Genomic DNA, 144,179 nt, shown 5'->3' on the forward strand with positions numbered 1-144,179 from the left:
GGTGTTGTTTGAGGTGTGGTAAACATATGCTCATAACCTTGGTATTTATAGCCAATGTCAAGGATGTATGATCATTACAACACCTACAACAGGTCAGGGGTGATGGGTAGATGTCCCCTAAGTGTTATGGGTCAATTGTAGGGTGCCCATGCCTCATTTATTGGCTCATGATCGTTCAAAAGCTCCAAAAGCCAAGTAGTTACAACCATTCTGCATCTGGGCACTTTACGCGGCCCGCATGGGAGTTCCCATGCATTATAATGCGGGTCGCCTAAAGATCAAATAACAGACGCGAAACAAAGGAGGCTCGCGGCCCGCCTCAACTAATCCTTAACCTTCACGCGGGCCGCCTAAGGTTAAGATTTCAGGATTTTTAAATCTTTTTGTAATGATTACAGAATCTGGCCATTAATAACGAAATCTTTCGTAATGATTCGCCTGACCTTTCGGTTTTGAAGGGGTAACCTTGCGGTTTGGCCCTCGGTTATTTACCGATAGGGGCCTCGTATTATTTACCCGCATTATAAAGTCCCCGGTTTATTTATTAATTATATTGGAAAGCCTTAACTTTCACTGTTGACGCTTTTAACCCTTCTTCTACGAATTCGATCGTAACTTTCTCGTTTCATATCGAAACTTCGCGAAATTCATATATATTATTTTAGTGAGGGTATAATACCGTTACAAAGTCTTGGGAACGTTAAAGGGTCACTCAGAGGTATTATTAAACATGTTGACACAGTTAACCCCTGTAGTTTGTAATCTCTCACTTTCTTCCGCGTTTTGTTTTTGTACGATCTATAATTTATTCGCTTGAAGGTTTAAGCATTATTTAGGGATACTATACAGTATATTTACCCTTGTTGACATTTATAACCCTCGAATTTATATACTTTCAAGGTTTGTCAAAATTAGTCCTTTATTTATTATAGATGCCACGTGTAAACAAATGACACGTGTTAACACATCATTGGACACAAAAATTCGAGGTGTTACAATTACCAACCTTCAACTTTTGGCAAACCAACTTGCTTCCACAAGTCAACCGTCGGCCTCACCATCGGCTCCTCAGGCGAATTATACAAATCGGTCTGCTTCTTCAAGACCAACCCGTGGATACGGTCGCGGCCGTGGCTTTTCTCGTGGGGGGTGGCCGTGGTGATTCACAAGGCTCTCGCCAATTTGCTTGGGCGTCCACTCAAAATATGGTTTACGGTCATTGCAATAGGTGCGGTATTGGTCATATTCCCTCACAGTGCCCAAATCACACCGGCTCTTCTCGTGGATCACCTCAAGCCAATTATGGTAACTCGGAGGCGGGCTCATATACTACTTGGATATCGGATACAGGTGCTAATTCCCATGGTACTCCTGATCTTGCTAGTATGGACAACTCGGACGTCTATTACGGTAATGACTCCCTCTATGTTGGTAACGGTAACTCTCTTCCAATTCTTCATGTCGGTTCAAAATCCTTTTTTACCTCAAACAAAAAGTTACAACTTAACCACATACTTCATGTCCCGGGCCTACAACGTAACCTACTTTCCGTTCACAAATTTTGCAAAGATAATAACGTTTTCTTTGAATTTCACACTTCTTTGTTTTTTGTTGTGAAGGACGAGGCTACCAAGGCTATCCTCCTCACTGGCCCTAGTGACCAGGGTCTCTACACCATTCGCCTACCCTCATTTCAACTGGTTTCCAAGATGGCGTTCACTGCTTTCCGAGCTCCATCTACTATGTGGCATCAACGACTTGGGCATCCCCACTTTCGAGTTTTTCAGCATATTGTTAAAACTTTTTCTTTACCTGTTTCTACCAAACTTTCTTCATCTTTGTGTACTTCTTGTCAATTGGGAAAAATGTCCAAACTTACTTTGCCTATTTCATCTTTTTGTAGTAAAAACATACTTGATTTGGTTTATTGTAATGTTTGGGGCCATACTACCACGTCCTTTGACGGTTATCGTTATTTTTGTTATGTGTTGACCATCATATCCGCTATATGTGGTATTTCCCGCTGATGCAAAAATCCGACGTTTTTACCACCTTTACAAATTTCGTTCGCCTAGTTGAACGCCAATTTAACACCAAACTAAAAAGTGTTCAAACCCATTGGGGTGGCGAGTTTCGGAACCTTACTCAGTTTTTTTACATCCCATGGTATTTTACATCGTCGCTCGTGCCCTCATACGAGTGAACAGAATGGCATTGTCGAGCGTCGCCACCGCTACGTTGTGGAAACCGGTCTCACCTTACTAGCCTAATCCAAACTACCTCAAACTTTTTGGTCATTCGCCTTTCAAACTGTCGTCTACCTCATTAATTGTCTACCTTCTCGTCTTTCCTCGAACAAATCCCCATATCAAGTTATTTTCCAACGTCCTCCCGATTACTCATTTCCTCAAGTCTTCGGATGTCTCTGTTTTCCTTATTTACGTCCCTATAACCAACATAAAATTGACTTTCGTTCTACTCCTTACATATTCCTCGGTTATAGCCCGTCTCATCATGGATATCAATGCCTTGATCAAACTACTCAGCGCATCTACATTGCTCGCCATGTTCGATTTAACGAGCATGTTTTTCCCTCCCTTACTGAACCCTCCATCGACCCTCCTTCATCCTCCACAACCGCCACTTCCTTTTCTACAATTCTTGATCCACCGTTAACTATTTTCGACAACTCTTCATCACCAGCCGAACCATCGCTTCCCACCTCTCCTATCTCCGAAGCAGTCCAAACCGCCCCTATTCCACAGACCACCACCACTCAACCTACTTCTCCTCCTTCGCAAACCTCCACGACTCGTTACCGACCTCCTCACCTTCGGCCACATCCTAAACCCCGAAAATTTTTTGACCCTTCAGCCAATCTCGCCACCACTGCTACCGTTCCTTCTGAACCGACTTCCTTTACTGTTGCCAACGAATCCGCGGAGTGGCGTCAAGCCATGGCTTCCGAGTTGCACGCACTACACAGAAACGGAACATGGTCATTAGTTCCTCCGGTTCCAAATTCTAGTGTTATTGATTGCCAGTGGGTTTACAGGTTGAAAACTGATCAGCATGGGAACCTGACTGGACACAAGGCTCGATTGGTAGCAAAGGGTTTTTTTACAGCAGTCTGGCATTGATTATCATGAGACGTTCAGCCCCGTGGTCAAACCAGCCACCATCCGCACGGTTCTTTCTCTTGCCGTCTCTAACAAGTGGTCTCTCAAACAACTTGATGTGCAAAATGCGTTTTTACACGGTGTACACGAAACGGTTTACATGCGTCAACCACCAGGCTTCGAGGATCCTAAACATCCTCATCATGTTTGCAAGTTGCACAAATCCCTTTATGGCTTAAAACAGTTGCCCAGGGCATGGTTTACCAAACTCTCAAACGTCTTACAACATCTTGGTTTTCATGGTTCCAAAACGGATCCATCATTATTTATACTTAACCACTCGGTACACAGGTTTATCTCCTCGTTTACGTGGACGACATCATCATTACGGGCAATGATCCCAACACTGTTAATCGCATTATTGCTTCACTTGGTCAGCAGGTGTCTCTCACTGACATGGGTCGTCTTACTTACTTTCTTGGTATTGAAGTGCTTCACACCTCTTCGGGTCTTATCCTATCTCAACGGAAGTATATTCAGGAACTCATTGCCCAAGCTGGGTTAAAAGATTCGAAACCGCTTGCTACACCTACAAATGCCAAAGCAGATACGATAAACAAGGACGACCCACTTATGGCCGATCCTACTAGATATCGTCATTGTGTTGGAGCACTTCAGTATGCTACTTTATCTCGGCCCGACATTGCCTACGCTGTCAACAGGGTATGTCAGTTCATGCATGAACCTCACGAATCCCATTGGACGGCTGTCAAACGTATAATTCGCTACCTCAAGGGAACGTCTCAACTGGGCCTTCGTTTTACATCGAACTCAACGTCTACATTACATGCCTTTGCTGATTCACATTCGGGTGAGCGGTTGGTTCCTATTACAGCATATTCGGATTCCGATTGGGCTGGTTGCCCGATCGACCATCGATCCACGAGGGGCTATGCTATCTTCTTGGGTTCAAACTTAGTATCATGGTCAGCTCGTAAGCAGAAAACCGTCTCTTGGTCGTCCACTGAATCCGAATACAAGGCTATTGCTAATACGGTTGCTGAACTAATTTGGCTAAAGTCTCTTCTACAAGAACTGAGAGTTAAGTTGAATAAACCCACTCTTTGGTGTGATAATCTTGGAGCTACGTATCTTTCAGCAAACCCAGTGTTTCATGCTAGAACTAAATATGTGGAGGTAGATTTTCATTTTGTTCATGAACAAGTCAGTCAAGGAAATCTGAAGGTTCAATTTATTAAAACAGATGATCAAATTGCCGATATCTTCACAAAGCTGTTATCAACTCAAAGATTTGAATTTTTAAGATCCATGTTGCAGGTCGTTACCCGCCCTCAACTTGCGGGGGAATGTTAAGCTAAATATTCAATTATCATAAGTTAGAGGGTTATTATTGTAACTAGTAGAATATATATAAATCTCTTTGTATTCAATATTGAATTAATGAATAGAATTATGAGTTGATTGCCTATATCAAAATCCGAACGAGTATTTTTTTTTCTAAGAATTTAAAAGGTGTATACTTGATACTCACGGGTATGATGATAGGTATGAGACATGGTTTTACAACTATGGGACTGGGATTAGCCCGAACTCGTTCCATTGCCATCCCTATTTGTTGCATAGCTGAATCGGTCGCAAGTTCGTGTTTTCTGGTTTAATTCAACAGGCCTTCAATCGTGCTGGCTGTAACACCAGTTGTTGGAACAATAAGATGAAAATCATAACGAACACTCAATTTTGTGAGAAATGTACTCACAACTATTTTGATTTTATTAAAACCACATAAAATAACAGAGTATTAAACCCTATTTATACTAGATATAACTTGGTCATCACTTTATCAAAACATAACCCAACTAGACCATGACCCTTTACTAAGGTGGTGTTTGTTTTTTTCAAAAAGAGCTTCCTGGCCTCTTCTGTCTGCACCGTGCAGACGCGGGAAGAGGTTTAGCCTCAGAAGAGTGTTTGTTTTTTTTTGAGAAGTGCTTTTTACCTCTCCCCAGCCTCTTCCTGAGGAAGATATAAACCAAAGCTTTTTACCTCTTCTTGGCACCACCTCCACCTCCATCCCTGCTCCGCCACCACCACCCCTGCTCCGCCACCACCATCATCATCATCATCATCATCACCACCCCTGCTCCGCCACCATCATCATCATCATCATCATCATCATCATCACCACCCCTGCTCCGCCACCATCATCATCATCATCGATGGGAAACAAAACCCCCAAATCGATCGGAAACAAACCCCACCTCCGCCGACACCCATCGACCTCCACCTCCGAAACCTAAATCGATGGCAAACAAAACACCCCAAATCGATCTGTTACATCATCATCACCGATCTGTTAGAGAGAGAGTAGAGAGAGATCAGTGTGTGGCGGTGATGATGATGGCGGTGGTGAAGTGGTGGTGATGATGGCGGTGGTGATGATGACGGTGGTGAAGTGGTGGCGGTGGTGAAGTGGTGACGGTGATGATGATGGCGGTGGTGCAGATTGTAGAGAGAGAGTAGAGAGAGATCAGTGTGTTGTGTGTGTGTTTTAAAATGGTGAAGAGGTTTTATATAAAAAAAAACAAACCCTCTTCTCCTTGCAACTGCAGACATTTAGTCCATCTCTTCTCCTGCAGATGTCTGCAGATGTGGCCTGCAGCAGAAGAGGTTTTCCTGCAGAAAAAACAAACAGCACCTAAATAATAAACATAACACCGATAATTATGTAGCTCTAAATAAAAACAAATACTTAAACCAAGATTTATCCAACAGAAACTAGTGATGGAGATTGTCTAATTAGTTGAGGGATGAAAAGTGTGGTACTGGTGATAGTCGAGGGAAGGTTATTGCAATTCACCTAAGCGTGTTGAACAGTTGAAGGCTTGAAGTCAAAAAAGTAAAAAGGCACTGAGATAGAAGTGCAGAACTCCAACTGGATGCGTGTTCCTCCTTCGATCGATCTCTTTGGACATTTTGGATAACCATCGTTCTATTCACTGTAAGTTATATATCCATTAACTTTGTAATATCAGTCCCGATCTTCTCTGTCGATGCATTAAACAAATTAAGTGAAGTTTCGTTATGATTTTGTGATGTAATGTAGATTGTAGAATTGTGGGTCTTCGATTTATGCTCCGTTTTTTATAAACATGTTTACACAACTAGATGATAACCTTACTGCAGTTTTCATTTTATCTTGGTAATATTATCTTCATCTTATCTGCGGTTGGGGGGGGGGGGGGGGTTATATATTTATTTACCACTGTTTGTACAGTTTGATTGATCATGAGACGATGGTAAGTTAGGCACCCTGTTTACAGGTATAATATGGTGTTTACTATGACATATATATATATATATTATATAGGGGGCCGTTAGAATGAGAACCACCCCGAGTTGTAAGAACCAAGAGAACCACACCATCCGGGTCGCCGTTTACCATAATTTTTTTTTACAACTAGATGTGTGTATTATAAACACATCCGTAAAAAAAAAAATTTAAACGCCGCGCCCGAGGGGGTAGTTTTTTACACCACAAGTTTGGTGAAAAAAAAAAGAAAAAAAAAAACACCAAACTTGTGGTGTAAAAAACTACCCCCACGGGCGCGGCGTTTAAATTTTTTTTTTTACGGATGTGTTTATAATACACACATCTAGTTGTAAAAAAAATCATGGTAAACGGCGACCCGGATGGTGTGGTTCTCGCGGTTCTTACAACTCGGGGTGGTTCTCATTCTAGCAGCCCCCTATATATATATATATATATATATATATATATATATATATATATATATATATATATATATATATATATAGGGTAGGGATATGGTAAAAAGTGTCTAAAATGTAAGAGCATTCACATCGTAACCATCAAATTATGTGAGGAGTGGTTTTTATATTATAAAGGGTATAAAAAGTGGTTGTGAGTAGAGGAGAGAGAAAATGTTACTGTTCATCCGTATATTTGGGGGAACACTGTTCACCCGTTATAATTTTTTAATATATTTTGAAAGTGGTTGTGAGTGGAAGTTAGAAAAAAATATAATGATAATATTATTTAATTGAAAGGAGAGAGAAAAAGTATTTGTTTTTAGTAGAAATATATTGATATAGGAGTTGTTTTTTAGTGGAATGTATGTATAATTTGATGGATTGGATGTGAATGCTCTTAAAGAAGGGTAAGAAGTGTTTTAAACCATTGGATATTTGATCTAATGGTTGAGATCAATAGGGTATAAAAATGTAAATTGTGTTTTAATTAGAGGGACCTTATGTAAAATTGAAGGGCAATAGTGTCTTTTTCAATATTTGAAATATGGTAACCATATCATACACAACCAAAAAACTCCTACATTTACTCCTTTTTCCTTAAATATCATAATTAATGATTCACCTTAATTGTAGGAGGTCTTTGGTTGCATATTCGTCATACATTATCATAACGAGAACTGTAATAAGATTCATGGCATGGTTTTTTAAAACAACTGGATAAATTGACTATGATTCAAGTCATGGTGTTTTATCTGGAGACATTGTTCATGGCGTGGTGTTTCAAACATCTATGATTCAAGTCATGGTGTTTTATCTGGAGACATTGTATAAAAATCGTAAACACCATGACTATGATTCAAGTCATGGTGTTTTATCTGGAGACATTGTTCATGGCGTGGTGTTTTAAACACCTATGATTCAAGTCATGGTGTTTTATCTGGAAACATTGTTCATGGCGTGGTGTTTTAAACATCTATGATTCAAGGCATGGTGTTTTATCAATACAAAACATTCCCAGATTTTAAAACACCATGACTATGATTCAAGTCATGGTGTTTTATTTGGAGACATTGTTCATTGCGTGGTGTTTTAAACATCTATGATTCAAGTCATGGTGTTTTATCAACACAAAACATTCCCAGATTTTAAAACACCATGACTATGATTCAAGTCATGGTGTTTTATCTGGAATCCAAAAAACATTGTATTGTGATTATATCCATGGTGTATTAACATCTAGAGAATCAATACAAAACACTCCCAGAATTTAAAACACCATGAGTATGATTCAAGTCATGGTGTTTTCTTTGTAGACATTGTTCATGGCGTGGTGTTTTAAAACATCTGGATACATTCTGGAGACATTGACTATGATTCAAGTCATGGTGTTTTATCTGGAATCCAAAAAACATTGTATTGCAATTTAAAGATGATGAAAAGAAGACATGAACAATATACGATTAAAAGATGTTGCGATTAAGATGATGAAGAAATGATACGTAGGTGAAAATCGAATTGGATCTTGCAAAAAAATAGGACGACATTTTTTTTTCAATTATCTTGAAACTCAATTAATTTATAAGAAAAGTAAATTACTAATATACCCTTTTGAATTAATTAAGATAGAGGACACTTGTCATCACCAAATTATTTCTCACACTTTTACAAAAGTATTACTTTATACAGGATCCTTTACCTATATATATATATATTAAAAAAAATTATGCAACTAAATTTGATAAAGATGGTGTTTAGTAGAAACTTTTTCATAAGATACTATGCAATTGTGGTTTAGTAAGTGAAATTGCTATAACGTATTGTGAATGATGAGTAAAGTTCAAGTTATTTTTGTTATATATTTTAGGGAAAAGCTAAAGTGAACAGGCTTGATTATTTTAGGACAAAGGGATTATATTGATCTTTGCGAGTATCTATTCAAAATGACGTTAACTGTAACCACCAAAAAGAAGAAGACTCCATCTTTATTACCTGCCCTGGAGCAACCATGCCGCTGCTTTTCAATGTCCGAGCTCAGGTCAGCAACGAACAACTTTGACAAAAGATGGTGCATTGGCCATGGGGGGTTTGGTAAGGTGTACAAAGGAAAGATCTCTGATGGGACAACTAATACCTACTATGCCATTAAGAGGTTGCATTTCAAGTCTCATCAAGGAGAAACTGAGTTTTGGGTTGAAGTCGAGATGCTTTCTAGGCTGCGCCATTGTAACATTGTGCCTTTGATTGGTTATTGCAACGAGGGGAAAAAGATGGCCCTTGTTTATGAGTACATGCAGAATGGGACCCTTTATGATCATCTTCACAAGAAAGGTACAGTTTTGACCTGGTCTCAACGGCTTAAGATATGCTTAGGAGCTGCACGTGGTTTGGACTACCTGCATACTGGTACTGGAACACAACATGGGGTTATACACCGAGACGTCAAAAGCTCCAACATTTTGTTGGATCAAAATTATGCTGCCAAGATTGCAGACTTTGGATTGGCTAAAATAGGACCGACAAATCAGAAATGTACATACGTTAGCACCACAGTCAAAGGCACCTTTGGGTATATGGATCCCAATTATTTCAACACAGGCAGATTGACAAGAAAATCTGATGTTTATGCCTTCGGAGTTGTATTGCTTGAGGTTTTGTCCGGAAGGCCAGCTTTGGATGCGAGTCTAGATGAGGGTTTAGCAGTATGGGCTCAAGAGCTGATCAGACGGGGAAGAGTCACTCAGATTATTAGTTCTAGTTTGAGGGACCACATTTCAAAGAGTTCTTTGAAGGAATTCTCACGTATTGCAGTTCGATGTTTAATTAGTCATCCAAATCAGCGTCCAACAATGACTGAGGTTGTAGGCAGTCTTGATCGGGCTTTGTCATTTCAAGAAAGAAAGGCTTCTTTGACCAAAGGAAGGATCATCATCAATAATGTATGGTCATTGCTTACACTTAAAGGCCCTTTTGAACTTAGAAGCACCATAGCAACTGAAAGTAAAAATGGCAGTGCAGTTATCAGTGAGAATATTAGCATACCAGTGCCCGCTATTGTAACTGAAGTTGAAGTAGACCAAAGAGAGCCTCTAGAAGGACAAGATGAGAATCACTCGAAACCAAACCTAGTCAACACTTCTTACCTAAACCATCCAATTGACACGTCGGCATCTGCTTCTACATTGGACCCCGCTGAAGCGTTCACTGGATTCACTAAAATCAAGGAATCAACACGGATATCTAAAATGGATGATTGGTATTTAGAATCTGTTTCTCCTTATGGAAATGAAGGTTATGCACCCGGTAGCGGAATCAAGATTTTATTCTAATGGGTCAAATGTTTCAGGGTAAAACGGGCTTTTTTTTGTTGGATTAACCTTGAAGTATCTACTTTAATTGGGGCAGTAGATTTTTAATGGGTCAAGTTTTCTTAATTAGTCGTGTTTTTTATGTTTAAGGTTAAGTTAGTGGGTTAATGGGTTAGTGGCCCTAAGTTATTAGTTAGTGGGTCTTTATTTTGTTCTATATAATGTAAGGGTTGTTTGTTTAACTCTTAATGAAGCTCTTAATGGTTTAGACTTCTTACTGGTTCAGCACTTAATAGTTCAGACTGTTTGTTTCGCGAGCAGATGTCTGAATGGTTCACACATTCGCCTTTGAATGGTTAAGCATTATACTAAGTCTGGATGGTTAAGATTTCTAATTTGAATTGGTGTATAAAAATATTATTTTGGACATATTGTGATTTGATGTGCAGCCGTTGGAGATTTGATGAAAATCAGTATGAGACATGGTGGTCAGAAAACCGCAAAAAAGTTTATGAAAGATGTAATGTTATCATATGACTAGGCCGATGCGTTAGGGGCAGGGGATGCCCTTGGAAGATTTGCATTAAAGATAAAGGTTCCCTATTTACCAAATAATCAGTAGAGATCAAGAGGAGTTAAGCGAAACTAATCGAGTATGCTTCACCAAAGAAATAACAAAAAACCCTCAAGGATCTGGGCAACATGAACTACTTTTTTCAGGGATCAGACTACATGAGAAACAACTGTCAGCATATTATAAGGGGACAATCACCCTAGGTCTCACCGTTCCACCTCCAAATATCGTGATATTTCTTAATTAGACACAATAAATCTAATCAGTTGGATCTTCAAGAAACGACACATAGTCACCCGATCCAGCACTGAGGCAAAGTGGAGGGCCCTTGCCCGCACTACAACAGAGATTCGTTGGATTACATCTTTACTATATGAGATTAGAATTACACTATCCAATCCACGCCCGTTGTGGTATGACAATCTTGGTGCCACATATTTACAAGTTTCATTCTTCTCGATCCAAGTTTTACGTTAAATACCTCGTTCAGTTTGTATGATCATGTTAGCCGATTTATCTGTTTGGCTGTACTAACATAACTGTCAATATCTAGTAATTATATTTATCTAGTACTTGAATATTATTTAGATAGACATGGTAGTAGTTTATTATTATCTCTTAATGTTTGTAATAACCCTGCAAATACAATCGCAAACAGTTAAATCAAATCTCTAACGAAAATACAATACCCAAATATGATAAGATCTACCTAGCATGTAGAGCGTTCATTATTTTAGTTTTTAACAATTATGGTTGTTCAACGTACCATATCGATGCTACTGTTGGTCAATGTAGCGCTTGATGAACTGGTTTCAGAGCCATCTGGTACTGGGGAATAGATGGGCACAGGCATCCTCGTAGGAAGATCTGGGAGTGCACCTTCAAACTTGAGAACCTGAATAGCTTGGGGGATAGATGGCCTCAGACTCCAGTCAGGGTGTGAACACCATAACCCCACCATCATCAACCGTTAGGCTTCTTTTGCATTGAATTCCATGCTCAAAAGCTGATCCACACCAGAAAGTAGCTCAGTTTTCCCTAGCTAGTAACCCCCACACCCACTCAAACAACCCAAAATCAGAGTTCGGGTCAACTTTATCAGTTGCCTTTTTCCCGCAAGCTATCTCTAATCCAACCACCCTAAAGCTATACACATCAGACTCTTTGCTGGCTTTACCCGTTATTGCATACTCAGGAGCCATGTAGCCTAGAGTTCCGGCAAGGCCAGTTTTTTTAGATCCAGTCCATGGTCCATGAGTCGAGCCAATCCAAAATCTCCAAACTTTGCATTAAATTCTGAATCCAGCATGATGTTGCTCACTTTGATGTCTCACATTGGTCACACTCTTCATGGAGATAGAAAAATGCAGAGGCTAAACCTGTAGCGATGTTGTATCTCACATCCCATTTAAGAATACGTTTTTTGTTGAATAGATGATAATCAAGGCTTGCATTTGGCATAAACTCGTAAACTAGCAAGAATTGAGTTTCATCATGGCACCAACCAATGAGTTGCACCAAGTTTCGGTGCCTTAAACTGCTGATGATCTTCACCTCTGTCCTGTACTCTTTCTTTCCTTGTTTTGAACCCTGTGAAATTTTCTTGACAGCTACTATGGTACCTTCACGCGATAAGTAGCCCTTATAGACACACCCAAATCTTCCCTCGCCTAACTTCTGGTCATCAGAGAAGTTGTTGGTAGCCAAAGTGAGATCTCTTAGTGGAAACCTTTTTGGTCCTATATCGTTTATTGATGTCAAGGAAACTATATCTTCTGATTCCTCTGTAGTTTTTCTCCGTCTCCTCCAAAATATAGAATATGCTACTACACCTCCAGCAACTATAATACCAAGAGGAACAGTTAATCCTGCTGTTAGTTCCCATTTGTTTGAGTTATTTTCCCTTTCTTGTGCTGTCTTCAGGCTTGAACTGCTTCCAGTATGTTTTTCTGTTACAAGGCCGGTGGTACCCGAAAATCCAATTGTCAACCACTCGGGAAGAACATCCCTAAGGTCAACTTTATATGAAAGGTTACTATCATCTGTAGACTTATTTCCAGCCCCATAGCACAAAGACAGGCTTAGCATATGGGTGGTAGCATTGTAAGACACCCTATCATCCGCAGAATCTCCGCTGTGCTAACTAGCATTCCAAGCAGTGAAATCAGCTGAACTAAGTGAGTTGATGTTGATACCCACATGACCATATGGAGGATCGATCCATGTATTTGCGACAGTATCAAACTCAACAACTATCATATGGTTTTGAGGCGAGTTATAGTTAGTGGTGTTGAACAATCCTATATATTGACCAGCTGAGTTGGGTGGGATTTCAAAGCCAAGTGGGGCAATAAAGAAAGAAAACGCATCGCCATAGCTAGATCAATTTAGTGTATCTATGATGAAAGTGAAGTGAGTGGTGAAATCAGAGAGCTTCCCAGATTTTTTGTCCCATATTTGGACTGCATCTGCATATTTCGCATGGCCAACGCGCACGATGTCTACACGGGTGAGCTCTATGGCACCTGAAGTAGGTTCCGCATCACCTGAATAGATTATGTTTTTCGCATTAGAAACAAAACTAGTGATCTCGAAATCTATAGATTCAGACAAGGGCAAAAGGAATATGGAAGAGGAAACATAGAGAATGATAAACGCAATTTCACGCCCGGGAGATGAGAAGCACGAGAAAGAGAGCCATGATCTACCTCTATTAAACAAGTCCATAAATAGCCATCATTCCTTGATTAGTCAATTCCTTCATTATTATTTATGATCTTTTTTTCTGAACCGTGACTTGTTGTGATAGAGATCTCACACCCTCCAAAACAGATGGCTCTAACACTATTCTGGCCAGACTATTTTGTCTCAACCGGGACCTCGCTGGCGTCAGAGTTTGGCTAACGGCGTTCCCTGGGAAACCATACTACCCACTGCAAGTGGCAAGGGTTTGCGCCGTCAGAAGAGAGAATCTCCTTGGTGTAACGCATGGTGGACTAAAACCCGGGATGGCTCGGGCTCGAACTCTTAAACCTAGGGTCTGGGAGAACTAGACTTCATTGCCTTTATCCACCAAATGAGGATTGAATTTGAATCTCCAAAAAGAACTCAAATCTTTCCTACCACTAGAAGACAAGTGGATAGATTTGTTATTTATGATCTATCTCTACTAAACAAGTGTAAAAATAGCCATGATTACTTGATTAGTCAATGTGTTGATTATTATTTCTTAGGGACAAACTTAAGTGGGCCGTGCACAGATGTGAACCTTTCAAACATTTGAATTAAATAATGAAAAAAATCATTAACATTTATGTTACAAGGATTTCCACCCTATGTTTTTAAGTATGCATGTATGTGTGCGTGGATGTGATTGATGGTGATGTCTCTGTGTAGTTTTATTATTGGTAGGTGTGGAAATCTCAAAGGTCTGTTTCATTGAATAAAACCTATTACAAGACTCAATATATAAACACATTTACACTTCGACAATTAAAGAATCTCATATGTACAATATAAATTAATCTCATACAAAGGTTAATATGTTTTTATCTAACATTTCTTACAAGTTAAACGGTGGCACTCTGATGCGAAGCATGTGATGAAAAGTATTGAATTGAGAATTCAGAAGGCTTTTTGTAAGTATGTCAGCCACCTGAAGCGTGGTCGAAACAAATTTAGTAGCCAATTTACAAGCAGTGACTAATTCTCGCAAAAAGTGATAATCAAGATCTATGTGTTTGGCCCACTTATGAGCAACAAGATTCTGAGTGAGGAAGATAGCACTTTGATTGTCACAAAGAATACTTGGTCCTTCTGGAGGAAGTGCATGAAGTTCTTGTAAAAGATGAGTGATTTCGACAGCAGTGTTGGCCATAGCTCGATATTCAGATTCACAGCTGGACCTGGCAACCGTTGGTGCTTTTTAGCACTCCAAGACATTAGATTCCCCCATAAAAACAAAACATAAGTGGAACGACGAGTGTCTAAGTATCGTGCCCAAGCAGCATCAGAGTAGCCAAGCAGCGACATGGAAATGGGACGACTATAATGGAAAGCAAAGGCAAGAGTACCCTCGAGATAACATAAAATCTGTTTTTGAGAATGATCAGTAGTTGGTGCATGTAAAAACGGACTGACTTGATTGACAACATATGCAATATAAGGTCTTATGATCATTAAATATTGGAGAGCACCTACAATGGATCTATAAAAGGTAACATTTGGAATTATTGTACCTGTGGAGAGAAAAGAAACATTGGCGCTCAAAGGTGTTGGAGCAGGTTTAGCATCCAACATCTTTGCACGCGTCAAAATAGCTAAAGATTCAAGAAAATACCACTTTGAGTGTAGGTAACTTCCAATCCCAGAAAGTAGTTGAGTGTGTAGGAAATAAGTGAGAAGGTGATCAGGGTATTCAAAATTGGGTGGAGTAGTAGAAGTTATTGTTTCTTCGGTTTGGGCTAGTATATAGGGGGTCACTATGGGGCCAGAGTGAATAGTTGGGCTAGTGAGGACGGTGGCAGAGCTGAGCTGGAAGGAGATGTAGTGGTATCGACAGCAGTAGATGGGCTTGTGAGAATTGTTTTTGGCCGGTCGATGAAGTTGTTGAAGGGCCGCATGGTATAGCAGTTGGGCAAGATGTCGGACCGGGTGGTGGGGCTGTAGTGGGGCCAAGTGTCGTAGCGGCTGTGGAGCCTGGTGATGAATTTTGGTTGAATGTGGGCCGGTTGGGGTATGTAAGGCTGTAGAGAAGGGGATCGATATTGGAGAATTAAGTGATTGTGAGCTAAAGTTGATCTTTGAGTTATTTTGAACACTAGGTATTTTACGTGAAGGAATTATAACAGGAGACACATCCAAAAAGGATGTGACTTGAAGCAGGTTAATGGAGGTTGTAGCGATAGTGGAGTTATCAAAAGGAAAATGTTTTTCATCAAAACGAGCGTGTCTAGTAACATAAATAAACACGAGATGTGCATGGATCAAGGTACTTGTATCCTTTATACTTCGAGCAATAGCCAAGAAAAATACATGGAATGCTTCGAGGAGATGATTTATGAGGAGCATAATCCCAAATGGTCGAAACAATGCATATTGAGGTATGACAATACAAGAGCTCTAACGGAGACTTGGCTTGTCGAAGACTCGGTTTAGGTAAAACGGAAGTAAAAGACAAGTAGCCGTTAATTTTCAACATAAAAATAATATCAAAATTGGCATGCCCAAGTCGAGAGTGCCATAACTCAAAAGAAGGTTTTGGACAAGGTGAAGTGGCGATTAAAGCTTCATGAGTTTGGCGAAGAACATATAGGCCATCTTCACGGCACCCTGGGCTAGGGTTTGCTTGGTTCGGTGATCCTAAATGTAAGTGATTGAACCCATGATGTGGCAGAAGAATTTACTTATGGTGGAGGATTATTTAAAGGTATATGAGATTGAACCTATGATGTGGCAGAGGAATTGGTTTGTGGTGGAGGGTTAATTTGGTTTACGTTCTTTACCCAATCCCACGGATTCATACCCATTTTATCATAAATTTTGACTAAGTCTAAAAGACAACCAACTTTCAAAAGACAAGGATGAAAGTCAAACAACACCCTGGTCAAACAACAACCTTGGTTTCGAACAACAACCCTAAGGTCAAACGATAACCTTAGAGTCAAACGACAATGGAACAGGTTAAATGATATGTGGTATCCTTTGAGACCAACCAAACGACAAGGAGGTATATCGTTTGATTTATAATCCAAACGACAAGGTGTGTCATTTATCATTATGTGATGTCGTATGATGTATTGATCAAACGACAATGGGTTGTCGTTTGGAAGAGACCCAGATGACATTGATCTGCAGCGTGGTCTCGTTTCCAGCCAACAAGGACAATTCTTTTTAGAATTTCAAACGTGCAAACGCAACAGTAACCTTCCAGGTCGGACTTGTACCATTCCGGTGAGTTTTCCGACGACCCATGTCACTAGAAACAATGGGGGAATACTTTTTAGGCTTAAAACTTAACAAAATCCATGTTTTAAGTTGTCTCCACAAGTTTTAAGAAGTTTTCAATCAAGTTTAACATTAAACAACATCATATTAGTCTCCTTTAATCCATATTTCAGCTAAGAACAAGGCTTAAGGGTTTTTATCCAAGAAAAGTCCAATAGTCACTCAAAAACCAATCAATATCTCACAATTGTCCTTAACAAGAAATCCAGCCTAATGCTCTGATACCACTTGTAGGCCCATATATGATATTGAACCACAATGATTCCTTGTTATGAATGAAATAACACATGGACATCCTCAATAAACTTCCATATATTGAGTTGACAGAGCTTTGTTACAGTATACACACTAAAAGTTCTCCAACACTCTGTCTAAGTCTTACTGTCCAAATGACAAATGTTGTGTATTTATATGCAAAGACGACAGGCCAAACGACATGGTGCTATGTCCAAATGACATGTTGTGTTGTTCGGACACAGTGACAAACGACACTCAATGTTGTTTGGGTTGTCCTCAAATAATAACCCATGTATTTTGGGAAGTACTCAAACGACAACCATATGCAAGCAACATTTAATGTCTTTTGGAAACATCAATGCCGTGTGTAATTACCATGACCAAGTCAAACGACATTTGGTGAACAAACACAAAGTCAAATCAAAACAAAATACAACCTTTATCGGTTAAACGAAGACCGGAACATATATATATATATATATATATATACATATAACAATAAATTACAAGCTATTGACAAAAGTGCAACACATAAGAAATCCAATAACTGAAAACACACAGATCATTTTGTATTTAAGAAGAACCAGAAAAAAAACCCAACGACAATAAACAAAGAAGAAACCCTATATGTCACGACCCCCGACCCCACCATGGACGGAATCGGGAGCCGCGAGCAGCCAAGTGGTACCGGTGATTATTTTTGAAAACATTGCAGCGGAAATTTCATCAGGACCGTGAGTTAGGAAAATATCAGAGTTTGAAATACCGGATTTTATTTATTAAATAAATGGGAATAAACCTAGGTTTTTCAAAGGTAGCTTTTATATTGGATAATCCGAATACATAAACAACTTTTCTTAATTCAGTTTAATGATAAATAAGCCACTTCTTTAAGCCTTTTGGTTCCATATCCAACTCTTATTCCGATATACTGTAATTACCTGAACGCGTTTTAAAAAGGTTTTGTCAGCAGGAGATACTGGCGAGTTCATTCATTTTTGTTACAAAAACATATTTGTTATAATTCCCAGTATTAAGAGCGATTACAATGTTTATATATCAACCAATTACCCAACGGTATTTGTCACTCGACTCATTTCTGTGACTATGGTCATATCACCCATTGGCTAACCCGTTGTCCAATGGTGACGGTTATTAAGTAATGTATACAAAACCCCACATACCAGTTGTAATTGAAGACTTACAAAGACTTAATCCCTGTAATTATAACTTTAAAACCAAACATGATTTTGAAAGCAAATTTGGTAAAAAGAGAATGACTCACAAACGGTGAGAAAAGAGAATGGACTCACAAACGATGAGAAAAGAGAATGGACTCATAAACGGTGAGAAAAGAGAATGGACTCACCTTGTTAGCATATAGTCTTGATTCTAAGTCTTCTGATGATTACACATCTACTTATAGTTCTGAATCTTCTGATGATTGAGCATCCATTTGGATTGTAAGTGTACGGGTAGAGTTTCGAGTAGTTAAACATTTAGTTTAACAGAATGGAATACGTATTAGTGTTAAACCTAATCAAACCTAACGATGGTCAAGAGATCCGAACCATAACGAAATTCACAAAGTATAGTCTTATTAGACAGCACTTTGGCATCCGTTTAACGAACTCACAAAGTATAGCACTTTGGCATCCGTTAGTTGGTTCCTGAATCGATCGGACAGAATATCGCATCGGTGATTATTGGTTAGAACACCAACTTATAGAGAAAAGGAGAAAGAAATGAGCAAAGGAAATGATTTCCTAGGCTTCCTATTTATAGGTAAGAAGTATGAAATTTCTAGGAAGTTTCCTATAGCTTTTCTAGGAAGTTACCTATACATTATCTAGAAAGCTTCTACCCACATATATATCCTCTTACATCTTCCTTGCACCTTCCTTTGATATTATCTATCTCATATATATTTATTTTCATGTATATCTATTTAGGTGTTTAATTTACTTACTTAATTAATTTTACTTAGCTTAATTAATCTTGCTTAGCTTAATTAATCTCGATTAGCTTAATTAATCTTGCTTAACTGATTAATTAATCTTAATTAATCTTTATTAACCTTTCTTAACTTAATTAATTAATTAACTACTTAACTAATTAATTTATCTTAACTCTTATAATTTGCTTAGTTGATTACTTAACTTAATTAGCAGATTAATTAATCTACTCAACTAGCTTTCCTTAACAACTAAGTGTACGTAATTAGTAAGTTTACTAAGTTTATTTAATTACTAGGTTTACTTAGTTGCTAAGTGTTCTAGAAGCTCCCTGATTACGAGTTCTAATTTCTAGACACAATGGAACTCGTATTAGTGTAGTAACTCAATTCAATTTTAACGATAATCACGAGATCGAAACCCTCATAATGAATGACAAAATGCAATACTTAAACATCCATCGAATTCACGACGAATGACGAAGTATAGCCCTAATTTGGGCAGCACTTAAACATCCATCGGATAGTTTCAATCGATCGGATAGGGCATCGTACAAGTGATTAGAGTTATTACCCTAATAACGGGCAGATTTTCGGGATTTAGAAGGTATAATCCCGAGCTACTATTTACTATAATAAAAGCTGAAGGAAAGAAAAGAATTGAGCAGTTTGAAACGTAGCAGTGATCGAGTTAATACCCTGTATCCGCGACAGCGTTTCCCTACTTAGAATTATGATTTTGAGCAGTGTATTTCGTCTTTTGAAAAGTTTTTCGAGCACAGATGAACTGCTCATGCCCAACTCATTTAGAACTGATTTTTGGGTTTTACGCGGCCCGCGTAACCCACCCTTAAACTTTACGCGGCCCGCGAGGGGCCCTAGTCTATGTGTAGGCTTGGTTTGTCACGAGTAGGTTTTCCAGGTGAACGACACGTGGTTTAAACACTTATCCGGAACAATTTTAAGTTGACGCGGCCCGCGTGAGGTTATGCTTAACCTTTACGCGGCCCGCCTGAAACTCTATTTTCTTGTTTTCTTGGTTTTTCATGCACGTTAGGGTTTCAGGGGTCCGGGTTTTCACTTACGGGTTGATTTGGGACATTTTTGCAGGTCCTTACACTATACTATGAAATTAAAAGAATGAGCAAAGGCAAACTTACTTGAGCAGCAAATTAAACCTCCTTGATAGCTGCAACTTTAAACCCTCTACACAATTTGAGATTCTAGAGGCAAAATGGTGAAGCCTATTTGTGGAATTCCTCCTAGGGTTAGTAAAATTGGATGATTTCTTGACTTCTTATGCAGTTTGATTTCGTGAATATTGTGTTCTAGAAATCCGATTATTGTAATTTGACAAAAAAAAACCCGGAAGAATACCACTTAAGATCAGAAAGCAAGACACGTTAGCATGACGCAAAGAACCTGTAGAAAACACATGGTGGCTGAGAGTGAAAAAAGAAGAGGGACCAAATGAGTAAAAACGAAGGAAAAAATAAGAGGGGCTAAATGATTAAAAGCCACAAACATTTGGCTTTAAGATTGAAAGATAATTACCCGATCAAAGTCGCCGTCAAAGACTATATGTGGTTTTCTCGACCGGAACAGTTTAAGAGGGATGTGGTGGCAGCGGTTTTAAGTGTTGAAACCATCGGTGATATCCTTGTTTTCCAGTTCTATTTAGATCTGGAGTGAATCTAACGACTGTTCTTTGTCATCTTAGTACAAAACATCTACACAATACTTTACAATTCCTTTGTTGTCCCCGTAGCGCGCCCACACGGGACTGTAGAATGGCAATGTGCGAAATGTAGTAACACGACCGTTGTAGATGATGTGGATTCAGATGATAGTAACAACTACCATCTTTAGTAGCAACCACCGCATTCTATGTGTGTTGCCAAAACAATCATTTTCATACACAAGGTGAGAATCTCATCTTTATCCGAGTGGGAAAACAAATCGGGTCTGCGCGTGCCCGCACGGACTGAGGCATTTTCTTTGCCGAATGGGAAAAGAAACCAGGTGATGGTCCTTGCGCCTAAGCCTGATGCAAGATCTGGGACCATACCCCTTCAAGTCCCCTAGTCTAGTGCTGCTTCCATGCGCAAGTTGCAAGTGGGTGGAATGCTGGACTATGTTTGTAAATAGATAATAAGTGCTTGGTGTTGTCTAAAACAGTTTGGAGAAAATACTCGGGCGATTGCGGTGTTGTATGCTTTGGTAACACAAACGCTTGATCGCCTTTTGCTCTTGCTTTATGTTTATAACTGGTCCTTTGTATGGAAATGGGATTTGTTTCAAAGTAAAAGACGTCAGTTGTCCTTGATTATAAAAATAATCGTGCGCCAGCAAGCGCAAGTGATGTTTGGGAGTTATCGTGTTGCATGATTTGTTACCTAAATGCATAACTGTTGTTGTTGCATTATGTTCGTCAATTGGTCATTTGTTTGAAAAATGAGATTTATTTCAAAGTAAAAATACCAGTTGTCTTTAGTATCGAAGGGGTATGGTCCCAGATCTTGCACCAGGCTTAGGCGCAAGTGACCATCAACATATGGCATTGTAGCCATGAGTCTTGAGTCCATATGTATTTAACAAAATATGGGCCTAAGACTCACGGCTACAATGTCACAGGTTAATGAACATTGTTGCCCTCATTTCTAACCTATGTATAAATGTGACAACCGGTTATTTACGCCTCCTAATTAGGCGATTAACAAACGTTTAGACAGTAACAATAGTGTTCAAGACACGAATTAACTTAATTAGGCTTTCGGAATGCCTAGGAATGCTTATCTGACGTCACAGTGCACAAATGATTATTATCGGAAAATCTACTGAGCGTTAAATTGAACTGACACCGTACAAAATACTGACAACGCCGACAAATACTAAGTTTATACGTATAATTTAAACTTATGGATTTCGTTTTGCGAAACTATCATGCTTCCAAACGTCACAACACGCAAACGTGAATGAAAAACGCGACTGCGGGAACGCACCGACAACGAAACAGAAACACCAAACGCGTGAATTTCCTTCAAAACTTAAATTTTACGATATATTTCTGTAATTAAATTTTAATGACCGGATCGAAAAACGGTTTAAAACGACAAATGACACAACCTTAATGCGATTTTTACCGTAATCGACGATCGAGCGCTCAAACAACGACTACTGATCGTGTTTTACGTGTTTTAATACTAAAATTATAATTTGTGACGTTACGAATAGTTCGGATTTTAATAATGGGTTTCGTAGAAATTACGAGCCACTTAAACTCAGGGATTAGGCTTGTGGGCCTTAGGCCCAAACCCAAAGCTAACTAACTAAACCTACCTGAGAGGTCAAACCCCAACATTTTCATCAGCCGTTATGTTTGTTTTTCCCTCCCATCTTCGTCTCTGCACTTCATCCTTGTTGGAGAAACCCTAAAAAATACACAAACAAATGGATAAAAAGCAGCTTCTCCTCTAAAAACCTCCTACATAACACAAACAAACCCACCTGCCTTCCCTCTCCGGTGAAACCGCCGGCCGGTGCCGGTTATTCGACGACAACACCCAACCCCCCTCTCGGTTCCCCTTTAACCCGACAACCACACAACCCCCCTCTCGGCTATAACCTATTGTGAATGGTGTGTATTAAGTTCAAGTTATTTTTGCTATGTATTTTAGGGAAAAGGTAAAGTGAACAGGCTTGATTATTTTAGGACAAAGGGATTAGTATCTATTCAAAATAATGTCAAGTCTAACCATCAAAGAGGAGAAGACTCCATCTTTACTACCTGCCCTGGAGCAACCATGCCGCTGCTTTTCAATGTCCGAGCTCAGTTCAGCAACGGACAACTTTGATGAAAAATGGTGCATTGGCCATGGGGGGTTTGGTAAGGTGTACAAAGGGAAGTTCTCTGATGGGCCAACTAATACCTACTATGCCATTAAGAGGTTGCATTTCCAGTCCCAACAAGGAGCAACGGAGTTTTGGGTTGAAGTTGAGTTGCTTTCAAGGCTACGCCATTGTAACATTGTGCCTTTGATTGGTTATTGCAACGAGGGGAAAGAGATGGCGCTTGTTTATGAGTACATGCAGAATGGGACTCTCTATGATCATCTTCACAAGAACGGTACAGTTTTGACCTGGTCTCAACGGCTCAAGATATGCTTAGGAGCTGCACGTGGTTTGGACTACCTGCACACTGGTACTGGAACACAACAAGGAGTCATACACCGTGACGTGAAAAGCTCCAACATATTATTGGATCGGAATTTTGCTGCCAAGATTGCAGACTTCGGATTGGCTAAAATTGGACCGATAAATCAGACATGTACGTATGTTAGCACCACTGTCAAAGGCTCCTTTGGGTATATGGATCCAAATTATTTCTACACTGGCAGACTGACAAGAAAATCTGATGTTTATGCCTTCGGAGTTGTATTGCTTGAGGTTTTGTCCGGAAGGCCAGCTTTGGATGCGAGTCTAGATGAGGGTTTAGCAATATGGGCTCAGGAGCTGATCAGACGGGGAAGAGTTACTCAGATTATTAGTTCTAGTTTGAGGGACCACATTTCAAAGAGTTCTTTGAAGGAATTCTCTGGTATTGCAGTTCGATGTTTAATTAGTCATCCAAATCAGCGTCCAACGATGACTGAGGTTGTTGGCAGTCTTGACCGGGCTTTGTCATTTCAAGAAAGAAAGGCTTCTTTGACCAAAGGATGGATCACCATCAATAACGTATGGTCATTGCTTACACTTAGAAGCTCGGGGGCAGCTGAAAGTAAAGAAATAAGTGACAATACAGTTATCAATGAGAATATTAGAGTAAAAGTTCCCGCTATTGTAACCGAAGTTGTGGACCAAAGAGAGGCTCTAAAAGGACAAGATCAGAACCAGTCAAGATCATCTAATTCTCGTAGTGGAGGTGGAGGTTCAAGGGTAGAATTGCCACATGTGTTTATGCTTGCTGCTGTACCTACACAAGAAGGGGAGAATGAAGTTTCCGATACTAGCAATCCAGAATATGATGGTGATGATAATGTTGCTGATAAAGGTGACGCTGAATGGGTTGAACAATATGCGCCTGGTGTGTATGTAACCCTTAAGGTTTTACGAGATGGTACCAAATACATCCAAAGAGTTCGCTTCAGGTATTATTTCAATAATAATAATAATCCATCATAGAGCTGCAATTGTATTTTGTGTGAAGTGTGATACATTGTTAATAGATGTCTCACTTCATGGAAAAAAAATAGACAATATTACCTAAATTTGTAATACAAAAGTTGAAATATTGTGTTTGTTTTGCAGCCGTAAGATGTTTTCTGAGCGCCAAGCTGAACAATGGTGGTTAGAAAACAGAGAAAAAATTTGTGAAGAATATATGTTATCGAGGCTTGCTGAATCTCTACGACCACCTACCTAGTACTAAATAAAGATGTTTAAATTTTTATATGGTGAAAAATTGAAAATTGAATTCATGTATCTTATCTATCTTAAGTGGTGCTTTTGCCTCTATTATGTACTTAAAATTGGGTCCATTTGGGCTTAAAATACAAGAGTACGAGTTCCTTTTGGCTGTGTACTATTTTCCAAGGGTCTAATTGGCCCGTGTGAGAAAACTACAAAAGAAAAGCATGGGTCAACAACAATAAAACTGTTACTGCCCATACAGAGGAGAACTCATCTCAAGACTCAAAAGACTACTATGAGGGTGAGAGAGCCAATTTGGTACATAAACCTATGAACAAACAAGATCAATATAGTAATTTCATCTATTATTGATGTGATTTGGAAAGATTCAAGTATTTTTCATGTTGTGTATGACACAATAATTGTTCATCATAATATATTTTTTTTTTTCTACTGTTTTGCTACTTATCTAAACCGTGCTCCTAATTCAGTAATTCTTTCTGGTGATTTGTCCTGGGTTTGAATGATCTAGAGCTTAGATCGGAAAGATCTAAGCAATTGCCCAGAGTTTCAAGAGTTTTTCATGTTGTGCTCGAAGGAATTTTGTGTTGTGCTCAAAGGAATTTTGTGTTTTCGAATATGACTTTGATTACAATTAACTCGACCGAATCCATTTTTGTTACATGGAGCCGTTCTGATCTCAACCAAAATGACCCTTTTTAAAATGACCTGTTCTGATCCGTCATCCGCCCGACATGACCCATATCCATGTTTTGGCTTCTTTCCTAGAAGCCCTAGAGCACTCACATTAGGCTCCCATATCTAACCTTATAATTTAACTAATAACTAGATTTAATACCCGTGCACGTTGCGGCATGGTACATCATCGCAAGCAAACATCGAATGAATTAGTACAAGGGTTATGTGATGCGTTAACCATATGAAAACATGCGTTTCAACATATTTAATTGAACTCAGTGTAACTTATATAAGCATTGCGATTAGATCAAAACTTAAAGTAAATCAAATATATACCGTACAATCATAACCCATTATATGTGACCTGAGTCATACATAGAAAATGTAACGGGTATAACGCAAAGCTTACACGTATAATCAAAAAAGATTACTTAGGGCTTTTAAAAAAAAGGGGAAAAAGAAACCACAATTTGACTCCACTCGGTGCGAAACAAAATTTACAAAACATCACCTAACTTGTTTCCCAAAAAAATGTACATCTAAACATACACCAACTCAAATTTATACAGAAACGTACATAAAAATATGAACGTAAAAATGCTTTTTTTAAATGAAAATTATTATAATTGACCTCACTCGTTTCCAGCAAATCGAATTTATACCGACACGTTCATAAAAATATGCACGTGAAGAAAATAGTTTTTCTTAAGTAAAAGTGGTATAAGAGTAAACTTAAAACAAATTATTAGTAAAAAACTTAATAGGTTAAATATGTTCGTAAAATTGTGCCAAGTAGCACAAATGCCAAACCACCGCCAGCGACCACCAACGTCAGAAGAGCTTGTAAAAATAAAATAAATAAAAAAGAAAAAATAACACCGAACAAAAAACATATGAAAAATCATTGAACCACGCACGCCCGTTGTGGCGTGTTAATGCGAGAAATTTGACAGAAACTTAAAACGTAGAAAAAAATAATTAAGTCGATCTAGGACCTGCTCGTTGCGACGAACTTGTCAAACGTAGAAACATAGACGCGTTGCGACTGTCCTGTCAAACGGGAAAAAACAGACGAAAAAACATGAACCCCACACGCACATTGTGGCGTGTTGACTCGCAAAATTAGAACGAAAGTAGAACAAAAAACTTACGAAAGATGAAAAGTATGAGGGGACCAAAGTTGAAAATAAAAAAAGTGTTGGGGTTGAATTGCCAAATTTGAAAAGCTTTGGTTTAAACTAAAAAAATGTCAAAGGGGTTAAAATGTGAAAGATAAAAACCTTTGGGTTAAAAGTAAAAAATGAACTTTTTTTTTAAAAACTCCCAATGCATATATTACAAGGCCCATTCTATACACACCCCCCCTCCTTCCTGATTACACCCCCCCCCTCTTGTGAGAGGAAAACTGTCGGTCCCACACAGGCCCCACCTGTAAGTATGTGAGAGGAGGGGGGTGAAAAAAGTAAATAGGGGGGGTGTAGAAAGTAGCACTCATATTACAACTACCTAAAGCAACAAATTACCCATTACCCATTACCCAATACTATAATTTGTAACATTTTTAGGCATAGTGATGTGGTACCTTAGGCTTTGAGAGTTTTTCAAAAAAAAAATGATTTATTTACTTTTAGCTCAAAACTATTTGATTTTCTTACTTTTAACCCCAAAACTTTTCATCTTTACTTCTAACCCAAAGCTGTTTGACTTTTTTTTTTTTTAATTTTAACCCCAAAACTTTGGTTCTCTATACTTTTCATTTTTCACAAAATTTTCGTTTTATGTTCAGTGATCTAAATTTTGCGAGTTAACACGGCGCAACGCGTGTGTGTGGTTAAGCGTTTTTACGTTATCTATTTTTTTCGTTTGACAGGTTCATCGTAACGCATGAGTCCTAGATCGACTTAGTTATTCTTGTATATGTTTTTAGTTTCGGTTTAATTTCTTCGCATTAACACGCCGCAACTTCAGTGTTGATAGTCGTTGACGATAGTGTGGCATCGGTGTTCGCCCCCGCGTGCTTAATCCTAGTTGTTTCTAATTCATATATTGGAAATTACTTTTTTTTTTCTATATTTAACTCACTTTTAAAAAAACCTCTCTATATTTATTATTATTATTATTATTATTATTATTATTATTATTATTATTATTATTATTATTATTATTATTATTATTATTATTATTTCTTTCTCTTTCTTCCAATTACAATCTTAAACTCTTTTTTATATATAAATATTATCAAAATTTGAGTTAAATTTTATAAATTTCAACACATCATTATATCGTGTATATTATTATTTACGTCTTGATATAAAATTTATAAAAAGTTGAGTCACCATCTATAAATATTTTTATAAACTGAATATGTCTTGGTTTTTATAAGTATATAAAAAGTTGAGTCACCTTCTATAAATTTTTTTATAAACTGAATATGTCTTAGTTTTTATAAGTATATATTCGAATTTATAAAATAACTAGGATTTAACCCCGCGCGCATTGCGGCGCGCTAAGCCTAGTAGTTCTATAAACTTATAATTGGTAGAGTAAAAAGGGGGCAAATTACACACTTTCTACACACAAACGGCGTTTTGATTGGGTACCAACATGAATGCAATAACATCTTACAAAATAATAATGCTAGAAAAAGCAGATTGCAATATCATCTATTAACCTTCAGTGTTGGAAGTTGGTTATTCTCAACTTGCAGTTTTGCAAGGTCTTTCATGAGAGTCTAAACCTGCCCATATAAATCACGCTTAATAGAATTACATCTTTTTACTTTGAATGAAACCAATAATATTCATCTTAAAATTGAAAAAAATAGATACAAATACCTAACATCTTGACGCCATGATGAACTTACAACCTCTATCTCACCAGTCAGAACCTGTATCATGTTGAGTACAATCATGTTTTAACGAAAGAAGATTTTTTTAAATTATTATAAAAATATTGGAAATAGATTTATGGGGTTTTTATTACATTAAAGGAGACTTTCAACCCATAACATCAGCTGCAGCTTGCTAGCAATTACAGGTCTACAACCTCAAAAGGGGAGTAAAAGAGACTTGTAGACATTACACATAATGCCCAATTTACCGGTACCACAATTGTAAAATGGTTTTCTTTTTCTTTTTTCACCTTTAATGTTTACGCTATCAAAAGTGGAACATAATATTGAACCCGCCCAAAAAAATCCCAAACCAAGTAACCAAAGATCACATCGCAAGCATGTAATATTGAGCCCATTTCCAAAACCAGATAAGAATGTAAGATTGGCAACTTACCACTCTTCTATGAACATAAAAAGACCCGTGTGATTGCTTGAGCGGAAGAAAGTTAATTGGGATGTTTGACTATGTATGGAACACTTGAGCTACAACCAAATAAGATAGAAAAAACACCTGGTTAGTAACCCTATCATCATTTTCAAAGTTTAAAAATGATAAACTAATAAAAGTCACTTGATATAGCAAATAGTAGTTCGCCTTTCAGGAATTAAATTACAGGAGTAACACACGCACCCATAGTCTTATCACAAAAGTCGAATATCTATCAATAACATATACAAACGTGAAAAAAAATCAAATCAGAGAACTTAGAACATGTTTCTTAAGAAGCTGAACACTCTTGCGAACGAACAATATGAATTATTATTGTTTGGCTGTGAGATTTCGAACGAAGTTTAAATTGGACCAAACAAACTAAATGAGTTTTGACTTTTGAGTGTGATATACCAATTACCAAGCTTACTGAAACATTATCATTACCAAATAGATATAGATACAAAGAGCCAAAACCACAATTCCAATCCTTTAGCTGTCAGATGAACAACATCCCAGCAAAGTAGCAAAGTCTTCGATGTTTGCTCGCACCAGATCTGAAGATGTTGGGAAGGCTACGACGAGTTAAAACATGACTTGGTTTCTAGTGTTGGTCGACGCCATGTTCACCGTTCTCGCAATACACCGCTGCTCTCTCATTTTCTCTCTCCATCACCTCTTTTTGTAATTCTTTCTTTCTTCTTTGAATTAAACTATAAAAGCTAATAGTTGATTGAAGAAGACAGGTGGTAAACATATACATGACCATACATCTAGACAAACAGAGAAGAAACTAAATTGAAAATAAACAGGAGGTGGAAGAAGAGAGAAAAGCAGTAGGGGAAGAATCAAGCCTCAGATTGACCTAACGCCAGACACCGCTTTGGCACTATTCATTAAGCCTTGAAAAAACAGGTGGTCTGGTCAGGTAACTGGTCAAAAGGGTTATGACCAAAACAGGCCCGGGTTGAAAGAAGTCGTTTGTGACAACTCGTAATTCGAACCTACTTTGTGTAACGTTACGTGCAAATGTGAACTATATTAATTGATTTAATGCATGATTGTTATGATTATTTGCTTTGTGTTATGTAATGTATGTATGTATGTATATAATGGCCCAAACGCACAACATGATCCGATCGCACAACACACACCCGATCGCACAAGCCCACTTGGGGCCGTATCCATTGTAATCGGACCAAAGGGGCAGCCCGTGATGGGCCGGCCCACTCCTTTTCTACGCAAACAAACACCCACCTTAGGGGTTGTTCTCTCATTTAGTTACAAAACATCCTCACACACTCAAACCCTAGTATCTTTCTCTCTCGTTTTGCTTTGGAACCCGACGACCATCACTTCCCTTTCTCACTCGAAGATCATTCCCGAATCGGATTACCCACTATCAATTGGTTAGTGTTTTATTATTTGTTGATTTATGTTATGTGATTACACATGTCCTAGATGATACATGATTGTTGATGATGTTTAATGATTGTAATCGGCCGTATGTTTAACATGATTGATTATGTTGTTGAAGGATAGTGTTCTTGATAATCGGATCACATGTATAATTGATAATGTTCATACGATTTGGATTGCATGATCTAGAGTTAGAACCGAACACATGGTAATCGGCTGTGATATGATATCTATCGGATGAATGTTGTGATTATTACGATTAGGATGCATGTTAGTAACCAAGGTCATGAGCCTGTTAATGTGATTAACTTTATGGATGTTGTTCTTGTTCACGATTATGATTATGTTAGGATTCATACGAAATTCATGATAGAAACTCTTGATTGATCGAATACTGATTAAATTGGAAACTGTTAGCGATGATTTAATTGATTGAATGTAAATAAGGAAACCAATGAATGCTTGTAACCGATTGCATGAAATCCGGAACTTTTAAATCACTCGCACAAGACCTCTTGGTAGCACAAGAGGTCCATTCGCACAAGAGGACCCGAACGTACAAGCGGTCCCCAGTCGCACAAGGATCTTTGAGTCGCACAAGATTGTTGTCTGTTTATTAAATTGGGTCGTATGTTTATATAATGGGCTGATTTAATTGGATCGCACAAGCGATGTTTCTTGATAACTGTTGGGCCTTAGAGCCCAAAGGCCAATCGCACAAAGGACACTGATCGCATAAGGTTAATTGGACCACACAAGTTGTTATGTTGGGCCGGGTGTACCATTTGGGCTGGGCTAGTCCGATCGCACAATTCCAACGGATCGCACAAGATATAGTTACTCTTTGGGCCGTATATGTTTGGACATCTTATATATGTTGGGCTTACTTATATGTTGGGCCGGGTTATTCTTGTATCGCACAACTTGTTGTGGATCGCACAAGGTTGTGCTGAACGCACAACAGGTTGGGCCTACTATCTTTTGGGCTTGGTTATTTAAATCGCTCAAGTACGAATACGATATGCTCTTGACTGTTAACGTACCAAACGTGTTGCCATGAACTATACGTGCTCGTGATTTGTTAGACTATGTGTAAACATACGTGCATTACTTTAGTCAAAACCTGACTTGTATGGTAACCCTGTTAGGACGTGGTTGACCACTCTTAGTTCAAGAAACCTTTTGTGTATCTGCCGAGCAAACCAAGGTGAGTTCACACAGCCAAGGCATGGGGTTCCCAGGGTGGGAATGGGATTGAATGATTTATTCGTACATACTTAGTTAATCGAACCTAATGATATGATCCTCGGGTGAGGAAGAGTAATGATAAGATACGGCTAGACTAGTATACCAATTGAACTAATCGTCGCACTCACGCCAGGGGTTGGCCACGATATTATGACTAATCATTCGCACACATGCCTAGGAAGGCCGCGAACTATACATTCTAAAACTTCGCACACATGCCAGGGTGGCCGCGATACAAATATACATAGTCTAGGATATTCGGGAATATTTCCCCTAATCTTCGCATACATGCCGAGAGGGCCGCGATGGAAACTAATACGAGATATGACTTAACAAACGAACATAATGCTATTCATACTATTACAATTACTGAACTGTACACTGTGAACTCGCTCAACTAGTTGTTGACTCTCTGCTGCATGCCTTGCAGGACCTTAGGTACTTATGGAGCTTGCACAAGGAGGAGCAGGTCGTTGTGGGCAATGGATCGTGAATGCTTGTTAAACGTTTATGACATTACACACTTAATACTTATGTTTGGGTTTTTACATTTATGCTTCCGCTACACTTGATTATGTTGGTTTGAAAACACCTTTCGTATTGTTGAATAACGATTACTACTTATTTACATGTTCAATATGATTGGTGGCTTGATCCTGGTCATGTCACGCCTCCAAGTGGTGGTACTCCGCATGTGGATTTTTGGGGGTGTGACAGATTGGTATCAGAGCCATTGGTTATAGAGAAATTGGTTTTAATATGGGAAAAACATTTTTATTAAAACCAGACTATAAGCAGAACAGTGCTCTCAACAATCCACAACGACGCTTCGCTCCACGTGCAAGACTCGACATTCTAGGTAATATGGTTTATGTTTATTACCTGCATGCTAGAACTATATAGAACTTTGCTCGTATACGCTTAGATACACATGACACTTTTGCTAGAGAATACCTATGTGCTTACACTCTTCTGTCATCGCACTACTCGCGAACCATTCTCACTTATGCTACTTTTACTATGAAGATCATGTCTGGATGAATTAACATGACTCAAGCCCAGTTGACGGCTCTCATTAACGAACAAGTTGATGCGGCACTTGCAGCCGCTCAAGCAGGAGGTATATCCTGTAGTCATAGCACACACTAGGATTTTTAGATCCTACACTCCTAAACCAACTCTCGTGTTTAAACTTTGTCCTATTCGTACACAATAGGTCAACCCGCACAGCAACCTGTCTGCACATTCAAAAACTTCATGGACTGTCGTCCAAGCACATTCAGTGGCACGGAAGGAGCAGTGGGACTACTCCATTGGTTTGAGAAGCTCGAATCGGTATTCGAGATGTGTGAATGCCCTGAGGCTCGCAGGGTCAAGTACGCCACTGGCACGTTGGAAGGAATCGCGCTAACCTGGTGGAACACGCAAGTACAGATACTAGGGTTGGCAGCTGCTAACGCCACCCCTTGGAATGAATTCAAGGAACTTATCAAAAGGGAATACTGCACGCGTGATGACATCCACAAGTTGGAAGATGAGTTTTACCATCTGAAAATGACGGGCTCAGAGATTGAAGCTTATACGAAACGGTCGAACGAACTGGCCATCTTGTGTCCAACTATGGTGGACCCTCCAGTGAAGCGCATTAAGTTGTACCTCAAGGGACTTGCGTCGGAGATCCAGAGCCATGTGACATCGGCTAACCTCAACAACATCCAAGACATTCAGCGTCTTGCTCATCGCCTCACCGACCAAGCAGTGGAACAGAACAAGCTGCCAAAGCGCATCAGTGCTACCACTACTGCTGTTACTACTTCTGCTACTGCCAGTGACAACAAGAGAAAATGGGAGGGAGATTCCAGCAAGGGATCAGTTTCTGTTCAGTCTCAAGCACAGCAGCGCAAGACAAATGACTACCAAAATCCCAGTCAGCACTCTTCAGGCAATCAGGGGCAGGGTGGATATCGGGGATTTCACCCACTATGTAATAAGTGTAACAGACACCACAGTGGACGGTGTCGCAAAGAACGTTGTCAGAGATGCCTCAAGTTAGGGCATGAAGCTAAAGACTGTAGGAGTGCGAGACCCGCAAATCAGAACCAGCAACTGCAACTGCCAGCTCCTCAGAACTCGCAGCAGCAGCCACAGCGTGGAAACCGGGGGTGTTTCCAGTGTGGGGCAGAAGGTCATTTCAAACGTGATTGCCCTCAATTGAACCAGAACCAGAACCGCAACAACAACAATCACCAGGGCAACGGGAACAACAACAACAGGGGAAACAACAACAATGGCAACGAAGCAAGGGGACGTGCTTTCGTACTAGGTCGAGGTGACGCAATGAACGATCCCAATGTGGTTATGGGTAAGTTTCTTCTCGACGATATTTACATTACCGTTTTGTTTGATTCGGGCGCTGATACAAGAGATATATCATTGAAAGTCAGTAAATTCTTAAAACGTGCACCAACACTCTTAACCACCAAACATGTAGTAGAATTAGCTAATGGTAAGAGTCTAGAAGCCACGCAGGTAGTCAGGGGTTGTAGTATTGTTTTAGCCGGTCAAGCTTTCTCCATTGATCTTATTCCCATAGTCTTGGGAAGTTTCGATATCGTCAACGGGATGGATTGGTTATCCCAACATCAGGCAGAAATCTTATGCAGCGAGAAGATCATTCGTATTCCCCATTCTGGTCAGGAACCTCTCGAAGTTCAAGGCGACAAGAGTGGTGCTGTGGTTGGTATCATCTCTTTCTTGAAGGCTCAGAAATGTTTGCGGAAAGGTCACACCGCCATTCTAGCACTTGTCACTGATGCCTCAGCAAAAGAAAAGAAATTGGAAGACATTCCAGTTGTACGCGACTTCCCTCAGGTGTTTCCTGAAGATTTACCTGCTCTATCGCCTCATCGTCAGGTCGAATTTCAAATCGAGCTCGCTCCAGGAGCAGCACACATAGCTCGAGCACCGTATCGTTTGGCTCCAACAGAGCTGGAAGAACTGTCAAAGTAGCTACAAGAGCTCTTAGAAAAGGGCTTCATTCGTCCAAGCTCTTCGCCTTGGGGAGCTCCAGTGTTATTTGTGAAAAAGAAGGACGGTACCTTCAGGATGTGCATAGACTACCGGGAACTCAACAAGGTGACGGTGAATAACCGTTATCCTCTTCCACGAATTGACGACTTATTCGACCAGTTGAAAGGGTCGTGTTACTACTCTAAGATAGACTTGAGGTCAGGATACCATCAGCTGAGAGTCCGGGATGAAGACGTTTCTAAGACAGCATTCAGAACTCGCTACGGTCACTACGAGTTTCTTGTCATGTCGTTCGGGTTAACGAACGCACCTGCCGTATTTATGGACCTTATGAACAGGGTGTGCAAACCCTACTTAGACAAATTTGTGATAGTATTTATTGACGACATTCTAATCTACTCCAAGAGTCAGGAGGAACACGAGCAGCACTTACGACTTATTTTGGAAGTCCTACGAAAGGAACAGCTGTACGCTAAATTTTCTAAATGTGACTTCTGGCTTCGAGAAGTCCACTTTCTAGGCCATGTGGTAAACAAGGATGGGATCCATGTTGATCCATCCAAGGTAGATTCGATCAGGAACTGGCCTGCACCACGTACACCAACGGAAATACGCCAATTCTTGGGTTTGGCGGGATACTACAGACGGTTTATCAAGGACTTTTCAAAGATTGCTCAGCCGCTTACACTACTGACACAGAAGGGTGTCACCTACCGTTGGGGCAACACTCAGGAAACCGCTTTTCAGCACTTAAAGGATAGACTTTGCAGTGCACCTATCCTCTCATTGCCAGAGGGCACGTACGATTTCGTGGTATACTGTGATGCATCCATCCAGGGTCTTGGATGTGTGTTAATGCAGCGCGACAGGGTCATTGCTTACGCTTCGCTCCAACTTAAGGTTCACGAACGGAACTACACGACGCACGATTTAGAGCTGGGAGCTGTTGTTTTTGCACTCAAGATATGGCGACACTACCTGTACGGTACCAAGTGCACTATTTACACTGATCACAGGAGTCTCGAGCATATCTTCAGACAGAAGGAATTGAATATGCGTCAACGTCGATGGGTTAAACTACTTAACGATTACGAATGCGCCATCAAGTACCATCCAGGCAAAGCCAATGTTGTGGCTGACACTCTCAGCCGAAAGGACACTCTACCTAGACGCGTACGAGCATTGCAGCTCACCATTCAGTCTAGCCTTCCTGCACAGATACGAGATGCTCAGGTAGAAGCATTGAAACCAGAGAACGTCAGGGCTGAAGCCCTACGCGGCTCAAGGCAGCGATTAGAACAGAAGGAAGACGATGCCTATTATGTAACGGGGCGTATTTGGGTCCCACTTTATGGCGGACTACGCGAACTTGTAATGGACGAAGCTCACAAGTCCCGCTACTCAGTACATCCAGGGTCGGATAAAATGTACCACGACATTAGAACTACTTATTGGTGGCCTAGCATGAAGGCCCACATCGCTACCTACGTCAGAAAGTGCTTGACTTGTGCAAAAGGCAAGGCAGAATATCAGAAACCAGTAGGGTTACTTCAGCAACCAAAGATACCACAGTGGAAATGGGAGGAAATTTCCATGGATTTCGTTACTGGTCTGCCTAGATCCCAGCGTGGGAACGATACAATTTGGGTGATCGTGGACCGACTCACCAAGTCTGCTCATTTCCTAGCAATCAAAGAAACAGACAAGTTTTCCACACTAGCAGACATATACTTGAAAGAAGTAGTCTCAAGGCACGGGGTGCCCACCTCTATCATTTCAGATCGTGATGCACGATTCACGTCAGAACTATGGAAAACTATGCACAAAGCTTTTGGCTCTCGGTTAGATATGAGCACGGCATATCACCCTCAGACGGATGGACAGTCTGAGCGCACGATTCAAACTTTGGAAGACATGCTTCGGGCATGTGTAATCGATTTCGGCAACAGCTGGGAAAAGCATCTCCCTTTGGTGGAGTTCTCGTACAATAACAGTTATCACACCAGCATTCAAGCCGCTCCATTCGAGGCATTGTACGAGCGTAAATGTCGGTCACCTCTCTGTTGGGCAGAGGTGGGGGATAGTCAGATCACGGGTCCAGAACTTATAGTGGACACCACAGAAAAGATTGCACAAATACGACAACGCATGGCGGCAGCACGCGACCGTCAGAAAGACTACGCGGATAAGCGTAGGAAGCCATTGGAATTTCAGGTCGGGGACCGGGTTTTACTCAAAGTCTCACCCTAGAAGGGTGTAGTTCGTTTTGGCAAACGGGGCAAACTCAATCCGCGGTATGTCGGACCATTCGAGATCAAAGAAAGAATAGGCAAAGTAGCCTACAGACTGAACCTACCAGCTGAACTCGGGGCAGTTCACAATGTTTTTCACGTGTCGAATCTGAAGAAATGCCTGTTAGATGAGACCCTTATAATTCCTTTGAAAGAGATCACTATCGACGAGCAGTTGCACTTCGTCGAGGAACCAGTTGAAATCACGGACCGGGATGTTAAGGTCCTCAAAAACAAGAGAATCCCTCTTGTTCGAGTTCGTTGGAACTCCCGTCGTGGCCCAGAGTACAACTGGGAACGCGAAGACCAGATGACAGAAAAGTATCCCCAGTTATTCGAAACTAATGCAACTACTACTGAGGCTGAAGCTACTACTGCGGAATTTCGGGACGAAATTCCAAATCAACGGGGGGAGGATGTGACACCCCAAGAAAACCAGTGAACGATATAACCTACCTAGCTTCCTCAGTGAGTGCGTACCAAATTTCGGGACGAAATTTCTTTTTAGTTGGGGATAATGTGACAACTCGTAATTCGAACCTACTTTGTGTAACGTTACGTGCAAATGTGAACTATATTAATTGATTTAATGCATGATTGTTATGATTATTTGCTTTGTGTTATGTAATGTATGTATGTATATAATGGCCCAAACGCACAACATGATCCGATCACACAACACGCACCCGATCGCACAAGCCCACTTGGGGCCGTATCCATTGTAATCGGACCAAAGGGGCAGCCCGTGATGGGCCGGCCCACTCCTTTTCTACGCAAACAAACACCCACCTTAGGGGTTGTTCTCTCATTTAGTTACAAAACATCCTCACACACTCAAACCCTAGTATCTTTCTCTCTCGTTTTGCTTTGGAACCCGACGGCCATCACTTCCCTTTCTCACTCGAAGATCATTCCCAAATCGGATTACCCACTATCAATTGGTTAGTGTTTTATTATTTGTTGATTTATGTTATGTGATTACACATGTCCTAGATGATACATGATTGTTGATGATGTTTAATGATTGTAATCGGCCGTATGTTTAACATGATTGATTATGTTGTTGAAGGATAGTGTTCTTGATAATCGGATCACATGTATAATTGATAATGTTCATACGATTTGGATTGCATGATCTAGAGTTAGAACCGAACACATGGTAATCGGCTGTGATATGATATCTATCGGATGAATGTTGTGATTATTACGATTAGGATGCATGTTAGTAACCAAGGTCATGAGCCTGTTAATGTGATTAACTTTATGGATGTTGTTCTTGTTCACGATTATGATTATGTTAGGATTCATACGAATTTCATGATAGAAACTCTTGATTGATCGAATACTGATTAAATTGGAAACTGTTAGCGATGATTTAATTGATTGAATGTAAATAAGGAAACCAATGAATGCTTGTAACCGATTGCATGAAATCCGGAACTTTTAAATCACTCGCACAAGACCTCTTGGTAGCACAAGAGGTCCATTCGCACAAGAGGACCCGAACGTACAAGCGGTCCCCAGTCGCACAAGGATCTTTGAGTCGCACAAGATTGTTGTCTGTTTATTAAATTGGGTCGTATGTTTATATAATGGGCTGATTTAATTGGATCGCACAAGCGATGTTTCTTGATAACTGTTGGGCCTTAGAGCCCAAAGGCCAATCGCACAAAGGACACTGATCGCATAAGGTTAATTGGACCACACAAGTTGTTATGTTGGGCCGGGTGTACCATTTGGGCTGGGCTAGTCCGATCGCACAATTCCAACGGATCGCACAAGATATAGTTACTCTTTGGGCCGTATATGTTTGGACATCTTATATATGTTGGGCTTACTTATATGTTGGGCCGGGTTATTCTTGTATCGCACAACTTGTTGTGGATCGCACAAGGTTGTGCTGAACGCACAACAGGTTGGGCCTACTATCTTTTGGGCTTGGTTATTTAAATCGCTCAAGTACGAATACGATATGCTCTTGACTGTTAACGTACCAAACGTGTTGCCATGAACTATACGTGCTCGTGATTTGTTAGACTATGTGTAAACATACGTGCATTACTTTAGTCAAAACCTGACTTGTATGGTAACCCTGTTAGGACGTGGTTGACCACTCTTAGTTCAAGAAACCTTTTGTGTATCTGCCGAGCAAACCAAGGTGAGTTCACACAGCCAAGGCATGGGGTTCCCAGGGTGGGAATGGGATTGAATGATTTATTCGTACATACTTAGTTAATCGAACCTAATGATATGATCCTCGGGTGAGGAAGAGTAATGATAAGATACGGCTAGACTAGTATACCAATTGAACTAATCGTCGCACTCACGCCAGGGGTTGGCCACGATATTATGACTAATCATTCGCACACATGCCTAGGAAGGCCGCGAACTATACATTCTAAAACTTCGCACACATGCCAGGGTGGCCGCGATACAAATATACATAGTCTAGGATATTCGGGAATATTTCCCCTAATCTTCGCATACATGCCGAGAGGGCCGCGATGGAAACTAATACGAGACATGACTTAACAAACGAACATAATGCTATTCATACTATTACAATTACTGAACTGTATACTGTGAACTCGCTCAACTAGTTGTTGACTCTCTGCTGCATGCCTTGCAGGACCTTAGGTACTTATGGAGCTTGCACAAGGAGGAGCAGGTCGTTGTGGGCAATGGATCGTGAATGCTTGTTAAACGTTTATGACATTACACACTTAATACTTATGTTTGGGTTTTTACATTTATGCTTCCGCTACACTTGATTATGTTGGTTTGAAAACACCTTTCGTATTGTTGAATAACGATTACTACTTATTTACATATTTAATATGATTGGTGGCTTGATCCTGGTCATGTCACGCCTCCAAGCGGTGGTACTCCGCGTGTGGATTTTTGGGGGTGTGACATCGTTCTAGGAAAAAAAACTTCCCAAAGTGGGTTCACCCGCTATATATACGTGTAAAAAATGGCTATCTATACCAAGCAAAATAAGAATAAGTGTATAATTTGTATCCTTTGCGACTAAAATGTTACATATTCAACTTATCGTATAAACATCAAAATGAAGAGGTCAAATTTCGTGTAAAACCTATGAACTGTATCTTTGAGTTGAAGATGTTGTCTTTTTTTCATCAACGTACTTGACAAAGCTCCTAAAACACTAATATGTCCGATCTTAATGCATATATAATACCATGAACATATATTCTTATCTTGGTTTTAAAAAGTGAGAGGCGCACAAAAGCGACGAAGTCTAAAATCGAGGCGCGGAGCACAAAAGCGACAGGATTTCGTACCTGAGGCGCAAGCTAATTATATATATATATATTATCAGAACTTGCAGAACTGTTTATAGCCACTCATTTTATCCTATATAGTATTTTTTTTAAATATTAAATCTAAGGGTATTAACGTCAATTTGTATATTTTTAAATCTTCACATGATTTCAAATCTCCTAAATTATCTCATGTTGCAAGGAATCTTTTTCTTTTTTTTACGTTTATTGCATGAATTACTGAACTTCCTAATTAAGTTTTTATTTTTTTATTTTTGTTCCTCATACTAATTTTTATCGAATACATAGATTTACACATTCCTATTAATTTGAACCAAGTATAATATGTTTTGCTCAGTCTTCATTCCTTTTTTTTAATCTAGTAAGATATATTACATTGATTTAAATGTTACATATATTTCATAAGTTTTTTTAATTCCGTTAGTCATTTGTTGTTTGTTTCTTGTTAGTTATAGATTCACAAATGTCACTTTGAGTAAGCCTACCATTTTATGTGCTTAACATATTTCTCTTTTACAAAGTAGTATGTTTTTTCTTCATTTCACAAATTACATATGTGTATTCTGTGTATTTACATATATGTAAAATTCTTTACGTCTGTGTAAAGTACTTTATGTGTCTCTAAACCACTTATTAATATGTGTAAAATCTTTTAAATACATATATGTAATGTATTTACATGTATGTACATTTTTGAAGTGATAAACTATTTTTATATGTGTTAATTATTAATATATGTGTAAGTATAATATTTACATATGTAAATATCTGTATTGATCATCAATTTCTTTAAAATTGATATCTATTTACATATATGTAAATATTTAATATACATTTAAACATAACATCTACATGTTATGTAAATATTCATATTGATAATCACTTTCTTCAAAGTGAATGTCTATTTACATATTTGTAATATTTACGTATGTGTAAGTGAATCTATATATATTAATAAATGAGATGATGTGGGCTATGTATCCTTGAATGGTGAAGCCATTTTGATGATGTGGCAACCATTGGTTTAGTGGAGTTTGATTTTGGGAGGGAATTGATGTAATTCTCTATAAACAAACCAAGTTTCACAAAACACAAACAAAAAAAAACCAAAGATACACCGGATCCGGATTTGAATGGGCCGGTTTTCAGGTTATCCAAATAACCCATATTGAATCCGGATCCTTTAAATTGATTTCACTCAATGATTTTGCATAACATTCTTCTTGAGTCTTCTTCTTTCTCTCTCTGTTCTCTCTCTTCTACCTACCATATTCGATTACAAACCCTAAATCAACATACCATCTCCGATCATCAAAATACTATAGCCGATCATCATCTAAGGTGACGAATCTTTCAAGAATTACAGGTAAATGTATTTCATCAAACCTATCAGTTCCACAAAATCTCACATACCGACAATCATCTTCTATCACTTTAACCTAATGGTGTTCTTGATTCTTTGAAACATTCGACAGAGATCCAAGGTTGCAACTGTTTTTATCTGTTATTTAGATGTTTCTGAATCTTTTTCTTTATTCGCTACCAATTATTTTGTTATTAACTTCATCTACGATTGTTTTCTTTCAGATCCGAACATAAAAATTGCAGGTATGTTGTTTATTCAGATGAGAGTACAAGATGTTGATTATTTTCTTATTCAAAACGAGATTTGTTCTATTACTCTTCATTCATTTTATTTCCTTTTTTCAAACAGAACCCTAATCTACCGCCACCATAGCCATCATCAACATGGTATTCTCCATTGTTCATCGATCTAGAATTCATCATCAATGGGTACGAATTAACTCTTTTAGTTTTGGTTTTTTGATTGTTAAAGTTTTGTAGGTGATAACGGAATCTTTTTTTATTTCGATTCAATCTCATTTGGGAGGATTTTTTTGTTTCCTCGATAATATAAGGTATTGCAGTTTTGACTGTTCTTTGTTTTAGATTTTAACTCAGTTTCTGTAATTAGACATTTTGTTTCTATAAACAGATTACGGTTTTTTTTTGTTAGTAATAAATTTTGTATTGTATTAATTACCAATCCATTAAAGATTTTGTTTATTTTATTTATGGTCTGATATGTTTTTCCGGAATATTGATTTTGTTTCTATAAATAAATTGTTTCTATATTAGATTATTATGTATTGTAAGTGTTTAATCCCAATTTTTGAAGATTTCTCTGTATTTTTTGTGTTGTTCTTTATGATATACATTATCCGATTTAATCACTGTTTTTTGCAAACAATATCAAGATCGGAGGTTTGTTATCATCATCTACATTCTCTGATTTATGTAATATCTATGAACGTTAGTCATTTCTTGGGCATTTATCAAACTTACTGATTTTGGTTTATTTTGATTTTCATGTGAATCCCTAAATCTTGGATAACAATCGGACAAACGATCATTAAACAAACAACAGAGGTTAGTTGAATGTTATAGTTGTTTTCTTTTTTTTTAAGTTTGTAATATTTGATTTTATCCTTTCTGTTCGTTTTTTTTTCAAAAATTAATAATATATGTTCTGAATGATTTATGGTTTGTTTTTCTCATGGTGAACCCTCCATCTTTTGTGACAATCGAACTCGGAGTGTTCGTCAACCAAAACAGGTTAGTTCAATTTTCTTGGTGTTTGTTTATTGATATCTATAGTCTTTGGTTTTAAGTTTTGCCTTTATGCTTTATTTTGAAAGTTTATGTGATTATCTTTTGAAGTTCATATGGTTTCTTTATCAATTATATTTTTTTCTATTTAGTTAGTTGTTAATTCTTTAAGGATACATTTAATTTCTTTTTAAAGTTTTTTTTTTTGTTTCTATAAAAAAATTACTGTTTTAAGTTTAATTTTTTGTATTCGGAATTATTATTCGGTTTCTGTAAATAGACAGTCTTTCTATAAATAGATCACCTTTATATTTTTTAAAAACATTGATTACTTCCTTTGTAGTTATGGGTCCTAAAAACAACGCTCCTTCGTTGTTAAAGTTGATTGATACGATCTTATTAGTTGAACTTTATTTAACATTGTTACTAATGTGGACTTGTTATCTGTAGTCGAAACACAAGGAGAAGCCACAGACTACCGAAAGTCATGTTGAAGAAGGAGTTGCTGGGGATAGTGTTGGTCACTTTCAACTTCCAAATTTTGAGTCTTTTTTTAATGTATGTAACTATGTTTTAATATATATTAACAAACTTTAACAACCAGTACATTGTTGTATTCTTATATTTTTATATTTATGATGTCATTTTTTAGGATACTGACGACTACAAGTTTGATCGACATATAGCTGCTCTAATTGAGATGGAAGATGCTAAGAAGCTAGTAAGTGTATACGTTCAAATTATTAATAGATCTTAGTTATATGATTAGTTAATTTTGTAAAGTCAACCCTTTTTATTTGATGAATATGATTAGTTATATGATTATACAGTTTCTCTTTTTATAAATTTGTATTTATGTTAATTTGTTTTATCTAATTAAAAACTATACGGTTTCCTTAATTATGGTATTTTTAAAAATGATTTTTTATGATTTGAATTTTTCATCATATATTACTAAAAATATTATCTTTTCTAATTTTATATAAAAAGATCATTTGTTCTTCAATCATTATTCCATTTAAAAAAACATCTCTTTGGTTAATGTACATTGGATAGGTAAACTATGTTTGTTTTTAAAGTCATATTATTTTGTTTTTCCACAGTCTATTAATTTTTTTTGTTGTCTTCATAGCTACAATGGAAAACCAAGGTGACATCACCTTGCTGAACGATATCGATGCTCTTAGTACAAACTACACTATCAAGGTGAAGATTGTTAGTTTGTGGAGAAAGAAGATGAGAGGTAATAAAAGAGAGACGTATCGTATTGATATGATACTGATGGATGAAATGGTAATCTTTTGATTTATTTCGTTTTGTTATTTGTATTATGTTTGTTACATATTTACAATACCATAAATCTTTTTTCGTTTAATTATACTGATTGTGAGTTCATTTTAACATTTCCTTTGCGTGTTATTATTTATTTACCCTCAGGGTGCCAAGATTCAAGCTTTTTGCTTACATAAGCTATTTCCAAAGTTTGAGAGACATCTAAATTTCGATGAATGCCTTATCATAAAACGGCCATCTCTTGCTGCGAACACTGCATCGTTCAAGATTGTTCCTAACAATCAAAAGCTATCTTTTACTATCACACGTTTATGGAAAAGTGTAGTAAATGGGAAGGTCCGCAGTACATTTTCAATTTTGTTGATTTCGATGATGTTGTTTCACAGAGAATCAAGGAGGGTACGACAGTAGGTGTGTTCATTTATAAGTTTATATACCACAATATTTTTTGACGTTTTATTTAGTTGTTTTTATGTTATTATATATGCTGACATCTTTTTTCTTTTATTCTTAGATTTCATTGGTTACGTTGTTGTTTGTTATAAGACTGGGGACACTAACAAAAAGGATGGTAGTAAAGGGAAACGTCTCAATCTTAAGCTTCAAGATCTTGAGTAATATAGTTTTAAAATTTTAGTTTATTTGTTTTTTTTCCATATTATGCTATAATTTTTATAAAATTTTGTTAAACTTATGTTTTTTTCTTATATGCTATTGTAGAGATGCTCAGATCCGTTTAACTCTTTGGGATGATTACGCTAAGGACATGTATTCTTACATGGTTAGTAAAAATCGTGAAGCACATGTTGTCGTTGCTGTCCATTTTGGTGTTGTTAAGACATACAAAGGTATTTTATCAATTACACAATTTATACCATACAAAATAGATAGATGCTCTTCCTTTATATATATATATATATATATATATATATATATATATATATATATTTGATTGTTTAATTTATTTTTACCTAAAAATAGGTAAATGGGGGATTTCTAATAATTTTGATGGTTCACGGCTTTTCACTAACGACAATTTTGATGAGATGCTATCGTTCAAGGAAAAGTGAGTCTGATTATTTATTTATATTTTTATAATTGTATCAACTTTACGTTTTATTTGTATTTTTTGTTAATTACACATTTTGGTTTCTTCAAAAATTTTTATAGGTTTCTTTCAAAACTTGCTGCTTCAACCGAGTCAAGTAGCCATGCTGGGTAGGGCTGGCAATTTTACACGAATACACGACACGAACCTACACGAAGTTAACAGGTATTGTGTATGGCCTTAACAGGTATCGTGTACCAAACAGGTAGACACGAGATTACCTGTTAATTTTCGTGTATAAACATGTTAAATACCTGTTTACCTGTTAATACATGTTAGTACACGATAAGAAATTAAATTAAATAAAACTCATCAGCCATGTGCGTGTGGGTTCCTTAATTCCTTTGTATTTTCATTCCTCATTCAATTCAAAAAAAAAAAAATAAAACCCTAAACTCCCTTTGTAACTCTCAGATAGCATGTCGTGTTCGTGTTTTTGTTCGTGTTAACAGGTATTAACAAGTAATTTTCGTGTACAACAGTCGAACAGACGTGTTAACAGGTATTAACAGGTAATTTTCGTGTATATCGTGTCGTGTTCGTGTTTGAAAAAAAGGACACGATAAGTTATCGTGTCGTGTTCGTGTATGGGATTTCGTGTATCGTGTCTTATCGTGTCTTATCGTGTCGTGTCTTATCATGTACGGGTATACATGATATGCCAGCCCTAATGCTGGGTCATATATGATGTGTTCTGTGGAAGATGAATTTTTAAACAATGATGTTTTTTCACCAATTGCTTATCTTGGCTCAATCATAGAGGTTTTCCTTAACATTTGATGTTTTATATTTCAACTATTTTCAAAATTTTAATGAACTTTTATTTCTTTAATTCTTTAAACAGCCAAAGAAAGTGGTTATTGTTGGAACTATCGTAGCAATCGTTTCTGATAAGATGTGGTATTATGATGGGTGTAACCATTGCAAGTCCAAACTTGAGCAAAAGTTTGAAACTTATGATAAGGAAGATGGAACAAGTGATGTTAGAGATGAGAAGGTGTATCAATGTTTCAACAAGGATTGTCAAGGAAAAGAATTTTTCCCGCTGTCCAGGTAAAGTGTTTGTTATTCATAATTCTATTATTGTTGATTCAACAATGTACGTCGTTTATATTATCTATTCGTCTATGTTTTTTTAATTATTTAAATACGCTTTTAAGGTTTAAAATACTAATTCGGGTTCAAGATTCAACCGGTACGGTGACACTTACATTGTTTGACCATGAGGCTTTGAAGTTTGTTGGGAAAACTGCAAAGGAACTTATAGAAATTCAGGACGAGGTTCTATTTAGTACTACTTTATATTTAATTCAATTAGATTTTTATATATACATTCTAACCACACATGAGATTTTTTTAATATAGTTACTCACGACAAATGAGCTTCCAAGAGAATACCCTGTTGAATTTGAAACGTTGGTTAACCTAAAGTGTGCTTTCGTGATCAAAGTAACAGACTTTAATATTGTCAATGGTGTGGAGAATTATGGAATATCAGTTGTTACCACTGATGTTGACATCTTGGATGAGCTCAATAAAAAATGGAAAATTGACCAGGTAAGCGATTGTTTTATTAATATATTTGCACTTACAAAACCGTTTAAAAGATGTTTAAACAATTTGTCTGTTGCTTTCGATTTTTTTACAGCTTGATGTCTCTGATTCGTTTGGTATGAGTCAGTCCGAGTTCCAATATGCTGGTGGTGAATGCTCTAAGGTTTAACTTTAAAAATATACTGATATATACTTTTAATAGTTGTGTTATTATAAATTATTTATTTTTTTAGGATGGTGATTCTTACACTAGGGATAACTCCACACCTGTTTCAAAGGATTACGTGGGTGACTTGAAGCAATCATCTTCTGATTTGAAGCGTAACCTTGGTGATGTTTATGTGATTGAAGATGGATTGGGGTCGACAGCAAGTAAGCCTCGCATGTGTGTTGAGAATAATGATCTTGACGAAGATTTAGGCAAGAATTGATAAACGAGATTTTGCAAATGGTGGTTACAATAAAAACAATTTATTTGTTATTGGACTATTGGAATTTTGTTTTGTGGTTTTTAACTTTTGATGTTTGAATACATTTTTATGGTTTCCCTATATATTATGACATTTTGACTTATTCTTTACTATTTTTGGTTGGAAATCATGTTTGGTTATATTCCTTATTTTATAAGACTACATTTATTATTTATTGTATCATAATTTAATCATCCGATAATATAAAAATAAGAAAATGAAAAATTACATTTTACTTTTGACCTTAATGAATTATTTTTCATGAAATGAACATTAATCATTTGTTTAAATATTTATACAATTGAGTTACATTTCTATAGTTATTTTAAGAAATATCGTAATTATAGCAACTCGATTTTAGTGTTGACACATTCTCATTAATTTCCCAAACTTATAAATATAAGAATGTTTCCATATTTCAGACCATTAATTTGATTGCAACTGATTTTAGTAATCTTTATTATTAATTACATAAATAAGTTATAGCTTATGTCTATAAATACAAATACTTCACACACTTTCAAACATCTTCAAGGTTCATTGAATAGATATTGAACACTCACGGACAAGTATATGTGACGCTTTCAAGATTCAAAAGTATGGATGGCTTAAAGATGTTAATATTAAGAGAGTGATGAGAACATTACTAATAAAATTACCAATGTAGTCTACAAAGAGATATTCTTAAATTTATATTTTAAGTATTTTAATAGTAATTTCCAACTTTTATTTTTCTTCATTGTTTTTTCATGGAATTCATCTTTATTCTTTACTTCAACATTTAAGGTTACATTAAATTGTTAGTAAATATGAGTTAGAACTTATATAATAAATGCAAATCACATATAAACAACCAAATCTTAATTTGTAAATATATATTTGAACATCGATAATCAACAAGCATTTATAGTCGATACCATTGTTAGTTATATTCAAAAATATGGTATCTGTCATGATAATATACCACTAATTGTTTTCAAGCTTAAACTACCAACGACGAAAATTGAACATGATAAGAAGAGAACGTGCATGTCAAAAAAAGATACATAAAAAACAGTAGCACAAAAGACTCATGATTTCGTCTTCACAAACACCTTCAACATTAGCTTATAAGATTACCTGTTAACCTACATTAACTGCATCCACGTGTGATAAGATCAGGAGATTTCCTGAACTTACAAATGTGAAATGCATTGTGTCACCCGCACAAAGGCCATTCTCCTTCATGAACATCGACCAACCTTCGATTGCATACCTTAAACCATCTCCATTATTCTGATGCCTGAGATTCATATCGATGGTTTTTCCATTCATGTTCTTCACTTTCAACTCATGCACTTTATTTTTTAATCCGGTAATTCTTACAACATCAACAGGCATTCTCTGCATGTATACGAGAATTAACAGCTAAATCATGCTTATGATTGTTATACTTTTACTCTTAATGAATGATTAGTGTAAAAAAGCATACCATGCGGTATTTTCCCTTCTTTGTGAATTCATAATTATCAGTTTTTTCAACATTATTTGTCCTTGCAACACGTTTTGGTTCAACATCCAATATCTTCAATGCATTAGCATATCTCTTTCCATTTTCGTAAACCTTATTATTACAGATACACATTATATTTAGAGTAGTATATTTTATCCATTAATGTATAACAAATATTTATAAGTAAATGTTGTTAACTTTTTCTATACGTACCAACCGACTGCGAGTTCTCCGTCTAAATGTTGAGACGTTTGGCATTTCCACTTCTGTTCCACATATCAACCGCTTACTATCGTCTGGATTACAATATGCCGCAATCTGTTTCCCTTTCTTTTTAAACTGTTAATACAATGATTAAAGTTAAATAACATTAACCAACAATCATTAACTAAATATGTCTACATATATGAATGAAATTACTGATCTATTATCATGTTTGAAATAATTACATTTTCTTTTCTTGGGTTGTTTCTCTCTTCCATCATCAAACTCTTTCTTCCTACCTTCGACTTTTGTTTTCCACCAATGTTCTTATTCACCTCTTCTTTGTTAGCAGCTGCATGCATCTGTGTATGATAATTAATAAAATCCACAAAATCTTATTGTAATGTATTCCAATCTATATACATGTAAACTTATTACCTCAGAAATCAACTGATCTATTGATAGTTCGTCTTCAGACAAGGTCTGTTATACAATAATATGCGTAACTAAGTCATATTTTGTAGTAAACCATGCTACTTTAATTCAAAATACTTACAAAGTTAACGTTTTCATAGTATGTTTCATTAGGTATTTCCAGCAGAGAGTCATCTTCAGTTTCTTCCTTCTTGCTTAAAACTACCTCAACTCCTCTACGATAAATTTTTAACTCAAATGTAACGGTGTCCATCTTCATCAACAACAGCATATCCTCCTCTTCTATTTCAAGATCATCAAATAATTTCGGACAACCTTTTGTAAAAACATAATTATCATTGATTTTGTCGGTCTCAACTTTCCAAGTCTGACCTTCTACATATATGTTATAACAATCGTTGACTGGGGAGTAAGAGTAACAGTTTGTGATATAAGCTTCTGGAATCACCTGAAAAGTTATGTAACATTTTATTGTTAGATATATATGTATACCATTTAGTTGACAAGTATAAGAAAATAAATATTGAATCAAACATGTTAGTATACTTACTATTATCTTTAGAACTCCGTAACGGTTTACTGTCACAAATGATTCACCACATATGTTTTCTACGAAACAATCGATTTCAATATTTTTATCTTCGATTATCCTTAACAGCAAGAACGTCCTCTTTGTCAACTCAAGATCCCTTACGACATTACCCCATCCGTCAGTGATAACAGATTCCCCGCTTACACTTCTCAACGAACTTGCCAACTTCTTTGACTTTAATGATGTATCATTATTTTTGTCCTTTGCCAATAATCTCCATATACATTCTTCACAAAGTCAAGTGGCAGCACCTGCAGTTATTTTTATTTGTTACATGTTCTCTAATAGAAGATATATATAATTTTTTAAGCATTATAGCATACCAGTTTTAACGATGATGGCTCTTCTAACACACAGAGACATGATGGACTCATTTTTGTATACCTGTAATATACCAACATTTGTTATTAACATGTACTATTGAACTTGAATGAATACATATATGTTCATAATGATAAAAAAATATGTGTTAAGGACCATTAGACGAACACCTTTTGTGAATATGCCTTTATCATTCTTATATTTTGAAAACTTATACTGATATAATGTCGATATTTTTTCCATTATTCCTAATCCTAATTCATAATCTACATCAAATATGTTGTATACATACTTTCAATAACACAACAGGCAACATCCATATATACAAAATTAAATGAACTGTTTTCATATCATCTTATTTGAGTACAACTAAAAAAAATTCGTTTTAATCAATGAATTTATAATAACATATATGTTTTCCTTCCTTTATGATTCATTACAAAATCCGAATATACCGTTCTCATTAAATATATAATCCACAATGTAAATCACACAAAATATCTACATTAGATGACAAACATACCAAATTTATCAAAGCTTCAAGATGATTAAACTCTAAAATTCAATTTCATGTCTAACACCAATTTAGTCTCATATAAAACACCGTATCTTCTGCATATACTAACTAAAACATGTTTAATTGCTGAATTTCACAAAAAAAAAAAAAAAAATCGACCTTTAACTAATTGGATTTTGGAAGGAAGTTTACAGGAATCCAAACGACGGTGAAGGGAGACTTTTTTTCTTGCAATAGAGATGATGAAGATTGGTGAGTTGATGGATGCGTTGATAAATGTAGATTGTAATGATGAAATATCTATTACCTATAAAGTTAACATTCATTTATTTATTTTATAATCTTCTAATACAAACGGTTGCATTTTTTTGTTGATTTTTAATTATAGTAATTATTTACATTTACTTATTAATGATAATTGCATCATAGATTTGTATCTCTATATTTAAAGAAATTTGTTAAATATGTGTAATAAAAGTTTAACAATTTTCATTATATACGGAAAATAGAATAACCATGTTTTTACATATTATTTGTCTTTAAATAACTTTTTCTTATAAATATAAATAATACCTAAAGCATCTTCATCCAATTCAATGTTTTATTATCAGTGAAGATGCTTAACTGCTTTTTACGTTTTCTATCAAACAACAAGATGAATTCTTGGGTATGTTGATGTTATAATTATTTTTATTTCTTTATTATATGTTTGTATTAATTCTTACTTTGCATATAGATTTTACCGAGGAGTTACCACAACTGGGTAGCTGATTTCAAGTTAGCTACTGATGGTATGGTTCAAATCATTACACTTGATGAAAGAATTTTTAATGTCAAAATTAGAAAAAGCAGGTTCTTCATACTTTTTTTACGACGGATGGTTCAATATGATTCAGTCACTACTATTACCAAAGAATTCATTGCTTATGTTTCAGTACGAAGGTAGTCTAACTTTTAGATTGATATACTTCTATCAAGATTTTGCACTTGCTCAAGGTGATTTCTTACATTGCCAAACATCACAATTCTCTGAACATAAAGATCATTTGGTAATTATTTTATTTTTTTATGTTTGTACTATAGTGGTATTTGACAAATTTTATAAAACTTTCTTTAATATAAAATATTTTTTTTTACTTGCAGCTTATCGATAGATTTTTTGTTCATCATAATTTGAAGAACATACTACCTACGAAACATGTTACTATAACCTCTTTTCCTAACTGTACATGGTTGGTTGTTATGGAAAAACATGGTGACAATTTTTATATGACTACCGGATGGGATCGCATTAAAGAAGACATGAAAATTGAAGATGAACACTTTATTATCTTCGATATGATTTCTGAGTCAAAATTTGATATGATGGTTTTTAGAGGGACAGAAGCTTTGGTCCGTATTCCTGAACGACATCTTGGACGTGTTAAAGTAGAAGTTAAAAAAGAAGTTAATGAAGAAGGTGCTGCTTAAATTGTTTAGTGTTCTTTATGCTATGATTATGAATGAATAAAAGAGAACTTTGTTGTTCTCAGTATTACATTTTATTAATTTTTACTCATATAGACGTTCTTATCATTTATTCATCCACCTTATTCATCATGCAATTTTTCATTTATTAATATATATGTATGTATTATTTTTTTACAAAGATAGTAACAACCCGTGGGTATTTACGGGTTATAACCTAGTATTTACATATATGTAAATATTTACAACTGGTTATTGGTTTATTTAAACTAAATGTTTAATGACATTTATGAAAATCATTAAGAAACTTACACAATAATCTTCAACTAGGATTACGACCCGCCGCAATGCGGCGGGGATTCTTTATTTATAACTAAGTCGATCTACGACTCACACGTTATGTTAAACCTGTCAAACGGGGTAAAAATAGACGATGTAAAAACGTTCACCCACACACGCACGTTGCGTCGTGTTAACTCGCAAAATTTATAACGAAACGTAAAAACGTTAAGCCAAAGACGCATGCTGTGATGTGTTAAGTCACAAAATTTAGAACCAAGCATAGAGTGCAAAATTTGCGGAAAATGAAAACTATAAAGGACCAAAGTTGAAAGTAAAAAAAGTTATGAGGATAGATTGTAAAAGATAAAAAGTGTTGGGTTAAAAGTAAAAAAACAAATAGTTTTGGGTTAAAAGTAATTTATGAAATACTTTTGGGTGAAAAGTAAAAAAAAACAATTTTTTTTTGGAAAACCCCCAAAGCCAACGTTACGACAACCATATGCGTAACAATTTTTTCTTTGAAAAATCCCCAAAGCACACCCCGCGGTGCGGCGGGGCGTAAAACGGTGTCAAATAGTACTAATGTCACACAACCGTCATCGACAACCAACACTGACTCGACCTATAATATGCGTATTGCGACGAACCTGTCAGACATGGAAAAATAGAGGTAAAAACGTTGAACCACACATGCACGTTGCGTCGTATTAACTTGATAATTTTAGAACTATACGTAAAACGAAAATTTGCGAAAGATGAAAAGTATAACTGATAAAAGTTGTGAAGTTAAATTGCAAATAATAAAAAGTTTTGGGTTAAAGTTAAAAAAACAAATTATGTAGGATTAAAATTGAAAAATGTACAAACCTTTGGGTTAAAACAAAAAAATCAAGTTTTTTTTTGGAAAACACCCAAAGCACAACTTACAAGTCCTTATGCACAAAAAGTTTGCTAATTTATGTAGGTTTTAATTTAATTTAGAATTGATTGATGAATAAAAAATTGATAGACTAGAGAAAACGAAAAATCATGAGCAAGAAAAGGTTCGATGAACTGTCATTTATGTCAACATCTTTATAAATTCAAATAATAATAAAAAGTTAATAAGTTATACATGCATACTTTATTTATTGAATAAAAATGACAAAAAGCTTGAAACTTACATTATTTGAAACTGCTTATCGATTGAAAGAAAGAATTCATAGAGATTTGGAATTACTGTGGAATTAGGGCTAGAGAAATATCAAGAGAACGTGATTTAAGGGAGGATGAGTAATTATAGAAGATGTTAGTTGAGAATTTAGGCTAAAATCCCTATAATACCCTTATTTTCTTTATTCAATCTCCCTACTTTTAGATTTAATTACAAAATTGACATTATACTTCTGAGCCATTGATTATATTATTGAATGGTCTAGATCAGTTCTGCAAGTTCTGAAAATATATAGAGTTCTGAAATAATCCTGATCCTATATATATATATATATATATATAGGGAAGAGTTCATTGGGGAACACCAAAAAAGTGGGGAACTGGGGAACAGGGGCATTTTTGTCCAAACCATATTTCATTAAGTGCAGGTGTTAAAAACATAATTCCATCCTCAGTTGCAAACCCTAGCTCCATTGAACTACCACCACAACCGCTACCGCCACCCAAATCGGAACCCGAGCTCATCCACCGTCGATAGAAATCAACACCGTCACACTCTTCATCTGCCACTGTCGACCTAGCGGAACATTTTCAGAGTGGAATCAAGATAACTTAGGGTTTGAAAGTGAACTCATGTTGTGCTGCTTTACGGATCTGGATCTCCGAAGTAGGTTCCGAGTCAACAAAATTGAAATGCTTCTAAATGATTTGTGCAATCCGAACCACCGCCTGGTTATACATGGTTCTAATACACACACACATACTGAAGATCAACCTCTTTCGGTTTTTCGTTTTGTTCGTTCCGTTCCTCCGGCCGACCAACCACCGGTAAAATGCCTCAGTCTTTCTCTCTCTCTGTTATTTCTCTCACTACGTATGTATAATTGTTTGTATTTGTATCTGTAGTGTGTGATTGACGTATGTATTGATTAATTTGTGTGTTGGTTTAGTCTGTAGTGTGTGATTGTCGTATGTATTTATCAATTTGTTTGTTGGTTTAGTCTGAAGTGTGTGATTGCCGTCGAAACAAGATTCGTTTGATCTAGCTTGTAAAAATAATGAGGTATTGTTATGTTTTAACTTTGAAGCCCTAAAATGTTTACAAATTTGTTGTTTATGGATTATCTATATTGTAGTTGTCGATGCTTAGGTTTATATATAATTGTCATTGATATAATTTTAGTGGTTATTGATCCAAATAGAACACTAGCAGTTTTTATTGTTAGTAGTTTTGCTTGTTTCCACATTCATGTTTCAAAAAATTATTAGGTTTTGATTTTGTTCTACTGTAAACTTAAAATTTAACATGTTAAATTTCATTTAAGATGTTAAATACGATATTTATCTACTTAGGTTATATACATCAATAGAAAGCTTTGATTGTTTATCTGGTGTACACCATCGGGTAAAGGCAACTCAGTGTTTGGAACAAGCTTTGGATTAAGGGTGTTTGTCTAAAAATCGTTTTCCTAGCCTTTTCAGTATTAGTTGGTATAAAAAGGTTATGTTGATGGAGTGTTACAAAAGGGTGGGGTAGGCTTAATCTAGGATTTGGGCTAGAAAAGGGCGTCTACAAATACTGAAAAATCGGAATTTAATCAGTTGTTGGAGGTTCTTGCTCTGTAGGATATTCAAAGAAGAACGATGTCTGGTGGTGGAAGTCGGGTGGAATGGTTATCGATTTCTCTGTTAAAAAAGTGAGGAAGGATCTGAACGATAGCATGTATCCAGTGGTGAAGGGTCATCAGTTCAAATGGAGCTCGATGGCAGAGCTAAAAGTCATTTTTTGTCTGGAGGGCTGCTGCAGACTGGACTGCTACGGCAGATTCTTTGGTGGCTCGGGGGTTACGATCGAGGAAGGGAGGTGTCCGAGATGTGGGGCTTTTCTTTGGATAATTGAAGGGAATTTAGGGGACTGGAGTTCGGCTACATGGTTACTGTCCTTTATGTTTCTTGGAGCTGGTCATGTGTTATTATTTTCTGTTATACTTTTGCTTAGCAGCTAGCTAAGCTTTTGGTGTAATAAAATTGTTCTCGTTTGCTGTAAAAAAAGAGATAGATCGATTTCAAACTTTTCATGTTTTCAACAAATAAACAAGTTATTAGCTAATTATTGTTGATTTTATTTTGTGATGGTGTGATTTAGAATGTTTTGTGATATGTTTTGTTTGTAGTGTTTCTTGTATACAAATGACATGCATACATGTCTATGAATCGTTCTTGAGCCCATTGCCTTGGTTTTGTTGCATTCTTACCACGAGCAACACTGCCATTTATATATTCGTTTATTAGTCCATACTTAGGAATCTTGTTCTATTAGCCTCTGTTTCAGGTTTTCAACATAAAATAGCTTTTAATTTGCTTATAAGACTATAAAAGAAAGGCCTATATGGGTTTATTGGTCTAAAATTGCTTAATTTTTTTGTGACAAAAGCTTTAATGGATTCTGTTCGATGATGTGTTGACTTGTTCAGAAATCAAGACTCTTATTGAAGATGGCAGTGCTCCAGTTCATTTGTTAGAATCAGGTGGAATCTTGAATTCATAGATGAGATATTAATGAAATTGTTAGCCAAAATAGACATTTAGTCGGGTCAAATGGAATCTTGAATTCCAGTTATGTCTGGTCTAGACGAGGATTAGATTTTGTTTATATATTAATAGTCAAAAACTCGCGAAGGTGTAGACTCCACAACTCTAGAAAAACAGGTTTCCCTGCAAGTATGTTTTGACAATCATTTCCAATCTGTGCATTGCATGTGTTAACTATTCTGTAGGTTTCTTTGCTCATCATTTTTTACTTTTGAAGAATGTTTTTGAATGTGTATCCCAAAAAGGGGTGGCTCAAGTGGGGCTATTCCGAATGATTTTATCTACTTAGTGCAGAGAATTACTGCATGAATTAGATTTTGGTTACGTCATTAATAATTTAAAAAGCCAAAGATTTGTTTATAAATAAAAAAAATTCTTAACATGTTAAATATTTTTTTAATATAATAAAATATTTTCTTAACATGTTAAATATATTTTATTGGTTTATTTAAAAAAATTGTTTCAGATCAATATGAAATATAATTTGATTTTTCAACTTTATATGTTGTATCTCATACAAGCACAACGAATTACATTGATTAATTACTATTAATCGCAACGTACGTCTTGTGTCACCATGGTTCCTAGATCACGAGTAATCCGGGTGAGATCGGAGATACATCACCCCGTAGAAGGTTAGAAGCTTTCCTGACAATATACCATTGAGAATATTTATGACACGTTAAATAATATAAAAAGACTAAATATTTGTTTATAAATTAATAATAAATTCTTAACATGTTAAATGTGTTTTTAACATAACAAAATATTTTCTTAACATGTTAAATATATTTTATTGGTTTATTTAAAAAATAATTGTTTTAGATTAATATGAAATATAATTTGATTTTTCAACTTTACGTATTGTATCTCATATAAGCACAACGGATTATATTGATTGATTATTTTAATTTTTATTAATCACAAGGTATGCCATGTGTCACCGTGGTTTCCTAGATCACAAATTATCCAGATGAGATCAGAGATAAATCACCTCGTAGAAGGTTAGGAGCTTTACCGACAATATACGATTGCGAATATTTATGACATGTTAAATAATATAAAAAGACTAAACATTTGGTTATAAATAAAAAAATAAATTTTTTAACATGTTAAATATATGTTATTGGTTTATTTAAAAATAATAATTGTTTCAGATTAATATGAAATATAATTTCATTTTTTCAACTTTATGTGTTGTATCTGATATAAGCACAACGAATTATAGATTGATTATTTTAATTTTTATTAATCGCAAGGTACGTCTCGTGTCACCATAGTTTTTTTTTCTAGATCACAAATGATCCGGGTTTGATCGGAGATAAATCACCCCGTAGAATGTTAGGAGCTTTCCTGACAATATACCATTGCGAATATTTATGACACATTAAATAATTTAAAAAGATTAAACATTTATTTATAAATAAAAAAACAAATTCTTAACATATTAAATATTTTTTTAATATCATAAAATATTTTCTTAACATGTTAAATATATTTTATTGTTTATTTAAAAAAAAAAGTTTCAGATTAATATGAAATATAATTTGATTTTTCAACTTTATGTGTTGTATCCCATATAAGCTCAACGAATTATATTGATTAATTATTATTAATCGCAAGGTACGTCTTGTGTCACCATGGTTCCTAGATCACGAGTGATCCAGGTGAGATCGGAGATACATCACCTCGTTGAAGGTTAGAAGCTTTCCCGACAATATACCATTGAGAATATTTATGACACTTTAAATAATTTAAAAAGACTAAATATTTGTTTATAAATAAAAAAATAAAATCTTAACATGTTAAATATTTTTTAACATAATAATATATTTTCTTAACATGTTAAATATATTTTATTGGTTTATTTAAAAAAATAATTGTTTATATGAAATATAATTTGATTTTTCAACTTTACCTGTTGTCTCTCATATAAACACAACGAATTATATTGATTGATTATTTCAAATTTTATTAATCACAAGGTATGCCATGTGTCACCACGGTTTCCTAGATCACAAATTATCCGGGTAAGATCGGAGATACATCACATCGTAGAAGGTTAGGAGCTTTCCCGGCAATATACCATTGCGAATATTTATGACACGTTAAATAATATAAAAAGACTAAACATTTGGTTATAAATAAAAAAATAAATTCTTAACTTGTTAAATATTTTTTAGCATAATAAAATATTTTCTTAACATGTTAAATATATGTTATTGGTTTATTTAGAAACCATAATTGTTTCAGATTAATATGAAATATAATTTGATTTTTCAACTTTATGTGTTATATCTGATATGAGCACAACAAATTATAGATTGATTATTTTAATTTTTATTAATCGCAAGGTACGTCTTGTGTCACCATGGTTTTTTTTAGATCACAAATGATCCGGGTGAGATCAGAGATAAATCACCTAGTAGAAGCTTTCCTGACAATATACCATTGCGAATATTTATGACACGTTAAATAATTTAAAAAGCCAAAAATTTATTTATAAATAAAAAAATTCTTAACATGTTAAATATTTTTTTAATATCATAAAATATTTTCTTAACATGTTAAATATATTTTATTGGTTTATTTAAAAAAAAAATTGTTTTAGATTACTATGAAATATAATTTGATTTTTCAACTTTATGTATTGTATCTCATATAAGCACAACGAATTATATTGATTAATTATTATTAATCGCAAAGTAAGTCTTGTATCACCATGGTTCCTAGATCACGAGTGATCCGTGTTAGATCTAAGATACATCACATCGTAGAAGGTTAGAAGCTTTCCCGACAATATACCATTGAGAATATTTATGACACGTTAAATAATATAAAAAGACTAAATATTTGTTTATTAATAAAAAATAAATTATTAACTTGTTAAATATTTTTTAACATAATAAAATATTTTCTTAACATGTTAAATATATTTTATTGGTTTATTTAAAAATAATAAATGTTTCGGATTAATATGAAATATAATTTGATATGTGTTGTATCTAATATGAGCACACCAAATTATAGATTGATAATTTTAATTTTTTATATTGATTTATTTAAAAATAATAATTGTTTCAGATTAATATGTGTTGTAAATAAAAAAATAATAATTTTCACATATATAATTTCGTCAAATAAAGTTGAATAGAAACTTATTGATCAATGCAAACTCTCATTATACAAAACTTATTTTCACATGTTTGGTAAAGTAAAGTCGAATCGAGTTTAGTTTATCAATGTAAACAATCATTTAACATGTTAATTTTTTTAACATTTTGAGCTCGCATAGACTTCAAACATAACTTTAATTTAATATTTCAAACTCTAATTCGAAATTCATTATATAATTTGGTCAAATAAAGTTGACTCGAACCTAGTTGATTAATGCAAACTCTAATTTAACATGTTAAAATTTATTATACAAAATTTATTTTAATATGTTTGGTCAAATAAAGTCAAATCGAGCTTAATTGATCAATGCAAACAATTATTTAACATGTTAAATTTATTTATTTTAACATTTTGACCCCGCATAGACTGCAAACAAAACTTTAGTTTAATATTTCAAACTCTAATATGAAATTCAATATATAATTTCGTCAAATAAAGTTGAATCGCATCTAGTTGATCAATTCAAACTCTCATTGAACATGTTAAAGTTTATCAAACAAAACTTGTCTTAACATGTTTGGTAAAATAAAATCGAATTTACTTGATAAATGAAACACTCGTTTAACATGTTAAATTAATTTTTTTAAACATTTTGAGCCCACGTAGACTTCAAACAAAACTTTAATTTAATATTTCGAACTACAATCCGAAATTCAATATAGAACTTGGTCAAAAAAAGTTGACTCGTACCTAGTTGATTAATGCAAACTCTCATTTAAGATGTTAAAGTTTATGGTCCAAAACTTATTTTAACATGTTTGGTCAAATAAAGTTAAAACGAACCTTGTTGATCAATGTTAACTCTCATTTAACATGTTGAAGTTTATCATACAAAACTTATTTAAACATGTTTGGTCACACAAAGTCGAATCAAGTTTAGTTGATTAATATAAACGCCCATTTAACATGTTAAATTTATTTATTTTAATATCTTGAGCCCATATAGACTCTACACAAAACTTTATTTTAATATTTTAAACTCTAATCCGAAATTAAATAGGTCATTTCATCAAATAAAGTTGAAACGAACCTAGTTGATCAATGTTAACTCTCATTTAACATGTTAAATTTTATCGTAAAAAACTTTTTTTCACATGTTTGGTGAAATAAAGTCGAATAGAGTTTAACTGGTCTTTGTAAACGCTCATTTAATATGTTAAATTTATTTATTTTAATATTTTGAGCCTATATTGACTCCACATAAAACTTTATTTTCATATTTTGAACTCTAATCCGAAATTCGATATATAATTTGGTAAGCAAAATTGAATCGAATCTAGTTGATCAATGCAAACTATCATTTAACATGTTAAATTTATCTATATTTATCTAACATCGCAATTCTTGCTTTATTAACCCTAGAAACTTATCACAACTAATCTGAATCGAATATTATATATATGCAAACTTCACATGATTCAGATCAGATTGTAATAACATAAAGTTTATACACAAATAAAAACATAATACACATAATTACAAGAAGAAAACAATATTATAAATAGTTTTATTGCCTTTAAAGCTGCATCTAACCAGCTGTGTCAATAAGAACAACGTCTGACCCGTTCGGGTAGCCTCCTGAATTGCTTCCTTAGCAACGATTGCATGATCTTTCTCATAACCCTTTTCCAAAATAGGGATCTGCAAGCAAAACGTAATTTTAATTTAGTATCATAGTTACAAGGCATGACAATATCATGATCAAGAGGCCAATATCATACCTGGAGCCTACGTGCATGAGTACGCAGCTGCTCAACTGCTTCTGAACAGAATGTGTCACATGCAGCCATCATGACATTGACATCATGCTCCTGCAGCCACTACACCACGTGTACATGTTTGCATTCCTAATTAATTTATCTTTTATAAACACATGAAGTATTGAAAGTGACTGGTGATCATGCCTTGGCAAGATTAGTAGACTTTCCTACTCCATTAACTCCCACAAAAACCACAACATATGGTTTATGTTGTTCTTTGGTAACATGAGCATCCCTCGTAATGTCAATATAGAGCGCCTCAATGATGGCTAAGAAACCAATCAAGAAAGATACCTCTTCTTGAAAATGGGAATTTTGAAAGTAACGGTCATGTTGAGTTTGAGAAGAAAGTCAACCTCTACAAGTTTCTGCAAGATTTCGTGTGTGCTTTCTCGGCTAACTCTACCTCTGTACCCTTGGTCACTACTCACTAGAAAGGAAACTGGATTACATTGCTAAGATAGTCCTGGGTGTAATCCACATTTTGACCCGATTCCTGAACCACCATTTCATATATTAACTCTAATGCAGCTTTAGATGGACTTGATTCATGCACTAAGCATGGATGATGGAACCATGTGACAAAACCCCTTATTCTCAACCACGAGATTCTACTAATGATAAAAAAAGATATTAGTCCATAAATAAATTAAAAACTGAAATAAGAAAGAACATTATGTGACCATGTTTCTTGAATGTCCCTCAACGACACTAGCAAAATAATTCTCATATTCAAGAAGATGTGGTGTGATCTCGTCCTATCATCTTGGTTTAATCCGAGACATTTGGTCCCAAAAGTCAAAGCACGAGACAGACGTCTATGTACAAAACTACATGAGGTGCATATATATATACATATATATATATATACATATATATATATATATATATATATATATATATATATATCTGTTTCACATATAAACCTTTCCTACATCCCATGTATTGCTTTGCATATAAACCTCCTAAGACCCTAATTTTGATACAAAACTACATCAGTAACACCATTCCCTATCATATGATATATAACCTACTCTACATCAGTTCATAATAATTTCATGTGTAAAAGCAGCACACAAAAGCAACAAGTAAAGCCATACTTAAATCACAGAAATTAAACAGATAACATATGTTCAGGATCTTACGGCGGTGGTGGTGGTCGACCAGCAGCAGTGACGGCTGTTGTTGTTGTCGTCTGGGTGAAACGAGCGGAGCAGCAGGGCCGACGATGACGACGACGGGAATTCGAAGGTGACGATGGTGTAAGGAACAGAGCAGCAGCAGTGATGATATGTTGTTGTGTGTGGCTTTTGAGGCTCAGTTCTTTCTAGTGAGTAAGTTTTCTAGTAAGCAGTCGGTTCTTTCTTCTTGCTTCTTCTTCTCCCTGAAAGCAAGGAAGTATAATATAAAGCTCAATAAATATATGAATCATTCTCATTGATCAATGAAGTGTTCAGAATCACAAAAGCAAATGAAGTACCTCTCAACATATCCTCAAGTTCATCTGTTTTCGATTAAAAATCAACCAATGAATTAGCGTTTTGCTCACCCGCACATGAATCCGGTTTCTGTGCATCAAAAGAACAATTGCAAAAATAATGAAAGATAATAAAATTCGTCACAAATCTATAAACAAGGTTCTTATATCTAAAAATCATGCGAATTTAAACATTTAACATGTATAATGATTGAAACACTTAACCGGTCGGTTTTAACATGTAAAACCATCAACAATTTACTTAGTCCTTTTAAACAAACATTGATCAATATGTATGCAGATATGTATAATCTCCATCAAAACTTCAAATTAAACAAACACTGATCAATATGTATGCAGACATGTACGTATCTATCCACAGAAATGTTTCCGAAATGATATTCCTATAATCAATCATGCATCTATTTGAAAACTCAAACTACTGTCTCAATTTCTAATAGATATATATATATTCAATTAAGAGAAAAATAGAATGTAGATACCGAAATGATATTTCTATAATCAATCATGCATCTATTTGAAAACTCAAACTACTGTCTCAATCTCCTTTAAAAATATAATTATTTAACATGTTAAATAAAAGTAAAACTAAAATAGATGCACAAGAGCAAATAATATACCTTAATCGAATATATATATTCGATTAAAAAATAGAATGTTAAACAAAAGTAAAAGTAAAACTAAAATATAATTATTCGTATGTATGTTTAAAATATTTTTTCATATGACAAATACTATAGCAAAAACAAATTAATAAACAAGTTAAACAAAACTAAAACTAAAAGGTTGAAATCTAAATTCACATAAGAGCAAATAATATACCTGTATGTACTAGACTTTGTAAGTAGCTTGAATTGAACTTTCAAGGATCTGTTAGATTCTTGAGTAACATTTAAAGCCACTGTAGTCTATGTTGAGAATAAAAATATCAATTAACATGTTAAAAATTCACTTCAGATCTAACAAGAATATTTCAGATCAATGAGCCACAACACGAATTTCACTTGAAAAAACTAACTAAAATCTAGATCATCGTCGGTGAATACCTGTATATCAACGTACGAATGAATCTAATCACTTAATCACGCACTAAGCATAGAATTAACAGACCTGATCATCTTAAGCACCAACAATGGAAGAACTAACAGATCTGTTCATCTTTGAAACCGCTGGAACAAAATCGGAATCAAAATTAACAGATCTGATCATCTCTTAAACCGCCGGAACAATGTCGGAATCAGAATTAACAAATCTAAGCATCTTTCAAACAGCCGGAAGGAGATCGAGATCGAAATCAGAATTAACATATCCGATTATCTCTGAACCGCCGGAAAGAGACGGAATTGGAAGCCGGAAGCAAAGAATCAGTGGGTGTCGTGTGGCAGAGGGTTGAGTTCTCCGGCGAACTACGTAATACTCTCCAGCGACCTAATTAAAACTTTTCATAAATTCCAAATATGCCCCTCCGTGTTTTTTAAACCTTACAAATCTAATCTAATCTTAACCATTGATTAACTTAATCCAAGGGTGTTCCCCGGTTCTCCACTTTTTTGGTGTTCCCCAATGAACCCCACACTATATATATATATATATATATATATATAGGGGAAGGATCATTTGAGAAGACTATTCTTTCAAGAACAAATTAGAATTGATCTTAGTCATCCATTTATTTGATCTATGGTTGTGAATGATGATGGCATTTATGTGAATAGTGTAATCTTTTTGGTCAAGTATCTTAATTAAAAGGGTATATTAGACAATTTGTGTAGTATCAATTATTTAAGACTTCACAGTTACAAAATTCAACACAACCAAGCACCGTGATTTACTCCCTTCAAAGAACTCGCCGGCATAAACATAATCATGATTTCTCCCGAAAATGTCAGAGACGATGCTACACTGGTTCTGTCGAAACTCTATACTGCCATGATCGGCGACGATACATCCAATCTCTTCAAACTCCACAGTATGTGCAGGTATTCAAGATTCATTGCTGAAGAGGTTCGTAACATGCATCGAGTGTGTAGGGACCTGAATTTTCTGCAGTAAATTGATGTACCCAAGAGAGGGCTTTTTTGATGATTAAAAGGTGTAGTGTGTTTCCTGTATATAAGTATGCTCCTCAATATATCCCACGCGGGATTTTGCAGTGAAATTAAAAGGATTGATTTGGGGGAATCATGCATAAAATACTTTTATATTTGGGCAATATGAATTTCCCCTATTTTTTGCTACCATGATTTCCTCCCCACACAATCACGGTGGAATCAAAACCCCTAATGGTAGAGGATTTTGTTTTGTGGTTGAAGAGCTGTATATAAACCCACGCGACTACCAAGATGACACACACCACTACCAATCATTATTTATCAAACCTGTGTGTGTAGCTGTTGACGGATTCGTTGTGTAGGTTGGTACATATATATGAACATTCATTGTGTATTAATTGCATCCTGTTCATTTTTATTTTGTATGTACATGTATTCTCCTGTAATGTTGATTAGTTTCCAGAATACGCGTTTAGGTTTAGGTTCAATTTTGTGTTGGTTCGACATATTGAGGGTGAAAAATGTTTTCCTAAAATTTGGTTTATTTTTTGCTCTAATGTTAGGTTCCACTTCTGGAGTGTGAAATATGTATCAAAGTAAGTTTTTTATTTTTATATGTACATATATTTCATAGTTACTCATGTTGCAATGTTTGTTATATAACGTGTGGTTAATATTTACAGTTCGGAAAAGCCCAAGGATTGGAAACATCAAATCTGCCAGTGTGAACGTGGGCAAGGCATAAAAAAAAATTGGTATTGCATCTGTGTCAGAAACTGGCATGCACATATGTTTACGGATTCATATTTGTTGATTGTGTGATCATATATTAGTAGTTGATGTGATTATTGTGTAGGGGGGGTGGGGGGGGGGTATAAGGTTTATCATTTTCTGGAATTCACTCGGATTGTATGTTTTGTAACTGTATATATTAGGTGTGTACGTAATCTCTTCTAAAAAAATCAGACTATATGGAGTAACTGTATATGATGTAGGAAAACTTTTTGGTTTTTAAGAGATGCTTGATCATGTGTTTGTTTGTTTTCAATACTGTGTAGGTGTTTATTTTTTGTGTGCACGAGGTTACTATATTTTATTCTCAGCTTGGTAAGGGGAAGGTGGAAAAAGAGGGGCATTTATTGTTTGATTCTGAGTAATAGAAAGTTTTAGTATATGTTTATAATGTAGGACAGTGGGTGTAGGCAAAAAATATGTTTTGTGTATGGTTTGTTTAATGTGTTATGTTTGAATCAACCAACAATATGCCAGGGTGTAATAAAAATATGTTTTATCTGTATGGGTTTTGTGTGTCAAATGGTGTAATGTTAATGGTGGTATACATGGTCTGTTTGCGGGGCATTTTATACTTTGCGCACGTTGTTACAATATGACAGTGGATGTTCATGAAGCCGGTATGTTAGGAAAGAGGCACCACTCGGGAAATCTGATTAATGGTAATAGGCCTTCAAAAGGTATGACTTCCTGATCATGCATTTAGTCTGTTTCGAGTATACGTGTTAAACATTTGTTTATATTTTATGCGGACCGTTTTTTAAATTAATGTAGGTGTCCTTCAGAAGGCTGCACCTGCGTCAGACGGTATGGTGGAAGATGATGATTTTGTTGAAACCGTCCCCAAGATGTTAGTACCAAAACATGAAAAGCCAAAGTTAATAGACAGGAAGAAAAAGGGTGAAATAAATATTGGTGGAGAGTACCCTCATAAGATACGGACGAGATCATCACCTAAGTCGCTTTATGAAGCTCTTCAAAAGTTGTCTACGGAGCAAAAAGATTGTGTAAGACATATAGGGTTTGGGAAGATGTTGTCGTTTACCGTTGACGGTATACCCGGACAGCTGGGACACTACGTCGTGGACAATTTGGATACAAATAGGATGTGTATTAAATTGGAGAGGGGGTCGATTGATATTACCAAAGAGGCGATACATCAGTTAGTTGGTGTTCCCAATGGTGGGGTGTGGATGAATAATATTGATGATAAGAGAGCTGATAAAGCAATGAGCAAACTATGGAGAGCTCACTATCCGAGGGATGAGGTGAGCCCCGGTGATATTGCTAAGCGACTAGAAACACACAAAGTTGCTGATTGGATGTTTAGGGTTGATTTTCTGCAGCTGTTCTCAAGCATAATGATTAACTGCCGGAAAAACGGGAAATGCAAGATGTGCCTCCTCCCCTACTTCACGGAGGAAAGAGATATTAGTGAACTAGATTGGTGTTCTCTTATATACAAGACAATAGCTGAGTGTAAGGACGATTGGGTACGGGACGATCGAAAAAGTTATTTCGCTGGTCCTCTTACAATTCTGACGGTAACTGTTTTTTTTTCATATCTGTTTTTTTTTTTTATTTTTTGTCTTGCTTAAAAGTTAAATGGAACCTAAACAAGATTTTTTTCATTTTTTTTTTGTCATGAATCTCATCCCAGCTGTTATATGTTGATTGCACAAATTGTTCTGGGTTGCCGCTTGAAAGACGAAAGATTGCATTGGCTGATTGGGATATGAATAAACTTAAACAAAGACAACATGCTGAAATACAGTGTGGAGGATTTGGGAGAGGAGAAACCAGGAAGATATTTGTTGAATGTGGAGCAGGCACTGCTCAAGTATCTGAAGCGAAATCAGAGGGACAGGTTACTGAAGAACATTATATTCGTATGAATCAGTTGGACCGTAGATCAGCCCAAGTGTTGGTAAGATAATTAAGACCACATTGTTTTCTTTTGTTTTCTTTTTTTTTTTTTTTTTGTATTCAAAATATGTAATGTCAGGCTAGTAAATTATATTGTGCATGGCGCAGGGGTTTGTGTCAAAGTTGAATGATCTCATGTCGGCTATGTCTCGGTACAAGATGGAATTTGAGATGGTCATAAAGGAAGCCTTAGGATCTAATCCACAAAATTCAGACATCATAAATATATCATCTAAATACGATGATTTGTTTTCTGTGAGACCCGATGGAAATAAATCCAATGAAGTTAGAAATGAGTCTATATCCAAAGGGAAGGAGCTGATGGGGGTTGATGAAGAACCATTATCACAGTTCTGGACCGACCCAACATCTTTTGACAACATTTGCAAAACTGTTGACAGTCTGGTGCAGAAACACCTCAATAGTGGAAATGGATTTTTTGATGGGACATGTGAACCTTCCTTCAGCCTTGGACTTACGCAGGGGGATGTAATGTGTGATGCTAATTTCATCACACCAACGCGTGGGCAACACCAAAGTGTGGAAAGTGAAGATGATGACCATATACCTTTGAGTGTTGTTATGGCACGGCTCAGTAAGGATGCAGCTAAACGTGAGAAATCAAAACGGATCACACGTGTAAGCAACTTACTGAGGTCGCCATATAAGAATAGGGTTGTTGATATCAACAACCCTGAGCATAAAGAAGAAGAAAAAGTGTGGGAGTATCTGTGGCGTATATCAGGAGAGCAAGGGTTTGATTCCAACCTGCTTTTACTACTTTCGTTTAATGTTTCGTTTTGAGAAATCTAGTCCTTTGAATTATTTTATGGTTTTGGTGCAGGGAGGTGATTTTCTCCACAAGGGATGGACGTGTTGGAGTCCGTGGTTTGTTTGAGAGCTTGCAGCCAAATGCGGTGGTTGAAAACAATGTCATTGATTGTTGGTCGATTGTTTTGAACCACGAGGAGGGTGCGCGAAGCCCGGATTCAGAATACAGACTCTTTATAGGATGCTCTGTTCTTGTAAGTATTAGTGATTAGTACATACGTAACCTGTTTGTCGAACATAGTGTCATCATATGGAATGGTTGTTTTAATCCTGGGCCTCATGTGGGTTAGGGTTCAAACATAGCATGTTAAAAACACAGTTGGTTAGTTTCCTATATATAGAGTGTGGATTTCATATTACGCACACGTACCCTATACAGAGTACGGTTTACACATTGCAAAAATGGGCCATACTTATTAACATCTTGTGTGTTACCCCTGGTCGGTGGAGGGATATATCCAGGGACAGTTCACAGAAGTCGAACATTCCAACTGGGTCCAGAGGCTGCTGGTACATTCCCTGAAGTTAGCCCATGCGGGTGGTGTAGGTTTGCTACCTGGTGACGTAGGCTCGTTACCTAGATGTGTAGGGACACATTCACTGCGCATACCCCAGACAAATATGTATAAATTGTGTAATATGAAGTCAAATCACTGCTGATAGTTTTGAGGTTGTGCACAACTAGTCTAGTGACGTCTTGTGTAAGTTTTGAGCCAACACACGATCCAATGTAGTAGTGTGTTTTGTTAAGATCCAGCAAAGTATTGATTTTGCGAACACCCTGCGTTGTTACCCGTTGTGTGTAGGGACCTAACCAGGTACGGATCGCCGAAATCGCACGTTCCAACTGTACAAACATAGAACATTAAAAAGCGTTATCCTCATAAATATAAATAGTAAATGCATCGAACGCGCAAAAATTAATTTGTATATAAACATGTATAATTTATTGATTGACCAATCACTCCTATTATTTTTGTTTTGGTTTTTTTTTTCTTGCCGCTAAGTGAACTTGGGGTGGGATTCAGTAGAATTGAAGATAATAGAGCTGTTGCTAAGATAAAACGAAGTATCTTCCTAACTGTGAATGGAGACAAATCACTAATGAACCTAGCTACCTATGACTTAGTTTTCTTCCCGATCCAGCTGGCGATGCATTATTTCCTGGTTTGTTTTGATCTGAAGAATCCTACAATTTTCGTTGTCGACAGCATTGATATGAAAACAAAAAAAAGATTAAAAAAGGCTGAGAGGGAACTAGATGAGAAGCATGTGCAGGACATGAATGAGAAAGTTTTGAAAGTGGTTAGTCAAAAAAGATTAGCATGAATGATATACATGTGTTTTGTGTTATGATGTTGCGAAAATATGATAAGATGACGTTGTTTTTGGGTTTTTGTTTTAATTATTTTTTTTTGTGTTGGCAGAGACATCATTTTGCGAATTATCTACAATCGGTGGGACATGTGAAGACAAGTGTCATTAGAGCCCAGACACCCAAATGGGTGAAATTAAGGTGGGCAACATACGGCAACTATGTAGAGTCCGGTATCTACATGATGCGGCATATGGAGACCTACATGGTCAAGAGAGAAAGAAATTTCGAATGTGGCTTCGCTTTGGGGGGTGCTAAACAAAAGCAACAACTGCTAAGTTTGAAAAAGAAGTATGCGGCGAAGATCCTTTTGTCAGATGCTAACATTCTACGCGGTGACATTGCGAAGGTTATTGAAGAACAAGGAACCGTGAAGTAGTAGTATAATAACGGTTATAGTGTTTTTGCGTGGCATAATGACTGTTTTGGGAAACCTGATGGTTTAAACTTTTTTTCTTTTTCTTTTTTTTTTTTGCAATGTGTTTTCGAGTTTTATTTTAGGACCTGTTGATAACTCAAGTTTGGGTTTTATGTTTGAAGTATGAAATGTTTTAATTGAATATGTTGGATGGTACCTTTAATTTTGAGTACTGTATGTATTAAATAATGCTTCATATCATGTCTATTGATTGTGTTTGAGGTGCGTTCGCGTATGTATGCCTGTGTTTGTGTACAATTTGTGATGTGTTTATTTTATGTTATCTGCACCCCAAAATATGTTTGGGGTGTCTTTCGTTGTTAATGCATGTCCGAAAGTGTGGAAAGTTAACCCGAAAGTGTGCACCCCAAAATATGTTGGGGGTACCTACACACACCCGTTTAGTGGTCCCCCCAGTGGGATGCCTACACAACCCCATCCAATGTCCCTACACACACCAAGGATTGCAAATCGAGACATCCCTGCTCAACAGTCGGGTCCTCTACTCATTGAGAACCCCATATGGTTACCCGAAAATGACCGCACACGATTCGGAACTGCACACTGTATATATAAATCAATCAAGACGTATGTATGTACAACCCATTTAAACCCATTTTGTAGCCAACTAGTGATAGGACCCTACACATCCCCTTGAGTTATCCCGACACACAAGGTGACAATATGTATGTACATCAAAAAGAAACCACAGATGAGTTTAGAGATTACAAACGCATTAGGTGCCCAAATTAAAACAAACGCACGACTTAAGCGTGCAGACACACCAGGACCCAAGGAATACAAACGCACGACTTAAGCGTGCAGACGCATTAGGGGCCCATGCAGCATTCGCACGCCCGATGCATGTGAGTTTAGAGTTTAAAATTGAGACTTGTAAAATTGAGGTTATAGTCATCAAAATGGTAATCGTGTACGGGGTTCGTGTACAAGGCATTTTTTAAGGTTTAAAAATAGGTGATAGCATACATGAACCCATGAGTTAGCAATGGTTTACAAGTGATGAAATTGAGTAGACAGAGTTCTTATATGTGAAATTAATGATGAAAAGTCTGACTATTTAGGTGGACAAACATCTTTTGTCCACCAATGGCGATTTCCTTTTTTTTAACTATGTAAACATATTCAATGTATTGGGAATATACAAAGTATCACTAAGTGTAGGACCCTCCCAACCTCGCCTGATATACCTGCACACTAAGTGTCGAGTGTAGGTCCATAACAGAGTTGGAAAAAAAAATGTTCAGTCATGTCGGCAAGACAAGTATCCATATGTCCGTAATCGTAAACAACCAATTTGCTCCTCGTGACTTGTCCACACTGTAGGCACATTCTATCAGACCCACATGAAAATTAAACAGTCAATCCGCCCTTGTGCTTCATAAGTGAAATATAAATGTGGGTCAAAATAAGTGAAGAAAACCATGTATCAAAATGTTCCAGATTTCTTTATTTCAAAATAAAAAGTACGATACTGAAGGGACATGCAAAAAAAAAATAAAAATAAAAATAAAAGCTGACATGACAACACAACGAAAATAAAGAAACTAGAGGGTGGGTCAAGCATCGTCCTGCGCCCCCTTGCCTTTTGAATTGGAAGACTTTTTCGCTTTCTTTTTACCCTTTGGATCCTTGGCTTTGCAGTTGCGAGAGTCGTGTGTTGTATAGGTAAAGCACGTGCGACATAACCTTTTTGGCTTTTGGCTTCGTTCCACCGCTTTTTCCCCCGGTCCAATCAAACGGCGACTAGTACCACAACCTTTGTTCCGTATTCCCTTAGGGGCTGTGGCTGTAACGGACTCTGGTTCAGAGTAACCGGTCAAGTCTGATATGACTACAGCCTTACTATTGTACGCAGGCTTCTCTGGAATTGCTTGGTATTTTTTTTTCCTTTAGCATCCTCATGTCCTCCACAAAATCAATCAGATTCTCGAGGTCGCCACGGACCCGGTCAGCACATTCATTGAATAAAGTTGTTGCCTCCTGTCTTTTGATTGTTTTTTCGTCTCTACCACCTGAGTACCTAGCATCAATACTGAAGATTTTAGGTGGTAGTACATCATGCCTCCAGCGCGATGCAACATACTGGTCTGGGATGACATCAATATTCATGTTCCTAAAGACACAAAAAATGTGCCTACACAGGTACCCAATGCGTGTGAACCCCCTACATGAACATTCGATGGTACCATCGTTCAGAGTGAAAGTAACCTGCACATTAAATCACGTGTGAACATGCATAGTTGAAGGAATGTTTAGTATAATGAATAAGAATTGGGGGAATATGAACATAACCTTAAACTCCCCAACTAACCCCTTGCTTTTGTCATGATGATTAACAAAGCTAATCCTACAACCATCAACTGTTTCTACGCGATCAAGACAACACGAATATAACCCTTTATGGATTTCCTTTTGAACTTCTTTGAAAAGGTTGTGCGTGTATATATATGAAGCATGACGTTCAATTGGTAGGCTTGTCAACATTTTTGGTGACGTTATCGTAGTTTCGTATTGGAGACGACGGTGTTCGAAGCGTTGAGCATTCAGTGTGTTTTCATAACATAGCATAAACTGGACAAGTGTGTTGCCTGATGAGGAATATACTTTGAATAATGAATTTGAGCTCTCGCATCTCGATGTTGTTTTCATCAGACAACACATTGGTAAATCTCTGAAATAAGCCGGCACCCATTGATCTCTTATTTCGAACATGTCATTCAGCCAATTGTTGTCACCTAAATCGAACTCGTCCATTAGGTCTTTCCATCTCGACTCGAACGTGGAAGGTTTTATGAACACGTTCCATACAAGTTTGTGAATACGCGATCGAAGGTCGGTGTTCTCCAACTTGTCACCACAAACCTAGCGACAATAGGGTGTAAAAATATGAAAGTAAGAAATATATTTTGAAGGTCTAAAAAGACACAACGACCTGATGTAGGAAAAAAAAATTAAAATTACTAAGTTATATTGTTTGGAGAATATGTGGTCAAGTAGTGTGGCACATGGGATAGGGAGATGCGGTGTGTGGAGGTGATGGTGTAGAATTATGTTATTGAAAACTATTTATGACCCCCCCAACCCCATTCCCTGTGTAGGCGGAAAAAAAACTCCTGGGATGGAATCGAATCATCAGTACATACATACCTTTGCTGGGAGTTTCTTTGTGACATGCCACATGCAAAGACGGTGTGTTGATTCTGTAAAAACAGAGGAAACCGCTTGTTTCATGGCCGCATCTTGATCCGTTAACACTAACCGTGGATGCTTGACGTGGGCCTTAAGGAATGAATCCAGTAACCACGTGAACGACTCAATTGTTTCGTTGTAAAGCAACCCAGCCCCAAACGTAACACATTTTTGGTGGTTGTCGACACTAGTGAACGGAACAAATATCATGTTATATTTGAACAACACATTGTGTTAGTATACCAAGAATTTTGTGTGTAAATCGTATGCAACCTACTGTAGCCAATCATATTTTGGCGTGTAAAACCAAATACATGTTATTTAAAAAATAATAAAGTGGTAAACTTACTTGTTTGTATCGTACGTAGCATCAAAAGCAACCACATCACCAAACGCATTGTAGTTACACTTGCATATATCATCCACCCAAAAAAGTGATCTTAGCTCACCATTCACTACGGTGTGATTGAAATAAAAGTTCTCCAAGTGAAGCATGTTACCATTCAGCTTATCGATGACCATTTGCGCATCTCTTTCACCGATAAACTCCCTAATATCTCGAGCAAAGTTCTTGTGGTAAGTTTTTGTACCTCTTACCAAGTGTTCGCCACCCTTTAAAGAGGCTTGCATCCGGTGCGATACAGTTGCACCAAACCCAGATGTTTGAGCTTTGTGAATAAACTCCTGCTCCGTAAACGTTAATTGTCTTCTCCCTCTTGTTAAATCCATGTTGTCCACATCAACAAGACCATGTTATGGGGCTCAATGAACTTATAAATACTATACCCCTCAGTACCTTTAACTGGTTTAAGTTTTATGCATGCCTGGCAATCAGTGACCTTAAAACTGCTATTACGTTGCTTGGATGATGCTGGTGTTACATCCATGGAGTCACCAGTATTAGAGTTCGGATTACCGAATCTGCTGCATACAATGTACCTGTGTGTTATGACACCCTTATAACGTGCAACAGTTGATAACCTGATGTCAAAGCCAGCCCTTTGTGCATAATCTTGGTACAAGGTAACAGCGTCTTCCCATCTCCCAAACACCATTCCGGTAGCAGGTTTCAAAGGTGTAGGAACATTAGGAATCCAATACTTGGTCCCACGTGGTGAGTGATAGAAGTTGGGGGTCACAGCCTCATCTAAAAAAAGGTAAAAAAACATAGGGATTACATAATTTGTAAGAACACATAAAATGTTAACAAAAACATATTATTGAACAACTTTACCATTTTGGTCCGTAATAGGTTGAACACTTGACTCTCCGTTCACTGTCACCAACCAATATCATGAATGAATGCTAATAGTATAAGACATTATGGTAAATATAAACTAAAAACACGCACAACCTCATACCAAAATAAATGATTAGACTACATGCTTGGTTTAAAAAAAATAGACAAAAATGACCACCTAAACCGTTTTTTGTTACTACATGTTTGGTTTGTTCATGAATATAACACTAAAAAAAATGATAGCCAAACCTTCGGTAATGTTAGCAGCTTGAACACTAGGCCCCTCATTGGCAGACATCTTGTAAATCACGTTTTTAGTACTAAAACACTCTGTGCTTCTTCCCAAAGTGTGTTATATCAAAAAGGCAGACAAACCACGTATATATATATACAAATCATAGATATCCCTACACTTAAACATATCTTCAGTTTCGTATAAAATAAAATCTGAGATAATTTACATAATCAAAACACATAAAATCAAATATCTCCTAAAAAAACTGGGATTATTAATATATTGAATGATTAAAACGATATTATACTGTGCGAACAAACCAAGTAGAAAAAATTAGTTACCTTTCACCAAAATCGTTGCTGAATCATTTACGAAAACAACTTATATCACAACATTCGCAAAAAACAATCCGTCATTGATGACTAATCGATATTTGGGATCCATTTTTTGTTTGAATCTGCAATGTTTATATCACTGGAATTGAAACGGATGATCCCCAAATCCATAGTTGAATGATAAATCTCCATATGCATAATCAAAGGATTGTAAAGATATTACGGGATTTGTAATTTCAAATGCCATCTTTTTCTTTACTTTTTCATTTTACCAGTTAATAATAAAAATTTTCTTTTCACGATTAAAAATAAAATGAATGAGCAAGTTTAATAAATTTGTATAGCAAAATCATAGGATGTGATAACATTGAATGTTTAGTTAAAATTACCTGGATACCCTTCTCAAATAAAGAAATCCTATTGGTTGGAATTATTCTCATTCTTCTCAACTTATTTTTTCTTCTCAAAAGAACCTCCCACTATATATATATATACCCATATATACCCATATATACCCATAGGTTTTTAGCTTCCCCTACCCAAAATATAGTTATAAGTAAGGTTTTTGTATGATTTTAGCTGCATGTACAAGCTTAAAAACCCAAAGTACAACAGTTAGATGCATAAAAACGCCTCTGGTATGAGAGACATGCACCTCAAGGCAAAAAAGCCCAGAAGGATCCCAAAAAAGGGCGCCTTTTTGGCGCTTCTTGTGATTACTCTAGGCACTAAGCTAAAAAAACCCCAGGGTGTGTGCCTCGTGCTTAAGCGCGCCTCGGGCGCGCTTTTTAATCCAAGATTCTTATTAAAGTCAAGGCTAATAACTAATATATTACCATAGACCTGTTCCAGTTAATAAATCCCATGAATTGGAGCTAGTAGTAATGCACAAATAAATGATCCGATTAACACTTTAATGACTTCGTAAAAAAATCTCAAATATATATTCAGGAATTCTAAAGACCTATCAAATCTATGTGTTGCTTGATACTGGTCCTAAAATGGTTTACGTATATAGATATGAAATCTAAATTGCATTTAACGTGTCTAAAAACAGTTTAAGCAATACCATCTGCGTAGTCAAACCGAGACAGGAATAATCAACCACATCCATATCCTCCATAACTGTATCAAACTAAAACACCTTCATAAAATCCACTTCCAATCGCCTACCAACTTACTTTTACATTCATTCAGCATGTCATTAAAATAAAACTGACATTCAAGTCCGGAACCAAACTTTGCCAATCCCTTCGGTGAATTTAAAACCATATCAGATTCATTCAATTGGCAAGTAGTTTTCAACCTCTCATTGCTCTATTTAAAGCACAAAAACAACAATTGTTTCATCACTTTTACATATCACCATATCAGTATTTCATATGAAGTAAACCATTCATAATCTCTTTGTCACTTTGCTTGTTTTTTAACACCATACCCTAGTTTTGACAAACTTTGACCAAGAAAGATGGTTCTTTAGTTAAAACATACCTCTTCAAAAGATACATGGATGGTGTGAGCTGTAAAAGCCAACCCTGCTGAACTATTGATCCATTCACCTTTCACCTGGATAAAATACAAAGATAATTTGATAAGTCAAGGTCTACCATCTTTAACCACATTATTTTTAAAATTATGTTGTTGTATAAACTATAGGATATTACTTGTTGGTTATATGTTCATATCCCCTTCACCTTACCTGTTAATTTATATTGTTACTTCTGAGAGATTTCTTTGACTTTTATCAAACACTTACCAAATATTCCATACTTCAGTTGCAAAAATTTACATAAATTAACACTAAAAAACCTGTACTCAAACACATCAATCATCAACTGAAAAAAAAAAAAACTCGTTTAATCTGTTTATTAACAGAAGCTTCAGCCGCATCATCATATTTTTGGCGAGCAAGACTGTTGAGGAAACGATAGAACCAGATTAAGCTCTTTCTTCACCTCCTCAAAAGCCACTAAAAGAATAAGAAGAAAATGGCCAGAACACATCAATAGACTCAACAAAAACCCTAAAATTAGCCTAAACAACTAATATTAATTCCCAACTTCTCACGAATTCGAAACGACAATCACCAGTAAGATTCAGTGTGTATAATCAAAATATTTCCCACGATTTCGAAACATAAATGAAACCCTAAATCGCATATTAAGAAAAACGGTCACCGGAACCCTAAGCGCCACCGTGAACCACGTTGACACACATCGTCCCTCGCTGTTGCACAGCGTGCCCTCATCATTGGTTCACCGGTGTTGCAAGAAGAACATCGTAGTCTATTTGCCGATGGAACTGGCTCCACCATTAGACTCCCACACTCCGATCCGATTAGGCAATGGCGACTTTTTCAAGCGGCAGTGCTGGGTTAGTGATAGATTCGAGACATGGAGATTGTATACCAGAGGTTGTGGGACACGTAGGTGGACAGTTGTAATAAAGGTGGAAGCACAGATGACTATAAGTGTACAATTAAAGAAACATAACTTACTACAGCCTATAGCATGAAACACAGCTGAAGCTCAATGTACAACCAGTCAATGCCTACTTGTGTTACAAATTGATAATGATAACTAGAAAAGTGACCCGCGCGTTGCGCCGCGGGCAACGAAAGTGACCCAGTGGCGTAGCTTCTGTGGTCACCTTCCACCAAGTTCAGATACGAGTAGAAAGCGGCGGCTGCACCTGTAACAATAATCAATCATACCATCACCAGCTATGCCAGCACTTGCTCTATAAAATGGATACTATCCATTTGAACCTCCTCCATATACGTTTAGCAACTCTGAGTACAATTAGAACCAGCTATGAGTGCTTGACGTCCGAGATTGTATCCAGGTACTCTCACTTTCCCTCAAAAGGGTTTGATTATGAAAATTGTTAAATTTGGCTTTGTGATGCAACAAATGTATTAATTAGAACCAATAATGGATAGAAATATCATACATGTAATGAAGCAAGGGAACAATTACCCTTTTATAACAAATAACAAACATTTTTTCCTCCATATCAATTCAATACAACTATAATGCACTTAGCATCTTTTCTGTTGATATCACCAATAAGTAGAATCCTACCCTATCAAAGGTATAACTTTAAACAAAGCTGATACCATTCAAACCACCGAGATCCTCATAGAGTGTGTAATATCGGCAATTTCTATCGACTTCATTGTCAACGTGACTTGATTGTAGCATGACCCGTGTCATTCAAATGTTTATGTAACTTGGTCCTGCCACATAAGCAACCATAATAAGCCCAACTGCCAACAGATAAATGAGACATGCTATGATGCAACACATAACGTCTTAACCTCATACCTTGAATCAAAGTCTGCTCCACAAGTATCGCATTCATTCCCAGAATTTCTTGAAGTTGCCTGTAATCAGAAAAGACATAACATGATCTTAGACAAAAATATTGTACATGTTAATAAACTATGTTAACATGAATCTTAAGTGATAGCTGCAATACCTTCTGATTCTTTCTTTGGGTAGATTTTTCGCTTTAGATTTCGCCTCCTTTTTACTGGTAAGTTTAACCGCAGGAGCGTGCTTTAAAACCTTGCTCTTTCAAGTGGGCCCATCATCTCCTCCGCCATTGTTCTCATTCTCTACACAAGATGGTTCCTCGGTGTGTAATCCGTCCTCACGTTTCTCATCCACCTCAGCTTTACTACTTATCTCGGGTTTATCAATTCTTTCTTGTTCTTCTTCATATTCATCTCGTTTAGCAGTCTCTTTCCTGCCTCTCCTCTTTCTTCTACCTTTCACATTATTGTACTCCATCAAATCCACCTCTTCTTCGGCTTCAACTTCAACATAAACCTTCTTCGGCTTCCTCATTGATCCAATATTCTTTCTGTTATTTAACATTGCTTTCAAAACCGCTGCTCGAACCGGTGAACCAGTCGACTTGTTTCGGTTTGGGTAGTTCGATCACTTTATAATGGCTTATGAACACTCCTACTTGACAGGAGTCACTTCTCAAACAGAACCATCCCCACCACCAATCTTAATCCCATTCTCTTCAAAACCACCCTCAACACCCACCGTAAACTCATCCCAATCGTATTTCAAACCCGACCCATCGAAACTCAGATCATCGAGTATGGTGAACTGTGAGATCAAATAGATCTGGAAATAAACGCGTACCGATGAGATAGTTGAGATCTAATAGCTGTCACTGCTACTACTTCTATCGCGGTTATCGTGGTAACCTTTCTTCTTCTCCTTCTTCTTCTTCTTCTTCTATTTCTTCTTCTTCTCCGAAACACTCAAACAGAAAATCAACTTCGAAACACTCCGCTATGCGCCGCTGCGCCGGACCGCCGGATGCCACTGCGTCTTCTTCGGTAAACTACCGCCATGGAAAACCGTCTCAGTAGCTCCGCTGAACCCGCTGTGGAATCAGTTCCCTTTCTCCCTATGCATTCTTATTGCTCTCTCTCTCTCTCTCTCTCTCTTTCTCTGATCTGATTGAAGGGTTTGAAGTTTGATAAAAGCATTAGGTAGCTTATGCAAAAAAGGGTACAACTCCCAAACTAAAAGGTACAACACAAATTTACATGAAATAAATGATATGTAAAATTACAAAATTTATTTGTTTACATGGGCTTGCGTCTTTTTCCGGTTCTTGTGAAGGTTCTTTTGCTGCCCATACCTTTTGCTTATCAAACAGAGATTTCGCAGAGTAAAACAAACAAATTATGTTAGACCATGCCAAAAATAATAAGATATTTGTATATGTTAGTAGGATTTAACATAATATGTGATTATGTGTAATAAACTTATGTGGCAACATTTAAATCTGCATGTTTGAGACTCGCAAAAAAAAAAAAAAGATTAATTAGATCATACGATCTTCTAAAAAAATATCACCGAAGATGATTCTATTATCCATGTTTCCCTATTTGTACTCCACGGACATTATTTGTGCCGGGCATTTCTACAAAGCAAACTTCATCCACAATACTTTTGGCCTGATAACCCAGGGTAATGCAGTCCTGGCAAATGGGTTGGGTCAATGGTGGTTTTGGTTGTATACTTGTATAAGTAAACTAAGGCGTCTAAACTAAATATTAGCATAAACATATTGAACCAAAAGCTGAAATTCTAAATCGAAAACAATTGATTCAAGTTAAAAACAAATACATAACTAAAGCATCTATATTGCATCGAATCATGAAGAAACTATTCGCATACTCAGATAAAACCTCTAGTTCCTATAGTTGTCCAGTCACTAAGTATAATCATCTTTTATGATTTTTATCGACAGAAATTTTGACCCATTTGCTTCTGAATGGTTGGACTTGGGTTGTGTTTTTATCTTAAGTGAGTCATATCAAGGTATTTAGCTTAAAGAAGAACATGTCAAACCGAGGGGTGTTTATGGCCTGGTTCAGCCGGTTTGAGGGTTTATTTTTGGTAGGTTGAACCATATAAAATGGTTTGGTTATATGGTTAATCCTGGAAATCCAACCGTTTAGATCTCAAACTGACCAAGCGACTTACTATAGTTTGGGTGATTCGTTTGTGGTTCTAACGGGTTTAAATGTTGTGCTTAAATATCGTGAAATTTTCACTATGTCTATTTATAAAACATACAATTATACAACTGTCATATGAAGCAAAGAATTAATGGCTAATGCATATTTTATGGATATAGATTTGAAATTAGTGGTATTCCATGTGATTAAAGCGAAGGAGGAACAACTTCCTTAGCTATAGGAGCCTTTTTTTAGAACAAAAGCCAACTGCTGAGAGATGTGTACACAATCAATAATATCCCCATCTCGGCTCTGTTCAAATCATGAAAACAATGTATATATTTCATTGTTTGTTAGCTCCAATTACACATTATGGCTCACAAATCACCATCATTTGCAGTAAAGAAAGGTAAATTAGCATGAAGCCATCTTTCACCTCACCTAATAAGAACCATAATCATAGCCACTGATGTTACAAATGTTTGACTACACCTAAAGGCTAAATTGGGTTATGAGAAGAACACTCACAATGAAAATAGCATAGAAATAATCTATAAAAAAAAACCCTACCTTGTAAGTGAATCTGAAGGCTGATTTTCGCATAACCATAGCTCAGCAAAACAACCTCAAAAAACAACCCTAAACCCAAATCCAAGAATGAATGGCAGTTCTCGCAAAAGGGGAGCGATACAATGAGACCATCGTTCATCTTGAGCCCATTATCATCATCGTCACCGAAGTTAAAGACACCCAGACATCACCTTAGAACTGCCATCAACCGCTGATGTGACTTGAAACGTCGGGTCAGGGAGAAGAAGCCGCTGCCATCGTCGTTAGGAGACGAAGGTGGTGGTCGCGAAGTGTGGTTTGTCCGGAAATTGGGGTCGCCGGTATGAGGAATCCACCCTCGTTTCTGTCCTACTCAAACTCTCGTTAGAAAGGTAGAGCGGTGATTTGAGATGGGCATAACATGTTGATAACCTGGGTGAAAGCAAGTAGCCAGTTGTGATATGAAAAGCTTCACACCACACCAAATAGTTGCTTAAAGAAGTTGTAAACCAAACATCAAGTACAACACGTTAATGCACAACACAACAACTAAGCATAAAGTACAAGTCCTAAAGCCTAAAAATGATACAAATTAGAGTATTATATAATGATAATATATAATATATACATACACATATATTTAAAATAATGAAAAAGTTCAAAAAATAATAAAATATACATTTAGGGGTGAATAGTCGAACCCTAAATATAGGGAGCTGCACTACGACTTTTTAAAATTTGAGGATAGGGGAGTGGATAGGGAGGCTGATGTGGATTAAAAAAGATTTTTTTCGCCACTTGTCTTAAACTAGTAAGATTACCCGCGCTACGCTGTGGGGTTTTAGTCGATATATATTTTGGTTCGTAATAGCAACTGAAAGAAATATACTCAAAAGAATATCTACACATTTTTACATCCATTGAAAACCATAAAAGTATATCGAAGTTGGACAATGGTATGGGTTGATTTTAAATTAGTTGTAAATGGAAACGTAAATGTGATATTACTTTGATGAAAATTTACATCTAAATGTAAACCAACTTGAATTTATACCGGCACCTACATAAAAATTAGCACGTGATAAAATGTTTTTTTAGTTAAAGAATGGTACGACGTGTTGCGGCGGTGTCAAAACATAAAGTGACTCGAATATATACCGTCTAATGAAAACGTATTTTATTTGACCCACGTTGTTTCCAAACAAAATTTACGTCAAAATGTAAACCAATTGACAAACGTACATAAAAATAAGCACATAAACACACTATATTTTACCCGACTCATTTCAGGAAAAAAAATTATGTTAAAACGTTGACCAACTGAAAACATACACAATAATAAGCATAAAAACATATTATATTTGATCCAACTCTCTTTCGGGAAAACTTTACGTCGAAACGTAAATCAACTTGAATGTATACTGACAGATACATAAAAACATAAACACGTAAAATTTGATTACAAAGTTATTAGAAAGTTAAGAGGTTGTAAGAGTCAATGTTAAAAGTATATAAAGAAAAAAAAGACAAAATAGATGTACAAACGTTGAACCATACACGTATGTTACAGAATGTTAAATCGTTAAATTTATATCGATACGTAAAACATTATCGTAAAAAAATAACTAAATCAGCATTGTTTTGATAATTGTACCGAAAGAGAAAAGAAAAAAAAGAATTTTATAAAGCTTTTCTTCACATTCATGTTTCAATGCATCACGACTTTAAATTTCTTAGTATACGAAGCTAAGGAAATAATTGATCGATGCATTTTAGGTGAAATCTATTCTATATTATTTTGAATAAAAATCATCGATATAATAACAAAACATATTACTTTGATACATTTTTATATCTTATTGGTTGTGAAGAAAATAACCTTAAATGAAGAATATCTGACATTTAATGCTCAATTGTTAATTGTTTAAACTATGGGGTATGGGGCGGGGTTTAGAGCGTGGGTTGGGTACAAATGCTCACGCCATTATCCCGGGTGGGCTTGGGTTTCGGCGTAGCCCCTTGGGCGGGGGTTACAGCACGGACGTTGGGTGGGGCTACGAACATGACATAGTGGAACCTCGTTGGCCAAGACTACTAGCCGTTTGGGCTAGCCGTTGGGCTAGCTGTTGGACATGAATTTAAAAAAAAAAAAAAACTTTTTTCCTATATAAATACCCTAACATATTTAACATTTTTTCTCACACAATATCAAACAGATAAAACACAATCTTTCCATGAGTTCTTCAAGTTCAAGTGAATCGTCATCATCATCTGACGATGGTGCGGAAATATTTATACAAACGATCGCGACGGTGGTGAAAGCTATCGTGGAAGACGATGAGGTTCGAAACCGACGAGGACGACGATTCAAACGAAGAATGATTGTTTTTATTTTGATACCATGTTTTTTATAATTATTATTTATGTTTATGTAGTTTTTAATGGTTTATATATATATTGTTTTGGTCAAAGATTACCGAAGCAATTAAGTGATCAAATTAGTTTGTGAGGTAGTGTGCTAATGATGTTTGCAAAAAATATATTGAGTTCATTGCTTTATAAAGACAGTTTCAGGATATAGCCCGAGGATATCAGACTATATCAATAATCAAACAATGAGCAAAAATGTAAAGGTTGACACGAGATGTACGAGGAAAGCCCTTGATCAATCTAGAACTCCGGCATAAAACCTCAGGAGCTAAAAATCGTCGGCTGCCTTGTTCTTCTTATTTTCTTGAATAACCAGGATACAGTGCAGGATAATGCTCAGATCTCTACTAAGTGTTACAATGATTGCAAGTGATGAGTGTTAGTGTGTGATTGCAAGAGAAATGTGTATGAATTCGAGAGTTAGAAGTGGAGTGAGTTGAAGTTTAGTGTCCTATGAGATCTGGCCATCCATATTTATAGTTACAAAAACCAACAAACTATCCTATTATTCTGGGATACGGAGAATATTCCCTTCTGAATGTTGGGGGGCTGTTTCAACTTGTTTTCCACGTGCATATTAACTATAAGACCGGGTCTTCAGCTCACATAACCGTTACAACATTAATAACATTAATTAGCATTCGAAATTCTCGCAGAATATGTCTTTCTTCAATGCTGACTGTTACAAGAGCTATTCTTTCGCCATCAACGTCCTTATCTTAACCAATTTGAGCGATTCTTCAGGGTGACTTGGTCCTCATGAACGTTAGTCCCTTGTAACCAACATTTACAAGCAAATTGTTAGTAATAGTCAGGACACTGCCTTAGGATGTTATCAATATCCTGGTCCGGTATCCTGACCGTAAACAACTAATAAAAAATCAAGATACAAAGTCAGGATATGGGCTCAGAATTTCACCCATAACAATTGTCCCAAAAAATATAACTGTTGGTATCCCGATTCTAATGGATATATTTTTTAGTCATTCCCACATGTCTGGTAAGGATATCTGTTTTGAACATTCCTGTATATGTTTGGTTAATCAGCACATAATATGATAAGATTGAAACTACTCCCTTTTCTGTAGACTCTGCTAAGGTCCCTGCTGTCTTCGATCTTGAGGAGCTTGACAGTTACTCCAAGCCTAACCTGGCCGGTTGATTCTTGGGTGGCGAAGCTGAAGGATCTTGGAGGTAATCATGTGCCGCATCCTGCCAAGTCTGGATCCGGTGAGCCTTCGAAGGCGGTTGAGGTGGCGGTCGAAGCAGGAGAGAAGGTGGATGCTGGAGCGGATGCTGGCCAGGATGCTGGTTGTGATGAAGCCAAGAATGTTGCTAAAGGTGCTGCCGCCTAAGGGCAGTGAAGTGGGCAATGATGGAAGTTGATGCCTAGGCCGAAGCCCACTTTTTCAAATGGTCTGTAACCCTTAAACAATTAACATTTCCTACACTGGAACAATTTTAATTTCTTGCAACTAGAATAGTATAACAGTTGAAGGTGGAGGGATCCCGTTGTTTCAAAATGAAGCCTTTATATGTTTTTTGAACAATTTACATTCTTGGTGGATGGGTCTCGGTTTGAGAGAAGCCAAAAATGTAAAATTTTGAATCGTTAATATTATACTAATCTTTCGACCTTATCTTTGTGTTATATGTTGCTTTGGAAATTTTATTCTAATTATCCTGATCAAGATATTAGCAATTTTGACTGTTCTACCATTCTTGTTTCAAAATGTTTTATAAAAACTTAGTAAAACATAACTTTTCATTAAAAATCTCACTTATTTAGATAAGGCCTTCAAACTTAGGATAATTAAGAATCCATACCAGAAACAATTAGGTAGTAATCTTCATTCTTAACCATAGGACCATTCGCAATGTCCCCAGTATAGATGTTACCTGTTTGTGCAGGATGTTGCATCAGCATATAACCTGCCTATGTTTTTATTGACTTAGCGATTGAGCTTTTCAACTTTTCATCGACAAAAAAATGTGTAGGAACACGATTGTGATTTAACACAACTTTGGGAATCATCCAAAATTCCATGTTTCACTGGGATAAACCCATAATTTACTGGTGATAAACCCATAATTTACTGGGGATAAACCCTTAATATCCTGGGGATAAACCCTTAGTATCCTGAGGGTGATCAATCCTCATATACGTTAAGGATCCAATATATAGCAAATAATAATGAAATTGTCAGCCACTGTTACATGAACTGGTCCCGCTATCTTGAACTATTCCTAGATAACTTGCGCTCCAGGCGGGGTGTTTAAACCCAATTCGAGAGAAAGGTGAATACCTTTAAACCTTTGAAGGGATAAGGATCCCTTAAACCTGAGAGATGGGGCCAATCCTCTAATCTTTTGATTCATCTTGAGTATATATCCTGGAGTAACATCTTGAAGCGTATCCTACAAAATACCTTTAAACTAAGGTGGGTGTTAGCTTAGCTAACACCCCTTCGATGCTTAAGTCAGTATTGGGTTTCAAAGAATAAACTAAATCAAACATATTTAAAAGAGATAGAATTCATACCATCCTGAGTTAGAAATTAAATTCTAAACTCACTTGAAATAAAGCTTAAGGTGTATAGCATTCTAGGATCTTGGCAACATATCCCCTTCCATATTCTTGAGTCAGTATGCTCCTTTCCCAGATTTTGACTCAATTTCATAGGGTCCTTCCCATTTTGGAGCTAATTTTCCATCGGCAGGGTTGGTTGTATTTTGGAAAGCTTTCCTCAACACCCAATCCCCAACGTGAAATCTTCTAGTCCTTAAATTCTTGTTATATGATTTGGCTATCCTCTACTGGTATGCCGCCATCCTTAGCTTTGCTGCATCTCTTGTTTCATCAACAGTATCCAGTTCTTGACATAAGATTCCAGGATTTGATTCAGGATCCCGTAGGCTTGATCTAGCTGTTGGTATCACCATTTCTGTTGGGATCACGACTTCTGCCCCAAATAACAAAGAAAATGGGGTTTGCCCAGTAGCATTTTTCACAGTTGTTCTATCAGCCCTTAGGACAAATGGTAGTTCCTCTGCCCATTTTCCTTTTTTTGGCACCTAACCTCTTCTTTAAGTTGTTGATGATTATCTTGTTCGAGGATTCTGCTTGTCCATTTGCTTAAGGATGCACCGGTGTTGACGTGATCATCTTAATTCCCCAACTTTCGCAAAAACCAGTAGTTCTTTTGCAGATGAATTGGGAGCCATTACCACAAATTATCTCGGCCGGTACACCAAATCTCGTCAGGATATTCCTCTTTATGAAGGATACCACTTCTTGATCTCTAACTTGGACAAAGGCTTCTACTTCAATCTACTTAGAGAAATAATCCGTCATTGCTAACATGAAAACCATTCCTCCTGGAGCCTTTGGAAGTTTTCCCACTATGCCCATCCCTCATTTCATAAACGGCCAAGGGGTTACGATAGGATATAATGGCTCTGCAGGCTGATGCTGTATATTGCTATGTCTCTGATATGCATCACATTTCTGAGCATACTCAATAGCATCCTTTCTCATGGTCGGCCAATAATATCCTGTTCTCAACACCTTCGAGAACAAAGATCTGCCCCTAGCATGGTTGCCAGAGTCTGCTTCATGTATATCCTGAAGCACCTCCTTGGTTTCAGGGTCTTCCAAGCATCTAAGGTATGGACCTGTATGAGACTTCTTATACAAAACATCATTTATAATAGTGAAACAAGATACCTTCATCCTGAAAGCCTTAGGATTTTCATCCTTTGGGATGTATCCTTCTTTGAGATATTTCATGATCGGGGCCGTCTAGGATTTAGGATCCTCCTCAGGATACTCATCACCAGGATCCTAGATACTCGCTACTTCCTTATCCAGAGACTTGAAGAGTTCCATCGCAGGATACATGATATGTAGTATTGGTATCTGAGTTCCTTCCAGTATCCTGACTGTAGATCCCAGATTTGCCAAAGCATCTTCCTCGGCATTATCCTCTCTTGGTACCTATTCAAGTGTAAAAAACATCGAAATATCTTGCTATTTTTTTGACAATTTCAAAATATTCGATTAACCTTTCACCTTTGACTGGATAGGATCCTTTGAAATGGTTAGTAATTAACAAGGAATCAACATATACTTGCAAACTTTTAATATTCATACTCATGGCCAACTCTAATCCTGCAATCAGAGCTTCATATTCTGCTTCATTACTAGTGGCATGAAATTCACACCTAATAGCCTGGGGTAATATGTCCCCCTGTGGTGATTTTAGTAGTATACCTAATCCTACACCTCTTACATTAGATGCACCATCAGTATATAATGTCCAGCGGAAGCAAAAGATAGATTTATTTCAACCAAACAAAGTTGTAATATCAAGTATCACAAAAGTTGAAATAGATCCACAGGCGGAATAAAAAACAAAGAGGAAACTTTTATTCAACAGACTTCATGCATCCTAAGCTTGCGAGACTTCTATTGATGCTAAGGAGTGGCCAACCTATTACGCGTAGTACCTACACTTAGCCTTTTTGGAAAATACGTCAGTTTACACTGGTAAATACAATTTAACTGACTCATTTTGAAAAGGTTTTAAAAATTGATTTTAATGCCCGCGGAACAAAACTTATTATAACTTAGGATAATTATTTGCTTATAATCTTGTAAAAGAATTGCATGTTTGTTATGCGTTCAGTTGTCCGAGTCGTACCGGGTTAAAGAATGACAGACACACCACATCGTATAGTTCCGCCGCGAGATTTCTTCTCATTCCGACTGTTATACTTTATTGATTTAATGCACTATGGGTGTACGCCTACACCCGTGTGCTAAGGTCGTGGCTATTCTTTGAATGATGCCAAGCATATCCGGGACATGGTCATTAAACCCCCAAAGGCGTTAAACAAACAAAACAACATTTTCAAACGGGCCATTTGACTGCTCTTAACCACCGACTGGTTAAGGTCAATTACCCGACCAAGCGGTATTTTATATACCGTACCCCAAGCCCGTATAAGGGAAAATAAGTTAAACATATTTACCTGATCAAAGTATAAATCAAATACAGCAAGTGCACGTAGCTTTTAATGGGCTCCTATATCTAGAATGAAGGTTTTAAATAACCTATTAGAATCCTAACGGGTCTTTTAATTTAGCCTAAGCTTAGATCGGTTAGTTCTAAATGAAGATTACAGTTTAAACGCACGATAAGGCGAAGACCGTTTTAGAATGTGGTTTTGACCCAACAAGCTTGCATACTTGTTTAATATAGGTAACTTAATCACATTCTGGATTTTGAGACAGAAATGATATGGTTTGACCCGTTTTGGCTAAAATGCGTAAACTAGTTACATAAGCCGATCCGAACGCGTAAAGTGCGTAACGAGTAACCATAAGAGTCATATACAAGTTTCCTAAGTTAATATGCCTTAAACATGTTGTGATATCAGTAAGATACATTCCATTATGCCTCAAATGGTTTTAAACCCAAACTATGCCTCATAAGGGCATTTTGTTCATTTTAAAGGGTGTAAAAGAGTTTAAATAATAACCTGAGTTATAGGTCTGAATAAATCAGTAAGTATACTCATTTTATTAAGTTATAACAGTAGGGTATTAATCCTGTATGAAATTTATCAATCTTAACCATTCTAGGCACCGTAGGGGCGTCTTGGTAATTTCACAAATGCCTAAAAGGTCAAAACTGGAATTCTGAGTTTAAGATATCCTCCTACTGTTAAAAATATAAAAATTTACTAATCATATCAGTAGGTTTCAACCCCATATGCTTAAAAAGGTTCTAGAGCATACTTATGTGCTAAAAACGCTTAAAAAGGCGATTTGGAGCCATTTCCGGGTTTGGTATAGAAAGCTGATATTTTTAAAATTCCAGAAGGCTCAAAATAGTTTATTTAACATATTAGATCAGTAGAAAAAGTTTTGGGGTCAATAGGATTTATAAAACTCATTTTATAGCCCAAAAGGGCAAAACCGGCATTAGCCGAATTAAGCTTAGAACACTAAGTTATGCTCAGCCTAAAATTAAATAAAAATTTCTAAAAATCCCAAAATATTATTTTAATACAGTAGGTACAAGGTTTTGTATAAAAATTTGGGTTTAGATAGGCTATATGCAATTTACGCTATTTAATTACCAAAGAAGCTTCTAATTACGCTAATGAGCATAACTCTTAATCTACATCTCCAACTGACCTCAAATTTAGGTGCAAGCTTATAAATCAGTAGTTAAGGTGTCTACCCTTTTACATTTTCAAAAATCATATTTTAAGGTCATTTGGGCATAATGGTCAACATATAAGCATTTAACGGAAACATGAATGTGAATAGGATATCTAATGAACCAAGTTGTATAATCACAGAGGGTTATACTAACATGTAAATAGGTCCAAAAGAAGCTCTAAGGCAATCCTAAACTTGGCTTAAACGGGTCAGAACTGAAAGTCAAAGCAGAAGTCAAACTATGCGACTTTCGGTCCCGAACCGTGCCTAAACTGAAAATTGTCGAGTTGAACATGTTGGGACATGTTCTTACATTAATTACCAAGTTATATTAATGATCAAACAGGTTGCATGTATCCTACAGTGCTAATTATGCATTAATTTGCAAATCAACATTCTGTTGACTTTTTAAAGCAAGCTTTGACTCGACAATTAACATAGTTAGAGTGGGAATCTGGAAATACCCTTTTAAGGGTTTGTTACCCACATAATTACCTACTTAAAGGTACTTTTAATTCGAGATTTGACTGAGTAATTATTGACTTATCTCGAAGTCAAACCTTAATTACGACGGTTTGACTTTTAGCTAATTAACTAAGCTAAAACGAATTAAGGAGGGTTAAGAGTACTTACAAGAGTCCTAATTATGCTTAGGGATCACTAAGAAGGTTGCTTGCTGTCCAGAGAGCTCCAGAGAGTAAGTTGTAAACTTTGAAAGTGAATGCACAAAATGGTCACAACTTAGAGTTCCTTATATATTGATTCTAATCTCTCAAGATGATGCCAAGCAATCCTACTGATGATATGGGATCATTACAGGTGCCCCCTATGCATGAAATACCATTGGGGCAGCCCCTGGTATGTAAAACAAGAGATTTAAGTCGGTTAACAGCCTTAACAGGCACCTGTCCACGTTTTCTGATACTGGGCTGATACGCGCAAAATGCAACATAAAATTATATCAATTGTGGCATAAAACTAACCCTTTTGTTTTTCAGCATTTTAGTTAGTTTTATTTTCTTAGTTTTAAAATCTTTTCTAACATTTTGTTTTGATTAGACGTTGAGGATAAACCGGTACTAAAAGCTCTTGTGTCCTTGGACGACCTCGGTATCTTACCAACACTATACTATGTCCACGATGGGTGCACTTGCCCATATGTGTGTTTAGTGTTAGTAAATATCGTGTTTTATAAATTTAAAACTTGGCTAAAAAGTGTAAAAGGGCTTAAAATATACCTAAAACATATTACACCTAACGCACATCATGGGCTGTTCTCGCGGGCCGCGTAAGTCCTTAAGGAACTCTTACGCGGGCCGCCTGGCCTGTCTGAACCAGCCAAACAAGTTTAAACATTTGCATTTCAGCCCCTGGTCCTTTGTAACGTGGTTTTAAGTCCTATTTTTGCTATTTCAGCCCTCTAACCTTATTTTTAAGGGCTTTAGGACCTTTACTAACTTTGTTAAGTCCCTTGTTAAATTTGTGAACACCCGAAAGACCTTGAATTTCAATGTTGACGCTTTTAACCCCTCGTACACGAATTTGATCATAACTTTCTCATACGATAACGAAACTTCATGAAATTTTTACCACATATTCTAGTGAGTATAATTTACTGTTACAAAGCTTCGGGTCTGCTAAAAGGTCACTCAGAGGTATACTTTGCACATGTTGACACATTTAGCACCTGTAGTTTGTAATTTCTCACTTTCTTTCATATTTAGCTTCGTGTGATCCACGATTCATTCGTTTGAAGGTATAAACATCTTGTAGGGCTATTTTTAAATATAATTATCCATCCTTGACACTTTGGACCCTTATATTCACATAGTTATCCCGTTTGTCAACATTAGTCCCTCTAAAGTATTCTTTCACACGTTCAGAGCTTATGACACGTGTTCATACATTATTGGACATAAATTTTCAAGGTGTTACACTACTGCAAGAAAACTAACTGTTAAATAAATTAACTAAATGAGCAAATGATGTAATTGAATGAGGTGGAATATTTAGAAGCCATTTCAAGGCTGATCCTGTTAAAGTAGAGCCGAAGCCCTTGCACAAGCATGCTTCTTTAAGATCCGGCGGGATAGGATTAATCTCCATCCTCTCCCTATATTGGGCAGTATGCTCCTCAGGATCCGTCATCCTATCATACAACTTCATGTTAGGAGTCTGGAATCTCTTTGAGATTTCTGCATCACAAATGGGGTGAGCAAAGCGGGATATGTTGTGACTATCCCGGGATACTTCCGGTATAGGCTGCACTATCCCAGGCACACTAGATATCATATCCTTCAACTTTTGAAGCTCTCTGGTTATCGCTGATGTCACACCTGCATCCTGCAATGATCCAAGATTATTAGTAACAAGAATACTAGTGTTAACACATAAGTTACCAATTTGGCGATTCTAGCCATATCCTGGAGCGTATCCTGGAGCATATCCTGGATCCCTCACAGTCGACATCCTAGCCGTTAAGGGTATCTCCGGAATATTGCTCTGAGAACGGCTCGGTATGATATTTCCTGGATTATCCTCAGTATATACTATTGAACTAAAGTTCAGCGTCCTGGGCTGCAAAGGGGTGACGGTGTCCTCAGCAGGTTTCTTGGAGTTGGACTTCAAGAGTTGTATCTCTCTCATTATCATCTGGTTAGTTTCCTGCTGTTGCTTCATCTGATCCTATATATTACCAAACAAAGTTAAAATTTCATCATTAGAAACCATAACAGGAGTTCTCCCTCGAACACCAGATATGTTGACATGAGTATCTTGGGATATTTGGCTTTCATTTCTCTTTAGAGGAGCTTGAACTTGTGGAGGAGGAAGCACCGAACCAGCTGTAGCAGAGGTTGTAGCAGGCATTGAGGAAGAGCTCGTGTTTGATTTTGAAGCCATTGAAAACAGTTGTGAAAAAGTTTTTGAAAATAAAAAGCCAAGTAATGATTTTAACAAAGCTTTTAGTAGAAATAGCACCACTTGCCCCACGCTAGGCGCCAAATTGTTTTGGTAAAAAATTACCGAAGCAATTAAGTGATCAAATTAGTTTGTGAGGTAGTGTGCTAATGATGTTTGCAAAAAATATATTAAGTTGATTGCTTTATAAAGATAGTTTCAGGATATAGCCCGAGGATATCAGACTATATCAATAATCAAACAATGAGCAAAAATGTAAAGGTTGACACGAGATGTACGACGAAAGCCCTTGATCAATCTAGATCTCTGGCATAAAACCTTGGGAGCTGACAATCGTCGGCTGGCTTATTCTTCTTATTGCTTGAATAACCAGGATACAGTGCAGGATAATGCTCAGATCTCTACTAAGTGTTACAATGATTGCAAGTGATGAGTGTTAGTGTGTGATTGCAAGAGAAATGTGTATGAATTCGAGAGTTAGAAGTGGAGTGAGTTGAAGTGTAGTGTCCTACGAGATCTAGCCATCCATATTTATAGTTACAAAAACCAATAAACTATCCTATTATTCCGGGATACGGAGAATATTCCCTTCTGAACGTTGGGGGGGCTGTTTCAACTTGTTTTCCACGTGCATATTTGTCACTCCCCAACCGATGGCGGAATCATCAGGGCATGGCACTGAGCGAAACAGATTGTCCAGAAGTTTCCATAACAACTATTCATATAATCATGTTAAAGATACGTCCCATACCGTATCCCGAATAAACAAATAGATTATTACAGATAACATCCAAACAAGTAATTCTGTTCCGACAACTCAGGTTCAACATAATAAAATAAATTAAATAAAATATGGTTCAAATACTACTAAGACCCATCTGGACAAGATCTACAGACAGCTACGCCCTAGACGCTTGCTCAGACAACTATTTGTTGGGGGCCCTAGAGCTTTATTCTAGCCTCGTTTTCCCTAGCAGGCAAACACCTTAAACACATGTCACGTACGTTAAAATAAAGTCAATACATGTAATGTAAAGGTGAGTACACAAGTTTGATATAGCATATAGAGTTCGAATAGTTTACGCATAACCAGCATGTACATAGAGGAAAACGAAGCATATTAATTATCGACATGGGACCATTGGTACCAACGACTGCGGGTTGACTGTCCGAGACAGTTCGCAATACATGATTACCATCGTAATCCATGCAAGTAATTGTCCTTAACAACCCCCGTGTGAACGGGTGCTGAGTCCAAACTATAGTACTATGTTGCTAAGGCAGGTAGACAACATTCCATGTGTAAACATAACAACAAGCATTCATTTAGTCACGTAATACATGCAATCGGTTAGCGTTCAAATAGTTTGAATAGTGTGTTCGATTGTGAATTTGATAGGTAACGTATGTAACACCCAAAAGTGCTAAAAGCAAAAAAAAAGGGATCGAGTATACTCACAGTGATTGATTATGGATTGAAGGGAGCACTGAAAGTAGGTTAGCCTGAATAGTTCGATAGTATAACGATGAGTAACGCGGAAATGCAAACAAGTGTAATTGATCGAACAGTCTAACCGATCGAACGACACATTCGATCGAACAGCCTAACCGTTCGGTTGGTCTGCTCGATCGGCCGGATGGCCCGATCGGCATGGACAATTCAAGTGGATTGTTTCTTCCTTTAGGAAGGATGCGTTTGTGTATGATGGTTTGAACTTTTGAAGTTTTTGTTGCAGTATTAGAAAACATTGAAGTTTTCTTACCCTTCAGGTCGATCGATCGATCGAACGGGTAGTTTGATCGGTCGGCCCATCCGATTGGTTAGTCGCTTCAGTTGCAAGACTTTAATGATAGGTCACTCGATCGGACGGCATGTCCGGTTGAACAGTATACTAAGGCCTGACAAGTTTGAAAACGATTAAGCGTTGAAGCATAGTATCTCATGATCCGAAGAGTAATGTTTAGCAATCGAGTAGCATACTCGATCGAACATCACTTCGTCAATACCATACTTCATGAATTTGGATGTTGTGGGTCCATGTGTTAGCCGATCGGCTGGACAGGTCGATCGGCTGGTGTGTCCGATTGGTTGGACTGTTCGTTCGAACCGTCTAGCCGTTCGGCCAACAATTCTGACCTGGTCGGCCTTTCGTCTAACACTTGGCTGTTCGTTTATTTTGATATGATTTTGAGGTATTTTGACAACGAGTTGAACCATAGAACATGGGTTCTTACTTGTTTCACTGGTTCAGATAGGAATCACCCAAGTCCGGCAGTGAACTGTTCGGAACGGTAGTTTAGCGTTTAACCCGAAATCGGTGAACCTTGTAGTTAGAATCCGAATCTTGAACCACGTGGTTGTGAGAATGATTAGTGAGCTGGTTCAAGCTCCGTTTCTACCGGTTTGAAGGCTTGAGTGTAAAAGAGTTGAAAGTAACTCGGAAAATCCGTCTTTCACTCCTTCACACCATGAAATTCTAGATCCTTGATGGATTTTAGTTTGTTTATGTGGAAATCGGTTAGATCTAAGCTATTCATGGTTGAATGAGGCCAAAGCACAATGTTCTTCAAGAACACCATGATGACATCATCCAATAACACCTAGATCTTGGTGATTTCACGGTTAGAAATCAAGATCTGAAAGATAGAAAGGTGTAGAATCGTGTAACGATTAAGAACGTACAAGATTTAGAGTGAAAACTTACCGGAGTTGAGAGAAATCTGAGAAAAGGTGAAGAACAAGGACTGGTTCGGTCAGAGCTTTCCAAAAGTGGAAATGAAGACAATGACAGCCCTATTTATAGGCTTCCAAAAGAGGTAAGTGGTAACCGATCGGTCAAGCTTACTGATCGAATGGGCTGCTCGATCGAACAACATGTTCGATCGGCTGGCCTGTTCGATCAGGATGTCCTGTTCGATCGGTAACCCTCCTTGAGTGTTTCGTGACGATTTTTGATATTTCGATTTCGATAGACGATGATACGAATACGATAGAGTTCCTAATCAAATTACTTTCAGTCCCAACTACTATATCTAACCTAAGCATCCTAGTTTCACACTTCGGTTTCGATTTTCGATTGAGTTCGATTGCTTCTCGAGTTTCGATTCGATTTGATTGATTGCCACACATAACATCATAAAGTAAACACGCACAAGTAACACGTAAGGCACACACACGTATAACAATACCAAAGTTCGCATAATTCGAGGCTCGAGTTCGACGGTTGATTCAATTTGTTTGATTATTGATCGATTAACTTTATCGCATTGATACTTCCTACCATTCTAAGTCGATTAACGATTCGCATTCGATTAACATTCGATTATTTAGATTAGACAACATTTACTCCACATAATACAAAAATTAAAATAGACTAATTACAGATAAAAGTCAAACTTTGACTTTGACTTTGACATTCGAAAACACGGGGTGTTACAGCCTCCCCTTTTTTAGGGAATTTCGTCCCGAAATTAGGCTGAAAGCTACACAACACCGTGATTTACCAATTTGAAGCTTTAGATCAATTTATTTAAACAGCTGCGGGTACTTGGCCTTCATGTCGCTTTCGAGTTCCCAAGTGAGCTCCGCGCCTCGTTTGCCTTCCCATCGGACTTTCACGATAGGGATGCGAGAGCGCCTGAGTTGCTTGGTTTGGCGATCCATGATTTCGACAGGCTTTTCCACGAAGTGTAACGTTTCGTTGACCTGAAGATCATCGAGCGATACAATTAAATCATGATCAGCTAGGCACTTTCAGAGTTTTGACACATGGAAAGTCGGGTGGATGTTACTAAGCTCCTCCGGTAGTTCGAGTCTGTAGGCGACTTTTCCGATTCGCTCCAGAATCTTAAAAGGTCCAACGTATCGAGGCACGAGCTTCCCTTTCTTATCGAATCGGACTACACCCTTCCAAGGTGATACCTTTAGGAGTACGTAGTCGCCAACTTCAAATTTAAGGGGCTTGCGTCTTCTATCAGCGTAACTTTTCTGTCTGTTCCGTGCTTTTACCAAGTTGTCTCGAATCTGGTGGATTTTGTCAGTCGTTTCTTGTAGGATCTCGGGACCGGTTAATTGCGAATGACCGATCTCGTGCCACACAATAGGCGAACGACATCTCCTACCATATAAGGCCTCGAATGGTGCCATTTGGATGCTGGCATGATAACTATTGTTGTACGAGAATTCGACTAATGGCAGGTGTTTGTTCCAACTGCCACCAAAATCTATGACACACGCACGGAGCATGTCTTCAAGAGTACGTATCAGTCTTTCAGTCTGTCCGTCGGTTTGCGGATGTAATGCAATACTCAGATTAAGCGACGTACTAAGGGCTGCTTGAAACGTTTCCCACAATCTCGAAGTAAACCGAGCATCACGGTCAGAGATGATGTCGCGAGGCGTACCATGATTACAAATGATCTCGTCGGTGTAGATCTGGGCTAGCCGTTCCACCTTGTAGTCTTCTCGTATCGGCAAGAAGTGGGCTGATTTGGTTAGACGATCAACTATAACCCAAATACTGTCGTGACCTGATGGCGTGGGCGGGAGTTTCGTTATGAAATCCATAGCTATACTCTCCCACTTCCATATAGGTATCGGCGGTTGTTCGAGTAAGCCGGAAGGTCTTTGATGTTCAGCCTTGACTCTTGCACAAGTTAAGCAACTTCCAACGTAGAGGGCGATATCCCGTTTCATGCCCAACCACCAGTACTTATAACGAAGGTCCTGGTACATCTTGTCAGCACCGGGATGAATTGAGTATCGAGATTTGTGGGCTTCATTCATGATAGTCTTTCGCAAATCGGTTCGCTTAGGGATCCAAATTCGGTCGAGAAAATAGAAGATCCCATCGGATTTGCTTACAAGCTGAGCTCCATCGTGATAGATTCACTGTTTCTTCAATGTATGCTCGTTAAAGCAAGCATGTTGAGCTTCGCGGATGAGGGTTTCGAGGTTATGCTGGGCTTGAACATTTTGAACACTGAGCACGTAACTCTTTCTGCTGAGCGCGTCGGCAACAACATTCGCCTTGCCTGGGTGATAACGAATCTCACAGTTGTAATCGTTGAGGAGTTCTACCCATCGGCGTTGACGCATATTAAGTTCCCTTTGGTTGAAGATATGTTGTAAACTCCTGTGTTCAGTGAAGATCGTACACTTGGTACCATAGCGGTAGTGTCGTCAAATCTTTAATGTAAAGACAACTGCGCCAAGCTCGAGGTCGTGGGTTGTATAGTTCTTCTCGTGGATCTTGAGCTGTCGAGATGCGTAAGCTATAACCTTGTCTCGTTGCATGAGGACACAACCGAGACCAAGGTTGGAAGCATCACAGTAGACAATGAAATCGTCGCTTCCGTCGGGCAGCGTAAGAACTGGAGCGTTGCACAGCATATGTTTGAGGGTTTGGAAAGCAGTCTCTTGTGCAGTTCCCCACACAAAAGGCTTGTCTTTATAAGTAAGGGCAGTAAGCGGCACAACGATTTTGGAGAATCCTTCAATAAATCGTCAGTAATAGCCCGCTAGTCCGAGAAAAGAACGAACTTCAGACGGGTTCTTGGGCGTAATCCAACTTTTGATGGCTTCAATCTTCGCGGGATCGACGTGTATTCCTTGAATATTCACGATGTGACCCAGAAACTAAATTTCCTCCAGCCAGAATTCACACTTGGAGAACTTGGCATAGAGTTGGTTCCCCTGAAGTAACTCGAGAACCAAACGTAGATGTTGCGCGTGTTCGGCTTTCGACTTGGAATAGATCAAGACATCGTCAATGAACACGATGACGAAACGGTCTAAGAAGGGCTTTGATGAGTGTGTAGTGTAATATGTTTTAGATATATATTTTAAGCCCTTTTTACACTTTTAGCCAAGTTTTAAATTTATAAAACACGATATTTACTAACACTAAACACACATATGGGCAAGTGCACCCATCGTGGACGTAGTATAGTGTTGGTATCCTCAACGTCTAATCAAATTAAAATGTTAGAAAAGATTTTTAAACTAAGAAAATAAAAACTAACTAAATGCTGAAAAATAAAACAAAAATAAAAACAGATAGACAAGATGAATCACTTGGATCCGACTCGTGTATTAGTACAACCTTTGATTATTTTCGCACTTTTGCACTTGTTTAAGAGATTATCTTAGTTATTGTAGTACGCCCCACTTTTGAAGGCGACGTTACCCTCAACCCAGTAGTTTGAGTCAGCAAGGATACAATCCTAAAGGGTCGGATTATTGAAAGATAATGAATTAAGTTATTAATGCAAATTATGGTAGGCCCCTCTTTTGGAGGTGACGTTACCCTTGACTAAGTAGTCTGAGTCAGCAGGGATACAGTCCTAAATAGCCAGGTTATAGTATTAATAGTAGTTAACTTATGAGGGGGTCAAAGAGTTTGGATCCCCGCCATCCAATACCTATGGGTATTGAAGGAGATCCTACTAAATTTGACCCAGGTCCCTTGCAGGACCTCTAAACGCTGAACAAGGGCAAGACCCTTACCAAACCGTTCCCTCAACCCCCGACCAGGTAGCCAACATACCTCCATATAGACCGTGGAGATATGAATGGTGAAAATCTTTTATTTTATATAGACAGTAAAATAATGCCAATACACCACGGACAAATGATAAGGAAGAATCACCTTCAACATAAGCAACTAGTTATTAAAGTCATTAATACAAACTAAAAAGTGCAAAAGATTAAAAATAAAAAGTATTATACTAAACACTTGTCTTCACCAAGTGATGTAAGAGACTTAGGCAAACATGGCCTTGATTGTCAAGAACTCTTACGATCAATCTTGGATCCTGAGACGACTCACACACTCTATGATGGACAATGGATGATGGTGGTGGATGATGGTGTTATGGTGGTGGTGGGTGGTGGATGAAGTGTGAGAGAGGTAGTGTGCCAAGGGATGAGTTGCAATGAAACCAAGCACTCCTATTTATAGGCTGAACAGAAGGCTGGGCACAGCCCCGTGCCTGTCTGACAGTCTCTCTCTTCATTAATTGTAATTCGCAATTACAATTAATGCGCCTGCAATACTTTCGCCACGCCCCCGTGTTCACTGGGCACGGCCCCGTGGTGGGCAATAGAAGCTTCTATAGGTTTGTCTTTTCTGCTGCTTCTTGGGCACGGCCCCGTGCTGGCTGAGCACGGGGCGTGTTCAGTCTTCTGCCTTCTCTGTTTTGCTTGGGAGGATGCTGTTGAGGGATCGGGCAATCCACTTATGTTCCTTTTCTTGTATTTATGTTAGATTTAGTTGTCTTTTTGCTTCTTTTGTTAATTTGAGCTCATTTAATCCTGAAAATACAAAAGGAAGACAAAAACACTCTTTTCCAACATTAGTACTTAAAAGGGTTAGTTTTATGCCTCATTTGATGTAATTTATATGTTGCATTTTACACACATCAAATACCCCCACACTTGAATTTTTGCTTGTCCTCAAGCAAAACTCTTTAATATGTGGCTTACACTCCCAAATAGAATGGGTAGAAGAGAAGGTTTTGGCTTGTCATAGAGTGTCGGGAATCCAAGATCTTTATTGGGTTTTATTTTTATTTATTTACAATCCTATTCGTTATGATTTATTTAGAACGTTTCATAAGAGAAATTACTTATTTGGGCACAGCATGCCTTTTTTAAAATTCCATTTATATACAAGTTCACATACCTCACGGGAGAAATCACTCACACTCAGCCGAAGGTATAATTTCTTTTTAGTGAATCACTCGAGAGCGGCATGGAACTTATTCCTACCATAGGCTTGCCAAGCAATCAATCCTCCTCCTTATTAACTTGTTACCTTTGTAAATATCAAGAGGACTTTTTTGGGTAAAGGCTTGGGCTAAAGGTGGGTGGTTGGGTTAGTGGTTAGAAAAGGGAGAAAAACGTAAAAAGCGTCAGTTTTTTTAAAACATTTTGTTTTAGTGACTTTTTATTCTTAATGAAGTATTTCTTCAAACAAGCTTTTGTTTTAAGATCTTTGTTTGTTTATTTCTAACTTCATTTCAATTTTTTTTAGTCACACAAAAACCGAGCTTGTTACTAAAATAAAAAGGGTAAAAATAAAAAGGGTTTTTGGTGGGTAAAAAGGATTTTTGGGGTAAGAAATGAAAAGGTTTAGGCTCAAAGGGGTTAACTAGGGGGAGTTTTTTTTTAGTAGGTGAAAAGAAAAATAAAAATAATGGTTTTGAAAGGAAAAGGGTTAGTCCTAATGCCTCCATCAATTACTTACTTGGGTTTAAGTTGGTAAGGACCGGGAATGAATTGTCGTGGCAAGTTCTAGAGTCGTAAGAACCAAGCGGCTATTCACACAAGAAACGAAAAATGAGCATTTAGCGTAAAGATGTATATTTGTATGCTCATTAAAAGCTCAAAACTCACTTTTTGTGGGAATGGTTTTTTTTCTATGTGATCAAGTATATATAATCGAATTTTAACTAAAATATAACCTTGTTAGTCTTAGAATTCCCAACTTAAACTTTAGACAAGTAAAAAATGAAAATTTTTGAAAAAAATTTGGGGTGATTAGCGGTTCCAATAGAGTTTTGTGTAAGGCTTGTTATTAGGACTTGCAAAATTCAAGGTTTTAGGATCCCCCCAGACTTAAATTACACATTGTCCTCAATGTGTCCCAAAAATAAATTTTTAGGTTGATTGAATGTGTAACATGGTGTTAAAAGCAAAAATTTATGTTACTGGCAGTCTGGACACGGCCCCGTGTCCGTTGGACACGACCCCATGGTGAACTGCCAGTAATGAAAAACTTACAGAATATGGACACGGGGGCGTGGAGGCTAAGCACGGCCCCGTGTCTGGCAAAAATCTGCAGGAAAGTAACCAAACAGCAGGTCTGGGAGGTGAGCACGGGGGCGTGTCGGCTGGACACGTCCCCGTGTGGACAATCTGTAAGCCTGAAAAATAGGTTCCTTCCTTCGGTTTTCCCATCCTGGCTTCATGAGTGCTAATGCTTAGCACTCTAAGCCTTGGTTTGTACCTGTTTTATCACTAAATGCCACACCAAGCAATGCAAACATCCTAAATTACCAAAGTTAATTGTTCAAAGCATAGAGTAAAAGAAAAATAAAGCAGAAAATAAAAGTAGTTAAGGAAAGTAAATTGTTCAACACTTGGCACGCAGGCCACAAACTGTTTCGATAGATAAAGGGACTTTAACCTGTGGGCTCGCCATCAACCCGCTCCTGCTCCTTCCACCCCTAGTCCATGTCCTCATCGCTTTCATCACCTCCATCCCCATGACCCGCCATATACTCCCTGATGCTGCCGATGTCGTCTTGTATATCGTTGGTGTTTCGTTCGATAGCTCCGACCCGGTGGTATGTATTGTTGGCAAGGTTGTAGGTGTTCCTGGTGCACATGAGGTTTTCCTGCAAAAGGTCATGTAAACTTTGAAAGTTAGGAAAACTGCCTCCTTGTGAGGAGGATTGACCCGGATCACCATGGGGTTGATACTGGTAGTGAGGAGGTGGTGCGTGAAGAACTAGGGCCTCCTGCGGGTTCCATGCATGGCCTTGCATTCTCTGAAAGCTCACTGACCCGTCTTCCGCCTCATGAAGTAAGTTCATGGCTCGGCAAATGTGATAGTCAACCCGTCCCGACCATGGGCTTCTTTCAAAGGACCTAGGGATGCGCGTGAAGTGCTTGAAGAGGCGGTACACCCACCCTCCAAAGAAGATAGGTGTTGGAGCGCGAGCAAGGCGGTTGAGATGCATGTTTCGCAGCAGGAGATAGGGAACATCAAGGGCCCATTCGGTTGTGGATGCAATGAAGGACTACCAAATCTTTCAACCCCACAACGCCACTACTGTCGTGACGTTGGTTAAGAGAGTAGGTGAGGAGCCTATGAATGTAGCGATAGAGTGGATCCCTCAGCTTAGTACTCTTGGTGCTGCTAGGGTTGTAGATTCCTTCACCGATTTGGGCCCATGCGGCTTGACATTCATTTTCATCCAAATCTCGTAATCCCCCGATATTTTCCTCATTTACCGATTCTTCTTCAGCGTATAGTCCCACTATTGCCCCGAATTGTGCCATAGAGATCGAGTATCTCGTCCCTCCACATCGAAATGCAACCCCTTCATTGTCGAACGGGTCACACCTTGAAGTGAAGGTAAAATTACTATAGAACTCCATGGTGCATTGATGCACCGACCGAAGCCGAGTGGTTAATGCAACCCCTAGTGGTCTCGTAACGATGTTGTTGAATCGGTCCAGCTGGTTTACCAAGGTTAACAGGTCCGTGCATGCTCGTCTGGGATACTCCTCGGGTCTTGTTTGAAGTAACTCGTATCTTGCCCTAGCATCGAGCTCACTCGCATTGAACCTTGTGAACTTCGACATCTGAAAGAATACACCAAAAGTTAGCACGAAACAGTGAGATTTTCAAAAGAAACCGTAAACAGTGAGCTGGACACGGCCCCGTGTTCAGCGGGCACGACCCCGTGTCCAGACGTCTGTTACTCAAAATCTTCATTTTTCGTCCCGGTCCCGAAAATCTGAAAATTTTTAGCCAAGTAGGAGCGGTTTCCCTCGAAAATGAAACCCCAAGTGCCGTTTTCCCAAAACAACCTGTTTACCCTTTCAATTTTATCTTTTTCGGTTCAAAAACATGGGTTTGAGGTTTTTAGTGAGAAATCGGGCAAATCTATCAACAATACAAGTGTATTTACTTCCCATTACACTAATCTAAACTAATACTAACAGATTATATAAAAAATTTGAAGTTCGATCCGGATGAACTTGAAGAACCCTAGATTTTTCCCCAAATTTTGATATTTAACTACATGCAAGTAACTAATCTAACTACTAATGATGATAGAATCATACCTTGATGTTGTTAAACGTGGAGGTAACGTTGGAAATCTGCGGAAAATCGCCTTGAACCAGAGCGTTTTCGGCAAAACGGGGCGTGTGGAATGAGGTAACTGTAATGAAAAGAGGGTTTTATCCCGACAGTTGCGTCGACACGCCCCCGTGTCCAGCGGACACGGCCCCGTGCCGAGCAAAAGTTTTTTTTTTTTTTTAAATTTCTTTTAGTGCTCGTGTGAATGCCCATTTTTCCGAAGACATGGTTAGAAGACTTACCGGTTTCGATGTATACTCACTTGTTCGTAACATACCAGGTATGATGTTAGTGCTTTTCATTCGTTAACCGTTTGAAGTGAGATCTCTTCCTCTTCATCCTCAATGGATCCTCGGTAGAGTTTCAGCCGTTGGCCATTGACTTTAAATGGAATACTATTTCGAGCTTTAATTTCTACTGCATCGTGAGGAAAAACATGGGTGATGGAAAAAGGTCCTGACCACCTAGATTTTAGTTTACCAGGAAATAATCGAAGTTGTGAATTAAACAACAGAACTTGGTCTTCTACTCGAAATTCATTAGGCTTAATATATTTATCGTGTAAATTTTTCGTTCTTTCCTTATAAATTTCGGAGTTAGAATATGCATATTTCCTTAATTCGTCTAATTCATTCATTTGACAGAATCGATTTTTACCTGCAGTTTCTAAATCTAGGTTTACGTTTTTTATTGCCCAGTAGGCCCTGTGAGCTATTTCTACTGGCAAGTGACAACTTTTTCCATAGACGAGCTTATATGGGGTTGTGCCTATAGTGGTTTTATAGGCAGTTCGAAAAGCCCATAAAGCATCATCTAATTTATCAGCCCATTCCTTTTTATTTAAACCTACGGTTTTTTCAAGTATTCGTTTTAAACCTCGGTTAGTCACTTCGGCTTGTCCATTTGTTTGAGGGTGATATGCTGTTGAGACCCGGTGATAGACCCCATACCTTGTTAAGGTTTTTTCGAGTTGATGGTTGCAAAAATGGGTACCCCTATCACTTATCAAACCTTTTGGTGTTCCGAAACGAGAGAATAATTTTTTCAGAAATTTTACCACTACTCTTCCATCGTTTGTTGGAAGAGCTTCGGCCTCTGCCCATTTAGACAAGTAATCAACTGCCACAAGTATATATTTGTTTCCTTTTGACGGTGGGAAGGGTCCCAAGAAATCGAGTCCCCACACATCAAAAATTTCACAAACGAGAATGCCGTTCTGAGGCATTTCGTTCTTGGAAGAAATATTACCTGATCTTTGGCAAGCATCACATGTCTTTACAAGATCTTGTGCATCTTTGTAAATGGTTGGCCAATAAAATCCTGAATCAAATACCTTTCGTGCGGTACTAGCGGCACCATGATGTCCTCCGTATGGACCTTCATGACAATGGCGGAGAATTCTTCGTGCTTCACTACCATGGACACACCTTCGGATGAGTTGGTTGGCACACATTTTGAAAAGATAAGGGTCTTCCCAAAAGTAATGCTTTACATCAGCAAAAAATTTCTTTCTTTGATGATGCGACCATCCTTTGGTGACTATACCGCTAGCTAGGTAATAAGCATAGTCGGCATACCATGGTTCTTGTCTGCTCTCCACCATTTCCAAGGACTTTGTGGGAAATTTTTCGTTGATCTGTTCGTCCCTGGTTGCCTCCAAAGCTGGGTCTTCTAGGCGTGAAAGATGATCTGCATCAGTGTTTTCTGCTCCTCTTTTGTCTTTGATTTCAATGTCGAATTCTTGGAGGAGTAAAATCCATCTGATCAAACGGGGTTTTGCGTCTTGTTTCTTGAAGAGGTATCGAATAGCTGCATGATCTGTATAGACTACAGTTTTAGAAAGAACAAGGTAAGAATGGAATTTATCAAAAGCAAATACCACAGCTAGTAACTCTTTTTCAGTAGTTGTGTAATTTTCTTGTGCATCGTTAAGTGTTTTACTAGCATAATAAATTGGGTGGAAATGCTTTTCTTTTCTTTGTCCCAAGACTGCTCCAACAGCAAAGTCACTTGCATTACACATGATTTCGAAAGGAAGTTTCCAATCAGGGGCTATCATGATAGGTGCATTGACTAGCATTTCCTTGAGGGTTAGAAATGCTTGATTGCATTCCTTGTCAAAGATGAAAGGTGCATCTTTTTCAAGTAATTTTGTTAGAGGTCTTGAAATTTTCGAAAAGTCCTTGATAAACCTTCTATAAAATCCGGCATGCCCTAGGAAACTTCTGATTGCTCTAACGGAGGATGGTGGAGGTAATCGAGAAATAGTTTCTATTTTTGCTCGATCAACTTCCATTCCTTCGCTTGAGATTTTGTGACCGAGTACTATTCCCTCTGTTACCATGAAATGACATTTTTCCCAATTAAGGGCGAGGTTAGTTTCCTCACATCGGGATAGCATTCGTTCAAGGTTATCGAGGCATTGGTCATATGAATCTCCAAAGATAGAAAAGTCATCCATGAAGACTTCCATTGTCTTTTCTATCATGTCATGGAAAATGGCCACCATAAAACGTTGGAATGTTGCATGTGCATTACATAGACCGAATGGCATGCGTCGATAGGCGAAAGTTCCGTAGGGGCATATGAAAGTCGTCTTTTCTTGATCTTCAGGTGCTATCGGGATTTGAAAGTAACCTGAAAAACCATCCAAGAAACAGTAAAATTTATGACCGGATAGTCGTTCTAACATTTGATCAATGAAGGGCAAAGGAAAGTGGTCTTTCCTTGTTGCTTCATTTAATCGTCTATAGTCAATACAAACTCTCCACGCTGTGACGGTTCTTGTTGGTATTAATTCATTTTTTTCATTAGTTATTACCGTCATACCTCCTTTCTTTGGGACTACTTGGACGGGACTTACCCATGGACTATCGGAGATAGGATAGATTAGTCCGGCATCAAGTAGCTTGATGACCTCATTTTTAACCACTTCTTGCACATTTAGATTTACTCTTCGTTGTGGTTGTATTACTGTTTTGTAGTCATCATTCATTAAAATTTTGTGCGCGCACTTGGAAGGATTTATTCCTTTAATATCTACAAGCTTCCAAGCGATCGCATTTTTGTGTTTTTTAAGAAGATTAACTAATTTTTCTTTTTCTATGCTACTTAATTTAGACGAAATAATTACAGGAAAATTACCATCTTTGTCTAGAAAAGCATATTCCAAACCTTTAGGAAGTTCTTTGAGCTCAATGGGTGGGTCTTTAGGAGACACCTTATTTTGTGGCTCACCTAGGTCAAGAATCTTAAAGGTTTGTTCTATGGCGACCTCTTCTTCAACAAAGTGGTCATCTTCTTCAGTTGTATCGGGTGGCTCATCTTCATCTTCAATTAGGGGGTCATTATTGCCAAAAGGATATTTCATTGAACGCTCAAGATCTATGTTCCTTTTGAATGCCCCTAATTGAAGAGGTAGATTGTTGAATTTCCGGTTTTTCAAAGCTTCATGAGTTTTTACAAAAGGTTTTCCCAAGACTAGAGGAGCATCATCGAGGATGACAAAGTCGGTTGGAATAACCATTTGATTTGCTTGAATTAAGACATCCTCAACTACACCGATTGATTTTATTACTTTCTGATCGGATAGAAAAATGGGTATTTGAAGTGGAGCGAAATCACTAATACTTAACTTTTCAAAAATGTAGTTAGGCATTATGTTATCACAAAGATCTTTATCAATGGTGATATTACTAATAAATGAATTTTGAAAGAAACATGGAACCAGTGTAATGTTAATTTCAAAAGGATCTTCTTTTATTAGCGAGGTTTGATCATTAGTTAACTTAACACTTAGCATTTCTTCAATTTTAGTATTAGTGTTTAGCTCTTTTAAAAACTTAGCATGAGGGGTTACTAAACAATGATTTTCAAAAGAAGGTGACAAGAAATTATTTTTTTCTAAATTAGACTCTTCTTGTAATTTAACGTTATCGACCTCACCCCTTTCGTTGTTTAACTCATGTGTCGGTTTTTCACTTTCTTGTTCTTCCATTTTTACATTTTCAACTATCTCTACGTTATTATTACAATTTAATTCTTCTCTTGCGCGGGACTCCTCTTCCCTTGCGCGAGATTCTTTTATGCATCGTTCGATATTTTTAATGTGTTCTAATATCCTATCGGTCACTTCGGTGAGAGAGAAAGGATTGGGATCCTCGAAGCTTGAATCCGGTTGTTCGATCCTTGGCTCCTCATAGTACCCATATGAAGTAGATGGTTCACACCATTGTTCTTCATTGTAAGTATATGATGGATAAGGGTCGTAACTTTGTTCTTCTTAGTACTCATATGAGGTGGGTTGTTCACGCCATGGTTCCTCATAATAAGAGTATGAAGGTGGTGGCTCATATCTTGACTCTTCAAAGTATGAGTATGAAGGCTCATACATTGGTTCATCAAAATACGAGTATGAGGGAGGAGGTTCATACCTTGGGTCTTCATAGGATGTATATGAAGTTGATGGCTCGTACCTGGGCTCCTCATAGTGGTTGTAAGAAGTGGATGGTTGAAACAAGTTACAATATTGTACCGAGTGCGGGTTTCCACAATTAGTGTAATAGTCTCTCATATAATCATCCTCCTCATAGGTGTAGTTGTAGCCTCCTGAGTATTGATCCATAAGAATCACTCAATAGACCACAACTGAGTCTCGGGACCAGAAAATAAGAACAAAGCTGGAAACAGAAGCTGGACACGGCCCCGTGTTCAGTGGACACGGCCCCGTGTACAAAATCTGTATCTGGGCGTTTTAATTAAAGTTACTGGTCTCGTTGAGCACGGGGGCATGTTTAGTGAGCACGACCCCGTGTTCAGACTCTGTATCTGGGTATCTAAAAAATATGCAGCACGGGGGCGTGTTCAGTGAGCACGGCCCCGTGTTCAGGCTACTGTAAATGCAAACTAAACTAAAATGCAGAAAAAAATGTGCGCGCGTTTTAAAAAGGTTTTGAAAAACTGATTAGGCCGTCGATTTTAAGCTTTCTTAAAATCCTTGTGTCCCCGGCAACGGCGCCAACAACTTGATGCGTGTGTAGTGTAATATGTTTTAGATATATATTTAAAGCCCTTTTTACACTTTTAGCCAAGTTTTAAATTTATAAAACACGATATTTATTAACACTAAACACACATATGGGCAAGTGCACCCATCGTGGACGTAGTATAGTGTTGGTAAGATACCGAGGTCGTCCAAGGACACAAGAGCTTTTAGTACCGGTTTATCCTCAACGTCTAATCAAATCAAAATGTTAGAAAAGATTTTTAAACTAAGAAAATAAAAACTAACTAAATGCTGAAAAATAAAATAAAAGTAAAAACAGATAGACAAGATGAATCACTTGGATCCGACTCGTGTATTAGTATAACCTTTGATTATTTTCGCACTTTTGCACTTGTTTAAGAGATTATCTTAGTTATTGTAGCAGGCCCCTCTTTTGAAGGCGACGTTACCCTCAACCCAGTAGTTTGAGTCAGCAAGGATACAATCCTAAAGGGTCGGATTATAGAAAGATAATGAATTAAGTTATTAATGCAAATTATGGTAGGCCCCTCTTTTGGAGGTGACGTTACCCTCGACTAAGTTCATCACCCTGGGGAGCACCGGTACTCTTTGTTAAGAAGAAGGATGGCACGTTCCGAATGTGCATCGACTATCGTGAGCTGAACAAGGTTACCATCAAGAATCGTTACCCTCTCCCGCGAATCGACGACCTATTCGATCAGTTGCAAGGATCGAGCTACTACTCTAAGATTGACCTGCGATCAGGCTATCATCAGCTAAGAGTCCGTAATGAAGACATCTCCAAAACTGCATTCAGGACTCGTTATGGTCATTATGAATTCCTTGTTATGCCCTTTGGAATGACCAACGCGCCCGCGGTATTCATGGATCTCATGAACCGAGTGTGCAAACCTTACCTCGACAAATTTGTGATCGTGTTTATAGACGACATCTTGATCTACTCGAAGAGTCAAGAAGAGCATGAACAGCACCTACGCCTTATCCTCGAACTCCTTCGCAATGAGCAACTGTATGCTAAGTTCTCGAAATGTGACTTCTGGCTCCGAGAAGTCCATTTCCTTGGGCACGTGGTTAACAAGGATGGAATCCACGTCGACCCTGCAAAGATCGACTCTATAAAGAATTGGCCTACCCCTAAGACTCCGACTGAAGTCCGCCAATTCTTGGGACTAGCAGGGTACTATCGAAGATTTATCATGGGATTTTCAAAGATCGCTCAGCCTCTCACGGCTCTTACTCAGAAAGGTATGGTTTATAAATGGGGTGAAGCTCAGGAAACCGCATTTCAGAAACTAAAGGATAACCTCTGTAGTGCTCCTATTCTCTCGTTGCCTGAAGGAACTGACGACTTTGTGGTTTACTGCGATGCATCCATCCATGGGCTCGGTTGTGTGTTAATGCAACGCGACAAAGTTATTGCTTACGCCTCTCGACAACTTAAGACGCACGAAAGGAACTACACTACGCACGACTTGGAACTAGGAGCAGTGATCTTTGCACTTAAGATATGGAGACATTACCTGTACGGTACCAAGTGCACCATTTACACCGATCACAGGAGTCTCGAGCATATCTTCAAGCAGAAGGAATTAAACATGCGACAACGTCGATGGGTCGAACTCCTGAATGATTATGAATGCGCCATCAAGTACCATCCGGGCAAGGCCAATGTCGTGGCAGACGCCCTCAGCCGAAAAGACACTACGCCCAAGCGCGTGCGAGCATTACAACTTACTATCCAGTCTAATCTTCCTACCCAGATTCGAAATGCTCAGACTGAAGCTCTGAAGCCGGAAAACGTCAGGGCTGAGTCCCTGCGAGGATCGAGACAACGACTAGAGCAAAAAGAAGACGGCGCCTACTATGTGGCAGGGCGCATTTGGGTCCCACTTTACGGAGATCTACGAGAACTGGTGATGGACGAAGCCCATAAGTCCCGTTATTCAGTACATCCTGGTTCAGATAAGATGTACCACGACTTAAGGACCACGTACTGGTGGCCTGGCATGAAAGCCCACATAGCCGCTTACGTTGGCAAATGTTTGACCTGCGCAAGAGTCAAGACTGAGTATCAGAAACCAGCAGGCCTACTCCAGCAACCCGAAATCCCGAAGTGGAAATGGGAGCAAATTTCCATGGATTTTGTTACGGGGCTACCTAGATCCCAACGCGGGAATGATACTATTTGGGTGATAGTAGATCGATTGACTAAGTCTGCGCACTTTCTGGCCATTAAGGAAACAGACAAGTTTTCTACCTTGGCAGAAATCTATTTAAAGGAAGTAGTCTCGAGACACGGGGTGCCAACTTCTATTATTTCCGACCGAGACGCTCGTTTTACTTCCGAGTTGTGGCAAGCTATGCACAAATCCTTTGGCTCACGTTTGGACATGAGCACCGCTTACCACCCACAAACGGATGGGCAGTCTGAACGCACCATCCAAACCCTGGAAGACATGCTTAGGGCATGTGTGATTGATTTTGGCAAGAACTGGGAGAAGCATCTACCGCTGGTGGAATTCTCCTACAACAACAGCTACCATACTAGCATTCAGGCGGCACCTTTTGAGGCATTGTACGGTCGTAAATGCCGATCACCTCTTTGCTGGGCGGAAGTCGGTGACAGTCAACTCACAGGCCCAGAACTGGTGGTAGATACAACGGAAAAGATTACCCAGATCAGACAACGCATGGCGGCAGCTCGTGACCGTCAGAAAAGCTACGCGGATAAGCGTAGGAAACCGCTAGAATTCCAGGTCGGGGACCGGGTTCTACTTAAAGTCTCACCCTGGAAGGGTGTGGTTCGTTTCGGTAAACGAGGCAAGCTGAATCCGCGATATGTTGGACCATTCGAAATTACCGAGAAAACCGGTAAGGTTGCTTATAGATTGAACCTACCGGCAGAGCTGAGTGCAGTGCACAATGTCTTTCACGTGTCTAATCTGAAGAAGTGTCTGTCAGATGAAACACTCATAATTCCTTTCAAGGAACTCACTATTGATGAACAGCTACACTTTACTGAGGAACCAATTGAGATCACGGATCGAGAGATCAAAACCCTCAAACGTAGCCAGATACCTCTCGTGCGAGTTCGTTGGAACTCACGACGTGGCCCAGAGTTTACCTGGGAGCGGGAAGACCAGATGAAGTCCAAGTATCCCCAGTTGTTCCCAAACGAAAACCCCAGCACTGAAGCTACAACCGAATTTCGGGACGAAATTCCAAACTAACGGGGGGATGATGTGACACCCCGTTGAAACACGCTAGCTTGGCAGTGGCTGCCTTAACTTTCGGGACGAAAGTTCTTAAAACTTGGGGATAATGTGACACTCTAGGTTTTTCCGAACGAACGCCTTGTAATATTTTTATGTATATATATGTTATTAAATGAAAACGTGATCTTTGTGCATGATATGTGTTGTATGTATGTATTATATATATATATGTATGTGAGTCGAGACCATGACTCGCAACCACTCGGTTGCGAGTGGGCCACTCGGTCTCGAGTGGGCCTCTTGGGCCGTAACCGGTTTGGGCCGAAACCCCCTTAGCCTAAGTTGATGCTTGTTATATAATCCCACCTTTCCCCACTTCCTTCATTTTACACAACACACAAACACACTCCTCTCTCTCACTAGAAACCCTTAACAACACCACTTTCTCTCCCAACTTTCGGTTCAAGCTCGGATAGCACAAGGATCTCGGACAAGAAACTCGGTCAAGATCATCACCACAAGTCGGACATTCCATTCTCTCATTTCCTTTCCTTTGTTTCGGCTCCTTCTTCTCAACCGGTTAGTGTTGTTTTATGTGTAGGAATTTTGTGTGTTGTATGAACTAGAAAGTGTTTAATTAATAGTGTTGTGCATGATTTTTCAAATGGTTTGTGAGTATTTCACCATATGTGTAAACCATGTTAGGATGCTTGTTAAAATGTTCAAAATGACTAGTTGAATGTTTAAATTAAATGGTAGGTAATTTGGAGATGAATGATGGATTTTTATGACAAAAACATATTCTTGTATGAAAAGTGTTGTTTAAAGATGATGAACCAAGGATTGTGTGTAATTCATGAACAATATGGTTTATGTTGCTTTGAATATGAAAACCCTAGAATGTTGAATATGGATGAACTTGTTGAATGATAGTTGAAGATGTGAAAACCCTTATGATTTGATCCATTTTTACTAATAGACAGATTAGGAAAACTTGTTTCTTAAACCTCATTGGTTGTTTCCTAATCTGGGCCTGATTACATAGTACAACTTGGACTGATGTCCCTGCATCAACACGTGAACATGAAAGGGACAGCATTACGACTCGCAACCACACTGTTGCGACTCGCAACCATAGCATGACAACTCGAAACCACACGATTGCGACTCGAGACTACGACGGTTGCGACTCGCAACCACAGCATGACAACTCGAGACCACGCGGTTGCGACTCGCAACCACAGCGTGACAAGCCGAGATCTCCTGGTTGCGACTCGAGATCACCTGGTTGCGACCGGGCTGTCCACTTTGGTTATTGGGCCATAATGTGTAATATGGGTTACCTGTTAACTGGATTATGTGTTCTGTTTGAATGTGGGAATGTTAGGGCCGGCCCAATAACCCCATGACTGTTTACTTGTATGCATGTTACGTGCCAGTTATGTGTATAGATTTTTACGTGAATGCTTGTACACCGAACCTGACCTATATCGGTAACCATGTTAGGACGTGGTGACCAACGTGTTTGACAAGTAACCTAATCTGCCGAGCAACCCAAGGTGAGTTCACACACTAAAAGCATGCGTCCCGCGGAGGGACACGGACCAACTACCAAACTTTGGGAAAACACTATTGACCCATTATTCCGGGGGAAAACAGAATGGGTAACTACTATCTCCGGGGGAGATACGTTTGGATATTATTTATAAATCACAACTAGCCAGACTAAACGAAACTCTATCACTTTAAGTCCCTGCTTACAATACCGATTAATCGCCGGGGGCGAACGGGTTATTAGTTGATAGCGCTATTAGGTTTGACAACCTCACACCGTGACCGGGGGGATCGGGCGTGAACTAGTAGACCTTGCAACATGGTCAATGACGATAGACATTGACTCGGGGCACGAAAGCACAACAACTTTCCGTCAACAGTTTCGGTATCTACAGTTTAGTGAGCTTACAGATGGGGTAGCTCCCCACAACGTGATTATAAGTGCTTTATCTAAACAACTTAAGTTTTTGGTAAACTAAAACTGGACAACTAGTGAACTCACTCAGCATTATTGTTGACCCCTTACTGCATGCTTTGCAGGTAACCCGTGACTCAGGAGCTGCTGCTTGGGGATGTGTAGTGTTCGTCAAAACCCGTGTGTTGGGTTTAACTATCTTGAACTAAGGACTATCTTTAAAACTATTTGGTTTATGCTTCCGCTGTTTTGTTAAACTAATTATCGAACTTAATCTACGAAGTTGTTAACTACTTTGGATATTAACTATTTCTACTATTAATTCAATGCTCAGTATAATTGGTGGCTGGATCCTGGTCAGTCACGCCTCCAAGCAGTGGTGTTCCGCATGTGGATTTTGGGGGTGTGACAGATTGGTATCAGAGCCATTGGTTATAGTGAACTTGGTTTTAAAAAGGGGAAAAATCTTTTTGGAGAAAACCAGACTATAACCTGTGACTCGCGACGACACTACACTCCAAGTGCAAGGCTCAACACATTTGACCTCATAGCTCGGACCAGTGTTTACTTGTTTGCTTACCTTATGATTCCTGTTTTGCTATACGTACTAGTGTGTCTAATTAGATAGATACACCTCTTTCTTCTATCTCATTCTCGCTACATTACAACATCACACCCATACTGTGTTTTCTGGTTATGAAGACAATGAGTGGACGCGGCAGAGGGAACATCAACATGACTCAGGCTCAATTCACTAACCTGCTTAACACAGTGGCTGCAGCTTTCGCAGCTCACCCTGGAGGTCAGCATGCACCTGCGCAACCACCCGTGTGTACTTTCAAAACTTTCATGGATTGCAAGCCTCTCCCTTTCAACGGCACTGAGGGTGCCATAGGTCTTCTGCATTGGATTGAGAAAGTTGAAGCTGTCTTTGCTGTCTGTGAGTGTCCCCCTGCGAATTGGGTGAAGTTTGCTACTGCTACGCTTGAAGGAAACGCGCTTTCTTGGTGGAAGGCGCAAATTCAGATGTTTGGGTTAGAAACTGCTAATGCTACTGCGTGGGAGGATTTCAAGGACATGATTAAGGAGGAGTACTGTCACCGGGATGACATCCACAAACTTGAGAACGAGTACTATGCGCTTAAAATGGTTGGGTCAGAGATTGAAACCTACACCAAGCTGTCCAATGACTATGCTGCCCTTTGCCCAAACATGTCTCGACCCATGTATCGAAGGATCGAATTGTACGTCAAGGGTTTGGCCCCAGAAATTCGAAGTCATGTAACTTCAGCCAACCTCACTGCCATTCAGCCAATCGTTCGACTTGCTCACAAACTTACTGATCAGGCCGTAGAAGAGGGCAGGTTGCCCAAAAGGATCAGTGCTACTATCGGAACTTCTAGTGACAACAAGCGTAAGTGGGAAGGAAATCAAAGCAAGGATGCTAACCCCACTCAGGCCCCAGCACAGCAAAGAAAAACTGAAAACAACAAGGGCACTCAACAACAGGGTGGCTATCGCGGTAACCACCCCAAGTGCAACAAGTGCAATCGACATCACAGTGGGCCGTGTGGGAAAGATCAGTGTCAACGATGTAACAAAATGGGGCACGAGGCCAAGGACTGTAGGAGCCCACGTCCCATGGGGCAGAACCAGCAGCAACAACATCACAGGAACGCCAAGGGTTGTTTCCAGTGTGGAGCTGAGGGGCACTATAAGAAGAATTGCCCTGAACTGAACCAGAACCGCAACAACAATCAGGGAGCTGGAAACAACGATCAGAACAACAACGCTGGGAATGGTGCTAGAGGAAGGGCTTTTGTGATTGGAGCTGGAGAAGCAAGGAATGACCCCAATGTCGTGGCGGGTAAGTTCCTACTCGATGATCGTTATGTTTCTGTATTATTTGATTCCGGAGCCGATGCTAGTTATGTGTCTCTACGTATTAGTAAGAAGCTTAAGCGTCCGCTTTCGTTACTAAGTTCTCATCATATCGTCGAGTTAGCTAATGGTAGAAACATCGAGGCCTCACATGTTATCAAAGGCTGCAAACTAGAATTGTCTGGTCAGACGTTTAGCATCGATCTTTTCCCTGTTACTCTTGGAAGCTTTGACGTCGTCATTGGTATGGATTGGTTATCCAAGCATCGCGCTGAGATCCTCTGTCAAGAGAAAGCAGTCCGTATTCCCCGCCGTTCTCGCAAACCTCTCATTGTACAAGGTGGCAAAGGTGGAGAAATCTCCGGCGTTATCTCATTCTTGAAGGCTCAGAAGTGGTTACGAAAAGGGCACACCGCTATCTTAGCACTTGTCACCAACACGCAGGAAAAGGAAAAGAGGATTGAAGAATTTCCAGTAGTGCGTGACTACCCCGAGGTATTTCCTGAGGAATTACCTGGACTCCCTCCCCACCGTCAGGTCGAATTCCAAATCGAGCTGGCTCCCGGAGCAGCGCCAATAGCTCGTGCACCTTATCGACTAGCCCCCGCAGAATTGAAGGAACTCTCTACTCAACTACAGGAACTATTGGATAAAGGTTTTATTCGCCCTAGTTCATCACCCTGGGGAGCACCGGTACTCTTTGTTAAGAAGAAGGATGGCACGTTCCGAATGTGCATCGACTATCGTGAGCTGAACAAGGTTACCATCAAGAATCGTTACCCTCTCCCGCGAATCGACGACCTATTCGATCAGTTGCAAGGATCGAGCTACTACTCTAAGATTGACCTGCGATCAGGCTATCATCAGCTAAGAGTCCGTAATGAAGACATCTCCAAAACTGCATTCAGGACTCGTTATGGTCATTATGAATTCCTTGTTATGCCCTTTGGAATGACCAACGCGCCCGCGGTATTCATGGATCTCATGAACCGAGTGTGCAAACCTTACCTCGACAAATTTGTGATCGTGTTTATAGACGACATCTTGATCTACTCGAAGAGTCAAGAAGAGCATGAACAGCACCTACGCCTTATCCTCGAACTCCTTCGCAATGAGCAACTGTATGCTAAGTTCTCGAAATGTGACTTCTGGCTCCGAGAAGTCCATTTCCTTGGGCACGTGGTTAACAAGGATGGAATCCACGTCGACCCTGCAAAGATCGACTCTATAAAGAATTGGCCTACCCCTAAGACTCCGACTGAAGTCCGCCAATTCTTGGGACTAGCAGGGTACTATCGAAGATTTATCATGGGATTTTCAAAGATCGCTCAGCCTCTCACGACTCTTACTCAGAAAGGTATGGTTTATAAATGGGGTGAAGCTCAGGAAACCGCATTTCAGAAACTAAAGGATAACCTCTGTAGTGCTCCTATTCTCTCGTTGCCTGAAGGAACTGACGACTTTGTGGTTTACTGCGATGCATCCATCCATGGGCTCGGTTGTGTGTTAATGCAACGCGACAAAGTTATTGCTTACGCCTCTCGACAACTTAAGACGCACGAAAGGAACTACACTACGCACGACTTGGAACTAGGAGCAGTGATCTTTGCACTTAAGATATGGAGACATTACCTGTACGGTACCAAGTGCACCATTTACACCGATCACAGGAGTCTCGAGCATATCTTCAAGCAGAAGGAATTAAACATGCGACAACGTCGATGGGTCGAACTCCTGAATGATTATGAATGCGCCATCAAGTACCATCCGGGCAAGGCCAATGTCGTGGCAGACGCCCTCAGCCGAAAAGACACTACGCCCAAGCGCGTGCGAGCATTACAACTTACTATCCAGTCTAATCTTCCTACCCAGATTCGAAATGCTCAGACTGAAGCTCTGAAGCCGGAAAACGTCAGGGCTGAGTCCCTGCGAGGATCGAGACAACGACTAGAGCAAAAAGAAGACGGCGCCTACTATGTAGCAGGGCGCATTTGGGTCCCACTTTACGGAGATCTACGAGAACTGGTGATGGACGAAGCCCATAAGTCCCGTTATTCAGTACATCCTGGTTCAGATAAGATGTACCACGACTTAAGGACCACGTACTGGTGGCCTGGCATGAAAGCCCACATAGCCGCTTACGTTGGCAAATGTTTGACCTGCGCAAGAGTCAAGACTGAGTATCAGAAACCAGCAGGCCTACTCCAGCAACCCGAAATCCCGAAGTGGAAATGGGAGCAAATTTCCATGGATTTTGTTACGGGGCTACCTAGATCCCAACGCGGGAATGATACTATTTGGGTGATAGTAGATCGATTGACTAAGTCTGCGCACTTTCTGGCCATTAAGGAAACAGACAAGTTTTCTACCTTGGCAGAAATCTATTTAAAGGAAGTAGTCTCGAGACACGGGGTGCCAACTTCTATTATTTCCGACCGAGACGCTCGTTTTACTTCCGAGTTGTGGCAAGCTATGCACAAATCCTTTGGCTCACGTTTGGACATGAGCATCGCTTACCACCCACAAACGGATGGGCAGTCTGAACGCACCATCCAAACCCTGGAAGACATGCTTAGGGCATGTGTTATTGATTTTGGCAAGAACTGGGAGAAGCATCTACCGCTGGTGGAATTCTCCTACAACAACAGCTACCACACTAGCATTCAGGCGGCACCTTTTGAGGCATTGTACGGTCGTAAATGCCGATCACCTCTTTGCTGGGCGGAAGTCGGTGATAGTCAACTCACAGGCCCAGAACTGGTGGTAGATACAACGGAAAAGATTACCCAGATCAGACAACGCATGGCGGCAGCTCGTGACCGTCAGAAAAGCTACGCGGATAAGCGTAGGAAACCGCTAGAATTCCAGGTCGGGGACCGGGTTCTACTTAAAGTCTCACCCTGGAAGGGTGTGGTTCGTTTCGGTAAACGAGGCAAGCTGAATCCGCGATATGTTGGACCATTCGAAATTACCGAGAAAACCGGTAAGGTTGCTTATAGATTGAACCTACCAGCAGAGCTGAGTGCAGTGCACAATGTCTTTCACGTGTCTAATCTGAAGAAGTGTCTGTCAGATGAAACACTCATAATTCCTTTCAAGGAACTCACTATTGATGAACAGCTACACTTTACTGAGGAACCAATTGAGATCACAGATCGAGAGATCAAAACCCTCAAACGTAGCCAGATACCTCTCGTGCGAGTTCGTTGGAACTCACGACGTGGCCCAGAGTTTACCTGGGAGCGGGAAGACCAGATGAAGTCCAAGTATCCCCAGTTGTTCCCAAACGAAAACCCCAGCACTGAAGCTACAACCGAATTTCGGGACGAAATTCCAAACTAACGGGGGGATGATGTGACACCCCGTTGAAACACGCTAGCTTGGCAGTGGCTGCCTTAACTTTCGGGACGAAAGTTCTTAAAACTTGGGGATAATGTGACACTCTAGGTTTTTCCGAACGAACGCCTTGTAATATTTTTATGTATATATATGTTATTAAATGAAAACGTGATCTTTGTGCATGATATGTGTTGTATGTATGTATTATATATATATATATGTATGTGAGTCGAGACCATGACTCGCAACCACTCGGTTGCGAGTGGGCCACTCGGTCTCGAGTGGGCCTCTTGGGCCGTAACCGGTTTGGGCCGAAACCCCCTTAGCCTAAGTTGATGCTTGTTATATAATCCCACCTTTCCCCACTTCCTTCATTTTACACAACACACAAACACACTCCTCTCTCTCACTAGAAACCCTTAACAACACCACTTTCTCTCCCAACTTTCGGTTCAAGCTTGGATAGCACAAGGATCTCGGACAAGAAACTCGGTCAAGATCATCACCACAAGTCGGACATTCCATTCTCTCATTTCCTTTCCTTTGTTTCGGCTCCTTCTTCTCAACCGGTTAGTGTTGTTTTATGTGTAGGAATTTTGTGTGTTGTATGAACTAGAAAGTGTTTAATTAATAGTGTTGTGCATGATTTTTCAAATGGTTTGTGAGTATTTCACCATATGTGTAAACCATGTTAGGATGCTTGTTAAAATGTTCAAAATGACTAGTTGAATGTTTAAATTAAATGGTAGGTAATTTGGAGATGAATGATGGATTTTTATGACAAAAACATATTCTTGTATGAAAAGTGTTGTTTAAAGATGATGAACCAAGGATTGTGTGTAATTCATGAACAATATGGTTTATGTTGCTTTGAATATGAAAACCCTAGAATGTTGAATATGGATGAACTTGTTGAATGATAGTTGAAGATGTGAAAACCCTTATGATTTGATCCATTTTTACTAATAGACAGATTAGGAAAACTTGTTTCTTAAACCTCATTGGTTGTTTCCTATTCTGGGCCTGATTACATAGTACAACTTGGACTGATGTCCCTGCATCAACACGTGAACATGAAAGGGACAGCATTACGACTCGCAACCACACTGTTGCGACTCGCAACCATAGCATGACAACTCGAAACCACACGATTGCGACTCGAGACTACGACGGTTGCGACTCGCAACCACAGCATGACAACTCGAGACCACGCGGTTGCGACTCGCAACCACAGCGTGACAAGCCGAGATCTCCTGGTTGCGACTCGAGATCACCTGGTTACGACCGGGCTGTCCACTTTGGTTATTGGGCCATAATGTGTAATATGGGTTACCTGTTAACTGGATTATGTGTTCTGTTTGAATGTGGGAATGTTAGGGCCGGCCCAATAACCCCATGACTGTTTACTTGTATGCATGTTACGTGCCAGTTATGTGTATAGATTTTTACGTGAATGCTTGTACACCGAACCTGACCTATATCGGTAACCATGTTAGGACGTGGTGACCAACGTGTTTGACAAGTAACCTAATCTGCCGAGCAACCCAAGGTGAGTTCACACACTAAAAGCATGCGTCCCGCGGAGGGACACGGACCAACTACCAAACTTTGGGAAAACACTATTGCCCATTATTCCGGGGGAAAACAGAATGGGTAACTACTATCTCCGGGGGAGATACGTTTGGATATTATTTATAAATCACAACTAGCCAGACTAAACGAAACTCTATCACTTTAAGTCCCTGCTTACAATACCGATTAATCGCCGGGGGCGAACGGGTTATTAGTTGATAGCGCTATTAGGTTTGACAACCTCACACCGTGACCGGGGGGATCGGGCGTGAACTAGTAGACCTTGCAACATGGTCAATGACGATAGACATTGACTCGGGGCACGAAAGCACAACAACTTTCCGTCAACAGTTTCGGTATCTACAGTTTAGTGAGCTTACAGATGGGGTAGCTCCCCACAACGTGATTATAAATGCTTTATCTAAACAACTTAAGTTTTTGGTAAACTAAAACTGGACAACTAGTGAACTCACTCAGCATTATTGTTGACCCCTTACTGCATGCTTTGCAGGTAACCCGTGACTCAGGAGCTGCTGCTTGGGGATGTGTAGTGTTCGTCAAAACCCGTGTGTTGGGTTTAACTATCTTGAACTAAGGACTATCTTTAAAACTATTTGGTTTATGCTTCCGCTGTTTTGTTAAACTAATTATCGAACTTAATCTACGAAGTTGTTAACTACTTTGGATATTAACTATTTCTACTATTAATTCAATGCTCAGTATAATTGGTGGCTGGATCCTGGTCAGTCACGCCTCCAAGCGGTGGTGTTCCGCATGTGGATTTTGGGGGTGTGACAGTCGGGCAATTCACTTATGTTCCTTTTCTTGTATTTATGTTAGATTTAGTTTTCTTTTTGCTTCTTTTGTTAATTTGAGCTCAGTTAATCCTGAAAATACAAAAGGAAGACAAAAACACTCTTTTTTCAACATTAGTACTTAAAAAGGGTTAGTTTTATGCCTCATTTGATGTAATTTATATGTTGCATTTTAAACACATCAGGCTTACACACGCGATTCATTAGATCCATAAATACCGCGGGTGCATTAGTTAAACCAAAAGGCATAACAACGAACTCATAGTGGCCATATCGGGTTCGAAAAGCGGTTTTGGGGATGTCTTCCTCTTGAATCCGCAATTGATGATAACCAGAACGCAGATCGATCTTCGAGAAGCATTGGGCACCTTGCCGCTGATCAAATAAGTCGTCGATTCGGGGTAGAGGGTATCGGTTCTTTATGGTTAGCTTATTCGACTCCCGATAATCGATACACATCCGGAACGACCCGTCCTTCTTTTTGACGAAAAGGACTGGTGCGCCCCAAGGAGAAGTGCTCGGGCGAATAAAGCCTTTTTCAAGCAATTCCTGGAGTTGGTTTGAGAGTTCCCACATTTCGGATGGAGCGAGTCAATACGGGGCTTTGGCGACAGGGTTAGCTCCAGGAATAAGGTCAATACGAAAGTCGATATCACGACTTGGCGGTAGTCCAGGGAGATCATCAGGGAACACCTGAGGAAACTCACGGACCACTGGAACATCTTTGACTTCAACTTTCTTTTTCTTTCCCTTCTCCGCTACTACAATGTTGGCCAAGAAGGCTCGGTATTCCTTGCGGAGATACTTGCTGGCTTGAATACACGACATGAGCTTGAGACCTTTCAAAGCTGTTTCACCGTATACACATAGAAGATCACCATTTGCGAGCGAGAATCGAATCATCTTATCAAAACATACAACTTCAGCATGGTTTTCACGAAGAAATTCCATGCCTACTATGACATCGAAACTTCCGAGTTGCATCGGAATAAGGTCTATTGGAAAGATGTGATTGTTGAGCTCGAGGGTACAATCACGGAGAACAGAGTTAACGACGACAGTTCTTCCAGTAGCGACTTCGACTTCGAATGACGAGGAAAGATAAGAGCGCTTACGACTAAGGAGCTTCTCAAATTCGAACGACACAAAGCAGTTATCGACTCCAGTATCAAACAAACATGATGCATAAATACCATTCACAAGGAACGTACCATTGACCACATTGTTGTCCGCCTGAGCCTGACGGGCATTGATGTTGAAGGTTCGGGCATGGGCTGCTTGCTGCAGTTGCTGAGGCTGCTGTTATTGCTGAGGCTGCTGTTGTTGCTGAGGCTGCTGGGGCTCTTGCTTGACCACCCTGTTCGGGCACCTGTTTGCAAAGTGGTTGGGATCACCACATGCAAAGCAGACTCGAGCATTGACCGCGGGTGCTTGAACTGCTTGTTGGCCTTGCGGGGCGGGGAGTAGAGCTTGGTTGACAGTAGCTTGAACTGGGGCTTGACGGGGACCATAGCGGTAGTTCCTAGTGAAATGACCGTAGAGGTTGCAGTGAGCACAAAAACGACAGGCTAGGCCCACTGGATGATGGTACGAGCATGTCGGGCAGAGTGGGTGAGGACCTGTGTATGCACGCTTTGCTGGCGGTGCATTGATCACTGGAGCTGAGCGGTGGTGCGATTGCTGCTGAGCTGGTACAGCTTGTAGAGGTGCAGCAGTGGTTGCAACGGCACAACTCTTGTTGTTGGAGTTGTTGTTGTTGTTGTGCTTCTTCTTTCTTCTTGAAGACTTGGAGGATTGAGCAGAGGCGGTGTCGGTGGATGCTGTTGTGGCTTGGTGCAGAGACTTGGTTTGCTTATCCCAAAAGCCAGACTTTACCCGCTTGTCATTGATCTCAGCGGCAAGTAGGTAAGTCTCTTCAATCGTTGCTGGCTTGGTGGCATGAACAAAGTCGGCTACGCAGTCTGGCAAAGCTCGAATGTACTTCTTGATGGTTTGATCCGGGGTTTCTGACTTGATCAGGACATATGATGCTAAGCTGCTTGAAGCGAGCAGTGAGAGCAGCGTTGTCTCCATCCTTCTGCTTGATGGTCCAAAGCTCGTCCTCCAGCTTTTGGCGTTCATGAGGAGGGCAGAATTCGTCGATCATAATAGCTTTCAACTCCTCCCATGTCAGCTCGTAAGCTGCATCATTCCCACACTTGTTTCGTTCGGTCGTCTACCAGTCTAGAGCACGGGACTGGAAGACGCCTGTAGCATTGAGAGTGCAGAGATTTTCAGGACAACCGCTTTGGCGCAGAGTGACTTCGACTGAGTCGAACCAGTGGAACATGGCAGTAGGGCCATCTTCTCCGGTGAACTCTTTAGGTCCGCATGCTTTGAACTGATTGAAGCTGAAAGCAGCCTTGTTAGCATCTTTGGGTACTTCTGTTCGCGATTCCTCAGATGACTTGCTAACGTTCTCGTAAACATCGCTCACGGCCTTTGCTACGCTTTTGGCGATGATAGCAGCGAGATGCTTGTCTCTCTTCTCTTGGCGGGTCAGGAGATGTCGGGATCCAGACGACGACATGGTCTGCAATAGACATCGTCACAGGACTCAACACAACGTAATTCAAATCTCACCTCACACGTCTAGACTACTAAAGCTCAGGAACACTAACAAAGGCACAATCGCATATAAGCACATAGTCACCAAAGGCACAAAATCCACATAACCACAGAAGCACGTAGACAAGTAGGGCACGGATTCACAGAAGCACATAAACACACATATATATCTAAGCATAGAAGCAGTCAGACTACAGAAACCTATCCTTCCAAGTTCACGGGTTGTTCGTATAGCAATCGCGTATAGCACACATCGAGTAGCATAGTATAATATAGCCTATCTTAGTCGTACAGCATAGCTTAGCATAACATCGTCTAGATTGCATCAACTGGAGATCGAATTGAGATAGAATAGCATTGCGAGTCGTGTGTGTTGATTGAAATGACAGCAAAATCGAAGAACTTCCAATAATATAACATGTAAAGAGATAAAGCACGCATAAGCACATAAAATCAACGAGTCATCAGAGTACACGGTTGTGGTTCTCAGAATCGAAACACATAAAATCGAGAGATAGATTGTATGCGGCTACTAGACATCGACTACCCAAAGCAGCTCGACTATTCACAGTAGACTTGTCGTCACTTTCGACGTTCGGGATCATGTTTCTGCCTCGATTCTTGGGCATTCCACACACGTTCCCTAGGTCATACTTGTGAGTTCAGGTCGTTGGAGTCCGTCGAATGCTTCGGTGAGATGAAATAATACTCGGAACAAATTGTCAAGGTTAGGGTTTCACCCCTGGCTGGGCAATTTCTTCGTTGTTTTAAGAAAGTTCAAGGAAAATTATCATCAAAATGGGGATTTCACTCCTGATTTGGTATAATTCCCCTCGTTTGTTAGCGAAAACATTAGGATAATCATGAATAAACGGATAAAATCAGCATAAGTCAGGTAATTTGGTCAGGAGTTTGCGGTTTTCACACCTAATCCTGACTTTTTTCTGGCTTTAATTGAAATTTGAGTGCAGTGATAGCGAAGAATTGCAGAATAAAGCACATAAACTTGGTCTGATGGTTCCTAGCTATAGTCTAGGTCTCTAAGATAGCGACCCGGACTAGGTCGTGTCTAACCTAATTCCCTATAGTTATGGCTCCGATACCAATATGTCACACCCCAACCGATGGCGGAATCATCGGGGCATGGCACTGAGCGAAACAGATTGTCTAGAAGTTTCCATAACAACTATTCATATAATCCAGTTAAAGATACGTCCCATACCGTATCCCGAATAAACAAATACATTATTACAGATAACATCCAAACAAGTAATTCTGTTCCGACAACTCAGGTTCAACATAATAAAATAAATTAAATAAAATATTGTTCAAATACTACTAAGACCCATCTGGACAAGATCTACAGACAGCTACGCCCTAGACGCTTGCTCAGACAACTATTTGTTGGGGGCCCTAGAGCTTGTTAGGATCTGAGGCTGTCATGATTGTGTTTGTTTGCGTAAAATGATGTAAGTACTGCGGAAATGAGTAGCAAACTTTATAAACACAAACAAAGGAAAGCATAGATTGATAAACAATTGCTTTTCATTGACTCAAAAGATTTACATAAAAGCAAAAGATTACAGTCAAAGCTTACAATCTAAACTCCCCCTCAGCCTGATACACCAGAGTTGGTTGCACAAGATGAAAGGATGAATTGAGGAGAAGAACTCACTCAAAACGATCAAGTGTAACAGTACAGAGTACTGTCATACTTATAGGCAAACCAAACTACTGATATGCTTCAGCTGACGTCACCATGATAGTGACATCTATTGACCTAACAAACTATAAATATTGTTCTATACAAACTACTGCTATGTAACATCTGATAATCACTAAAATACAAAACATAAGGAAACTACTGCTTCACGTTCCACTGTTGTAGCCTTAGCACAGATGTTGAGTCTTCAGTGCTTTCTTCAAAGGTGATCAGTCTTTGAGAGGGCAGTGCTTGAGTCTTCAGCAGTACTTAGGAAACAGCAGTAGATAGAGCAACAGAGTTTGTCTTCAGCAGTTGATAGTAAATCATCAGAGTTTGGTTTATCAGTTGTTGTAGTTGAGCAGTACTTAAGATTCATCAGCTGTCAGATAACCACTGTCAAGGGGAGAGATTAGAGTAAACTGCTGCTTATTAAGTGTCCACTGATGGGATCCGGTTTTGGCTTTACATTATCTGTTCCTCTGTTAGGGTTCAATCCCAACAATCTCCCCCTGGAACAGATAATGCCAAAACCCTTCCTTATTCAGGACCTTTATTACTCATCAGAATTTCCTTTGCTTTTCTTTTAAATTCTTTCTCAAAATCCTTGGAACTTGTATCATCCTCATCCCTGCACAGTGAGAGCTCAAGGAGATCTTGTAGATCTTCAGCACTTAGGCCTAGTGCCTGATTCCTTGATATATGGCTCACTTCACCATTGGCTCTGACCAAGGTCAATACGTGGGTCTTTTGATCAGACATCCACTTTAGTATTTTAAAGCCAAATGGGTTTCTTGGGAGAGCTTTATTTCCTGATGAACTTGAAGTGATTGGCCTGGAGAAGAAGTGCAGAGCAGTATCATGAGCTTCAGACACTCGTATGAATGCTTGTTCAATGATCTTGTTAGCTGCAGCTATGTCTGCTTCAACTTCTTTGTCAATCAGCTCACTGTTTGTGATGCCTGCTGATGACTTTTGGCTTACTACTTTAACCTTTTTGGCAAGGGCTTGTAGTTTAGCCAATCTTTCTTTATCTGAAGCTATTTTCTTCATAGCTTCTTCAATCTGTTCAGCTTCTTTGTTCTTATCTACTCCAGCAGATAGCATTTCCTTCTTTTCTTTTCTCAACTTTGTGACAAAATCTTCTGCTGTGCTGATCTGTGTTTCGAAAAGTTTGACTTGCTCCTGTATCTTTTTGTAATCAGACTTTTTAGGAGGGTTAGAGGCTTTCATCCTCTGCTTCTCAAGCCTTTCATAAGCTTCATCAATTTGCTGCTTAGACCATTTTTCTATGGCATCTGCAGTAACCACTTTTCCATCCACCAACTCCTGCTTCTTTCTATTAGATTCGGAAATAAGATCAGCTATGAATTTGTTGTATTTGTTCCAATTTGGAGCTGTCTTTTTCTTCCGTGGATCAAGTTTAATCCTTTCAATTCTGTCAGCTTCAAGCTTCAATGCAATGATTGGCCAGTTTTTGAATTCAGTTTCTTCAGCAGAATAGAATTTTTCTTTCATTATGTACGCAAGATATTCCTTTCTTAATTCATTTCGTTGTTCTGTTCAGGGAATAAACTTGACGCCTCTTTGTTCAATTCACTTGCATATTCTGCTATTTGTTTGACTTTGTTAAGCAGGAATTCTCTTCTTTCCAGAATGGCTTCATCACCTTGATCCTTGCATTCAACTTTGGCTCTTATCTTTGCTTGTCTTGTTTTTGTTTCAAGGTATTCATTCATGTTATCTGGAATTATGAAACCTATGAGAGAAGGAAATTTCCTTTTTGTAGGATCATCTATGATGTAAAACTGCTTCATCTCATTTTTCACAGCTTCTAATTCCAATGGATACCTAGCCGCCACAGGATCATATTTTTCATCAATACCCTGTGCTGTTTCTCTTTTTCTTTTAAGAAGCTTTGTAGGATGTGGTGTTGGAATGGTGAGATCAGTGGTGGATTTTTGACCAACAGTGGTTGAAACAACTGGTGTTTCATCCACTGTTGTCATTACAACTGCTGATATGTCAGCAGATGTCTTCTTCTTTTGAGCAGGGGATGGAGAATGGGAAATAATATTTGATGGTGGTGATGGTGGTGGTGACTCATCATCAGGAATGAAAACCCTTCTCCTTTTTAATGAAGAAGAGGCTGATGATGTTTTGGGTGGATCAGTGATTTGCGATTGGATGGCAGTGGTTTGTGATTGTGATTGACTGACAGTGGTTGAAACAACTGGTGCTTCAATCACTATTGTCACTACAGCAGATGTTGTAACATCTGCTGTCTTCTACTTTATGGCAGGAGGCAGTGGTGGTGTAGCTTTAGATGATGATGGTTTGGTGGTTTTTGGTTTTGATGAAGATTTTTGTGTTGTAGACACAGGTGGTGGTGGAACAGTAGTTGTGATGGTGTGTAATGAGGTGGTGTGTTGAAGGTGTGTGTGTGTTGATGTAATGGCAGCTGTTTGGCTACTGACAGCAGTTTTTGAAACTACTGTTGTATCAGCTGTTGTAGTTTTTGAAGATTTGGGTTTCTCAGGTTCAATGTGCATCCCATCTTCTATACCTTTCTTTTTCAACCTGATTTTCTCCCCCTTTTTGGCATTATCTGCCAGGGGTGTATCCATGAAGAGAATGGCAGATGGAGCTTTCTCACTTTGAGCATTCTGTTGTATGCTGGCCTTTATAGCCTTGATGTCTGCTTGAGTGTCTTTGGACCAAGACTCCACCATGTTGGTCAGCATTTGTACTTGATTTGCATGCTTTTTAGCAGCCATTTGTTGCTGTTGTTCAAGCAATGGTTGGAGAATATTCCATAGCTCATTTGCAGCAAATGCTTGTGGAGCAGGTGCTTGAGCAGGAGGAGCAGAAGATTGGGCTATTTGAGCTTGTAACAGCTGCTGCACCATATCTTTTATCTCTGCAACTAAAGATTCCACATTTTCAACTCTGGCCGTCAATTCATTATATTTTGAATCATCACCTGAATTAATAGGATCATCTGAATCCCCACCAGCAGTGGTTGTATCAATGTGTGACTTAGGAGCTGTTGCCCAAAAGTCATCCATTGATGCCCCTTTTTCTTGGTACTGGGGACTTCTTTCTTCAGCACTCGATAAACCTTTAATGTTACCAGCAGTTAAAGATAACTTACTGGTGGTTACCGATTTTGCCATGGAAGAAATTGCCTTCAAGGGAGTCTTAGTAATGTAACAACTGTCCAACTGAAGATCTGTTGACCCATCAGTTGTAGTTGCTGCTCCACTTGAACTACCACCGAGAGTTACTTGTAACTCAGGGGGTGTAACCTCCTCAGCTGTTGCTGGGATAGCAGAGGTAAGTGCATCAGACCCAGTCACTTGTGGAGGTATACTCTCAGTAATAGGTGATAGAGAGGAACTAGTTTTTGTCTGTGCCATATCAACTGCATGCAACAGGGGTATTATTGATTGTGGTAACATTATTGGTGAGGGTGTGGGTGTTGAAAGAGACATGTCCTTGGGATCAGGACTGTGGAAGATGGATCCGAGTGGATACAGAGCTTCATAATGTGGTGTCCCTGTGCTTACAACCTGATCCTTTTGTGAGGATGCAGGAGGAGTTTTAGGCTGGGTTGAGATCTTTCTTCCATCTGCTGTGAGGAAGTAGCAGCAGTGGTTTCCTGTGACTTTTGTGTTGTCACTGGCATTGACTCTGGGATCTCATCTTCCAGAGTTGCCTTTGGTGTGGGTTTGGTGGGTTTTCTGGATGTTTTTCTTTTGGTCTTTTTGGTGGCAGGTGTTGGTTTCAAAGCAGTGGGTGTGCTACTTTGATCACCTGGAGCAGTGGGCTCAGCAGTGGTTGCTTGAGGATCAGTGGCAGTTTCTAAAATCTGCTCAGCCTCTTTTGTTTTTAATTTTATTGGTGCCATCATTCTTGAAAATGTTTCAATTGATAAACTGTTTATTTTGAATGAGACACCTTGTTTGGGCAATTCTGCATCTTTCTCTACAAATTTTTGTTCAAAATAGTAACTTAGAAATCTCAGAAAGAGCAGAAATGCTTTATTCTCAACGTTCTTTACCAAATCATCAAATATTTCCTGGGAGTAGTTATAGTTTTTATCGTTTAGAATTGCATACCCCAGGCATTGGATTTTTGTTGGTATCTCATTAAAAGACGTTGTTTTATTAGAAACACACATGAGTAGTGTGTGGAATAAAAATCTGGGTGCAGAAGGGAAGTAACCTTTTTGTAAGGTATCTACCTTTGGTTGTTCTGCATAGCCCCTGTTCATGAAATCCTTTACCAACTCGTCTTTTGTAAATGAGGTTTTCCATTTAAATCGTCGAGTTTAAAGGTTTTAGAGATGGATTTTGGAGAAATTTTTACCTTCTTACCCTATATCGAGGAGTTGATGGCGGCGGTGATATCTCCTTGTTTTTCAAGGGTGGCATTTTTCCAGAACTCTCTCTGGGTATCAAGGTGAATAGGAGCGTCTGCTGTTATCAAAGTTTTGTACTTTGATGCAGAAAGGATGTCAAGGATGGAATCGAAGGTGTGGTTATCGGTAGGTTTTGTGAGTATACCTACATAGTTGTGTGGAGATTTGTAGCGAATCTCCGTGGTTTCAGCGGCCATTTCAGTGGCTTCAGCTGTTTTGGAGGAAGATGATTGTTTTGATTTTGATTTTGCAGATGGCTTCGATTTTGGTTTCGTCATTTTTATGAAGAAGATCGAAGAAGATTTTTGGAGTTATGAGAGGGAAACTGTTTTGTGAAGAGAATGTTTGGAATTCAATTCGACAGTGTAATCCTCTGTTTGGATTTAATCAGGGTTTTATTTAGGGAAAAAGTGATTGCTGATGTGGCAGAGGTTATTTTGATCTGAAGGCTAAAAACGGACCACGTGTCAAACATCTGATGAAATGGTAAATGATGGAAGACAGTTGTTTTAACAACTACTGATGGATCAAGCATCAGTAGTTACAACGGTAATAAAATGAAACAGTGGATTTATCAGTGGATGAAACAATGATTTTAACATCAGTGTTTTTGAAGAACAGAGGTTGACACTTTAGTAGTGGACAGACTTTAGAGAGCAGATGTTAAGGCACAACAGCATTTTAGATACAGCAGTGGATAAGAAATGAGGATCATATGTTTAACAACTGTTTGTGCAACAATGTTTTGATTTTTTGACAAACAGTTTTAGCATCTGTTGGTTTAGATGTAGATATTGATTTTTGTCTTGTGAAAGCACAATATCTTATCTATCATCTGTTGTTTACAGAAATGCTATTCTTAACAAGATACATTTTAGATGTATCATATCAAGATTAAGTTGTCAGCAGTTATCTTCAGAAATTTTGTTCAAGGTTTTGCCATCAGTCTATTATTTCAGACAGTGGTTTAGCATCCCAGGTGATGAGGTCTTTTTCTACTAAAACAACTCATTTTGTGTCTAGTTACTTGAACTAGATCATGAGTGTCTCAGCAGATCAGAACTAATTTTCAATCAATTTTTGACCTATTTCTACCGAACTTGAGCTTAATATGACCTTGATATGTATGTCATTTCCTTTTGACCAGTTTTAAGGATAGTAATTTCTCACAAAAAAAAAAGGAAATTACATCCTGACCAGAGATGAACTTTTACTATAAAAAATGAGTAAAAGTACAAAATACATTTTATAGAAATTTAAAATGCGTCTGGTTTTATTAAAAGGAAAACACCTAAAAAAAATAAAGGATGTTTTGAAGATAATCAAAAGGATCCGACAGTTTTCCAAGTAAATGATCAAATTATTCTCAAGTTATTCTGACCCATTGTTTGGGTCATTTTCTTGTCAATTGATTGTAAATTCCTTTTAAGCACAATCACTGGAGATGCTATTGCTACCAGAACAATTTCTGTACTGCTGAATGCACACAGTTGCTTAATGACCACTGATGACCTAACTTTAACCTCAAAAGTGTTTTATGCTAATGCTCTTTTCTTTTGACTTCAAAAGTTTTGAGATAGCCACACTTTGAGATTGTTCATTTCCCTTTTCCCTTTTTACCCTTTTTATTCATATGTTCAGAAATACTCACTAGGAGATTTTATTTTGAACATACCTTGTCCATAATCACTTTGAAGCAATGTTTTAAGAAATCTGACCATGTTTGAGCATGTTTTAATTCAGATCTCACATTACCTATGATTAGGACTGTTTTGACATCTTATTTTCTCAATGTGTGTTAGACAAGGTTGATTTGGTCCTTTTGAAGGTACTCAACCTGCCTTTGAGCACAAAAGAGATTTTGACTAAAGTTTTATTTCCCTATTTTCTATGTCAGCAGTATACTAGTGTTTTAGATGAACGCAAGTTTTGCTGAACTGAGGTACATACTTTAGTGTTTATTGAAAACATCACAAATATCAGAACAACAATTGAAATCAATTTAGAAACAACGATCCCATAATTTGTCAGATATTTTACAGATCTGAAAACTATGAGTGACATATGCATGATAACACTTGTTGTGTGAGATTTGTGTATCATATGACATCTTGGTTGATTTACAAAGTTTTTGAATAACCATTTTGAGCATGATTCACTCATTACTCTGTTTTTCAACTGAATGCAACCATCCTTAGTATAAATGAATTTTTGAGCTGAACTGTTATGTCAAATTGATTGTTAGATCGAATTTGACTGTCGTAGCTCTGATACCAATTGTTAGGATCTGAGGCTCTCATGATTGTGTTTGTTTGCGTAAAATGATGTAAGTACAGCGGAAATGAGTAGCAAACTTTATAAACACAAACAAAGGAAAGCATAGATTTATAAACAATTGCTTTTCATTGAGTTAAAAGATTTACATAAAAGCAAAATATTACAGTCAAAGCTTACAATCTAAACTCCCCCTCAGCCTGATACACCAGAGTTGGTTGCACAAGATGAAAGGATGAATTGAGGAGAAGAACTCACTCAAAACGATCAAGTGTAACAGTACAGAGTACTGTCATACTTATAGGCAAACCAAACTACTGATATGCTTCAGCTGACGTCACCATGATAGTGACATCTAACGACCTAACAAACTATAAATACTGTTCTATACAAACTACTGTTATGTAACATCTGATAATCACTAAAATACAAAACATAAGGAAACTACTGCTTCACGTTCCACTGTTGTAGCCTTAGCACAGATGTTGAGTCTTCAGTGCTTTCTTCAAAGGTGATCAGTCTTTGAGAGGGCAGTGCTTGAGTCTTCAGCAGTACTTAGGAAACAGCAGTAGATAGAGCAACAGAGTTTGTCTTCAGCAGTTGATAGTAAATCATCAGAGTTTGGTTTATCAGTTGTTGTAGTTGAGCAGTACTTAAGATTCATCAGCTGTTAGATAACCACTGTCAAGGGGAGAGATTAGATTAAACTGCTGCTTATTAAGTGTCCACTGATGGGATCCGGTTTTGGCTTTACATTATCTGTTCCTCTGTTAGGGTTCAATCCCAACAGAGCTTTATTCTAGCCTCGCTTTCCCTAGCAGGCAAACACCTTAAACACATGTCACATACGTTAACATAAAGTCAATACATATAATGTAAAGGTGAGTACACAAGTTTGATATAGCATCTAGAGTTCAAATAGTTTACGCATAACCAGCACGTACACAGAGGAAAACGAAGCATGTTAATTATCGACATGGGACCATCGGTACCAATGACTGCGGGTTGACTGTCCGAGACAGTTCGCAATACATGATTACCACCGTAATCCATGCAAGTAATTGTCCTTAACAACCCCCGTGTGAACGGGTGCTGAGTCCAAACTATAGTACTATGTTGCTAAGGCAGGTAGACAGCATTCCATGTGTAAACATAACAACACGCATTCATTTAGTCACGTAATACATGCAATCGGTTAGCGTTCAAATAGTTTAAATAGTGTGTTCGATTGTGAATTTGATAGGTAACGTATGTAACACCCAAAAGTGCTAAAAGCAAAAAAAAAGGATCGAGTATACTCACAGTGATTGATTATGGATTGAAGGGAGCGCGGAGAGTAGGTTAGCCTGAATAGTTCGATAGTATAACGATGAGTAACGCGGAAATGCAGACAAGTGTAATTGATCGAACAGTCTAATCGATCGAACGACACGTTCGATCGAACAGCCTAACCGTTCGGTTGGTCTGCTCGATCGACCGGATGGCCCGATCGGCTTGGACAGTTCAAGTGGATTGTTTCTTCCTTTAGGAAGGATGCGTTTGTGTATGATGGTTTGAACTTTTGAAGTTTTTGTTGCAGTATTAGAAAACATTGAAGTGTTCTTACCCTTCAGGTCAATCGATCGATCGAACGAGTAGTTTGATCGGCCGGCCCATCCGATTGGTTAGTCGCTTCAGTTGCAAGACCTTAATGATAGGTCACTCGATTGGACGGTATGTCCGGTCGAACAGTATACTAAGGCCTGAAAAAGTTTGAAAACGATTAAGCGTTGAAGCATAGTATCTCATGATCCGAAGAGTAATGTTTACCAATCGAGTAGCATACTCGATCGAACATCACTTCGTCAATGCCATACTTCATGAATTTGGAAGTTGTGGGTCCATGTGTTAGCCGATCGGCTAGACCGGTCGATCGGCTGGTGTGTCCGATCGGTTGGACTGTTCGTTCGAACCGTCTAGCCGTTCGGCCAGCAATTCTAACCTGGTTGGCCTTTCATCTAACACTTGGCTGTTCGTTTATTCTGATATGATTTTGAGGTATTTTGACAACGAGTTGAACCATAGAACATGGGTTCTTACTTGTTTCACTGGTTCGGACAGGAATCACCCAAGTCCGGCCAGTGAACTGTTCGGAACGGTAGTTTAGCGTTTAACCCGAAATCGGTGAACCTTGTAGTTAGAATCCGAATCTTGAACCACGTGGTTGTGAGAATGATTAGTGAGCTGGTTCAAGCTCCGTTTCTACCGGTTTGAAGGCTTGAGTGTAAAAGAGTTGAAAGTAACTCGGAAAATCCGTCTTTCACTCCTTCACACCGTGAAATGTCTAGATCCTTGATGGATTTTAGTTTGTTTATGTGGAAATCGGTTAGATCAAAGCTATTCGTGGTTGAATGAGGCCAAAGCACGATGTTCTTCAAGAACACCATGATGACATCATCCAAGAACACCTAGATCATGGTGATTTCACGGTTAGAAATCAAGATCTGAAAGATAGAAAGGTGTAGAATCGTGTAATGATTAAGAAGGTACAAGATTTAGAGTGAAAACTTACCGGAGTTGAGGGAAATCTGAGAAAAGGTGAAGAACAAGGACTGGTTCGGTCAGAGCTTTCCAAAAGTGGAAATGAAGACAATGACAGCCCTATTTATAGGCTTCCAAAAGAGGTAAGTGGTAACCGATCGGTCAGGCTTACTGATCGAATGGGCTGCTCGATCGAACAGCATGTTCGATCGGCTGGCCTGTTCGATCAGGATGTCCTGTTCGATCGGTAACCCTCCTTGAGTGTTTCGTGACGATTTTTGATATTTCGATTTCGATAGACGATGATACGAATACGATAGAGTTCCTAATCAAATTACTTTCAGTCCCAACTACTATATCTAACCTAAGCATCCTAGTTTCACACTTCGTTTTTGATTTTCGATTGAGTTCGATTGCTTCTCGAGTTTCGATTCGATTTGATTGATCGCCACACATAACATCATAAAGTAAACGCGCACAAGTAACACGTAAGGCACACACACACACGTATAACAATACCAAAGTTCGCATAATTCGAGGCTCGAGTTCGACGGTTGATTCGATTAGTTTGATTATTGATCGATTAACTTTATCGCATTGATACTTCCTACCATTCTAAGTCGATTAACGATTCGCATTCGATTAACATTCGATTATTTAGATTAGACAACACTTACTCCACATAATACAAAAATTAAAATAGACTAATTACAGATAAAAGTCAAACTTTGACATTGACATTGACTTTGACATTCGAAAACACGGGGTGTTACAATATTAACTTAAATCCGGGTCTTCAGCTCACATAATCACCCATAACATATATATATATTAAAAAATACAATGATGTGGCTTGGCCAAGCCACCCTGCCACGCCCACCATACCCCTATGAAATTGGGTTTCGGTATTGGGTGCCCCATAATCCACATGGACGTACCAAACCCCACCATACCCCATAATCCATGCCCACCATACCCCACGGTCTTAGCATGTGATATGGTGGACGTCCAATTTAAATGCAAATTAAAAGCTTTTGGAGATCAAATACTAAGAGAAAATACTAATTTGTTAGGGGACTTTAAAGGGGAGCAATAAAGTTATTAATATTATCATCGTGTACGCTCCGCAAAAGGTTCCTTAAAAAAAGGGTCTTTGGGATGACATTGGGGGGTTTTGGATAGTCATCCAGGGTGCTGGGTAATCATGGGTGATTTTAATGCTGTTCGCAAACGGGATGAAAGGAGAAATTCTATTTTTAATAATAAATGCGCTTCTAATTTTAATAATTTCATTTCGGAAAATGGGTTAAGAGAATACGATATGAAAGGAAAAACATTCACGTATCTTAAAGATAACGGTAAAAAACTTAGCAAGATTGATAGATTTTTTGTTTGTCAAGAGTTCTTTTCTAGAGTGGCCGGTGGCATGCCTTCGGCGTTACCGAGATTTCTATTGGACCACTGCCCTCTATTTTTGACATGCTCGGATAAAAAATTCAGACCCAAACCATTTAGATATTTCAATTCGTTGTTGGAAAGAAAAGATTTTGATGAGGTGGTTCATAAGGCAATTGTTAATTTTACCGGGGATGAAGAGCCAGACAAGGCGCTGATACAGAAATTAAAGGAGATTAGGGATGGTATAAAACCATGGAAAAGAGCGGTTTTAGCCAAGGAAGGGGAAACGGAGTCGATTCTTAAGGAAGAATTAGAAATCCTGGAGGAATTGTCGGAAAATAGAGACTTATCCGAAGAGGATGAGTGGGCCAAGATGGAATGTCAAAAAAATCTTAATGAGCTAGAAGGTTATAAAATTAAAGACCTCAAACAAAGAGTTAGAGCTAAATGGGATTTGGAAGGTGATGAGAATTCTGCGTTCATCCATGGGTACATCAAAAGTAGACGGGCTTTCAAGAATATCCCAGGTCTTATGATCGACGATGTGTGGAACCCTCTTTGATCAAAAAAGAAATTATGGGTTTTTTCAAAAGGGCTTTCGAGGAAAAAAAATAAAGATAGACCTAAACTCATATGCCATAATGTTAAACGTCTAACGGAGGCTGATGCGGCATCTTTAACGGTGCCTTTTAGTAAAGAAGAGATCAAATGCGCAGTGTTCGAGTGTGGATCGGACACAGCTCCTGGGCTGATTGGTTTTAACTTTGTCACACCCCCAAAATCCACCTGCGGAGTATCACCGCTTGGGAGCGTGACTGACCAGGATCAAGCCACCAATCATATCGAACATGTAATTAATATCAAATATAATAAATGTAAACCAATCATTCAATACGATAGGTGTTCAAAACATAATCATAGTTTCAAAGTATAGCGGAAGCATAAGTACGAAAACCCAAGTGTGTAACATAAGTTCAATAAGTTTCAAAACACAATCCATGCTCCACAACGACCTGTTCCTCCCTGTGCAAGCTCCATAAGTATCTAACGACCTGCAAGGCATGTAACAGAGGATCAACAACTAGTTGAGCGAGTTCACAGTTAACAGTTCAGTAGTAGTGCAGTGTGAGTAGTAGTATGTTCGTTCGTTATGTCATGTATCGTATTAATTTCCATCGCGGCCTCCCAGGCAGGTATGCGAAGACATTAGGGGATGTTCATCCCGTGTATTCTAGACTAGGTTTACCTGTATCGCGGCTACCAGGCAGGTGTGCGAAGATTAGTAAAATTTCTGTTCGCGGCCTTCCAAAGGCAGGTGTGCGAAGTCAGTCATAATATCGCGGCCAACCCTTGGCAGGTGTGCGAAGATCAGTTCAATAAGTGTTACTAGTCTAGTTGTAGTTCTATCAGCAAAGTATTTACAATAGTTCATCAAATCCCATTCCCACCCGGGAACCCCATGCCTTGGCTGTGTGAACTCACCTTGGGTTTGCTCGGTATGATTAGTTACTCGTTTATCAGATGATCAATCACGTCCTAACATGGTTACCAATAACAGTCAGTTCTACATGCACACAGACCGCATCTTTCACGTACATTTAGTTCACAGATTCGTTGTTCACATAAAACACACTTATTGTATATGTAATACACACATGCATTTCTACTTATCCTGAATACGAATTTAGTGATTGATATTCAGTCATACTTAACATACCAATCGATACATAACATATATGAATATGTGAATATTAATTCAACCAAGTTATCAATTCAACTAAGAATAAAACTAACATACTCAATCGATATACGAATATATGAATATTCAATTCCACTAAGAATAAAACAACAGTTCTTGCACCAATATCAATATATGAATATTAATTGAACGACATGCCCCCCTGACAAATCACGTACAAATATGAACAACATGGTCGAAATGATAATTATATTATTTGGCTGCACTTTCCAATACAAATCACATGCCTACACTTCTTAATAACATGATTGATTGGCATTTAAGTATTAGTGGACCATTGCAATGGCCAATGGCCTTCATGGGGCCGCCCATTACAACCAATTAGAACATGTGGCCGCCCAACACAACACTGCCAATCATTATGCTAGAATCTTTATCAATATCACAAGCTTTTTATTAGTATGTTGACCATCGATTTTTAAAGACTGATTCTATAAAAGAAATGTGCACATCATCATGCGCGGCCCACTCATACCGAAACACGAAACATTACTTATTAAATCCTAGATCAAGACTTTCACATATGGCCGACCAAATCATGACTATGATGGCCCACTGATTCATGCAATTGTTTAAGGGTTCACGTGGAGCATCACTAATTTCAAGTAGAAATCATTTATGTCACCATACATACATAGCCCTAACACCTATCAAACATTCCAAATTCCAATCGGCCAACCGCAAGTTTCGTACCGGAACATGCATATGTACACATACTATCAAATATTCACATAACCAAGATCAAATAAATATGATTAATAAGAACATGAATCACTAACCACCAACCAAAACTGGAATGATGTCTCGCAGGGGGGGGGGTCTCGATGTCCGCCGACGTGTTCCAGGAACGAGAGGAGAAAGGTGTTTAGGGTTTTGTTGAATAATGTTCTCGCATAAATGTTTAGAATAATATTTAACTAATCCACTACTGGGCCTAAAGCCCATTCGGTTTTCGGTAGTTAGCAATGGACGAAAACACTAAAGTGTTTTCGGTCATTGGGTGTTTTCGGGTGGGGCATTTGGGTTGGGGTGATTTCGGCCAAAGGTTCCTTCTTTTTATTAAGTGAACTATCATTATCATCATGCTAAGCATATATCAGTTAACACACTTATATAAATTATATATTGCACATTACATATATATATATATATATATATATATATAAGAGCACACTTTTAAGACCCACCATATCTAACATATCAATCACAATACGTTTCCTCATATCACAACATGTATAGTTACAAGTCAAACAATTAAACAGTTAACGTCAACGTGTAATAAATGCAAAAGTGTAAGTCAAAAACTCGAGTTGTCACATTATCCCTAACTTAAAAGAAATTTCGTCCCGAAATTTGGTACGCACTCACTGAGGAAGCTAGGTAAGTTGTATTGTTCACTGGTTTTCCTGGGGTGTCACATCCTCCCCCCGTTGATCTGGAATTTCGTCCCGAAATTCCGCAGTAGTAGCTTCAGCCTCAGTAGTGGTTGCATTGGTTCCGAATAACTGGGGGTACTTTTCTTTCATTTGGTCTTCGCGTTCCCAGGTGTACTCTGGGCCACGACGGGAGTTCCAACGAACTCGAACAAGAGGGATTCTCTTGTGTTTGAGGACCTTCACATCCCGGTCCGTATTTTCAACAGGTTCCTCGACGAACTGCAACCGCCCGTCGATAGTGAGTTCTTTGAAAGGAATGATAAGGGTCTCATCTGATAGGCACTTCTTCAGATTCGACACGTGAAAGACATTGTAAACTGCCCCGAGTTCAGCTGGTAGGTTCAATCGGTAGGCTACTGGGCCTATTCTTTCTATAATCTCGAATGGTCCGACATATCGCGGATTTAGTTTACCCCGTTTGCCAAAACGTACCACACCCTTCCAGGGTGAGACTTTAAGTAATACCCGGTCCCTGACCTGAAATTCCAATGGCTTTTTACGCTTATCCGCGTAGGCTTTCTGACGGTCGTGTGCTGCCGCCATACGTTGTCGTATCTGTGCAATCTTTTCTGTGGCGTCCACTACAATCTCTGGACCCGTAATCTGACTATCCCCCACCTCTGCCCAACAGAGAGGTGACCGGCATTTACGTCCGTACAATGCCTCGAATGGAGCGGCTTGAATGCTGGTGTGGTAACTGTTATTGTACGAAAACTCCACTAAAGGGAGGTGCTTTTCCCAGCTGTTGCCGAAATCGATAACACACGCTCGAAGCATGTCTTCAAGAGTTTGGATCGTTCGCTCAGACTGCCCATCCGTCTGAGGGTGATACGCTGTGCTCATGTCTAATCGTGAGCCGAAAGATTTATGCATCGCTTGCCATAGCTCTGACGTGAATCGTGCATCCCGATCCGAAATGATGGAGGTGGGCACCCCGTGCCTTGAAACAACTTCTTTAAGATAGATGTCTGCGAGAGTGGAGAACTTATTCGTTTCCTTAATAGCCAGGAAGTGTGCAGACTTGGTGAGTCGATCCACGATCACCCATATGGTATCATTCCCACGCTGGGATCTAGGTAAGCCCGTAACGAAATCCATGGAAATTTCTTCCTATTTCCACTGTGGTATCCTGGGTTGTTGTAGTAGACCTGCGGGTTTCTGATATTCAACCTTGACTCTGGCACAGGTCAAGCACTTGCCAACATAAGTGGCGATGTGGGCCTTCATGCTAGGCCACCAATAAGTAGTTCTGATGTCGTGGTACATTTTGTCCGACCCTGGATGTACCGAGTAGCGAGACTTGTGTGCTTCTTCCATCACAAGCTGTCGTAAACCGCCATAAAGTGGGACCCAAATACGCCCCGTTACATAGTAGGCGCCGTCTTCCTTTTGTTCCATTCGTTGCCTTGAACCGCCTAAGGCTTCAGCCATGACGTTTTCGGGTTTCAATGCTTCTATCTGAGCAGTTCGTATCTGTGCAGGAAGACTGGACTGAATAGTGAGCTGCAAGGCTCATACGCGTCTAGGTAAAGTGTCTTTCCGACTGAGAGCGTCAGCCACAACATTGGCTTTGCTTGGATGGTACTTGATGGCGCATTCGTAATCGTTCAGAAGTTCGACCCATCTTCGTTGACGCATGCTCAAATTCTTTTGCTTAAGGATATGCTCGAGACTCCCGTGATCGGTGTAAATTGTGCACCTGGTACCGTACAGGTAGTGCCGCCATATCTTAAGCGCGAAAACAACAGCTCCCAGCTCTAAATCGTGCGTCGTATAATTGCGTTCATGAACTTTGAGTTGTCGCGAAGCGTAGGCAATAACTTTATTCCGTTGTATCAATACACAACCAAGCCCCTGTATCGATGCGTCACAATAGACCACAAAGTCATCTGTGCCCTCCGGCAGTGAGAGAATAGGTGCACTGCAAAGCCTATCCTTTAGGTACTGAAAAGCGGTCTCTTGGGAATCTCCCCAACGGTAGGTGACACCTTTCTGTGTCAGCATAGTAAGCGGCTGCGCGATCTTGGAGAAGTCTTTGATAAATCGTCTGTAATACCCCGCCAAACCCAAGAATTGGCGTATTTCCGTCGGTGTACGCGGTGCAGGCCAGTTCCTGATCGAATCTACCTTGGATGGATCGACATGAATCCCATCCCTGTTCACCACATGGCCTAAGAAGTGGACTTCACGAAGCCAGAAGTCGCATTTTAAAAACTTTGCATACAGTTGCTCCTTTCGAAGAAGTTCCAAGATAAGACGTAAGTGCTGCTCGTGTTCCTCCTGATTCTTGGAGTAGATCAGAATGTCGTCGACGAAAACTATGACGAACTTGTCTAGATAGGGTTTGCACACCCTGTTCATAAGATCCATGAATACTGCAGGCGCGTTCGTAAGCCCGAATGGCATGACAAGAAATTCGTAGTGGCCGTAGCGGGTTCTGAATGCTGTCTTGGAGACGTCCTCATCCCGGACTCTCAGCTGATGGTAACCTGACCTCAAGTCTATCTTGGAGTAATAACACGACCCTTGCAACTGGTCGAATAAGTCGTCTATACGCGGAAGAGGATAACGGTTCTTCACCGTCACCTTGTTCAGTTCACGGTAGTCGATGCACATTCTGAACGTACCGTCTTTCTTCTTCACAAATAACACTGGAGCTCCCCAAGGCGAAGAGCTTGGACGAATAAAGCCCTTTTCCAAGAGCTCTTGCAGCTGCTTCGACAGTTCTTCCAGTTCAGTTGGAGCTAAACGATACGGTGCGCGGGCTATTGGTGCTGCTCCAGGAGCTAACTCAATCTGAAATTCGACTTGGCGATGAGGCGGTAAACCAGGTAAATCTTCAGGAAACACCTGAGGGAAGTCACGTACAACCGGAATATCCTACAGCTTCTTTTCCTTTGCTGATGCATCAGTAACAAGAGCCAAAATGGCTGTGTGCCCCTTACGTAAACATTTCTGAGCCTTCAAGAAGGAGATGATTCCAACCACTGCACCACTCTTGTCGCCTTGTACTTCGAGAGGTTCTTGACCCGAACGAGGAATGCGAACAATCTTTTCTTTGCATAGGATTTCTGCTTGTTGTTGCTGCTGGCGATTCTGATTTGCAGGCCGTGGGCTCCTGAATCTTTAGCTTCATGGCCCATTTTGAGACACCTCTGGTAACGTCCCTCGTTGCACTAACCACCGTGGTGTCTGTTGCATTAGTTACACATTGGGTGAATTCCCGATATCCACCCTGCCCCTGACCACCAGAAGTTGGCTGACTCGGCTCTGGTGATCACTATTCTTGCGCTGCTGCTGTGCTTGAGACCGAACGGTAGCTGAACCCTTGCTGGAATACCCATCCCGTTTCCGCTTGTTGTCACTAGGAGTAGCGGGAGTAGCAGAAGTGGTAGCGGTAGTAATAGCGCTGATACAACTAGGCAGCCTGTTCTGTTCCACTGCCTGATCCGTGAGGCGATGAGCAAGGCACTGAATGTCTTGGATATTGTCGAGGTTAGCCGATGTAGCATGGCTCTGAATCTCTGAGGCTAGAACCTTGAGGTACAATTCGATAAGCTTGCTTGGAGGGTCCACCATGGTTGGACACAAGTTGGCCAGTTCGTTCGACCGTTTCGTATAAGCTTCAATTTCTGACCCCGTCATTTTCCAATGGTAAAGCTCCACGTCCAACTTGTGGATGTCATCACGCGTGCAGTATTCCCTTTTTAATGAGTTCCTTAAAATCGTTCCAAGGGGTGGCGTTAGCGGCTGCCAGCCTTAATGTCTGAATTTGCACGTTCCACCAGGTTAGCGCGATTCCTTCCAACGTAACAGTGGCGTACTTGACCCTGCGAGCCTCAGGGCATTCACACATCTCGAATACCGACTCGAGCTTCCCAAACCAATGGAGTAGTCCCACCGCTCCTTCTGTGCCACTGAATGTGCTTGGACGACAGTCCATGAAGTTCTTGAATGTGCAGACAGGTTGCTATGCGTTCTGACCCGTTGCGCGAGAAAAATAGGTCAAGGTTAAGCGCGAGAGTTGGGTCACGAGAGTAGGATCTAACATCCTAGGATAGGTCTGGAATAGCAGGTTATACCTCCTGCTTGTGCGGCTGCAAGCGCCGCAGCAACTTGTTTCGCTAATGAGAGCCGTCAACTGGGCTTGAGTCATGTCAACACGTCCAGACATGATCGAACAGTAAAGGTAGCATAAGTATGACTGGTTTGCGAGTAGTGCGATGACAGAAAAGTGTAGGCACATAGGTGTTCTCAAGCAGTATCAAGTAGTGAGCAAAGTGATGTAAGCATACTACGAGCAAAGTTCTATGCAATTCTAGCATGTAGGCAATAAACATAAACCTTATTACCTAGTATGTCGAGTCTTGCACGTGGAGCGAAGCGTCGTTGTGGGTCGTTGAGAGCACTGTTCTGGTTATAGTCTGGTTTTAATAAAAACGTTTTCCCATATTAAAACCAAGTTCTCTATAACCAATGGCTCTGATACCAATCTGTCACACCCCCAAAATCCACCTGCGGAGTATCACCGCTTGGGAGCGTGACTGACCAGGATCAAGCCACCAATCATATCGAACATGTAATTAATATCAAATATAATAAATGTAAACCAATCATTCAATACGATAGGTGTTCAAAACATAATCATAGTTTCAAAGTATAGCGGAAGCATAAGTACGAAAACCCAAGTGTGTAACATAAGTTCAATAAGTTTCAAAACACAATCCATGCTCCACAACGACCTGTTCCTCCCTGTGCAAGCTCCATAAGTATCTAACGACCTGCAAGGCATGTAACAGAGGATCAACAACTAGTTGAGCGAGTTCACAGTTAACAGTTCAGTAGTAGTGCAGTGTGAGTAGTAGTATGTTCGTTCGTTATGTCATGTATCGTATTAATTTCCATCGCGGCCTCCCAGGCAGGTATGCGAAGACATTAGGGGATGTTCATCCCGTGTATTCTAGACTAGGTTTACCTGTATCGCGGCCTACCAGGCAGGTGTGCGAAGATTAGTAAAATTTCTGTTCGCGGCCTTCCAAAGGCAGGTGTGCGAAGTCAGTCATAATATCGCGGCCAACCCTTGGCAGGTGTGCG

At 38.6% G+C, this 144,179-nt stretch overlaps 6 protein-coding genes, 3 long non-coding RNA genes and 1 pseudogene across 16 annotated transcripts; 5 read left to right on the plus strand and 5 right to left on the minus strand.

Annotated features, from left to right (window-relative positions):
• Positions 1–6,049: 6,049 nt before the first annotated feature.
• LOC110899378 (putative receptor-like protein kinase At5g39000) lies at positions 6,050–10,501 on the plus strand. Of its 2 annotated transcripts, none has more exons than XM_022146263.2 (2): positions 6,050–6,138; positions 8,811–10,501. In XM_022146263.2, exon 2 carries the CDS (start codon positions 8,852–8,854, stop codon positions 10,235–10,237), a length of 1,386 nt encoding a protein of 461 aa, XP_022001955.1. In that variant the 5' UTR covers positions 6,050–6,138; positions 8,811–8,851; the 3' UTR covers positions 10,238–10,501. The 2 variants fall into 2 exon arrangements, with proteins under 2 accessions (XP_022001955.1, XP_022001954.1); XM_022146262.2 differs by having other exon boundaries at positions 8,776–10,500.
• Positions 10,502–11,547: 1,046 nt separating this feature from the next.
• Positions 11,548–13,365, minus strand: LOC110903258 (annotated as a pseudogene).
• An 8,981-nt stretch (positions 13,366–22,346) lies between these two features.
• LOC110899377 (receptor-like protein kinase HERK 1) lies at positions 22,347–24,566 on the plus strand. The gene is made up of 2 exons (XM_022146261.2): positions 22,347–24,134; positions 24,295–24,566. Exons 1-2 carry the CDS (start codon positions 22,729–22,731, stop codon positions 24,407–24,409), a joined length of 1,521 nt encoding a protein of 506 aa, XP_022001953.1. The 5' UTR covers positions 22,347–22,728; the 3' UTR covers positions 24,410–24,566.
• A 3,033-nt stretch (positions 24,567–27,599) lies between these two features.
• LOC110899374 lies at positions 27,600–77,214 on the minus strand. 2 transcript variants are annotated; one of them, XR_004877726.1, is made up of 4 exons: positions 76,140–77,214; positions 28,383–28,471; positions 27,930–27,982; positions 27,600–27,832 (listed from the first exon to the last, which is right to left on the minus strand). It is a non-coding gene; the product is annotated as an uncharacterized LOC110899374 (long non-coding RNA). The 2 variants fall into 2 exon arrangements; XR_002570225.2 differs by lacking the exon at positions 76,140–77,214 and adding an exon at positions 28,866–28,945.
• On the minus strand, positions 60,302–63,805 carry LOC110899375. Its single transcript, XR_002570226.2, has 5 exons — positions 63,058–63,805; positions 62,218–62,305; positions 61,883–62,121; positions 60,699–61,348; positions 60,302–60,618 (listed from the first exon to the last, which is right to left on the minus strand). It is a non-coding gene; the product is annotated as an uncharacterized LOC110899375 (long non-coding RNA).
• On the plus strand, positions 64,126–68,115 carry LOC110901744. Of its 2 annotated transcripts, XM_035982511.1 has the most exons (8): positions 64,126–64,648; positions 64,850–64,882; positions 64,970–65,041; positions 65,681–65,758; positions 65,853–66,622; positions 66,739–67,005; positions 67,113–67,759; positions 67,849–68,115. In XM_035982511.1, the coding sequence occupies exons 4-8, from the start codon at positions 65,701–65,703 to the stop codon at positions 68,045–68,047; spliced, it is 1,941 nt and encodes a 646-aa protein (XP_035838404.1). In that variant the 5' UTR covers positions 64,126–64,648; positions 64,850–64,882; positions 64,970–65,041; positions 65,681–65,700; the 3' UTR covers positions 68,048–68,115. The 2 variants fall into 2 exon arrangements, with proteins under 2 accessions (XP_035838404.1, XP_022004226.1); XM_022148534.2 differs by lacking the exons at positions 64,126–64,648; positions 64,850–64,882; positions 64,970–65,041 and having other exon boundaries at positions 65,593–65,758.
• On the plus strand, positions 68,617–69,860 carry LOC110899372. Its single transcript, XM_022146258.2, has 2 exons — positions 68,617–69,140; positions 69,263–69,860. Exons 1-2 carry the CDS (start codon positions 68,940–68,942, stop codon positions 69,587–69,589), a joined length of 528 nt encoding a protein of 175 aa, XP_022001950.1. The 5' UTR covers positions 68,617–68,939; the 3' UTR covers positions 69,590–69,860.
• Positions 71,157–74,613, minus strand: LOC110899373 (protein FAR1-RELATED SEQUENCE 5-like). 2 transcript variants are annotated; one of them, XM_022146259.2, is made up of 4 exons: positions 74,328–74,613; positions 74,073–74,114; positions 72,797–73,985; positions 72,406–72,511 (listed from the first exon to the last, which is right to left on the minus strand). In XM_022146259.2, exons 1-3 carry the CDS (start codon positions 74,374–74,376, stop codon positions 73,558–73,560), a joined length of 519 nt encoding a protein of 172 aa, XP_022001951.1. In that variant the 5' UTR covers positions 74,377–74,613; the 3' UTR covers positions 72,406–72,511; positions 72,797–73,557. The 2 variants fall into 2 exon arrangements, with proteins under 2 accessions (XP_022001948.2, XP_022001951.1); XM_022146256.2 differs by lacking the exons at positions 74,073–74,114; positions 74,328–74,613 and adding an exon at positions 71,157–71,857 and having other exon boundaries at positions 71,942–72,511; positions 72,797–73,076.
• Positions 77,215–77,601: 387 nt separating the features above from the next.
• On the minus strand, positions 77,602–81,169 carry LOC110899369. 4 transcript variants are annotated; one of them, XR_002570220.2, is made up of 5 exons: positions 80,713–81,169; positions 79,265–79,322; positions 78,129–79,128; positions 77,975–78,033; positions 77,602–77,886 (listed from the first exon to the last, which is right to left on the minus strand). It is a non-coding gene; the product is annotated as an uncharacterized LOC110899369 (long non-coding RNA). The 4 variants fall into 4 exon arrangements; XR_002570222.2 differs by having other exon boundaries at positions 79,265–79,316; positions 80,713–81,151; XR_002570223.2 differs by lacking the exon at positions 79,265–79,322 and having other exon boundaries at positions 80,713–81,151.
• Positions 81,170–135,696: 54,527 nt separating this feature from the next.
• LOC110901743 lies at positions 135,697–136,452 on the plus strand. The gene has a single exon (XM_022148533.1). The coding sequence runs from the start codon at positions 135,697–135,699 to the stop codon at positions 136,450–136,452; it is 756 nt and encodes a 251-aa protein (XP_022004225.1).
• Positions 136,453–144,179: the final 7,727 nt, after the last annotated feature.

Source organism: Helianthus annuus, chromosome 13 (assembly GCF_002127325.2).
Source record: "Helianthus annuus cultivar XRQ/B chromosome 13, HanXRQr2.0-SUNRISE, whole genome shotgun sequence".
Classification (NCBI taxonomy): domain Eukaryota; kingdom Viridiplantae; phylum Streptophyta; class Magnoliopsida; order Asterales; family Asteraceae; genus Helianthus; species Helianthus annuus.

Bases quoted from the DNA above. Each gene is read 5' to 3' on its own strand.
- LOC110899378 (XM_022146263.2), top strand. From the start codon at position 8,852: ATGACGTTAACTGTAACCACCAAAAAGAAGAAGACTCCATCTTTATTA.
- LOC110899377 (XM_022146261.2), top strand. From the start codon at position 22,729: ATGTCAAGTCTAACCATCAAAGAGGAGAAGACTCCATCTTTACTACCT. The intron at 24,135-24,294 runs GTATTATTTCAA...TTTGTTTTGCAG, and splicing joins ATCCAAAGAGTTCGCTTCAG to CCGTAAGATGTTTTCTGAGC.
- LOC110901744 (XM_022148534.2), top strand. From the start codon at position 65,674: ATGACAGTGGATGTTCATGAAGCCGGTATGTTAGGAAAGAGGCACCAC. The intron at 66,623-66,738 runs GTAACTGTTTTT...ATCTCATCCCAG, and splicing joins GTCCTCTTACAATTCTGACG to CTGTTATATGTTGATTGCAC. The intron at 67,006-67,112 runs GTAAGATAATTA...TGCATGGCGCAG, and splicing joins GTAGATCAGCCCAAGTGTTG to GGGTTTGTGTCAAAGTTGAA.
- LOC110899372 (XM_022146258.2), top strand. From the start codon at position 68,940: ATGAACCTAGCTACCTATGACTTAGTTTTCTTCCCGATCCAGCTGGCG. The intron at 69,141-69,262 runs GTTAGTCAAAAA...TTGTGTTGGCAG, and splicing joins ATGAGAAAGTTTTGAAAGTG to AGACATCATTTTGCGAATTA.
- LOC110899373 (XM_022146256.2), bottom strand. From the start codon at position 73,048: ATGATATTTGTTCCGTTCACTAGTGTCGACAACCACCAAAAATGTGTT. The intron at 72,512-72,796 runs GTATGTATGTAC...TATTGTCGCTAG, and splicing joins CAAAGAAACTCCCAGCAAAG to GTTTGTGGTGACAAGTTGGA. The intron at 71,858-71,941 runs GTTATGTTCATA...TTTAATGTGCAG, and splicing joins GGTTAGTTGGGGAGTTTAAG to GTTACTTTCACTCTGAACGA.
- LOC110901743 (XM_022148533.1), top strand. From the start codon at position 135,697: ATGGGTGATTTTAATGCTGTTCGCAAACGGGATGAAAGGAGAAATTCT.